The sequence below is a fragment of the Alnus glutinosa genome, chromosome 11 (genome assembly GCF_958979055.1).
Source record: "Alnus glutinosa chromosome 11, dhAlnGlut1.1, whole genome shotgun sequence".
Lineage (NCBI taxonomy): Eukaryota > Viridiplantae > Streptophyta > Magnoliopsida > Fagales > Betulaceae > Alnus > Alnus glutinosa.
Window position 1 is genome coordinate 13,515,563 of NC_084896.1, and position 144,179 is coordinate 13,659,741.

General features: G+C 37.7%; 2 protein-coding genes and 2 long non-coding RNA genes across 5 annotated transcripts; all 4 read right to left on the minus strand.

Annotated features, from left to right (window-relative positions):
- Window positions 1–21,983: 21,983 nt before the first annotated feature.
- LOC133881042 (phosphatidylserine decarboxylase proenzyme 2-like) lies at window positions 21,984–104,076 on the minus strand. 2 transcript variants are annotated; one of them, XM_062320005.1, is made up of 21 exons: window positions 103,846–104,076; window positions 103,691–103,770; window positions 95,697–95,721; window positions 92,256–92,315; window positions 87,457–87,525; window positions 75,292–75,384; window positions 75,159–75,209; window positions 71,980–72,063; window positions 71,694–71,785; window positions 70,461–70,616; window positions 70,175–70,259; window positions 57,306–57,417; window positions 50,653–50,753; window positions 33,475–33,522; window positions 32,285–32,431; window positions 28,482–28,577; window positions 28,307–28,381; window positions 28,124–28,216; window positions 26,243–26,329; window positions 26,094–26,144; window positions 21,984–22,253 (listed from the first exon to the last, which is right to left on the minus strand). In XM_062320005.1, exons 1-21 carry the CDS (start codon window positions 104,032–104,034, stop codon window positions 22,137–22,139), a joined length of 1,911 nt encoding a protein of 636 aa, XP_062175989.1. In that variant the 5' UTR covers window positions 104,035–104,076; the 3' UTR covers window positions 21,984–22,136. The 2 variants fall into 2 exon arrangements, with proteins under 2 accessions (XP_062175989.1, XP_062175988.1); XM_062320004.1 differs by having other exon boundaries at window positions 92,256–92,318.
- Window positions 104,077–111,265: 7,189 nt separating this feature from the next.
- On the minus strand, window positions 111,266–117,056 carry LOC133881453 (uncharacterized). The gene is made up of 3 exons (XR_009902520.1): window positions 116,894–117,056; window positions 116,751–116,816; window positions 111,266–111,437 (listed from the first exon to the last, which is right to left on the minus strand). It is a non-coding gene; the product is annotated as an uncharacterized LOC133881453 (long non-coding RNA).
- Window positions 117,057–120,561: 3,505 nt separating this feature from the next.
- Window positions 120,562–122,097, minus strand: LOC133881122 (uncharacterized). Its single transcript, XM_062320082.1, has 4 exons — window positions 121,867–122,097; window positions 121,572–121,768; window positions 121,096–121,375; window positions 120,562–121,008 (listed from the first exon to the last, which is right to left on the minus strand). Exons 1-4 carry the CDS (start codon window positions 122,095–122,097, stop codon window positions 120,562–120,564), a joined length of 1,155 nt encoding a protein of 384 aa, XP_062176066.1.
- Window positions 122,098–122,469: 372 nt separating this feature from the next.
- On the minus strand, window positions 122,470–124,542 carry LOC133881582 (uncharacterized). The gene is made up of 3 exons (XR_009902556.1): window positions 124,422–124,542; window positions 123,238–123,455; window positions 122,470–122,623 (listed from the first exon to the last, which is right to left on the minus strand). It is a non-coding gene; the product is annotated as an uncharacterized LOC133881582 (long non-coding RNA).
- Window positions 124,543–144,179: the final 19,637 nt, after the last annotated feature.

Here is a 144,179-nt window from a genome sequence, read left to right on the forward strand (position 1 = left end):
AAAAAGAAAGCCAAAGTCTCATTTGAAGAAGACTCTGAGAAAGAAGAAGATGTCGTGGCAATGCTGGCCAAGAAATTTCAAAGATTAATGAGGAATGATCAATTCAAGAAGAAATTCTCCGAAAAACTGAAGAAAGCCCCTAAAAAGTCTAAACCTGAGGAAGCTGAGAAGAAAGACCCAAGATGTAGCGCCCCAGATTTTAACACATAAAATATAATGTCTTAAATTATATTTTAAGACCTAATAATAAGGCAAAATAATATATATGAATATTTATAAAAATAAATATTCATTGATTGCGTTTATAGTTTCAATTTAATAAAAGTTCAAATGGACCTTAAACTTTAGAATGACAGAAATCGAGTCAAATGAACTCTGTTTTGGTCGATTCAAAAGTCAGAATGCTTGTCTCGAAGTCCTCTAGCTACCCTCCGAATTTTGTAATTTTTGGACTTCGTTAAGAGTACAAAAACACCCGCGAAAAATACTACCCCTGATTTGGACAAAAATTAATATATAACATTGTGGGCCCATTTTATTCCCACATGATCAAACCCAGCCCATGTGCAACCCAGCCCATGTGCAGCCCAGCCCATCAACATTTCAAACCCAGTACACGTTGGTGCCCAGCCCCAGCCCACACATACCCTTTAAATCAGTTTAATCACTATGAGAACCAAGTTAAGTTTAGGAATGGTTAGTTAGAAATCTAAGTACCGATTAGAAGGAGATAAGAGATATTAGAGTTTGAAATGATGGTTTTCTATTCTCTTGCTGCCCACCGAACACTTGTGTAATCCCCAACCTTTGATCAATGGTGACTCAAACCGATCTTGGCCTCTCAATAGTGTATAAATATAGGTGCAACCCCTCCCTTCATTCACGCATCACTCTCTTCTTCATTCTCTCATTTTCTCTCTCGGTTACTCTCTGTAATCTCTTCCCTCTCTCTGTTTTGGTGGTGTTGCTTCATCGGGTAAGTTCTCTCATGTCTCTCTACCTCTCGGTTTTCTCCAGGAAAGAAGGACTCTTCTTCCCTCTTCTTTTCATATATATATGCATCTCTCTCAGACTCTCTCACTGTCTCTCTCTCTGTTTGATCGGGTTGTCCAGAGGAAAAGGATCCTCACCGTAAGTCTCTCTTTCTCCTCTTCACCTCTCTGCTTCTCACTCTCTCGGCTCACCTGCAGTGGAGTCAGAGTGAATAAAAAGAAAAATAGTAGAAGAAAGAAACAGGAAAGAAAGAAAAGAGTAGAAGAGGAAAAGATAAGATAAGGAAAGAAAAAGAAATAAAAGACAAAAGAATAAGGACCTCACTCTCTCTGTACGTTGGTCCCAAAAGGAAAAGAATCATGTGTGTTACATATATATTTATATACCAGATTTTATGTAATATATTTGTATATTTAATTAATTGATGAAAGAAAAGAAATAATGGATAAAAGTGAAAAAGGGCAATTTTAATGTAAAAGGATATTTAGTGTCAAATAAAGCTTTGTTTTAAAGCTTGTGATTTTTTGAGTTTTAATATGTGCTAACGTTTTAATGTTGTGTTTTTAAACAGGGCTTTTCATGTGGCGCAAATGATTTATAAAACACGTTGTTGTGATGCCCGAGCAAAAAGTCATTATTTTATAAAAGCGCTGTTGCGCCGCCCAATTGTTTTAAAAGTAATATTAGGCATTATTAATATTAATGTTGTTCTTCTGCTCAATTTTATATTCTTATTTTATAACTATGACAAAATAGCTATATTAACTGTTATATCTATTTTTATAAAAATAGGATATTATACTTATGTGATTTATATATATGGTTGTTATGTAAATAACCGTTTTTAATGAAAAATGATATTTTGGTCATTTAATAAATAAATGTTGTTATAATGCCCACATGAAATATGTGGCATTATAATTAACTAATTTTATATGCCATTATTATGTTTAAATGATATTAGAGATTATGTTAAGGTTTAAAGATTAAAAATGAAAATAGTGTTAAGATGAGTCTATTAGTGATTTGAACTAATTCACTATTATCGGTATTAAATTATATTGCAGCTAATATTTGTGTGAACACTTTTCTGAAGCAAAGAAATAACTGTGAGTATTTCTTACTCACTGGAGATATGTGGTGGTCTTTGATGATGTTTTGATTTCTAGTTTCTTTAATTGTATACAAGTTGTTTGGCATTTTGTTTGGAACCATGTCTATTTTAATGGTGAACATGTTGATAAACTGTCATTGCATATTTACTGTGAGAAGATATAAACTTGTTAATAAAAAGACCAAGGGTTGACATCCTAAGGCACTAATGGATCACAGACTGCGGGCTAAAGTCCCAAGGCATCAATCAATCTCTGAAGATCGAAGGTTAATTTCCCATGACAAAAGACTGATGGTTGGAGTCCCAAGGCAGTGCTGATTCAGACCATAGGTTCAAATAAGACCAAAGGCGGTTAGAGTCCTTAGGCACTGATCAGTAATCACCAATAATGGTAAGACCAAGGTTAGAGTCCTCTGGCACTAATCAGGAGATTAAGACCGATGGCTTAAGTCTTGAGGCAATACGTAAGAATAAGACTGTAGGTTAAAGTCCTAAGGCAAAGACTAAGATTATGCATACATATAACTGTCATCATAATATTGTGTGGTGTACTTTTAAATGATTTAGTATTTCGTTATGTTATTGGAGAAAGTTGACTCACTGTGCTGACAATATGGGATTGTGGTGTTAACCACAACCATATACGAGTTTAAGGCTAAGACTTTTAATATGTAATATTTGATATGTAGGATAAACAATGGTTATTTATTAAGTGTCGCATGTGACACATGTTATGGCTTTGAGTGTATTTATGGTATTAAAACTCATGGTTCATGTTTTAATAATTTAGGATATAATGAGATAATTCATTCAGCTCTGTTGTGTTATGTTTCCTATTTTTAAAAGAAAATATATATTCCGCTGCCAATTATTTAACTCTGATGACGTCGTAATGATACGTGAAAATCGAAATTTTCACTTACGTTTTTTTGTAAAAAGTGGGTCATTACACAAGAGGCCCCAGATGTTTTGAATGCTTAGGTTTTAGGTATATACGGGCTGATTGTGGGAATCTCAAGCAGGGAAAAGGGAAGGCTTATAATGCGACTCTCAGTGATGAGTGCGAAGAAGAAGAATCTCTTAATCAAGACAAGTTTCTAGCCTTTGTGGCTCCATATGAAGAGGAGGATTCTTACTACTCTGAGCACAGTGATGAAGACGGAGCAGAACTCAATGAGGCATACAAAATCCTCTATGTAGAGTTCGAGAAGCTGAGGGAGACTCATAAGCAGCAGATCCATGAACTGAATTGCTTACAGATTGAGAAGAGTTCATTGCTGCTCAAGATACAAGACCTAGAAGAGAAGCTATTGGAGACACCGCTTCAGTTGGAGAGGGTCACCGGTGAGAAGCTCACCCATGTATTGTCAATTCAGAAGAGCCCAATAGACAAGACCAGACTCGGGTATGTAGCTCCTTTTTCTGACATTCCTTTTACTTCTAGGACTGTTTTTGTCAAGCCCACTGTCCCCGAGCCTCCACTCACAATTGTGGACAAAGGAAAGGATGTAATTGGTGGAGATATTCAATTCACTCAGAAGCCTCCCACCATTAGATGACCTCCCATATGCCATCACTGCGGACTAAGCGGGTATGTCCAACCCCGGTGCTCTCTCCTCAAGGCTCTGGCCCAGCATAAGGCTCCACGAAATCACCTCCCCAGTATCGAGCTCCATGGCATCAAGTTCCAAGGCATTTGGCCCCACGGCACTAGACTCCTCAACATGGTATGAGCGTTTGACTACATATCTTTTGGCTAAAGGGTTTACAAGGGGACAAGTTGATCGGACATTGTTCATCAGAAATCAAGGTAAACACAAGCTCATTGCTCAAATTAATGTTGATGAAATCATATTTGGAGCAACTCTAGATTCCTAAGCCCATGAATTTTCTGAGGAGCATGATTGTGAGTTGAACTACTTTCCGGGTCTTCAAGTCAAACAAACTTCTAAAGGAATTTTCCTCTCTCAATCCAAGTATGCTAAGGCTCCAAGGAATCTCCACCCCAGTATCAAGCTCCATGACATCAAGTTCCAAGGCATCAGGCCCCACGGCACCAGGCTCCTAAACATGGTATGAGCGTTTGACTACATATCTTTTGGCTAAAGGGTTTACAAGGGGACAAGCTGATCAGACATTGTTCATCAAAAATCAAGGTAAAGACAAGATCATTGCTCAAATTTATGTTGATGAAATCATATTTGGAGCAACTCAAGATTCCTAAGCCCATTAATTTTCTGAGAAGATGAAGCAGGAATTCGAGATGAGCATGATTGTGAGTTGAACTACTTTCTGGGTCTTCAAGTCAAACAAACTTCTAAAGGAATTTTCCTCTCTCAATCCAAGAATGCTAACGATCTGGTTAAGTGATTCGGTCTAGATAGGAAGAGTCATGCCCGTACTCCCATGAGCATTAGTGTCAAGATAAGCGTATCATCATGTATGTAAATGATACTCTATTTACCCTTGTCCTTCTAAGACTTTGAGGGGGAGTAATTTTATTGTGGTTTTGTGACAAAAAGTGGGAGTATTTTTTGATTTGGACCGGGATTGTATTTTTAACCGGTAAAGTGATTTTTGTCCCAAAATGGCCAAAGGGGGAGTTTGTTAGTTTGTGATTGGCTGCATTCTGTTGGACAAAATCACTTCTATGTAATGTTGCTTTTTAATCAGAGATACAGTTTTATTCAGAGTCTACACTTCAGTTTTGTGCTTCAAGAAGACTCTGTACAGATTTCAAGATAGTTCCCTTGAATCCGTCCGGACGACGTGATATTTTGTATGGATGCTCGACAATCAAGCAATATCCATCTGGACGACGAGAACTTTCCGTCCGGACTCCCTTCTGTGTCTAGAAGCTTCGACCTGTTGCAGGTTGCATCCGTTCGGACGTCTCAGCAACATGTCTGGATGCCTTTCAGTGTTCAACAAGTAAAATGATTTCCTTTCCAAACACAAATATGGGAAGACAGCTGCAACCATCCGGACGACGTGGTTATTCCACCTGGACAGTGTAGATTGACATCCGAATGGTTGAGCATCTTCTGCACGACTTGCCTTATCAAGGATAGCGTCCGGACCATGAAGTTTGACATCTAGACGATTGAACATTGTATGCACGACTTGCTTTAGGGATAGGAAATCTGTGCAGAATCTTTTAGAAACATATCTCTGAAAAAGAAGACTTCTGAAAATGACTGAACCCCTGATAAAAAAAATCATTACATGAAAGTGGTTTTGTCCAACAGAATGCAGCCAATTACAAACCAACATCATCAATAGAGTCTATCTGAGGCCAAAAACCAACAAGACTCCCTATGAGATTTGGCGAGGAAAGAGGCCTACAGTCAAGTACTTTCGGATATTTGGAAGTAATTTGGAAAAATTTGATCCCAAAGTGATGAAGGGATATTCTTGGGGTACTCCACCAACAGTCGTTCTTACAAGGTGTTTAATAAAAGAATAGAAACTATGATGGAGTCAATCAATGTGGTAATTGATGATGAAGAAGTTGGGGCATCTAGCAAGGGGGAGGAAATTCAGCCCATTCCTGAAGAGCTGTCTATTCCTTCAGCTGACATGATCATGCCTTCTTCCTCAACTCAAGAAAACCTTGTCATTCCTTCAGCTGTTGAGTCTCTTCCAGATTCTCCAGTTATTGTGACTTTTGAGAATACAGCTAGTGCATCTGAAGATGAGGATGAACCCACGAATTCTCCTAAACAGTCATTGGTCAAGCTTAATCATCCCTCCCAGCAGCTTATTGGGAATCTTGAAGAAGGACTTCGATTGAGAAATAGAGTGATCCAGCCCTCAAATGAAGTAGCAAATCACTTACAACTGCTATCTCGCATAGACTGAGCCGAAGAAGGTTGATGCTCTACAGGATGATAGCTGGATCGCTGCCATGCATGGAGAATTACATTAGTTTACCAGAAATGATGTATGGACCCTTGTTCCCAGACCTACTGATCACAATGTCATTGGCACCAAGTGGATCTTCAAGAATAAATCAGATGAACATGGCTCGTCTTGTTGGGTACACTCAGATTAAAAGGGGTAGATTTTGTTGAAACTTTTGCTCCTATTGCCCGTTTAGAGTCCATTAGAATTCTACTTTCCATTGCTTGTCATCTTGGATTCAAGTTGTATCAGATGGATGTTAAAAGTGCCTTTCTAAATGGCATACTTCAGGAAGAAGTGTATGTAGAACAGCGAAAAGGATTTCAAGATCCTCATCATTCTCAACATGTCTACAAGCTGAAGAAAGCACTATGTGGCCTCAAGCAAGTTCCCCGGGCATGGTACGAGTGAATGACTACTTACCCTTTGGCTAAAGTGTGATAATCCAATTTTTTTTTTTTTTTTTTGAAAACATACAAATGAGTCATCACAGTGGCATGACTACATGTCACAAGCCAACACATAGTACACTTTTCATAACATGTACTTGATATATCAGAGTTACAAAATCTAACTGCAGAAGTCAACATCATAATCATGAACTGTTCATTATACAAAAGAGCCAATTAATGTCTATCTGTTTAAGACCTAAACATAGGTTATGCATACAAAAGAATGGCTACATCTATGTGTTACAAGTTACACTAGCCATATACAAAATACAGAAAATGGACTATCTGAATCCGACACCCCTACGACTCAAGCGACGTGCTTAGTCTTAGTACTCCACATAGTGTGCAACAGAGTGATCCTTCGCATCATCAGTACCTGCATCCAAAGAAGCTCCATCTATACGGTTGTGGTGATATTCACATCCGTATAGAAAGTGTGAGTTAATCGCTTCAATAAGAAGTGCGAGGTTCAACAGCGTTATTCACAAATCATTAAGTTCACACAACAACACATTATCGAGTACAAGTCACGCTGTTCATCACACTCTTATATATTATCATGGTGTCTACTAAGAATATTCCACGCATACTCACAAGTGCTAGCACTTTAATGCTAGGCTTATCGTCAACACCGCCCGTAAAGCTACGACCCGCAGGGCGCACATCTCAGAAGTGCTAGTGCTTCAACACTAGGCTTACCACACATCTCAGCCAAGAGCTGCTACCCTCTGGCCTACCACTGTGCCAGATACTACAACACTGGACTTACCATCTATCAACTACAAGTTCTCATTATACCAGATTACCTCATCATACTCCTATTATTACACATGTATGTCCAAACAATTTTTCCTTCTACACACACCCACAATTCCACCACATATATCTATGTATATACATATTCAGCATCATGTTATTCCATCCCTAATAATTATCACATATCAATTTCAACCATCTCAACATAATTCTTCATTCATCACTTCACAACTCAATCATCAATGCATATATTCATCAAAATTCCATAACCATATACATCCAAGATTTATCAACATCCATTTATCTATACAATCTACAATCCAATATATCCCAACTCAATCACAAACAATTTTATCAAAAAATTCCATAGCCATAAACAACCAAGTACCGAAAATGTAAATCTAAGTTCCTAGGGTTCCTTAGTGAGTAGAATACTAACCTTAAACCGTTCGCACACCAATTCCAACGACTATAAGTTCAACTCACCAAGCGCCACTAAAACACGATACAATGCACTAATTTAGTAATTACGCTAAGTAGCACTTTGAATCGCTCAAAGGCTATGTCATAAATTACCCATAAAGTTCTACGGTTTCTAACTACAATAATATTAACCCAAAAGGTATTCACTTAGGCTTGATCACATAAAACACAACTTAAATAATTATACTCAAAAGTTAGGGTTAGAGAAATCTTACCCAAAGTTCACCAAACCAAAATCCGAAGTTTGGATAGCCTCAAGCAACCTCCTAGGAGCCAAATACCTAAAGAAAAATAGGATTAAACTCACATTTTATGAGATTTTTCCCAAAAATCCAAAAATATGAATTTAGCGATTTACCTCAAAACAATCAGTCAAAACGTAGATCTACACTAGTAGATCACGTTTCCGAAGTTAGATTTGAGATTAGGGGCTTAGATCTTCGTAGATTTGGAAAAAAAAAACTCACATTCTCACCTTTTTTTTTTTTTCCTTTTTTTTTTTTTTCATTGAGAAGGGCGCACGGCCCTTCTTCTTTTCTTTTTAAGTGAGGCGCACGCTGGCACCACACCTTATTTATTTATTTATTTATTTTGAGAAGAGCCGCGTGGCCCTTCTTCTTTTCTCTTGATGTGCCCCAAAACGGGGTGCACTGCATGTGAGGCACAGGTGTGCGCCCCACCTGCTTCAAATGAAGGGCCGTATGGCCCTTAATTCTTCTTTTTTTATTTTTTATTTTTTTTTCTTTTTCTTTTTATATATTTTCTTTGCATTTTTAATAACATTAAATTAAATTCTATCAATTATTTACCCAAATTTTGTATTTTAATTGCTACAAAATATCTCGGACGTTACATAAAGGGTTTACAAGGGGACAGGCTGATTGGACTCTCTTAATCCGAAATCAAGGTAATCAAAAACTTATTGCTCAAATTTATGTCGATGATATCATATTTGGAGCAACTCTAGATTCCTAAGCCTATGATTTTTCTGATGAGATGAAGCAAGAGTTTGAGATGAGCATGATTAGTGAGTTGAACTACTTTCTGGGGCTTCAAGTCAAGTAAACATCTGAAGGAATATTCATCTCTCAATCTAAGTATGTTAAAGATCTGTTCAAGCGGTTCGGTCTAAATGGGAAGAGTGATGCTTGTACTCCCATGAGCACTAGTGTCAAGGTAAGTGCTGATTTGGAGCCTGAGCTTTGATACCAAATTATGTGAACTCCCTTTTGAACCAACAATCAAATTGAAGCCTACCCAAGAAAGCCAAAAATCAAGTCAAGAGAATCTAGACCCGTTGAAATACCGTTCCAAGAACCTAGAATCAAATCAAGAAGATTGATCTAGACCCGTTGAAATCTAGTTCAAGAACCTAGATTTGGTGCGAACCCCACAAAGGGTTTGCCTTTGATAAGTTCATAGTTCAATCAAGAACTACTAGAGAAAACTGAAAAGTTTTCTCTGAAGAAAAACTTCATTCAAATTCAACTTTTTTCAAAGTGTGGCCACAAGTATTTTTAAACACTTCCAAGAAACCCTAGGGCCTACTAAGGCCTTCATAAATTAAAATACATGGGCTGAACATCTTCAGGGCCAACCAAAACCTAAACTAAAAGCCTATAGCTAATAAAAGAAGTCCACTTAATGAATTAAAAAGGCCCAAATGCCTACAACCATAGAAACATAAAAATAGGCCCACAAGCCTATACTTAACGAAATAAAGAGTCCACGAAACCACATGGATTAAAAGTTGGTTCTTCTTCTTTCAAGCCCAACTTGAATGTTGGGGTCCTGCTTGATAAATTTGCAAACTCGGCCTAAGTGGATTGCACCAATCCTTGCATTGCTTCCTTGATCTTCTTAGGTCTTGACCTTGTGATTGGCCCATGTAAAACTTGCAAGGGATCTTTAAGATTCGGCCCACCATTCCCATCACTTTGTGGCTCCACATGTAGAAGAGGATGATTCTTACTAAGAGCACAGTGATGAAGACGGGGAAGAACTCAAGAAGGCATTAGAGTTCAAGAAGCTAAGGGAGACTCTCAAGCAGCATATCTATGAGCTGAATAGTTTATAGACTGTGAAGAGTTCACTACTACTCAAAATACAAGACCTAGAGGAGAAGCAACTGGAGACACAGCTTCAGTTAGAGAGGGTCACCGATGAAAAGCTAACCCATATGCTGTCAATCCAGAAGAGCCCAACAGACAAGACTGGACTCGGGTATGTAGAGTCATCTAGGACTATCTTTGTCGAGCCCACAGTCCCTGAGCCTCCACTCATTGTTGTGAACAAAGGGAAGGACATAATTAGTGGAGATATTCTGGTCACTCAGAAGCTCCCCACCATTAGACAACCTCCCATATGCCATCACTACGGCCTAAGCGGGCATGTCCAACCCTAGGAAAAGCATGGTGAATCAAATATATTTTCGTACTCAAAGTTTTTGCACTAAAACAGCGAAGAAAAACAGTATGTTTACATGAGAGAGAGTTTTACTGAAATTTTTGGCTCTTCTTTATGAAAATCGATTGCTCATGCATCCTTATATAACAATCTTGAAGGGTTGGGATCAAACCAGTACAATCTCTTTCAATGGTCGGATTTTTGACAGCAAGAAAGAGAAAAATCTAAGCAAGATTACACAATATCTAATATTAGATTATTTATCATATTTAACGTCATAATTAGATAGTACCACCGTATCTAGTTCATTTTCAACCAAACTAGGCTAACTTAGACTAACTATATGGGTTTTAATCGTCTAAAATCGTTTACACGCATTGGGTTTAAGAATTAAAGGAGAAAATCCATATTTGAGTTTTTACGTAATTTGCAACACACTGTAATATGGGGTCGCTCGATCGATTCCATTTATTTTGCTCGATTGATTTTATATTCGATCGATCAACTTCACTTCCAAATCGCTCGATCGACTTTGGTTAATAATATCTTTACTTATCTGATTTCTATACATGTATATATACATATACACAATTCTATTTAATCTATAACTAACATTAATTAAGTCTTATATCTATGTACACATATGCAAATATCTATGCATTACTATCCTAAGCATGATATTTTCCAGGTATTCCATCCCACCCCTCTAATAAAAATTTTGTCCTCTAATCAAGATGCTAACTAATAACAATCAAGAAATAATAATGATTTCTTTCTTGTTACCTAATCATCTTCGTCATCATTGAAGATGTCCATGGGTGGCACCGCAAGGATCTCTTCTGCTTGGTCGATAGGAGCTTCTGCCTCTAGTTGGTCTACATCTTCGTGAGCAGGAGCAAAATTCTCCATTGGGATATTCCTAATGTATCTGAACCATCCTATTAAGTATTACATCGTTAAGGGCCTGGTTATTAATAAAAGTCTAACGCAGTAACATAAACTCTCCTACTGGGCCAAATATGCCCAAAGGAATGGGTCCTAACATAAACAGGTTTGGGGCAACAGGCGGCTACAAAGGAATATTAGCGGGCGCCGAAGGATCTTTAGGAATATCTACCGGTGCAAGAGGTACTAGTGGAAAACCAGGTGGTATAGGAAGTATTTCAATCAAATACTGCAAAGAGTTTTCAAACCTCAAAACAAACGTGGGTATTTGTTCCTTTGTTGTTCTTTGCGATCAAGAATTTGAACAGGCAATTCTTCGTATCTGAGATCGTCTTGTACTTGAAGTGGTTCAAAATCCACGATATGACGTGGGCCATGAACATGCTTTCTCAAAGTTGAAACATGGAAGACGTTATGAATTCCGGATAAAACTGGCAATAGGTCAACTTTATATGCCAGGGGACCAACAACTTCTTTAACTTTGAAAGGACCTACAAATCTTGGGCTCAACTTCCCTATCTTGCCAAACCACACTACTCCTTTCATTGACGATATTTTTAAATACACAAGGTCACCCACATTAAATTCTAGTTGGCGGCAATGTTTGTCTGCGTAACTCTTTTGCTGGCTTTGTGATGTTAACATTCTTCTTCGGATAATAGAAATTTTGTCCTTCATGTCTTGTATCGTCTCTGGCCCAATGAGGTATTTTTCTCCCACTTCATCCTAATATAATGGAGATTGACATTTCCGTCCATGCAACGCTTCATATGGTGCCATCCCAATAGTTGCCTGAAAACTATTGTTGTAAGTAAATTCAACTAAAGGTTTAATTTAATCCACTTACCCTTAAAGTCGAGTATGCATAACCTCAACATATCCTCCAAAATCTAGATGGTCCTCTCTTATTGTCCGTCGATTTGAGGATGATAGGCAGTGTTGGTATTCAGTTTCATTCCTAGCGCATCTTGTAAGCATTTCCAGAATCTGGAAGTAAAACGAGAATCCCTATCAGATACAATAGAGGCAGGCACTCCATATTATCTGACGATGTCTCTAATGAACATTTCAGCTAGCTTGGGCATAGAGTCAGTAATGTGGAATGGAATGAAATGAGCACTTCTGGTAAGCCTGTCAATCTCTGATGGAGATTAAGGCACCGCTTCAAAGGATCTCGTTCAAGTACCAATTGGGCTGGTTACGAGAGCATAAGCAAAGAAGTTCAAGGATGTACTCAACGGACTCATCCAAGAGTTATGGGCTCAAGCAAATTCGTGGAGATCCATTGAGCATGATCCACGTGGGCAACAAAGAATCGTCACCTTGATTCAAGTTCTAGAAGGATCCGATCAAGGCTAAGAATTGGCAAGAAATACTTTGGGTCTATTCTAAAAGGATCAGATTGCGTGGCTATTCTAGGCGCCACTTTCTTTCCTTTTATGTTGTCTTTTGTTTCCTTCTATATGACTCTATGATGTGAACCCCGTCAAGAATAACGAGACCCAACAACGAAAGGGAACCCAAGATCGTTCTATGAACAAATTTGAATGGAAGACCTCGACCCGTTGTTTATGACAAACAAGAACCTCGGTATAAGGAAGACGCCACAAACGGTGGTGGAAACTCCGTTTGATAAGTCAAGATGAACACCACGGGAAATCCCGATAAGTTCGAGTAGTTCTTCAAAGAACCAAAGAGAATAAACCTCACAAGTTTTATGAATAATCAATGTCTATTTTTTTCTTTACAATCACATGCTTAAATAGGCTTTACAAAAGACTAGCAAACTCTTTATCCCTACGCAATCTCTTGTGGTCCAAGCAATTATTTGGGCAACAAACCCATTATGGAAAACTTAGAAATATCAAATCAAAATATACTTAAATATCTAACTTAAATAGGGCATGAAATCGTTCTAAATATGGTACTCTTCATATTTCCATGTCAGTCCACCATCAATTTATTCCGCATCAATTTGGTTTAGATTTCCTGCGATTGTTTTCTTGCCAATTCTTAGCCTTGACCGGATCCTTCTAGAACTTGAATCAAGGTGACGATTCTTTGTTGCCCACGTGGATCATGCTCAATGGGCCTCCACGAATTTGCTTGAGCCCATAACTCTTGGATGAGTCCGTCGAGCACATCCTTGAACTTCTTTGCTCGTGCTCTCGTAACCGGCCCAATTGGTACTTGAACGAGATCCTTCGAAGCGGTGCCTTGATCTCCATCACTCTAGGCGTCCAGCTCTTCTTTCCTATTCCAGCTCCTTTTTTTTTAGGCAAGTAGGGTTTATTTTAGCTTTGACTAGGAGGGTGGGTGTCCAACGCTTCAACGGCAGGTAAGTGAATTGTTGGAGAAAGGGCACGTGAGGGAGAGCATGAGCCCATGTGCGGTTCCGGTCTTACTTGTACCTAAGAAGGATGGGACGTGGAGAATGTGCGTTGATTGCCGAGCCATCAACAACATAACGGTAAAGTATCGTCATCCTATCCCACGCTTAGATGATATGTAAGATGAGCTGCATGGTTCTAGCATATTTTCTAAGATTGATTTAAAAAGTGGTTATCATCAAATTAGGATAAAAGAAGGAGATGAATGGAAAGCTAAATCCAAAGTGCAGCCCAACAGTTTGTATACTCCTTTACCAATTCCTAGTGAGCCTTGGATTGATATTTCAATGGATTTTGTGTTAGGATTGCCTAGGATTAAACGTCGAAGAGATTCAATTTTTGTGATCGTGGATAGATTTTCTAAAATGGCACATTTTATTCCATGTCACAAAACGGATGACGCTTCGCATGTTGCTAATTTGTTCTTTAGAGAGATTGTGAGATTACATGGCATGCCTAGGACAATTGTTTCGGATAAAGATGCTAAGTTCTTGAGCTATTTTTGGAAGACTTTGTGGTGTAAGCTAGGTACTAAGCTATTGTTTTCCACTACTTGTCATCCACAAACTGATGGTCAAACTAAAGTAGTAAATAGGACTTTGTCTACTCTGTTGAGGGCAATCATTAGAAAGAACATCAAAACATGGGAATAATGTTTACCACATGTTGAGTTTGCATATAATAGAGCTGTTCATTCTGCTACCAAATTTTTTCCATTTGAAATTGTGTATGGGTTTAATCCTTTAATTCCATTGGATTTATCTCCTTTACCTTTGACAGAGCACGTTAATTTAGATGGCAAAAAGAAAGCTGACTTTGTGAAGCAGATTCATGAGAAAGCAAGACTCAATATTGAGCGAAGAACGGAGCAATATGCCACACAAGCCAACAAGGGACGTCGCAAGCTGGTTTTTGAACTCGGAGATTGGGTTTGGCTGCATATGAGAAAAGAAAGATTCCGGTGAAAAGACGTTCCAAATTGCTCCCAAGAGGAGATGGTCATTTCCAAGTCCTCGAGCGTATCAATGACAACACTTACAAGCTAGATTTACCTGGTGAGTACAATGTAAGTGCCACTTTTAATGTTACTGATTTGAGTCCTTTTGATGTAGGTGATGATTTGAGGGCAAATCCTTTTCAAGAGGAGGGGAATGATGGAGATCAAGGCACCGCTTCGAAGGATCTCGTTCAAGTACCAATTGGGCTGGTTACAAGAGCACGAGCAAAGAAGTTCAAGGATGTACTCAACAGACTCATTCAAGAGTTATGGGCTCAAGCAAATTTGTGGAGGCCCAATGAGCATGATCCACGTGGGCAACAAAGAATCGTCACCTTGATTCAAGTTCTAGAAGGATCCGGTCAAGGCTAAGAATTGGCAAGAAATATTTTGGGTCTATTCTAGAAGGATCGGATTGCATGACTATTCTAGGCGCCACTTTCTTTCCTTTTATGTTGTCTTTTGTTTCCTTCTATATGACTCTAGGCGTCCAGCTCTTCTTTCCTATTTTAGCGTCTTTTTGTTTTAGGCAAGTAGGGATTTATTTTAGCTTTGATTAGGAGGGTTGGCGTCCAGCCTTTATTGCCTTATATGTCTTGTGTGTTTTAGGAAGGTAAGGATTTCTTCCCTTACCCATTTTCGGCTTTAATTAGGTTTTCTATGTTAGGTTTTTTTCCTTGTAATGTCCCGCCCTTTAAATAGGTGCATAAGCAATGGAAAAGGAGACATTGATTATTCATAAAACTTGTGAGGTTTATTCTCTTTGGTTCTTTGAAGAACTACGCGAACTTATCGGGATTTCCCGTGGCATTCATCTCAACTTATCAAACAGAGTTTCCACCACCGTTTGTGGTGTCTTCCTTATACCGAGGTTCTTGTTTGTCATAAACAACGGGTCGAGGTCTTCCATTCGAATCTGTCCATAGAACGATCTTGGGTTCCCTTTTGTTGTTGGGTCTCGTTATTCTTGACGGGGTTCACATCAGCAGGATTCTTGGTGTACCTGTGCTTCACATATCAACAAATCCCTTCAATGAGGTTTTGGAGCCTCCTACTTTGAATCAGCTTAAGGATTTCTTTCATGTTCATCCACAGGGCGAGGAACGAGCACATGCTAACATTGGAATTGGTGCCTTTTCTCCCCTGCACTGCCTGCTCACAAAGATTGTTCAGCACAATCTCTAGCCCAGTGTTCACAGAAGTGAGCTTATCTTGAAGAGGGCTCATTTTTTATATGCTATAGTAATGATGATGCCTTTTTGCTTATGTAAGCACATCCTCAACCGTATGCTGGAGATGAGAAATGATCACTCTATAGGGCTCCCCTTTGCGTGCTTGGTCATGAAGATCATTCTTCAGTCTGAGCTAGATGTCTTTGCAGAGCCCAAGTTGAGAATACAGGACCCACTCGGCAATCAGACTCTCATGAAGTCAAATGCCCAGCTGAGGCATGAAGGTTAAGATGAAGCTCCTCAGCCTCCTTCTGTTCAGTTTAAGATACTTACTAGAGCTTCCTCTTCTCAGATTGCTCCTCCGCCTCCACAGTATGATGCAGGATTTGCTCAGATTCTGGCTGCCTTAGAGTCTATTCATGGCGGGTATGAGTTCTATGCAGCAGGAGGTTCGCTCTGTCAACCTCCGAGTGGAACAGTGCCAGCTTGACATCCAGGGGTGTCTCAAGCATCATCATCCACCCCTTGATGACGATGACTGATTTTTATTTGTTTTGTTGATTTATTTTGAGACATTTTTACTATTTTCCTGTTTTGGATATTTGCAAACTTTTATAACTCTGGGTTTTATTTACTCTATTTACCCTTGTCCTGCTGAGAGACATTAAGGGGCAGTAATTTTAACTGGTTTTTCTATACTTTTTTTTGGAAAATGTTAGATTTACAACACCAATACAACAACTGTACAACAATCCCTCACATGAGGGTGGGTCCCACATACTGGGGCCCACCCTCATGTGAGTGATTGTTGTACAGTTATTGTATTGGTGTTGTACAAGAATCAAATCCCCTTTTTTTTACCCTTTGTCCTTTTGAGACAAAAATGGAGAGTATTTTTTTGTTTTGGACCGGGAATGTATTTTTAAAATTGGTCAAGTGATTTTTGTCCCAGAATGGCCAAAGGAGGAGTTTGTTAGTTTGTGTTAGCTGCATTTTGTTTGACAAAATCACTATTATGTAATGTTGCTACAAAATTAGGGATGTCGTTTATTTCAGAAAAGTGGTTTAAGATGCTCAAAAGAAGATTCTATACAGATTCCAAGTCAAAGAAGTCCGATCCCAAGTGTTAGTATTTTATGTTGGCTTCATTCTGGATGACAAAAACACTTTATGTAATGGTTGCAAATTAACAGGATGATCGGTTCTTATTCAGAGTTTTCATGTATTCGGATAGTATTCATTTCAAAGCATGTGACTTATCACAAGCTTCTAGAAGATCCATGAAAATTCCTTACAAATTCCAAGCCAAATCAACCGGTTCCTGTGCAACTGTCCGGACGAGCCTTTGTAGGCGTCCAGACGCTCTGTAGTGTCTTGCAGATTACGTTGAAGTCGTCCGGACAACAGAGTAACACCGTTCGGACGCTAGGTCAATCATTATTCTACACTGAGTGGGATTTCAGAAGTTGACACTGTTAGGGAAGTCTCTGCAAGTCGTCCGGACAACATGGCAACACGTCCGGACCAGTGTTCCGTTCAAACGTAGAAAGGAGTTATAGGGAAGACCGTCCGGACGCTTGGCGAAGCCGTCCGGACGTGGACCTGATAAGGAAACAATTGCGCTGTTTTTGAAAGGTGGTCGTAGAAGACTGTCCGGAAGTGACTATCTTCCGTCCGGACGCTCGACAACTAGAGTCTGAATTTGTCTAGATTTAGGATTTCTGTAAGCCTATAAATAGTGGGCTCTAGGCTTGTAAATTGTATGAATTCTGTATCGAATTCCATAATGCTTAGAGAGGGTGTTTAGGAAGAATCAAAGATCCGCTAGCTCTCAAGCCGTTGTCGGTGTGTGCTCAACAGTTCGTATGAAGTCTATCTTAGGGATTAGCCCTAAGGTAAAGAAATTCATTGAAGACCCCTTCAAGTAGGAGACTTGGTTGGGAAGCGTTCATGATGGTCTTCGTGTCAGAGTTAAAGGTATGACTACTGCATAAGGATATGTGAGTAAGAGTGTCTTGTAACTAGCTTTGTTTTTGGGTATGTGGATATCCTGGGTTTGGCTGCCCTAGAGTGGTTTTTTTCTTCACAGAGTTTCCACTTCGTTAACATTTATCTTGTCTTCTTTATATTCCGCATTTAAGATATTTTGTCTCACACAAATACACACACTTGGTTGTTAGAAGTCATTATTTAATTTTCAATTGGTATCAGTGCTTGGTACACTCTGTTTTAGATTTATTTCTTAAGTATCTCTTGACTTCTATTGTTTTTTTTTTTTTTTTTTTCATAATGTCTCAAAATCTTAATTCAATTCTGCCCTTTGATGGGACGAACTATGACTATTGAAAAGCCTGCATGCGCTTCTTTTTAAAATCAATTGACATCTGGAAAATTGTTGAAACTGGTTGGATTAAACTAGAAGAAACAGACGAAATTACTATTACTCAAACAAGCGCACGACTCTCCAATGATAAAGCCCTCCATGCATTATGTCAAGCACTTTCACCATCTGAATTCGCAAGAATTTCAAATTCTAGAAACATATGAAGGCACAAAACTGGTAAAATCTGCCAAGCTTCAAATGTTGATTTCTAAATTTGAAGAAATTAAGATGCTAGAAGAAGAGACATTCGGAGAGTTTTACACCAAGATTAGCGATTTAAAAAACTTGATGGTGAGTCTTGGGAAGCAAATCTCGAATGTAAAACTCATCCGAAAAATACTAAGATCTTTGCCTGAGCGTTTCAGGATTAAGGTGACAACTATAGAAGAAAGCAAAGATCTGGAGGAGATGAAGATTGAAGAGTTGGTAGGATCTCTTCAGACATATGAATACTCCTTACCTCCAGTCAGAAAGGCAAAGACAATTGCCCTCAAGGCATCCAAGAAGAAATCCAGAGTCTTTTCTAACGAAGACTCCGACATTGATGAAGATGCAATGGCAATGTTAGCTAAGAACTTTGAGCGATTCATGAAGAATAATAAATTCAATAAGAAGTTCTCTGACAGACTAAGAAATGCTCCCACACAGCTGAGTCAGAAGAAGCAGAGAAGATAGATCCGAGGGGTCCCCAATGCTTCGAATGTTTAGGCTTCAGGCACATCAGGACCGAATGTGCAAATCTGAAGAAACTAAAAGGGAAAGCCTTTAATACAACTCTCAACGATGAGTCTGAGAAGGAAGAAGAAACTCCTGAGGAAGAAAAATTATCGGCCTTCATAGCCCCACGTGAAGAAAAGGAGGATTCTCAGTCCTACTACTCTGAGAATAGTGAAGAAGAAGATATGCAGTCAGCCTATCAACTTCAATATGTAGAGTTCTTAAAGCTGATGGAGAAATACAAGCAGCAGATACTAGAGCTAAACAGCCGCAGGACTGAGAAGACTGCTATGCTAATAAAAATCAATGATTTAGAAGAGAGGCTTCTGGAGACACAGTTGCAACTTGAGAGAGTCTCAGACGAGAAGCTTATTCACATGCTCTCCATTCAGAAGTGCCCAACTGACGAGACTGGACTCGGGTATGTTCCTCCTTCTACTTATGATATTCCTTCTACCTCCCAGACTATTTTTGTGAAGCCGGTTATTCTCGAGTCTCCACCCTCAAGCGTGGATAAGGGAAAAACTGTTATGGATGGGGAAGTACCAGTCATCCCTCAGCCAAATATTCAGAGTATGATCATTAGAAAAAAGACAAACATTCAAAAATATAAATGTTATTAGAGAAAGAATAAGGAAATCTTAAAAAAAAAAAAATATTTAAATGGAATAGTAAAAGTAAATAGCTAAAATTGTGAGGCTGCTAGGGGTGCTTTTAAAAAATTGGATAGCTAAAATAGAGAAAAGTAATTTTTAGCTCTTTGGATTAGTAAAATGTGGCAAGTCTACAAAGAATGCTCTTGGAAGATAAAAATTCGAATATCCGGACATTCCTTTACTATGGTGTTTGGATGAGGATAATCTTTTAGGATTCCTAGAAATCCTAAAAGATTACCTTAATTGGTTGCATTTACTAAAGAGAATCCGGATACTCGTTGGAATCTAGTTTTCCCCCTAACTGTCTTTTGCTGGAAATGTAGATACATTTTTAAAGAGGTGAAAAGTCAAATTCACTTGGCAAGAACCACCAATTAGTAAAAAAACCCAATTTGCAAGAACCCCCAATTCCCATAAACTCCCAATTCCCAAAAACCTAAACAATTTGCAAAAACCTCATTTCACAAAAAAATCAATTTTGCAAAAAAAATATTCCAACAAAACTCTAATTCGTAAAAACGCCAAGTCGCAAATGCCATATCCCAACATACTTTAACAAAATCCAAAATTTGAGATAGGATTAATCTGTAGGTACCCTGTAATTAGCACATCCAAGAAATCTTCTACTAAAATTTCCTTTTGTAAATGAAGTCTTCATTGCTGCTTCTATAGCGCACATACATTTTTTACGGTAAAGTCTGGCTATGCTTGATGGAGAAGACGTAGAGTCTGCATTTCCACTGGCCATGTGTCCTTTAGCTTCGTCGACCATACCACTTGTGAACTTCGACATCGCTGCAGCTCCAACAATGAAGAAAAGACTTTGAAGATGGAAGGAAGACCTCATTTGTTTTGTGGGTATGTGAGTGTTTTTTAATGGCTATGTTTTGTTTTGTTTTGTATTTCACTCGATGGGGACGAGGGCAAAATGAGGAGAATATGGCCTTAGTGGTCCACGTGACCAAACTTTCATCGAAGTAGACGATAGCCTCTAACAAAGTATTTTAATTGCAACAAATTGGTAGATCAATGGATTAAGTGACACTTGCCAGTTCATGGGGCTTTATAAAAAGTGGTTATTAGTTGAGGGGGCCAAAGTGTATTTAACCTAAAAAAAAATTAATTTCATTAGAGCATTCCTACTAGAGGTGTACAACCGGTTGTAATTACGGTTATTTCCTCATAACCGCAACCTTAACTGGGGTACTTAGTTATTCGCTTTTAAATAACCGCAACCACTAGTTGCGATTATTTTTTCATAACCGCAACCTTAACTGGGGTATTTGTTTATTCGCCTTTAAATAACCGCAACCACTAGTTGCGATTATTAGGTTATTAGAAACCGGTTATTAACCGGGTAACCAATTTTTATACATCTTTAAAAAAAAAAAAAAATCAATAGAATAGTCAAAGTGAATAGCTAAAATGGTAAGGCTGTTGAGGGTGATTTAAAAAATTCGATAGCTAAAATAGAGAAAAATGATTATTAGCTATTTTGACTAGTAAATTTGATGAGTCTACTAAGTATGTTCTTAAAAGATAAAATTCGAATAGTAGGACATACCTTTACTATTGCATTTGGATGAGGATAATATTTTATGATTCTTACAGTATTTGGTTGCATTTACTAAAGAGAATCCAGATACTCCTGAGAATCTAAATTCTCTCTTAATTGTCTTTTGCTGGAAATGTAAATTCATTTTTAAAGAGGTGAACAGTCACATTTACTTGGCCTTGGGAAAGATTTTTTTTTTTTTTTAAGAGGACAATAGCCCATAATTATTATTAAAAAGGTTTAGTAAACACCTTGTCCGCGCTAAACATTCTTGCTTTGTGAAACCTTAACCATAAAAGCTTTCTAACATTTTGATGCTACTACTATTTAGTTTTTTTTTTTCTATTGGATATTGTTAAGAAAATACAAGGAAAGTTATTGTCATGGTTATCTTTTCAACGCTACTTTTTTCGGATTTGATTGTGATCATTTTGTAAACTCTATATATAAAAGTTATGAACTATTTTATTCTAAAAAAAAATACAGAAATGAAGTTATAGATGAAAAATAAAGATAATAAATTAATATCTGCATATAAAAGTTACAAACGAACAAGTTTTATTAAAACAAGTACATAAAAGTGAAAAGATCTATTTTATTCCAAACAAAACGGAAATGAACCAATTTTATGACCATAGATGAAAAATAAAGAAAACAAATCAAACAGTATAAATAGTAAATATTAGGACATAAAAGAAAAACCACAGTTTTTCCTCGTCATTTTTTGTTTAATTTTTGGAGGCTAGGAAGCGGTAATTCTAAGGATTCCACTCCATTACAAGACATCCCATCGGTTGAGAGTAGACCTAAAGCAAAGGAGTTAGCATCGACGGGATTAGATAGGAGGCTTCTGAAGAGTGGGATAAGAGTGCGTCCACCCCTATTCAGCAGAATAATGTTTTCCCTAGTCAACCAAGTTTGTTAAGTGGTTGGTTAGGTAAACTTTTTCCATGAGACTCGCAGTTTCCGTCGCCAATACTATCCATATTCAGGTGCTTCTTACCAAACTTTCAGTAAATATTCATCCCCTTTGATGTCCAAAAAAAAAAAAAAAGAAGTCCTTAGAAAAAAGCATGTCATTAATTAATGATAAGATTCTGGCTTGATGTAAGTCGAAATTATAATATAAATAAAACACCTCTCTGGTATCACAAAGAAGAGTGAACTATCTCATATTCTCAATCACCTAAGATACAAGTTTCCATGTTCGGCAACTAATTAATTTCTGATAGTTTTCTTGTGGAGACTCCCAACTTCATTCCAACTTGAACCAATGTCTCGAGTGATCTGGTGCTATTTGATAGGAGGTCCTCATCTATCTCAATTGCATCCTGCATGCAGAAAGCCACACAGATTAAGCTTGATGGTTATAAAGATTGCTGATATACACATAGCACCACTGAATTTAACCATGATAGAAACACAGCTTTCATACTTGCAAAACTTCAGCATATACAGCTCATATGCATTGAATTGAGTTTGCTAGAAAAGGTATTATTGTAATAAAGATTAAGACGGGCGTGTTGAAGATTTGCTGATTATTTGATCTACCGTATTATTGCTTAATTATGTTTATTTGATTACAGTGTAATACTTTCCATATTAGGTTCTAGGTTTTTTCTATTTAACACATGTAGCCGATTGGAACATTAAAAGCAATAAGAATTTCTCTTTTTCGATCTCCATTTTCTACTTCGTAGCAGAGCCAAATTAGGGTTCCTATGTTTTGGGTTTTTTTTTTTTTTCCGCTTGTGGTCGTGCGACTACGTCTTTGTGATTGTGCAACTGTATATTGCTCACCATCATCTATGTCGCACAATCCATAGAATGTACCACCGGTATTCTTAGGGCCGTTCCTTTGACAAACTGTTGCAATTTGGTGAGCACTTGATCCATTACGAACACAAATCACTGTTTTTGATGGATCGAGTATGAACAAGGTGGTATTCCTTGGCTTGTTCGGCAGTTTCTGGTTTGATTTGGAGTTTTAGAGGCCTATAGGAGTACGTGAGCGGCGGTGCGTGAACCTCCGCCAACGAAAAGACAGTTTCATTCTGCACGACTAAACGACATGTCGTTTCGTGATTGGTTGAGAATGACATTTCGTTCAGAAAGGAGTTACTGCTTTGTTGTTCAGCCCTAATGAAAACGACTTCCAGTTCAAACCTAGAGAATGATTTATAGTTTGAAACTTTTTTGATGAATGATTTACAAGCAAGTTAAAGCGATTAAGGAATTGGTGGTTGTTTGACCTATTTAATCTTTCTCTTTTGTGAAAAGTGTCTTTGGTTTGAGGTCACAAATTAGAAGATTTCCTCCTTTGCTTCACATAAATTAATTCTATGTTTGGGGCAGACATGTAAACTTAATCCAAGTTGATCCAAAATAAAACAGGTGGGTTTAGAAAGGTCTCCCACAATGTTGCAAACCCAACCCATTGCTGTTCCAATATATACCCCTCAAGACTAGCCATCATTTAATGTGTGCTCATGGTGATCCAACAAATTGCTTCTTGTAAACCAATAATGACCATGCTGCATTTACTTTATTGATACAACACCCATGCAGCATTATCCTCACTACTTAGTTTTATCATGGCATCAATTATGTTAGGTTTTAGAAATTGGCCTTACTTGGTGTGTAAAAACTTATCTAGTAGGTCTTTTCATATCACAAGGGTTTGGTGTGAAAAAGGCTTGGATTTAGGGTTGTGTTTTCGTCATGACAACATAGCTCTGGAAGTGAGTTTAGCTCTGGAAGGAGATACAAGTTGTGATGTGCTTGCGTTAAATATTGCTTATCCTTATGCTTATTTATTGTGATTTTCTTGTATCGGGGATTTGAACTTGACCCTATGTTCTAACAAATTAGTTATTTCTCTCATTGGGGGTTTAGTTTGGAGTAAGACATTAATATTGGTGTAACACTTCGGTCCCATATCGGAAAGATTAGTAGCCTACATAGAGAGTGGGTGGTTCATAAGAGATGCTTATGGGTTACTTGCTGGGTAAAACTGGGCTTTATAAATGATTCTATGGAAGCTCTAAATTGACTAGTCCTTTTGGGGTGATAGCGCAGATGTGGTAACGTTTTTCCCTAAGTCATTAAAAATGGTATCAAAGCCACCTAGTAATGCGGCATGTGATACTGTTAGCACTGCAAAACGTGGCCGTCATGAGGACGTCAGGGGTTTAAGGAGGAGAGAAAAGTTTGTAACATGCCGGTCCCATATTAGGAAGATGTGTAACCCACATAAAGAGTGAGTGATTTATAAAAGATGCTCATGTGTGCTAAGTCTTACATTGTTTACTTACCAGATGAGCATTATAAAGTTATTATAGAGAAACTCCAAATTGACTAGTCCCTGTGGAGTGATAGCGCAAATGTGGTTAGCGTTTTTCCTTGAGTTATTACAATTGGTGTCTTTCAGACAAAACTTGGTGTTGGGGTAACACACTGGAGAAGAATTTAATATTGGAATAAAATGTGTTTGACATTTATGCTATTAGAGATTAATGATATTAGTAGTCTCTTATCCTCATGTATGTTTATATAGCTCTAGTTGACATTTTTATTGGGACTAATCCCACTCTCACCGGCCCATCTGAAAATGATCGGGCCTCAAGGCCAGCACCGACCCATCCGAAGAGTTCGGGACCTCAAGAACAGAACTGGTATATGTAGAAGTATAAGCCCCAAGTCAAGACAGCAAGACCACTAGGTGGGCCTACCCAAGGGATGTGATTCCTGGCCCAAGTTGGATTCTTCGCATCCCAGTCTTAGGTCAAGATGGAGTAGAATACTTAATTCATGTCTGACTCCACTTGGTAACCTATAAATATGCCTTATACCAAATATGAACCTTAGACTGAATTATTGTGCTTTGCTACTTTTCTCTTAGAGGCTTAATTAGGCATCGGAGTGAGACCCCCACCGACACCTCGGCGAGTTCTCTCCGATTTTAGTTGTTTTGTAGTGATCGTGGGAACGAGAACATCGAAGAACGTGCTGTTCACACCATACCGAAAACTATTCTAACAATTTTAATTTTTTTTGGAAGAATGAATAGTTTATTGCTTTGGTGGAAAAGGTTTGTGTTGAGAAATATTGTACAGGTTTCTTATGGTGGTGAATATTTTAAGCATGCACCACTCGTTTAGGGTTTGTGGCATGATGACATAAACAGCTTTGACTTTATGTTGATTAGCCTCCACAAATACAAAGTGTTAATAAATATCCTTCTTCTTGTCCTTTCATAGCGTAATGACATCTCTCTGTAGAGAGATAGAGCGACTACCAAATACCCTAATCACAAAAGTACTCCTTAATATACATAAGAAATAGTATTCCAGTGGACACCAAATTAAAATACGAAAAAGTTATGAAAATGAAAATAGCATTCTTTTCGGAAGCCTTTCCTAATATTCAGCTGTCCTAGAATTAACTTTCTTCTATGGGTTGACGAGTAAAGGATTCTACTTCTCAGTTTAAATTTATACTCCAATTTCTATGACTTTTTATGACTTCTCCAATTGAATCCATTGAACAAATACGAAAAAAAATGGAAAGGAAAAGAAAAAAAATATCATAACAGGATGTTCTAGCTTTGGGAAAGTGACATGCAAATACCATACCTATAGAAAAAGTTACATACTAGTGACCTTGTAGACCTAAATACTAATAATGCGGGGAATACAATACTGATATATGCACCACAGCAAGAATATACCAAGATGACTATACAAAATTGTACAACTATATTCCAGAGGCATACCAAAATGAAGCCAATAATATTATTCCCATGAGCTAAGCTATGTATCTGACCTATGTAATAAATAATTTAATATGGAAGAAAAGATTCATCCTATGAGCAAATAAAATAAAAAAACTAACTTCATTTCTGTAAGCTAGTATCTATACTCCATACATGCAAGAACTCTTAACTTTTATATATGTGAACAAGTAATACTTCAGCACACATTTTTCTTGCCCCATTTGCGTACTCATGATAGACAACAATTATGGCTCTAGCAATGAAAAACTGAGTTCCATAACTAATATGCCAAATGTCTCCGAAAACAGAGTGTTGATTCTTTTCAAGAATAACAAGAGGAAATAGAAGAACATATACTGATAATAAACTGTAAATTTAAAAGCCATACATATTTTACCTTCTCAAAAACACAAATAACTGTGCTTCCACCAAACGAGAAATATCCAAACTGTACAATAAAATGAAATGCCAATTAGAAGCCAAGATAACATTTTTTTTAATGCGACAATAACTAGGAAAACAATACCAATAAATAAAAGGCATCACCTCATCTCCCTTCTTGACATAGTCGCCCTCTTTCTTTGAAAAGGTGATGCTGCCAACCATAGTTGCCCCAATTGCAATAAGTGCCACCTGTAACGAAAGTTTCATTAAAAATTTCTCATGTAAAATCCGGTTGAAGTATTGATTACATGATTAAATTTATCCCTTCCCATTAGCTTAAGCGTTTGGGACAAGTGGTGATTTAACGTGTTATCAGATCAGATGTCCTGAATTCGAATCCGGTCTCCGTCATTTACTTCCAATTTTAATTAAATATTTCATATATTGAGTCCACATGTGAGAGGGAGTATTGAAGAATTGATTAAATAATTCAATTTACCCATTCCCATAAGCTTAAGCTTTTGGGACAAGTAATGATTTAACATGGTATCAGAGTAGAGGTCTTAAGTTCAAATCTTGTCTCTGTCATTCACCTCTCATTTAAATTAAATATTCTATGTGTTGGGCCTCACCCATTAAAGGGGACTTTGAGCCTACACGTGAGGAAAAGTGTTCAAGTATTGATTAAATGATTAAGTGTATACATTCTCATCAGTTGAAGCTTTTGAGACAAATGATGATTTAACAAATCCATATAAGACAGTTCTTTCCACGTCATACCATTCCTATGCCTTTTTAATCTCCCATTCCAGAAAGGCAATAAATCAACAATGGTATTAGGCATAACCAACTTGATACCAATGAGAGAAAAGACAAGCATTATGATTCTTTATCACTGCATAATGAAGGAGAAGCTGACTAATGATTTACAATTTCTCCATTGCTCTTACACATACAATACCAATCCACAATCACTTCATGTACTTTATAAGACTGTCCATAGTTATTATTTTGCCGAGAGCTGAGTAAACCATAAGAGAAGACTGGGTCTGCCAAATACTCCTCCAGGGAAAAGAAGAATCCACTCCCCTCCTTAACACCTTGGCGTGCTCTATGTATTTTGGGGATAAGGGGGATAGAACTATGGCTTTCCTCTCTGCCCTTGATGAGGACCATAGGAGGTGGGATATGATTGAAGATTGTGAGCTTTAGGGGCTTAGGGTTGGGTTGTTTTGTGGGCTGTTCCTTGTCGGGTCGGTGGTGAGGCTGTTGCTTCTTGTATACTCCGTGTGTACTAGGGGCGCCTTACGCTGTTTTTTATAAAATTACAATTACTTATCAAAAAAAAAAAATGTACTCCTACCCCAAAAATCATGATTTTTAGATGGTGCCCATAATAGCCTTTCCCCACCAATCGTCTTAAAATTGGAATTTCAGGATATCCCATAAAGAAACTAATGAAATCCCAAAAATCCAGGAAATCGAGCAAAGATAGAAATTTGAAGGATAGCTGAATTGTGATTAGAAATAAATACCGAAGTTAAATACAAGGGACCCAAATAAGAAAAAAGAAGAAAGAAAATAAAAACCTATTTTTTGGTTCTGCATGCATAGGATCAATATAATTATGGAAGTAGAAGTGACAACTTATCTCTATAAGGAGACATGATAAAAACAAAAGACAAAAAGAATAAAAATAAATTCAGCGAAGATGAAAGGTGGGGAAGGCACATGAACTAATTGATTAAAGAATGTGACCAGAGAAGGATTCCATTCAAAATTCACAACTTCATAATTACAAGTTCAGAGGAAAAATGCAAATAACATTACAAGGGTACTTAAATCTTCAAATGACCAGCTTGAGCAGAAAAAAGGCCACAGGCACCGTTCCTAAGAATGTGATGCAAAAAGTAACAGTACAGTTGTGAAAATAACTTGAATTGCACAGAACATGAACAAGAAATGATGTCTGAAGATTCAGTTTCTGCATATAGTGAGAGAATATTTGAGGATTTGAAAAGACAGATGAATGCACTGACAAACCTTTCCAAAATCTGCAGTTGAAATAGTTGATACCACTCGCTTATTCTCAGTGAAGACATTACAATACTTGCTATTTACAGCAATGGGGTTGACCTGGGAAAAAAAAAATAAAAGTCAGAAAACCAGAAGAAAAAAGAAGAAAACAAATAGAAATTCAAAGATGGATTCCATTTGTCCACGTACTGTATATAAGCTTCCAGGTATGTTTACAAATTTCTCAATGGTTCCAGAAACTGGAATATGGAACCGATGATAATCCTGAAACAATTGATAGTTGGTGAAGTTTGAAACTTGAAAATAGACCGAGTTTAAGACACATTCATGATACAATGTAACAAGGCAAGATTTCAACAAATACCTGCGGTGCCAAACGAAATATCACCAATGCTCCATCACTAAAAGCATTGGAATATACATCTTGTCCCAACAAGCCGTGAATTGAAAACTTTTGACCCTAAAAGTAATCAACAATGATCTCAATACAAGAAAATTATCCAACACATGAACATAAAATTAAAATGTATCAAGAATAAAGATGGAGAATATTGCAATTTCAAAGAATATAACACCCCAGCTTCTTGGTGATTCATGTCAAATAGGGTTTGCTTATTATTAAGGTTGTCGTGCTTGTCTACAATCTTCATCTCTTTTTCCTTCGAAATCTAGGTAGTATGGTCACAGACTAGCTAACCAGTCACAATTGTTTTTCTTTTTTTGTTTGAAGTATTACGAACTTACTCAGATATGGATCGATCCCATTGAAAGAAATAGGTGCTTACATTTAAAGTTTGAAACCCTTAAGGATGCTAAAGACTAATTGGTGTTAGCGTACTATCACTGTAAATATTATTTAACCAATTAAGATGTGCGTCACTCCCTTAATGAGGTTTTGAAAGACTTGTGCACTTTTCGAATATAGCAGATTCCAAAACATGGATATGCAAGGTGCCATTCTTTATTTCTCCAAAATATGAAATTCGATTTCAACATGTTGAATTTGAATATTTAGAAACTTCTTTTATTTGTAAAAAATTAACATTTTAAACTTTAATTGCTAAGAAAAGATTACTTTATTTATTTATAGGCTATAATACTATTGTCATTGTGGCCCCTCTGTGGTCCTCGATTGGGTTGACGGTTTGAATGGATGTAATTTTTATGTGTTGTATTGTCTGTTGAAGATTGAAACTACTGACATACTATGATTTTATTTTTCTCAAGTTATTCTGATTGTAATTTTGTTTGTATTTCTTTCCATATTATAGGTTTCTTCTATTTAAACCTATGTAATCGTATGAAACAAATACAAACAAAAATAAGAATTTCTTCTTCCCTCTCTCGGTCTTTCTTTTCTACTTGTTATCAGAGCAGAATTAGGGCTCCTTTATTTTTGGGTTTCTTCATTTTTTCTGCCCGTGGTCGTGTGAATGGTGTACCCACGTCTTTGTGATTGTGCAACTAGATCATCTAGGTTGCACGACCCAAAGAAGGTACCACCGATGTTCTCTGGGCAATTCCTTGGATCAACAGTGGCGATTAAGTGAGCACTCGATCCATCATGAACACTAATTAGTCTGTTTGATGCATCAATTGTGAACAAGGTGGTCTTCCCTGGTTTGTTCGGCGATTTTTGGTCTGATTTGGAGGTTTTGAGGCCTATCGGAGTACGTGGGCAACGACGCCTGAACCTCTGGCAACGGCAAAGGCTGTTTTGTTCTACACGACTAAATAACATGTCGTTCCGTGACTAGTTGGAAAACGACATGTGATTTAGAAGGGTGTCATTGCTCCGTCGTTCAGCCATAAAGAAATCGACCAGTAGTTCAAACCTAGAGAAAACGACCTTGCCGTTCAGCTGTGTGCCAAACAATAGGTAAGCCCTAAACGACCTATAGTTTAGCCCAAAAAAAAAAGAAAGGCAGATTCTGGTTGTAGAATAATCAGTTTTTTTTATTTGTAATTTTCCATGGGCCCATGTGGTGTGTCATGAAGCAATTTACTAGATTGGATGTATGATTTGAAATTGTCGGAGACAGATCAGAAGAAAGGGGTAGAGAGTTAGGTGACCTCCCATGGTGAAAATCCAACCCTCCAAATCACCACGGTCAAATTGGATGGGCTCAACTTTCTTTCTTGGTCACAATCCGCTCTTTTGTATATTAAGAGCAAAGGAAAAATGGGATACTCAAATGACAAAATTCAAGAACTAAAGCCAGATGACTTGACATATGACAAATGGGAAACATAAAATTCTACCATTATGTCATGGTTGTTGCATTCAATGCAACTGGAGATCGGTCAAGGATACTTGATTCTTCATATATCAAAAGAGGTTTGGGATGCAGTTGCACTAAAATATGACTTGAAGCACCAGATACATGGACTAACCCAAGGTGATTGGTTAGTAGCCACTTACTTCCATAAACTCTGTATTTTGTGGGAGGAGTTGACCATTATTAGAACTTGCAAATTGAGTGTGCAACCAATGCTCTTAAAATTAAGAAGGTGATTGAAGAGGAACGCATTTATGAGTGCTTGGGTGGATTGGATTCCAAGTATAATCCTGTGTGGGTTCAAATTTTTGGGAATGAACCTCTTCCATCACTACAAGAGGTTTTTTCTTATGTCCAGAATGAGGAGAGTCGTCACAACACCATGCTTCTTCCCAGTTCACAAACTCAATCTGCCCTAGTAAGTGCCACTCCACACACTCTGAAAGGTGATTTATGAGGTCGAGATGGTGGCAAAGCAGTCGATGCGACCTCTGATGACAGAGACAAACTATTTTACGACCACTATAATCGATCATGAAATACTTGAAAGACTTGCTAGAGACTTCATGGCCGGCCTCCCCTAGGCTGTGGGGGTCGCACAGGTGGAGGAACCAGGCCTTAACCCAATCATACTTCCATTGTAAAGATGGAAATTCCCACACCAGATACTCATCCCCCTTCTACTGATACAAGGGGCCTAAGCAAGGACGAGGTAGAAACACTCCGTCGACTTATGTCTTGATTAGACGCACCTGGTATTGCATCATCCTCCTCCGCTCATATAGGTAATTTAGCTACTGTTCTAAATGTATCTCTAGCTCACTCTGATGATCCTTGGGTCATTGACTACGGTGCCTCTGATCACATGACTAGTATGTCTCTTTTATTTTCATCATATAACCCTTGTTCAAGCAAAGAAAAAGTTTGAATAGCTGATGGCTCTCTGTTGCTAGTGTCAGGTAAATGGTCTATTTTTGTCATGCCCTCTATTGTCCATTGCTCGTATCACCCTCGAGTTGAATGGTCAAGTCATTTTTTACTCACATTATTGCTTATTTAAGGACCTAGTCACGGGGCGGATGATTGGCAGTGGTAGCTTGAGGGATGGCTTGTACTACCTAGACTCTTAAGCCCAGCACGCAAGGCTCACACAAGCTTATCATAGAGTTCAGGCGAATGACTCTGTAGCTAAAATCTGGCTCTGGCATCAGTAACTAGGGCATCCTTATTCTTTAATTTTGCAACACATGTTTCCTTCTTTATTTATGCAAAATAATATTTCTAAGTTTCAGTGTGAAACTTGTGAACTTTCTAAACACCATCATGTCTTTTTCTCCTAATATCAATAAAAGTGATGAGCCTTTTGTTCTTGTTCATACTGATGTGTGGGACCCTTCACGAGTGGTTTCATTATTTGGTTATCGGTGGTTTCTCTTTTATTGATGATTTTTCTCGAATTTCGTGGGTTTACTTGTTAAACGAAAAAAAAGTGATGTGTCCTCTGTGTTTAAGATGTTTCACAAGATGGTGCATACCCAATTTAATACCAATATCAAAATTGTCCGTTTTGACAATGAAGTTGAGTATATGTCCAATGATCTCGGAGTGCATTTTCTTAAGCAACGCATTGTCCAACAAACCACTTGTGACGATACTCCGCAGCAGAATGGTGTTGCTGAACGGAAAAATCGCCATTGAAAAAATTAAAAAATGTATGTGCCCAACATTTATTGTTGGCACCTTTTATCACAAGAGTATCATATACCAATGAACATATAAATATAAACATGAACTGCAATATCTTCCAAATATGAGAGCCAAGAAGCACTAAATAATCCTTAGAAATTTTCTAAATGCAAAACATTCAGTAGCAAGTGGAAGTAAGTACCTTAATCCAAAATCTTAGACTATCATCCGCAGATTTAAACGCCATCAAACGGCTATCAGCGGAACATATCGCAACATCATCACGTTCCATACAGGCAATTGGTCTTGCACCAGGCTTTAACTCTCTTATGAAAAATTCATTAAAAGTCTACATGCAATGTTGGAAAGTTTGTTACAAAACATACAGAAGTTCCAGAGCTGCTAAAAAAATTAATTATGACATTACCAATCAATTGTTAAATAAAGAAGACACTTGCTGATTCTCTTTCAATGGCAGCTGAAGCTACCTCAAGAAAAAAAGATTTTTCTACGTTCCCATTTCAAAAAATGATTTACATAATTAATAGGGGATGATGCTGAACAAATCAGGGATTGAGCAGCAGAGCAACTCGCAAGCATTAGTAATACAAATCCAATTGAATTTAATTGCAGACAAAGAGGACTACGTTCCGAAATGATTGATGCAGATATCACCTATGAAGAGGAGGTCTGTTTTTTAATTTACAGATGGGGGCATAAACAATAGGAGCCTGTTAGTATTCTTCTTAGGATGACAAAAAAAAAAATAGTTAGGCCGACTTGCTTCGTCCTCTATGGTTGTCACTTGGCAATAAGGTGAAAATAAAACAAGCTTCATGTACCAAAACAATGAAAGCAATGTTCAAAAGTTACAAAATGCATTGCGTAGAACATGATCAACGAAATATCAATGAACTAAACACATCATACAAACAGTTAAAATAGGCCCCAGGATGGATTATGCACTATGTTCACCAACTTTACAATATCCAAAATAAAAAAAGGTTTAAGCCTTTTACAGAAATTTAACATGCAGAGTTAGAACAGGCACTGCAAAGTGATTTGGTAAAAAATTCAATCTACCAGCTTTATTTGCTGTCGAAAATTTAGAGCATATATGCAACGGTTATTTTGTATTCTTTCAATTAGGTAAGTAACAGTTATTTTGCTTACAACCCAGATATATTAATGTGCATCTGCAGAAAAGTTGGAAGACAAAAGTTACAACATATACGTAAGCATCACAAATTAACACGTTTGGTCAAAGAAATCAGCAAAGAATCCAAGTCTCAAAATAAGGTCAAAAGAAATCTTAATGATGAAGAGGAAAGCAGCAGACTTATTTGTATGACAATAAAATGAATTTCAATTCATTTGGAAGTCCGAACCTACCTTAAAGTGCTCCACAGGGTACTTGACTTCAGCCAAATTGATTTGATCCTACAACACAACAGTTAAATCATATCATTTATAAGAAGGGTTTAGCTCAATGCATGTGATCTCAGCATATGAAAAGTTTAAAGTGATGCATCAACAATTCATACATTACAATATCAAAGGAGTCGAGAACTGTGCATAATATTGTGATAAGGATCTATCCCCGAGAATGTTTTAGGGTATACATCCTAACACAAATTAAATCAAAGCCTTCAGTCCACAACCAGACATTTCCTTTTTCATGCAAAGTTAACCATCAACAGAAGAATAAAACTTCCCATCAAATCTAACACATCTAACATATATATAAAAGTGGAATCAATAATAGGAGAGTCTAACATTGCGACAAGTAGCGTTTTAATTCTGCTGACAAGTGTCTCTTTTCAGTATAAAATGTGATTTAAGTTAACCGCTGAAACGTTGCATACATCAAATAACCGTTCCAGTTTTCTTCCCGTTGATAGTTAACCGAATGTTCAGTTGCATACATCAAATAATTGTTCCATTTTTCTTCCCACATACTTCAAACACTGCAAACAGCAAATAAAGACCCCCACGGTCTCTTTTTTCCTCTGTTCTTCCTCACCACCCCCTGAAACTCCCCACCCCCTACGCCAAGCAAGTCTTTGGTGTTTAAGATTTCATTTTTAAATTCGTTTTTTGCTGAGTTTATTATGTTTCTAGATAGTGTATTTTGTTCCGATTGTATCTTTAAAACTATGTGATTTACAGTGTTTCTATGAGAGCTTTTGCTCCGCTTCGTTGTTAGAATACTCGTATTGTTCAAACACTCATAAAACATAGATTGCAAATTATTTTGTAAGTCAAGGTTTTTTTAAATGTACCAAAACACAAACCCATAATAAAATGTTGAAAATAATGGACCTTTCTATATTGGGTCCTCCTTGATTGCGTTTTATTCTCTGATTTTATTCTGATTGTATTGTCTACTTTCTTTCCATATTAGTTTGTAGGGTTTCTCTATTTAAACGATGTAATCGCATGAGGTTATTAAGCAATAAGAATTATTCTTCTTCCTCAACATTTCAACATTGTATCAGAGCTAACATAGGGTTTCGTTTGTTTTTGGGTGCTTGTGTTCTCCATTCGTTTCCTGTTCTTCTCTAACGGACCATTGTTTTGCCGCGCCTACCCTTTGGGTTTGTGCAACTAGATGTGGCTCACCACAATCTAGGTCGCACAACCCACATAAGGTATTAACGGCGTTCTCTGGGCCGTCCCTCTGACGAACGGCGGCATTTTTTGGTAAACACTGATCCATCCCAAACACTACTCTGTGTTTGATGGATCGATTGTAAACAAGGTGGCCTTCCTTGTTCTGTTCAGCGAGTTCTGATTCACCCTGGAGTTTTTTAGGCCTACCAGAGGATGTGGGCAGTGGCGCGTGGAGCTCCGACAATGGCGAGATGGTTCTGCCTCAGCTTGACTAAACAACATGTCGTTTATAACAAAACGACATGTCGTTCAGAAGGGGTTCCAAGTTTGTCGTTCACTCTACTAAAAACGACCTGTAGTTTAGGTTAAAAAAAAAAACTGATTGCATAATGAATAATCTATTTTTATGGTTCAATTTCTAATTCTCTTTTTTCCTTGTAATTTTTTGAGTCCACCGATTGTATTGGAGCACTAAAGTTGGTAGGATGTTTGATTCAAAAATGTCGGAGACAAATCAGACGAAAGGGGTAGAGCGTCAGGTGGTGACCTCCATTGGTGAAAATCCAACTCTTCAAACCACAACTGTCAAATTGGATGGGCTCAATTATCCTGCTTGGTCACATTCAGCTCTTTTATCTATTAAGAGCAGAGGGAAGATGGGATACTTGAATGGCAAAATTCAAGAACCATAGCCCAATGATCCTGCTTATAATAAGTGGGAAGCAGAAAATTCCACAATTATGTCATGGTTACTGCATTCAATGCAACCAGAAATCAGTCAGGGGTACTTATTCCTCCATACGGCCAAAGAAGTTTGGGATGCTACTGCTCAGACATATTCCAAAGTGGGGAATGCTGCACTGAAGTATGACTTGAAGCACCAGATCCATGGCCTCACGCAAGGTGATTCTCTAGTAGCCATTTATTTTCATAAACTCCGTAATTTGTGGCAGGAGTTAGATCATTATCAGAATTTGTAACCTATGTGCGTTGTTGATGCTGCTCAAATTAAGAAGATGATTGAAGAAGAACGCATCTATGAGTTCTTGGGTGGATTGAATTCAGAGTATGATCCTGTGCGGGTTCAAATTTTGGGGAAGGAGCCTCTTCCATCACGACAAGAGGTGTTTTCTTACATTCAAAATGAGGAGAGTCGTCGTAGCATTATGCTTCATTCCAGTTCACAGTCCCAATCCGCACTTGTGGGTGCATCTCAACACACTTCGACCAATAGTTCCAGATTTCGAGATAGGGACAAAATAGCGGATGCGACTTCGGATGACAAAGATAAATTATTCTGTGACCACTGTAATAGGTCACAACATATTTAGGAGACTTGTTGGCAGCTTTAGGGCCGTCCTACCCGAGGTCATGGGGGTCGCACAGGTGGAGGATTCAGACCTCGAGCCCATCATACTTCCACAGTTGAGATGGCCATTCCCACACTTGATACTTCTTCCTCTACTACAGATATAGTGAGATTGAGTAAAGACGAGGTAGAAGCACTCCGTCGACTTATGTCTCGATTGGACACACCTACTACTTCAGCATCATCCTCCGCTCTTACAGGTAATTTGGCCACTGCTCTGAATGCATTTGCTACTCCACCTGATGATCCGTGGGTCATTGACTCCGGTGCCTCTGATCATATCACTGGTATGTCTCCTATATTTTCATCATATAATCCTTGTTCAGGCAGAGACAAAGCTAGAATAGCTGACGGTTCTCTGTCGCCAGTACTAAGTAAAGGATCTATTTCTGTGACCCCTTCTATGACCTTGGCCTCTATTCTTCAAGTCCCTAACCTTGCCACTAATCTTTTATCCATTGCACGTATTGCCATTGAGCTGAATTGTCGTGTAATCTTTTACTCTTACTATTGCTTCTTTCAGGACCTAGCCACAGGGAAAATGATTGGGAGTGGTAGCTTGAAGGATGGCCTGTACTATCTAGACTCTGAGCCCAACACACATGGTCGGCTCATACAGGCTTATCATACAGTTTGGGTGGATGGCTTGGCAGCTAGAATTCGGCTCTGACATCAACGTTTAGGGCATCCTTCGTTTTTAATTTTGCAACGCATGTTTCCTGCGTTATTTTTGCATAATAATGTTTCTAAGTTTCAATGTGAAACTTGTGAACTTTCAAAACACCATAGTGTCTTTTTCTCCTAGTATCAATAAAAGTGATGCACCTTTTGTTCTTGTTCATACTGATGTGTGGGCTCCTTCACGAGTGGTTTCTTTATCTGGTTATCAGTGGTTTGTCTTTTATTGATGATTTTTCTCGGACCACATGAGTCTACTTGTGAAAGGATAAAAGTGATGCGTTCTCTGTGTTTCAGATGTTTTATAAAATGGTTCAGACTCAGTTCAATGCCACGATTAAAAATTGTTCGCTCTGACAATGGGGGCGAATATATGTCTGGCAATCTCGAGGCCTATTTTTGCGAACAAAGCATTATCTACCAAACCACGTGTTGATACTCTACAACAAAATGGTGTGGCTGAACAGAAAAATGGGCACTTGTTAGAGGTAACTCATTCCCTTATGTTTGACACGCATGTTCCCATATCTTATTGGGGGACGCCTTGTTCACTGCTACATATCTCATCAATAGGATGTCTTCTCAGGTACAAGATTTCAAAACACCCCTCAAGGTGTTGTCCCCACCTCTCTCTACTGCAAAAGGTGTTTCTCCAAAAGTTTTTTGTTGTGTTTGCTTTGTCCATATTCATGGTCCTACTAGAAGTAAGTTATGATGCGGGCCAGCTGACATGAATATACCCAACAAGGATGATTTAACGCCTCAGCCCAATTAAGTCTACAGGCTCAACAGAATTTAAAGGCCCAAATTGAAGAAATCCTAATGCAGTCTAAAAAGCCTTGTGTCCGTCCAATTATCCATCATTTCCAAGACATGCATAGGTCTAATTTTAAGTTCAGAATCTTATCTTTCCAACAAAAAAGGTTTTATTCCAATTGGAGTTGCGTGCCAATAGTTATGACCGTTTGAAGTTGAGTGGTCAGGGCTTCTAGGGAATATGCATTAAGGTGGTTGTTTGTCCCCTTGTCTTCTGCCCCTAATTGATGATTGTTTTCTGTCATTATTACTTGTTTAACTTCATTAGATGCTTATCCTATGCTTAGAGGGTTATTCTAAGCTTATATAATACTTGTGTGTGCAAGTGTAAGGTAGATAGAGTTTTGTTTTAAACATCAGCCTTCGGCTTGTGAGAGGAGTGTTCTCCTTGTATCTCTGTATCTCTTTGGTGTGATCCGTAGAGTGGTGAGTGTCTAAAGTTCTGTATCCCTTGTTGTAATCATTTGGGTAGTGATATTTTGTATCCCTTTGGTGTTATCTCTTGGGTGGTGAACGTTTATTTTACATATTGAGTGTGATTTTGTGTAGTTGTTTCCATCTCCATTTTTGTCCGATATCAAATTGGTATCAGAGCTAAGGTTGCTAAAAGTCTTGGTTTCTATGGCGGTTCGTAGACGTCATGCTTATGCTAACCAACCCCCAGCAACTCAAGAAAGAGACCTGCAAGATATCGAAATAGACAACTTGAGGAGACAAATACAGCAGCTCCAAGAACATTTAGAACGTTATGAAACCTTTGAACATGGAGATGTTCATGATGATGTTGAACATGAAGATGTGGAAGATCCTTCACAAGGATTCGTCGATTGGGATTCCCTACCAACATATGATATCGATATCAATGATGAAGATCTTGTGGGAGGTTCTTTGTCATTTGATCAAGAGAAAGAATCTAAAGTAGAATGGGTCTCTCCAATAATATACGATATTTATCCTGAGAAAGAGGAACTATTGGAAAAGGTAAATCTCTCAGATAATATTGAAAATTTTGTTGATAAGAGTTCTACACATCATGTGCATGATGAAATCTCTAAAAGTGAAATCTTTGATTTAGATGTTGAGGAAGTTGATTTCATTGGGGTAGAAAATATTTTATCAAATTCTCTTGATGTTAATGTTTTTGATGATTTTTATGCGGAGAAAAATTTTACGTTTAAAAGTGAAGAGGTCGTTGATCCTTTTTAGAAGATATTAAAGGCTCATAAACGGGAGAAGATGTGTGACAATTGTGTGAAGCTAGAGTTCTTTGAATCTAGAATGAAAAGTTTTCAAATTGATCATCGCAGTCTTGTGGTGATTAGTGAAGAATTATTTCTTGTGGGATGTTACATTGTTTTGTTTTTGAAGAAAAATTGATGGAATGGATTGATTGGGCATCCGAAGGATCGGAGCAAGAATCATCTGAATTCGAGGACGAATTCTCTCCAACTTGATGAGAATGATGCGAGCTAGCTGACATAGGTATACCCAACAAGGATGATTTAACAAAGGCCCATGCTTCAGCCCAATTAAGTCTACAGGCTCAATAGAATGTAAATGCCCAAATTGAAAAAATCCTGATGCAGTCTAGAGAGTTCTAAAAAGCCTTGTGTCCGTCCAATTATCCATCATTTCCAAGACATGCCTAGGTCTAATTTTAAGTTCAGAATCTTATCTTTCCAACAAAAAAGGTTTTATTCCAATTGGAGTTGTGTGCCAAAAGTTATGACCGTTTGAAGTTGAGTGGTCAGGGCTTCTAGGGAATATGCATTAAGGTGGTTGTTTGTCCCCTTGTCTTCTGCCCCTAATTGATGATTGTTTTCTGTCATTATTACTTGTTTAACTTCATTAGATGCTTATCCTATGCTTAGAGGGTTATTCTAAGCTTATATAATACTTGTGTGTGCAAGTGTAAGGTAGATAGAGTTTTATTTTAAATATTAGCCTTTGGCTTGTGAGAGGAGTGTTTTCCCTGTATCTCTGTATCTCTTTGGTGTGATCCTTAGAATGGTGAGTGTCTAAAGTTCTGTATCCCTTGTTGTAATCCTTTGGATGGTTATATTATGTATCCCTTTGGTGTTATCTCTTGGGTGGTGAACGTTTATCTTACATTTTGAGCATGATTTTGTGTAGTTGTTTCCATCTCCATTTCTGTCCGGTATCAAGTTAGACCCCCGATTACTCAAATGTGTCTTTGTTGGCTACTCTCCGACTCAAAAGGGGTACAAATGTTATCATCCTCCATCCAGAAAATACTGTCTCTATGGATGTCACTTTCTTTGAGCAACAATCCTACTTCTCGTCCGCCCTACTCCTCTTCAGGGGGAGAGACAAATTGAAGATGATTTTTTGACACCAGTACCTATCCCTACTCCTATGCCAGAGCCGGAGCAAGAGCAACCACAGGTTACTAATGAGTCTCCAATTCTTCCACTTGCACCACCTGTGGAAGAGTTGAGAGTTTACTCCAAACGCCAGAAAGCTAAGACCATTCCTGATGCTACATGCCAAACATCTGATTCGGGCTCAGGTACTACTCCATCTACTTTTGATATAAATTTTGTAATACCTATTGTCAATGATACAAGTCTGCCCATTGCACAAACGCAAAGGAGTTGGGTCATGTACACACCATTCAGTTTTTGATTTTGTTTCTTATCAACATCACTCTTCACCATATCGCTCCTTTGTATCCAAATTGTCTTCTGTGTCTGTTCCTAGCAATCTACAGGAGGCACTTAGTGATCCAAAATGGAGGATAGCGATGCATGAAAAGATGGAAACTCTTCACAAGAACAAGACTTGGGATTTGGTCAAATTACCTAATGGAAAGAAGGTTGTTAGCTGCAAGTGGGTGTTCACTATCAAGCATAAGGCCGATGGTTCTGTGGAACGATACAATGCCAGACTTGTTGCAAAAGGCTTTATACCCAGACCTATGGGATTGATTATGAGGAAACATTTGCACCTGTAGCAAAGATGAACACAATTAGGGTTCTATTATCTATAGCTGCAAACTTGGATTGGCCTCTACATCAATGTAATGTGAAAAATGCATTTCTGCATGGAGACCTAGAAGAAGAAGTTTACATGGAAATTCCCCTGGATTGGAAGATTCGTCCTCAGCAGGAAAAGTGTGCAAACTAAAGAGGCTTTATATGGTCTGAAACAATCTCCAAGAGCATGGTTTGAGCGGTTTTCCCCGAATATGCTGAGATTTGGTTACAAGCATAGTCAGGCTGATCATACACTTTTCATCAAGCATTCCTCTCAAGGAAAGGTAACAGCTTTAATTGTGTATGTTGATGATATTGTCTTGACAGACAATGATGATGGGGAGATGCAAAACTTAAAACATCGCCTTGCAAATGAGTTTGAAATAAAAGACTTGGAGACTTTGAAGTACATTTTAGTCATTGAGGTAGCAAGGTCAAAGCATGGTATATTTATCTCCCAACGAAAATACATACTCGATCTTCTTAAGGAAACAAGAATGCTCGGGTGTAAAGCTACTGACAATCTAGTAGAGGTAAATGTCAAACTGGGAGAATGTAGCGAAAGCCCCTTGGTGGATAAGGGCAGATATCAACGATTCGTTGGGCGATTGATTTATCTATCCCATACCTGTCCAGACATTGCATATGTTATTAGTGTTGTGAGTCAATTCATGCATTCTCCAAGAGAGCCTCATATGGAAGCTGTTTATCGCATTCTTCGCTACTTAAAATCCTCACCGAGTAAGGGACCGTTGTTTTCTCCACATGATCATTTGAAAATAGAAGCCTATACAGATGCAGATTAGGCTGGCTCGATTACAGATCGAAGGTCTACATCAGGTTATTGCACATTTATGGGAGGCAATTTGGTTACATGACGGAGCAAGAAACAGTCTGTGGTTGCCAGATCCAGTGCAGAAGTGGAATTTAGAGCTATGGCTCAAGGAGTGTGTGAAACATTATGGTTGAAAATACTCTTGACAGAGCTTGGGTTTGACTCCAAGGACTCAATGCGACTGTATTGTGACAACAAGGCAACCATCAGTATTACTCATAATCCAGTCCAACATGACCGAACCAAACATGTTGAGATTGATCGACACTTCATTAAAGAAAAACTCGGAGAAGGTATCATCTACACACCATATGTGAAGACTGGACAACAATTAGCAGATATGTTGACAAAGGGTGTTTCTAGTGGTACTCTTCATCCAACCTTATCCAAGATGGGCATACAAGACATCTATGCCTCAGCTTGAGAGGGTGTGTTGAAAATAACGAACCTTTCCATATTGGGTCCTCCTTGGTTGCGTTCTATTCTCTGATTTTATTCTGATTATATTGTCTATTTTCTTTTCATATTAGTTCGTAGAGTTTCTCTATTTAAACGATGTAATCGCATGAGGTTATTAAGCAATAAGAATTCTTCTTCTTCCTCTACGTTTCAACATAAAACACAACAAATCATCTCCCCTTCCAAACCTTCTCTCAGCACCTAAACACAAAATAAAAAAATATCCTAAAAAACACACCTTGATCACCTTCTCAAACTCCAGCGTCCCAGTGATCCTTAAAGTGAAATTAATACATCGCAATCCACAAAACCTTTACTCTCAGATCTCCAACCTTTCTAGTAAGCCACTCTTAACGCCTTTGCTTCTCAGTCCCTTTCTTTTCTAGCGTGGGTATATCAGCAACGTCGCCATAAGGTAGAAAAGTAGAGAAAGAGAAAAATTCTTGTACATTAATGTCCTTTCATACGGTTACATAGGTTAAATAGGAGAGACCTACGAACTAATATGGAAAGAAATAATGACATATTACAATAAGATCAATTCAGAATAATAATAGGCATAAATCAAGGAGAACCAAATCGTATTGATTGTTTCCATCTCCAACACTCCCCCTCAAGCTGAGTCACATATGTCTTCTTAGCTTGCATAAGGCTGAATGAAAAACATTGTTAGATACTCCCTTTGTCAAAGATATTTGTAAGTTGTTCTCTATCCGCAAGTTATTCTCTTGTCTTCACATATGGTGTCTAGATGATATGTTCTGAATGACTTCTTAGACTTCTTGTAGGAAGGCCACGAAATCTCCAACAAGTCTCCCAACACCTTGAGTCTTCGTGCATGGAGAGTTGGATTCTCACTATGGGAGGTCACCTGACTCTTTATCCCAATTTTCAGACATCCAACTAAATAACTCATTTTTATGTGAAGGGTTGAATTCCCACTATGGGAGGTCACCAGACTCACTATCCCCATTTTGTGAGTTTCAAAATCCAACTAAATAGCTTCAACACAAAATCACTTGGGCTCAAGCTCAAGGGAGATTAAAAAGAAACTCTTTATCATCAATAACACCAACAACGTTTGAAGAAACCAACAACTGCAACTTGTAACAAACTTTACGACTTCCCTTGACCAACAAACCTAATGGTTACTCCAATGAATTGACTGAAATATGTCCTGAACCGGCAAGAGAAGCTCTAATCAGGTCAGGAAAAGCTCTAAACCAGCAGGAAAAGCTCTAAACTGGCAGGAAACAGACTGAACCGGTCTCGGAACACTCTAAACCGAATAAAACACAACTGAACTGGGCTCAAACTTCACTGAACCAGGTCAAACAACACTGAACCTTGATTGAAACGCATTGAACCGGTCAAGAAAAGCATTGAACTGGACAAAAAACACTTGAACCGGCTCTAAAAGGTATCGAACCAGTTTTACAAGAGGCTGAACTGGCCTTAAAACCCAGCAGAAATTGGACTGAACCGGAAAATATTCAATGAAAACTATTGAACTGGTTATAAAACATAATGAACTGGACAAAACCTAATTGAACACGTTCTAAAAAAGGCTGAACCAGTCTTGAAAACACTTAAACAGGTCTGAAAAACACTGACCCGAACCTAAAAGGCATTGAACCGGTTTGATAACCAAAAAAATTACCTGAACCGGATACAAAATACCAAGAACTGGTCTCTGTTGGGATGAACCTAGAATGGCTTGAACCATGGCTAATCTTATCCCAGATAAGAACTGTAGAGTACCTGCAACCAAATGGAGACCTTCATCTCCAACAGCTCGCCTGGATCTTGCCGGCGACGACCAGATCTCGCCGGGAAACGACCACTACATGCCTGAGACATCAGCTACGACCTCCAGACGCATTAGAACACCTCATATGTCGCTAGAGATCCCAAAAAAAGGCCGTTAAATGCCACGAAGCGACCGGGAACTTGTCGGAGACGTTCAATCAGCGCCGTAAAACACCACAACAGGCTCACGGGAACTCAGAGCTAGTTGGCGACACCAACTACTTCCGCCAAAGAGCCATCCGACAATCACAAATCAACTTGTCAATGACAACCCAATCTGCCACCATTGACATAGCCACGGTAATAGAACTTTAGAATTATTGGGTTTTCAACCATACTCGTTAACATGAGCGTTCATTAATATATATAGACTGATTACAAAAGACTTTGAATCAAACACTAACACTGATTACAAGGACTATCTTTACATTAGGACTCTCACTGTGAACATAGAAGTAGAACACTAGAAGGACTCTTATCTTATCATAGAACTCTATCTTATCATATCAGCACTAGAACTTCGGATAGGAGATGTAGTCCTATCACATGTCTTCCGAATAGAATGCAACGCACAAGACTCATATTTGGACTGTGAGCCTTGTGCGTGAGTTGTGTTAATACCCTCCCGCAGTATCAACAGGGGAGAGGACAAGTTGAGCTTGGAACATAGAAGTTGAAACCGTTTGGAGACAAGTGGTTTAGTAAGCACATCAGCTAGTTGATCCGAACTAGGAATGAATCGAATATTTAGAGACTTATCAGCAACACGATCTCGAACAAAGTGGAAGTCAATTTCCACATGCTTGGTACGTGCATGGAAAACTGGGTTGACCGACATGTATGTAGCTCCAATGTTATCACACCACAATGTTGGTGTAGAAGAGAGACCTATTCCAAGGTCTAGAAGGAGAGCACAAATCCAAAGGAGCTCGGCAGTAGTGTTAGCAACAGCCTTGTATTTAGCTTCCGTGGATGATCGAGAGACAGTTGGCTGCTTGCGGGAGCTCCAGGAGATCAGACTGGAGCCAAGAAAAACACAGTATGCACCCGTGGAGCGACGATCATCTGAGCAACCAGCCCAGTCAGCGTCCGAGTAAGCTGCCAAAGTTGTATTCGAGGTGCGATGAAGAAGAAGACCATGTGAAGGAGTATGCTTCAAATACCAAAGAATCCGTTTACCCACCTGCCAATGAGGTTTGAGTGGTCTATGCATGAACTGACACACTCAATTGACAGCAAAGCTCAAATCAGGACGAGTGAGCGAAAGGTATTGTAAGGAGCCAACTGTGCTTCGATAAAGGGAAGGGTCTTCCATAGGGTCACCAGTGAAGGCTGAAAGAGTGGAGAAGGAAGCCATGGGAGATGTAACTGGTTTGGCCTCAATCATATTGGTTTTCTTCAAAAGATCCAAGATGTACCAGCGTTGAGAGAGTAGAAGGCCAGATTTAACCTTAAGGACTTCAACTCCAAGAAAATAATGAAGATCACTCAGCTCTTTCACTGCAAAGTCGGTACTTAGAATCCGAAGTAACTCGGTAATGGCAGCAGGAATGGAAGCTGTAATGATGATGTCGTCCACGTAAATAAGAAGATACATAGTAACATTCTTCTTCTGATAAATGAAGAGAGAGGAATCGGCCTTAGAACCCACAAAGCCGAGCTGCAATAGTTTGGTGCTCAGTCGAGAAAACCAGGCTCGGGGAACCTGTTTTAAACCATAAAGTACTTTCTGCAGTTTAGAAACATGCTGAGGACAGTTGGGGTTGATGAATCCGGGAGGTTGCACCATATAAACATCTTCAGACAGAAAACCGTGAAGAAATGCATTCTGGATGTCAATCTGTTTGAGAGACCAACCTGCTGAATGAGCTATAGAAAGAACAGTCCGGATTGTTGTAGGCTTAACAACCGGACTATATGTCTCGCCATAATCAAGGCCAGCTTGTTGATGAAAACCTTTGGCAACAAATCTGGCTTTGTGGCGCTCAACTGAACCATCTGCTCTCCGTTTGAGTTTAAACACCCACTTACAGCCGACAACATTATGAGAAGACTGCAGAGGAACTAAAACCCAAGTCTTGTTTTGAAGCAAAGCGTTAAATTCCACTTGCATAGCATTCCTCCATTCAGGAACAGTAACAGCTTTGGAGTAGCAGGTCGGCTCTACACCTGCAAATTGAGTTTCTGCTAATAATACCCGAGGAATAGGATACCTGATGGTGCCGTCTGTAAGCTGCCTTTGCTGAATAATATTATTCATGGATCTTGTACACATTGGATGAGTCCGGACAGGAAGGTCATCCGGGCCAGAGAGGGAACTAGGCATGCGTTGGTCTGCAGAAGAAGGGGAAGATTGACTAGAAGATGACATGGAAGGAGAAACTGTTATAGGATGTGAAGGCCAAGTTGAGACAGATGATGGAAAAATTATAGGAGGAAGAACTGAAGTTGGGGTTGGTGACAGAGACTCGGGGGATGAAGTAACAGCAGCAAATGGGAATCTATTCTCATGAAATACTGCATCTCGTGAGATATACATTCTTCCAGATTCAATGTGAAGGCATTTATAGCCTTTGTGATGGGAACTATAGCCTAGAAAAACACATTCTTTCGAACGAGGAGAGAATTTGTGGGAATTATATGGACGTAGGTTAGGAAAACATGCACAACCAAAAACTTTAAGAAACTTATAATAAGGAGAACGATAAAAAAGTTTCTCAAAAGGAGATTTGTTTTGCAATAAGGGGGTGGGGAGCCGATTGATTAGATAGCATGAAGTTAAACATGCTTCATCCCAATACTTTTGAGGGAGATGACTGTCGGCCAAGAGAGCCAAAGTGGTGTCAATTAAGTGACGATGCTTCCTCTCAACACATCCTTGTTGTTGATGTGTATGAGGACACGAGATGCGATGAGAAATACCTATAGATTGAAAATAGGTATGTAGATTTCGATATTTGCCACCCCAATCAGATTGAACACTTCTAATTTTGGAGTTTAGTAAGCGTTCAATCATGACTTGGAATTGAAGAAAAGTTGGCATAACATCGGATTTTGACTGAATAGCAAACACCCAAGTATAACGACTAAAGGCATCAATAAAAGACACATAATAACGATTGCCATTAAACGAAAGAGTTGGGGAAGGTCCCCATACATCTGAGTAAATTAAATCTAAAGGTTTACAAATGCGGGAATTGGAAACAGCAAACGCCAGTTGATGACCCTTGGCTTGGGGACAAGCAGTACAAGGGGAGGCTGCCTTATTGGGAAGAACTGAAAGCTGAAATTGAGATAGGACACGATGGACAGTGCGAAAGGCAGGATGTCCTAGACACTTGTGCTAGTGAGCAGTGGAAGTGCGTTCACGTAAGAGGGCTTGTTTGATTGGTGGAGAACTGGATGAAGGAGTGAGTTGATACAACCCATCCTTAATGAGGCTTTGATGGAGGATGGTCCCTGTTTGAGAGTCCTTGATCACAAAATGAAACGAGTGAAATTCAAAAAAGGCGGAATTATCAGCAGCAAATTGTCTAACCGAGAGAAGGTTTTTGCAGATTAGAGGGACACAAAGAAGCTGTTTAAGAATAAAAGACCGACAAGATAATGATAAAGATGCAAAGCCAGTATGAGAAATTGGCAAACTTGTTCCATCTCCTACACGGATTTGATCCTGTCCAGTGTATTCCTCATGTGATAGATTGAGGTTCTGGAGCTTGTTAGTAATATGATGAATGGCCCCTGTATCAGGGTACCATGTATCCTCAGCAGGCAGCACCGAGGAAGAGTAATAAGTCTGAGGTGAAGGCTGTGGAGAATCAGAGAAGGAAGAAGACTCCTGCTCTGATAACAACGAAGAGCTGTGTGTCCAAGCTTGCCACAAATCTGGCATGTTGGGCGGGAAGAGGATGCAGTGTCCTGAGAACAATAAGAGCCTCGTCCACGATTGTTGTTGAATGAACCACGGCCACCACGGTTATATGGTCGGCTACCACGACCACGAGATCCTCTGCCCGTAGCCATGGGAGCCCGAGAGGATAAATTTGCCACTGGTTGTTGAATGTCAAGAGTTGGAATTTGCTGCTCCAGGCACATCTCATGAGCAAGGAGATGGCCGTATAACTAATCAATGGAGAGGGGATCAACCCGAGCAATAACCGAGGTAACAAAAGGGCCATATTCGGATCCAAGGCCCTTGAGAAGAAACGAGACACTCTCAAAGTCGTTGAGAGGCTAGCAGCAGCCAGGGTATCACTGAGGGTCGCGATAGTCTGGAAATACTTTGTAATTGAGTTATTTCCCTTCTTGACGGTGGCAAGTTGGAAATAAACCTGCATGACTCGGGCTCTAACCTGAGAAGCAAACATAGTGAGCAGAGTTTTCCAGAAGGCCAAGGATGTAGCACAACCGACGGCATGCACTACATACGGTTCAGTAAGAGTGGAGATAAGGATGGTGAGAATCAGTTGGTCCCTTTAACACCACACGAGATAGTCTGGGTTGACAATAGCTGCAGCAGCTCCAGCGTCGGTACTAGGATTCGGTATTCTCTGAGCCAGGGTTGGATTGGAGCCATCAAGGAATCCTTAAGAATCTTGTCCCTTGATATAAGTGAGAACTTGTGTCTTCCACGCCATGAAGTTTCCTTTAGAAAGCTTGATATGGAGATTGGGGTTCATGTTTGGGACGGTAAAGACAACTTGCTGGGAGGTTTGTGTTTGGGGTTGAGTGGTTGTAGAAGCCACAGAGGTGACGGAAGAAGGAGAATCAGAATCAGAATCAGCCATGAATCAAGACGTTTGTCTATAAAAAGGCTCTAATACCATAATAGAACTTTAGAATTATTGGGTTTTCAACCATACTCATTAACATGAGCGTTCATTAATATATATAGACTGATTACAAAAGACTTTGAATCAAACACTAACACTGATTACAAGGACTCTCTTTACCTTGGGACTCTCACTGTGAACATAGAAGTAGAACACTAGAAGGACTCTATCTTATCACAGAACTCTATCTTATCATATCAGCACTAGAACTTCGGATAGTAGATGTAGTCCTACCACTTGTCTTCCTAATAGAATGCAACGCACAAGACTCACATTTGGACTGTGAGTCTTGTGCGTGAGTTGTGTTAATACACGGAAACGCTCTCTGGCCACCGTCGACGTCACCAACCACCACAGAAACCTCCGGAAGGACCGCCGTTTACCTAACAACGCAAGAGACGTTGCCGAAGAACTCAAAAAACTGCCGGATGAATCGATGAGTAAAGATTCGATTTTTTTTTTCTTCACACTGGAGATCACGATGAATTGCTCTTGTAGAGCTTTATCAAGGCACTGCCTATGTGGGATCCTTTTGGAAGCCCACACGGGCGGTGCTGCCACCGAAAAAAGAAGAAGAGAAAAACCAAATTAGGGTTTTGCAAAGGATCTAAACCATCTCTGATAACATGTAGAAAAGTAGAGAAAGAGAAAAATTCTTATTCCTTCATGTCCTTTCATACGGTTACATAGGTTAAATAGAAGAGACCTACGATCTAATATGGAAAGAAATAATGACATATTACAATAAGATCAATTCAGAATAAAATCAGAATAATAATAGGCATAAATCAAGGAGGACCAAATCGTATAGATTGTTTCCATCTCCAACAAAATTTACTTGATTTTTGGTCTTCTTTCATTGGTTAATAAAAAGAATGATGGCGCACTAAGAGTTAGTGAGATCTGAGAACATTTATTACAGGAAACTCCAATTATCAGATAATGATGACAGCCCACTGAAATTGCTTTACAAACAACAGCAAGCTACTAACACAAGACATTGTTCAAAGTTTCGGAAACAAATTTACATATTGATATGGTTCAAGGATGTTTTAAAATGCACTCCTATTATTCTTTTTTGCTTAAATTGGAATTCAGACAGATGTCAGTTTTCTATTTTTAGGTACAAAAACACCATGCTTATAAACTTGATAAATTATAGGTAGCATTTTGATCAAATAACTCAATTTTTTCTTATCTAATTTGTAAATTATCTCTTATTATTTACATATATGTGCTTTTGTGTGGATACATAATTTGTAAACACCAACGCATGTCACAGGTTATAGGCTAGTTAATATAAACTTGGTATCAAATGAAAACAAGTACCAATACTATAGTCTCTAGAAGTCAAACATTAGTGACAACAGGGTCTTAGGGTCTACTGACTTAATTACATGTAATCTGATATCAACGAAGATAATATTTAAAAAGGGTGGACCAAAAGTGAAAGGTCAATACCTAAGCACACACAAATATACAAGGATATGTTTCGATAATTTATACAGAGACAATTACACAAGACACGAAGAATAAGTGCCAGCAATACTTCAACAAAGGAGATGTATTGAGTTGGACAAGAATACCTCTCAAATACCACCATACATAGAGATATGTACATATTTAACAAGTCTTAAACAATAAATGAAATTTTTAAATCTGGAGATCCATAATTGCATAAGACTCATCCTGGACATGTAGCGAACACATCTCGAATGCCAGAATACAATCTCTTTTAAAGGAGATCAGGGATATATTGTGTAAGAGAACAGTAAAAGGGTTTAAGACATACATTCTGACCCAGGCTAAAAACAGACTTTTTCTTTCTTTATTTTGGGCCAATTTAGGAACACCAGAGCTTTTCAAAAGCTGCAGCACTTTTGAGAACCTCCACCTGTTTCAAAAAGCCGCCTAAAAAGCCCAAGCCATTTCATTAAAACCAAAAAAATCAGAAGCAGCCCTAGGTTACGAAACAGTCTCAAGGTAACTTCTGCTTTTTAGAAGCTTAAGCACCGATAGAGAAGCCCTACCCTTTACTAAAGACGTTTTATGAATTAAGTGTAGCTTAATCATTTTTTAACTTCATCTTAGTCAAAACCAAATAACCATAATATTTCAAACAAAGAATCATATAATTTCACTGAGTAATATATGTTATCATGCCTTAAAAAATTCAACAAACTTCAGTATGTCTTGAGCAGACTCAGCTGAATTCATTCGCCTCCCGTGCTTTTCGGAGATGTTCTGTAAGAGTTCCTTTGCCCCTGCAACCAAATGGCACATCGAAGAAATATAAAAACTGCAAAATCTTACACAAGACCAAAGTATTTAAAAAAAAGTTGACAACCCAGCAAAAAAATGCTGACCCAGTTCTTAGTTTTTATTGAGGCTAATTCCAATCCAAGCATAAGGATGGTTTGGTAGCCGTTATTATATGGCAGAACTTATATAATACAATGACTAGATGCTAATTTGTACAAATTATCAACATTTAATGATGTAAACATTCATTTGCTCTAATGTGCTCTACTTCACCATTGTCTGTAACATGTGTGGTTATAGCACTAGTAAAGTTCTATAAATTCTGTGATCATGAACTTCATAATGCTGGGTGGGTCAATGAATTGGGTGTAGAAGATTGGGTTTGGGATTTGAGCCCTCCGATGTTGAACTCTTTCTTAATATTCTTGAGTAAGAACAGCATAGATATGAGTTTTTAGTATTTGTAGCATTTATGGAGTGCTGGTTGTACATTCAGTATCCAGTTTTGCCAAAATCATTTGATCTCTACTGCCACCACAAAGCTTCTGTCACCATCATAATCGCCAGCTGCGGGAACTTATCTGCATTATTTGAATGCCATGCTTTCATGTCATCCTACTCTTCGCACAGTCCACAGAGTCCTATCTCAGTTTAATCTTCCAGTCACCCCTAACAAGACATCCACTCCTTGCACTACCTGCCCTCAGGCCAAAGGACATCATTTGTCATTTTCAACTTCTAATTCCAGCATATGTCACCCTTTAGATTTAATTTATTCATATGTATGGGTCTGTCTCCAACTCTTTCTATCAATAGAAATCGTTATTATGTGTCATTCGTAGACGCTTTCAGTCGTTTTACATGAGTTCTTCCCATCCAATCTAAATCTAATGTTATGCCCATATTTCTCAAATTTCAAGGTATGGTAGAACACTTACTAAACTCAAAGATTAAAAGTGTTCAAACAAATTGGGGTGCCGAATATCGCAACCACCATACCTATTTTCAATCTATTGGCATCATCCTTCGCATTTCATGTCCTCACACGCATCAACAAGGATGCGCTAAAAGAAAACACCGTCACCTTATTGACACCACTTTGACTCTTCTAGCTAAAAGTCATCTTCCCAAAACCTTTTGGGATGGGGCGTGCCTCACTTCTTGCTACCTAATCAAAAGGTTGCCCACTCCATTGCTGAAAAACCGATCTCCATTTCAAACACTCTTTAAACGCACTCTTGACTACACTTTCCTCAAGATCTTTGGGTGTGCATGCTTCCCTAACCTTCGCCCATATAACTCTCATAAATTCTCTCTCCGTTCCAAAGAATGTGTCTTCCTCGGCTACAGTCCAAACCACAAAGGTTATAAATACTATCACACCGAATCTGGCCGCATGTATATCTCAAGGGATGTGGTGTTCCATGAAACTACATTTCCCTTCGCTGCTTCATCATCACACATTGAGTCCTATGCTGCTCAACCTGCTCCCTTTATTCCACCTCTCCATATTCCACCACATTCTCCTACTAGTCCTACACCCCCTCCTGCAACATCTAATATCATTCTATCATCTACTTCGTCACATTAATCTTCTGCAGAACCAAGTGTGACTCATTCTTATTCCAGTATTGACGTAACACCTTCTTCTCGCATTCATCCTATGAGCACAAGGGCCGAGAATAATATTGTACAACAAAGGAAACTTACAGATGGCACAATAAGATATCATGTGCCTCGCGCACTCCAGTCCGAATCTACATCAGCTCTTGTGGAGCCTACATGCTTCTCGAATGCAATCACCATCACTGAGTGGCATAATGCAATGCAAGTGGATTTCAACGCCTTGCTTCAAAACCATACTTGGTCGCTTGTTCCTCCAATGACAGTCAAGAATGTAGTGAGCTGCAAATGGGTTTTCAAACTCAAAAGAAATGCCGACAGATCTGTTGAACGCCACAAGGCACGGCTAGTCGCTAAGGGCTTTCACCAAGAAGCTGGACTTGACTATGGTGATTCCGGTTGTTAAACCTACAACCGTAAGAACTGTATTATCTAATGTTTACTCTACAAGTTGGTCCCTTAAACAAATAGATATTCAGAATGCATTCCTTCATGGCTTCTTCTCTGAAGATGTATACATAGTCCAACCACCCGGATTCATCCGCCCAAGCTATCCACATCATGACTGCAAGCTCCACAAAGCTCTTCATGGTTTAAAACAGGCCCCCGGCACCTGGTTTTCTAGACTTATAGAAAAACTACTTCAACTTGGCTTCACGGGCTCCAAGGCAGATTCATCACTGTTTCTTTACAACAAGAAATCTGTCACCATGTATCTCTTCATCTATGTCGATGACATAATTATCACAGCCTCTGTCCCTACTACAATTACTGAACTACTTCAACTCCTCAGTGTTGACTTTGCTATTAAAGATTTGGGTGACTTTCACTATTTTCATGGGGTTGAAGTTCTCTCAGTCAAGTCGGGTCTTCTCTCCCAACGCAGGTATATTTTGGACTTATTGAAGAAAATCAACATGCTAGAGGCCAAACCTATCACATCCCCCATGGCAGCCTCCTCTGTTCTGTCAGCCTTAACTAGTGATCCAATGAAAGATACTTTATATCACAGCACTGTTGGCTCCCTACAATACCTATAACTAACACGTCCAAATTTGGGTTTTGCTTTTAACCGTGTGCCAGCTCATGCATAGACCAACTAAACTACACTGGCAAGTTGTAAAAATGATTCTCCGATACCTAAAACACACAGTATCTCACGGACTTCTTCATCATCAAACACAATCTAACAGCATACAAGCCTACTCGGATGCAGATTGGGCAGGCTGCCCAGATGATAGACGCTCCAGAGGAGCCTATTGTGTCTTCCTTGGCTCGAACTTGATCTCATGGAGCTCTAGAAAGCAACCCACTGTCTCACGCTCCTCTACGGAAGCAGAATATAAATCAGTTGCCAACACCACTGCTGAACTCCTTTGGATTCAAGCCCCTCTTCATGAACTCAGTATCTTTCTCTCTTCTCCACCTAAACTATGGTGTGACAACATTGGGACTACGTACATGTTAGTAAATCTAGTATTTCATACATGCACAATACATGTGGAAATCGGCTTCCACTTCGTAAGAGATAGTGTTGCTGATTAATCATTGGAAATTCTCTTCATTCCAAGCTCGGACCAATTAGCGGATGTTCTATCTAAATTGTCTCCACTCGGTTTCAAAGGTTATGTTTCAAGCTCAACATTCATTCTCCCCCGTTGACCTTGAGGGAGGGTATTAACGCACGTGACTTATCACTTATAGACTCACACCCTATACGCAAGTCTACGGACACTCATCCTATACAGACTCTAGTGATAAAGAGATAAGAGATAAACAGCATGAAGAGATGGAGAAGGAAACTTTTATACTTGAACTCTTCCGCTACGAGCATAGAGAAAAGCAGTAGCGCTACGTGTAATATGAGTTATTCCACTATATGACTTATATAAAAGTAGGGGCATTACATTTTTGAACTCGTTGCCAAGGTTTGAGCTAATAGGTTGAAAATGATTGTGGAGATGACTATCTCCAAGCCCCAAAATGCATTCATCAGGGATAAGCAAATCCTAGATTCAGTTCTTATAGCTAATGAATGCCTATATAGTGGGATCAGATTTGGGGAGCCAAGTTGCTTTCCAAATTAGATATTGAGAAAGCTTATGATCATGTCAGTTGGCACTTCCTGTTATATTTGATGAGGAGGACCATTTTTGGGGAGATGTAAATTTCTAGCGCATTGTATTTCTTCAATGTGCTTTTATGTTTTGGTGAATGGCTCCTCGACAGGATTTTTTAGTAGCTCTCATGGTCTCTAAGACAAGGAGATCCTTTGTCCCCTTTGTTGTTTGTCGTCGTCATAAAGGCTTTAAGTAAAATGATCTCGACTACAGTGAATGGGGGCTTACTATTTGGTTTTTCTGTGGAGTCTAGGAATCTTGGTGCGCTCAACATCTCCTACATTTTGTTTGCAAACAACAATTTGATTTTCTACAAGGCAAATTCAGATCATCTTTGCTACTTAGGTGGCTTGTTTTTATGCTTTGAAGCTGTATCTAATTTGAGAATTAACATGGCTACATCTAAATTGGTCCTGGTTAGTAATGCCAATAATGTTGATGGTCTAGCTACTATCATGGGTTGCAGGGTTTCTTCTTTGACTTTGAAGTATCTTGGACTTCCAGTAGGAGATTCTTTTAAGGCCATATCTTTCTGGGATGGCATTATTGAGAAGATTGAGCGTTGTTTAGCAGATGAAAAAGGATGTACTTGTCTAAGGGTGGGAGGATACCTTTCATCAAGAGCACATTATCCAATTTGCCTACTTATTTCATGTCTCTTTTCCCCCCTCCTGCTGGTGTTTCCACACGCATAGAAAATTTACAACGAGATTTCTTATGAGAAGGATTCGTTAAAGAGTTCAAATTATACTTAGTTAGCTGGTCTAACGTTTGTTCTTTGATCTTTGAAGGAGGGTTGGAGGTCCAAAATTTACTTCTATCAATTGAGTTGTATTGGGGAAGTGGCTTTGGCACTATGTTCTTGAGAGAGTTGCCCTGTGGGAAGTGGTAGTGGATTTTAAATATGGCAACTCGTCGAGTGGGTGATGTTCAAATGATGTTCATAGACTTGAGAGACTTCAACGGGACTTCTTATGGGGTGGCATTGGGGATGAGGTAAAATTTCATCTAGTAAATTGGCACAAGATTTGTACTCCCATAAAGTCAAGTGGGTAGGGTGTTCGAAATATGATTCAGTTTAATCGAGCTCTGTTGGAAAAATGGTTGTGGAGGTATGCTTTAGAGCAGGAGGCCTTATGAGGATCGGTGATTGAAGTTAATTATATGAGTATGAGGTGTGGATATTCAACAGAGGTAGTGAGGACTTATGGTGTGAGTGTAACGAAATATATTAGAAGGGGGTGGGATAATTTTTCCAAATTGTGCGCTTTCAGGTGGGGGTTAGGTCTAGCGTACGGTTTTGGCATGACGTATGGTGCGGGGATAGTCCGTTGAAGCTATGTTATCTAATTTTGTTCAGTATTGCTCGTTATAAATAAGCATGGGGGTTGTAGATAACTTTTCTATTCAAGATGGAGTTGCACAGATTAGGAAGTGGTGGTACTTTCTTTGTATGAGCGGCTATATTCTCTTCCGATTCGACATGGAGCGGAGGACGGGTTAGTTTGGAGCCCTTTCAAGAGGGGGCAATTTGAAGTGCAGTCATTCTATAAGGTGTTAACCACGAAAGAGGATTCTTCATTTCCTTGGAAGTGTATCTGGCGTGTAAAGGCTTCAACGAGGGTGTCGTGTTTTGTATAGATAGCAGCCTTTGGAAAATTTTTGACACATGACAATTTGTGTAGGCGAAATGTTTTGATGGTTGAGTGGTGTTGTATGTGCAAGAAGAGTGGAAAATTTGTTGAACACCTACTACTACATTGCGATATTGCAAGAGATTTATGGAGCTACTTTCTTACTTTCTTTTGGGTGGAGAGGGTTACGCCGAGATGGATGCTGGATTTGTCGAATAGCTGAGGCGATTCGCTGGGTTGTGGTCAAGCTAAGACGATCTAGAGGGAGGTTCCTTTGTGCTTAATGTGGGGTCTTTGGCATGAGAGGAATGCTTGGCATTTTGAAGATGTAAAAACATCGGTGTTCGAGTTGTGAAGAAATGTGGTTAACACGTTATATTTATAGATATCGGCTCATCATAGCCCGAGTTGCATTACTTTTGCAAAGTTTTTAATTTTATGCACTTCTATTTCCTCAATTTAAGGGATCTCTTATATACTTCTTATGTACTAGGGTTGCACCATTCTGCGCTTTTTTAATGATATGTCATTATTTATTAAAAATAAAAATGTAGCTTTTCTAGACTTCTTTCAGTATTGCACTCATTTCCCTTAGAGGAGTATTTAGCGGAATAAGGTTCCCTACGAGAGTGACATTCTATGGTTAGGGAAGATCCTCACCATGAATAATCTAAGGAAGCGGCATGTCATAGTGGTTGATTGATGTTGCATGTGCAAGAGTGAAGAGACAGTGGTTCAACTTTTACTCCATTGTGAGATTGCCAGTGCTCTATGGAATACAATTCTCAGTTGTGTAGGGTTAGTTTGGGTTATGCCCAAAAGAGTGGTTGACCTTTTCGCTTGCTAGAAAGGCATTTGGATAGTATTCAAAATTCTACCTTGTGGAGGATAGTCCTATCCTGCCTAATTTGGTGTCTTTGAATGGAAAGAAATGACAAGAGTTTTGAAGACAATGAGAGAATGGTGCTAGAATTAAAGGTTTTTTTCTTCAAGACACTTTACCACCGAACATCTGCCTTTGACTTTAATATTTCTAGTTTTCATTTTTTCTTAAGCTTTTTTCTTTTTCTATCTCTTGTATACTTTATGCGTACTTGGGTTGCGCCTTTGTACTTTTTAATGAATTTGCTTTTACTTATCAAGAACAGATACGATATGTTAAGATTTCACACAATACCTTTGTCCATTAGGCCAAGCCCAATTTTTGACTGGTAAATAGCTCTCATTGACAAAACTATCTTTCCATCAATTAATTCTTCCACAAGCCTCTTTGTCTGCCGATCAAATACCTAAAGTATAATGAAGTATGAAGTGACAGGTAAAATAAATAACAATAATGATAAGTTCAATAATTAGAGAGATGTGATGAACTGATATCAACAGGATATATAAACTTACCAACTATCTTGGTTGTGCATGTTTATACAGATAAACTTCCAGTATCTTGCAATGAGCTATATAATGACATATCATAAAATACTATATGATTGCTGAATCTAGTTGACTCAGTTTATTTGGAGATGACGTGAGAGCCTTGAGATGCATCTTTCTTTACCTTTCAAGATAATTTGAGATGCATCTTTCTTTACCTTTCAAGATAAAGAAACATATCGAAAGGGGTTAAAAAAAAATTGGAGGGAAACCTACTTTTCGAATGGTTCCCTCAATCCCTTCAAGGCTAAAGTTTTTTTGTAAGTACTATAACTTACAATTGCCAAAATGAAACTATCAAGCACATGGCAAGTTTACAAGAAAATCCCACCATGAGTTACAATCTGAAAGTTCCCTAAAGAATATATTACAGCTTTTGAATGCATTTTCCTTTAATAATTAATGAGGAGAAGATATGTATAAATATTCTATAGTGTTTTCATAGTGCAAGTGATATATCTTGTTAAAATTGTATTGATGAAATAATTCAGTACAAGGACTGTTCATTGTCAAAACATAGACGTGTTACATGTCTGTTGGCCACTCTTCCTTTGTTTTAAAACACACACACACACACACAGCCATCCACCCACCCACACACAACACATGTCCATATATAATGATATATCTCATAAAATGAGAATCTTATGATACAAAAAAATAAATAAATAAAATAGGAAACTGATTCACCATTTGGCACACTAGGTGACAACTATGACGAAAAAACACTATGAAAAAAGGAACTGTTGATAATTCCCATGACTACTAGGAGAAAAAGCTACAAAAAGGTGATTAACTATAAAGCTACAACAATCGCCTTCTTTCTATCTGTATAGCCCAAGTTTACTGCTTCCAATTAATCTCTTCCGCATGCACAATCCTTCCTATACTTGCTATGTAGTACTGTCACGTGCAATTTTACACATCAAGCCCACTGATAAGCTTCCATGTATCCTCTCGGATCGAATACATCTGAAATATATATTATAACCTAAGAGAAAGACTACTAAAAAAGAAAAAGACTGAGGGCAGCACCTCCACCACTTTGCCCTTTTTTTTTGTAATTTTCTCTTTGCTTTTTTTTTTTTAAGGTACAATAGAAAGTTCAAATGAACTATATTCGAAAGGACACATAGAAGCCTGTTAGTGAGTCATACATATAAAATTGTACACGAGGCAGAACTCCTATTAAAAAAAGATGGAAACTTAAAGAAAACACTTGATTGTCAAATGGGCAAAATTCAATAGAGTAAATTAAAAAAAAAATGATAACTAAATTAATAAAGAGCAGAGGAGCGCAACCCTAATACAGAGGAAGTATACAAAAGAACCCCTAAGAGAAAAAAAGAGAACATAATTTCAAAAAATCTGCAAAAGTAGAAGCAATCAAGCTATGATGTGCCGCTATCCAAAGATGTAACGTGTTAAACAGAAGCTTCCTCAATTCTAACACCAATGTCTCTACGCCTTCAAAGTGCTGAGCATTCCTCTCACGTCAAAACAGCACATTAAATACAATAGAGCCAACCTCTAGACTTCCATAACGATACCACACCCAACTAAACCGCCCCAGCTGTACAACAAATCAATGACTCATCTCGGCATAGCCCACTCTACTCCAAACAAAGAATATAGCTCCATAGTTCTCTGGCGACGTCACAGTGAAGCAATAGGTGATCAATGGACTCCCCGCTCTTCTTACACATACAACACCACTCAACCACCATAACATTCCTCTTTCGCAAATTATCATGTGTCAAAATTTTTTCTAAAGCTGTTGTCTACACAAAAATCCACCCTCAACGGAGCCTTTACTCGCCAGATACTCTTCCATAAAAATGAAGGACCATCCTGGATAGTTAACACTTTATAGAACGACTTCACTTCAAACTTATCCCTCTTAGAAGGGCTCCAGCCTAATCTATACTCATGTCCATGTCGCAAATGGAAAGAATACAGTCACTCCAAGAAAGAGAGTACCAGCTCCATCTCCCAATCCTGGACATGCTGTGTAAAAATTACATTACCCTGGATGATTCCTTCTTGAAAGAACATATTATCCGCCACCCATGTGTCTTTGCACCGAGCAATATTAAACAAAGCTAGATAAAAGAGCTTCAATGGTCTATCCCTACACCAATGATCATGCTAGAAGCTTACTTTTGACCCAACCCCCACTTCAAAACAGACAAAATTGAAAAACTTATGTCAACCCCTTCTAGTATGTTTCAAAATTTATCCCACCCCCCATACTCTCATATTTAGCTTCGATCACCAATCTCCATAAGGCCTCTTTCTCTATAGCATACCACCCCAACTACTTGCCCAATAAGGCTCGATTAAACTGAATCAAATTTCGAACTCCTAATCCACCTAATTTTATCGGAGTGCAAATCCTCCTCCAATTCACTAAATGGAATTTAACCTCATCCCAAATGTCACCCCATAAAAAAAATCCCATGAAGTCTCTCGAGTCTATTAGCCATGCCCACTAGACTAGGGAACAATGACAAGTTAATACGTGATAAGTGCTGAATGTTACACATTCAAGCCCCTTAATTTACATATGTTAAGCTCTTAATTTTGTTATAGTTTGAAATTTTGAATTGGAATTTCAGAAAAGGAAAAGACTTGTACTTATTTTATTTGGACTAGGAGACCTATTTACAATTTTTCTAGGATTCCTAGGCCTCTAACCTTTGAAGAGAAGACACACAAGCTTGGGAAGAAGAATTGGAGGCTACTTCAAGAAGAATTTTGGTTTTTCTTTCTTTCTTTATTTATTTTCTGTATGTATATAATTTTATTCGATATTAGTTGCAACTAATACTTTAGTTAGGGCTCGATTGAAGCCCTAATCATGTCTCTTTAAGTTTTTCAATTTGCTTTGCTACAATCTATAAATTGATGCTTAACTTGATTAGTTCTAGTTTCTTGAATTCCTCACATGTTTATGTTTAGCCATCATATGCATATGGTATGGATTTGCTATTTATGTCAATTTGGATGATCGAGTCCTGGGTATAATAGAGTAACGAAAGAACCCCGACACAGGTTCTTGGATTAATCAACATAAAGACAACTTGAATAGATACCATATTCCAATCTAAGTGTGTTTACCGATTTCCACAGATTTACACTTCCTTGAAGAACAACTTAGTAGATACCATGCTAAATCCTTCAAGAAAGTAAAGAGTTAGAGTAGATACCATGCCTAACTCGTTGCTTAGGAAAATCAATAACTTTAGGAGAAGATACAATTCCCTTGTAGCTGGTAAACATTAAGCATGAGGGAGCTCCTGAAGAAGATTTTCTGCGAGACAAGATAATAGCGCGCCAGAAGTCCAAAGGCAGGAGGGAACTCCTGAATTTGCAAAGCTCCATCAATTATGGCGATGTTGAAGCTTCTTCTAGGCATAGGAAAGGCAAGGCTCACATGATGTAGGGTTCTGAGCTTTGGTGGGTTTTGTGGGTTGTATTGCGGGCCCTTGGTTTTTTTTCCTTGCGTTTTTGTTTGGGTTCCATTGCGGGTTGTTTTTGGGTGTATCTTTCAGGTGCTAGGGTGTAGGTTTTATGGGTTTTGTTCGGTTGTGGCCCTTGTGGGTTAACTGTGATTGCTCCTGTGTATACTTTTTGTGTCCTTAGGGGTGCCTTACGCTTTTTTCTTTAATAAAATTTTGCTTACTTATCCAAAAAAAAAATTAAGCATCATGTTATGATTGTAGTATTATGCACAGTGCGAATCTTATTTGAGTATGACTAGCGGTGGATATCGAAGCCCTACCTTTTCTTCTTATTTTTAATTTAATATTTTATCCCGTCTTATTCAACATATCTCTTTTAGGAATTTCTCTTTAAATACAATTTATACCAATCCTCGTGAGAATGATCTCGTATTTGCCTACTATACAATTGTTTTGATCTTGTGCACTTGCGAATAAAACGTACAAGTATTTGCCTATTTATTTAGGTAGATATTTGCACAACAATACGTAGGTAGGTTGGAAATAGTACTTTTAAGCAGAGTCAACCGGCCACCCTTCGATAAATAAAGTTTCTTCCAAGCAGGCAACCGACATTCCATTTTCTCAATAACTCTATTCCAAATAGCAGTGGCCTTATATGAAGCACCCAACGACAAACCCAAATATTTCATTGGCAATGAAGCAACTGACATCTTCCACTTCTCTGATAGGAACAATTTCAAATTTGCCTAAATTGACTAGCAAACCCGAAACTGCTTCCATCCAGCATACCTTCGTTCCATTTTCTCAATGACACCATTCCAAATAGACACAGCTTTATAAGAAACACCCAATGGCAAACCCAAGTACTTCATAGGCAAAGATGCGGCCCAACATCCAAGGAGTGAGCTAACCCTTCGACATCCTCTACCTCTTCACTAGATACACCGCAACATAAGAAGATAATCCTCAATATCTAATTTTCCTAAATTAATCCTCAATCCTGAAGCTGCCTCAAAACATAAGAAGATACACCACAGATGCCGAATTTGTTCTTCTTGCGCACCACAAAAAATCAACGTGTCATCGACAAACAGTAAATGATTCACAACTAAAGTTTCAGAATCCCTATGTCCCACTAAAAACTCTGTCAAATGACCCTAATCCATTACAGCAATCAGCATCCGGCTCAAAGCCTCCATAACCACCACAAACAATAAAGGTGAAAGGGGATCCCCTAGTCGCAACCCACAAGTGCTATTAAAAAAACCTAACGGGATTCCATTCACAAGAGTAGAAAATCTCACCACAGAAATACAAAATCGTATCCAAGCCCTCCATTGCTCCCCAAAACCACACCGATGCAGCAAATAGAGCAAGAAGTCCCAATTTACATGATCATATGCCTTTTTCCAAATCCAGCTTACACAATAGCCCAGATTCCCCCGATCGAATTTGACTATCCAAGCATTCATTGCAATAAGCGCTGAATCCAAAATTTGTTGACCGCCAATAAATGCATTCTGTGTGTTTGAGATAATCTTTCCCATTACTGACTTAAACCTGTTCGCTAGAACTTTGGAAATAATCTTATACATCCCCCCCCCCCCACCAAACTAATAGGGCGAAAATCTTTCACATCCATAGCACAATCCATAGCACAAGTCTTCTTTGGAATTAGAGAAACAAAACTAGCATCTAGACTCTTTTCAAACTGATCTCGATTATGAAATTCTGCAAAAATAGCCATAAGATCATTTTTTACAATTTCCCAACACTTCTGAAAGAAAGCCATTGTGAAGCCACTAGTCTCGGAGCCTTATCTCCATTCAAATCCCTAACCACATCCCACACCTCCTTCTCCTCAAACTGTCTTTCTAACCAAATACTTTCATCCGCATCAATGGATAGGAAAAATAGACCATCCACCCTTGGCCTCCAAGAACATTGCTCAAAATACAGTTTGTTGTAATACTAGAATATATGCTCCTGGATCTCCACAGGATTCTTGGACGTTGCACCATTTATATTCAAAGAGTCAACATGATTGAATTTGCAATGTGAGTTGGCCACCCTGTGAAAAAATTGTGTCCCTAATGATATTGATATGTGTATCACATGAAGCAAGCTAACAAGTCAAGTGATGACAGCAATGATATTGATGTGTATTACATGAAGCAGTAATGACATTGATGATGAGCCCATTGTAGTTCAATGGGTTTGTAAACTTCTAGCATATGCAATAATAACATTGATAAGTGATAAGATAGCAAAGCCAATTCGTAGACAAAGATTTTCTTTATTCTCATTTTTCTTGGTGGAGATCGGTGTTTACAAAGAAAGGGGAAAAATAAAGACAATTTTGCCACATAGAATTTCATCTCTCAACACTTCTATGAATAACTAATTTAACTCTCTTAAATAAGCGACCATAATAATGTCAGAATATTCATTAAATAATTAAATTCGCTATTTTCTATCAACTTAATCTCTTGGGATACTTAAATTTTAGCATGGTATCAGAACCGTTGTAATTTGCATGAACAGTTTAGGCAAAAATGGTGGAGGCACGTTACTGCCTTGATCTTGTTCTTGCCTACCACACACATCTTATTATATTTTTTTTTTTTTTATAAGTAAGAAGACTTTATTAATGAAAGCGTAAGGCGCCCCTAAGTACACAGGAAGTATACACAAGAACAACCAAAGTTAACCCGCAAAAAGCCAATAGGACCAATAAAACCCGAACCCCCAAAATCGAAGAAAATCCCCAAAAGAAACTACAAAAGCACCCAACTAAGAACAAAACAACCCACCACCCACCCACCATAGCACACAAACCTACATCATATGTGCCTTGCCTTTCCTACTCCTAGAGAGCACTTCAGCATCACCATAATTGATGGAGCTATGCATATTTAGTAGCTCCCTTTTTCCTTTAGACTTTTGGAGCGCAATCATCTTCTCCTGCTGAAAATCTTCTTCCATGGCATCCCTAATTGCCAAGGCCTCCTCCCCAAAAGCCCCTTCCAATGCCCAATCCAAGGGCAATCCATCCCAATAATCATCTTCCTCCTCCCAAACTACAATCTCTCTGTTGTGATCAAAACCGACAGGCCAATTTCGAGATTGGGAGAATCAATTTCCCTCAACGGAACAAGAAGAGATGCAGCCACAAGGAGGAGAGGAAGGTTGAACCACCTCGACGTCCTTAACCACTCGCGGCAAAACGGGGGGGACAGAAACAATCGGGGGAAGATTAAGAAAACCCTTCCTAAAAAGACCCTTTTTCGCTGGAGTTTCTGTCTTCTCTTTCGCATGAAACTCTCCACCCGTATCCTTAAATAGAACAGGTTCTGCGGACAGTTTCGAGGCTTCCAAAGAGTCAAAAAGAAACCCATCATTCCATAACACAGAATGACCTGCCCTGAGCTCCCTAGCCCTCCTAAAATATTGCTGAAACGGGCGACTTTGCAGCAAGGGGAAGGGGGAAGAACTGTAATACCCGGGAAAGACAACCTACTTAAGTTATCAATATGTGCATAAATATAAGACTTAAGAATTGCTCTTAGTTTAATTAAGCTACATAGTTATGCATGTAGAGAATTGCATCACTGAGGTTAGTCGATCGAGCGACTTTCTGGTCGATCGAGCGACTATAGGTCGAAGTCAATCGAGCGACTTTATTTTCGATCGAGCGACTTCGCCCAGTGCAGTGCAGTTTCCGCCAGCTGCGAAAATTGATCTTTCCACCTAATAACTTGGGACCCACACGTGGTACTTGATGCCAAACGATCATGTCCACATTTAGTTAGCCTAGTTAGTCCATTTTGGTTGAAGCCCAACTAGATTTCCTTAGATATCATGCAATCATGGGCCAAGATATGGAATAGTAACGGAGATTTGAGCTAAGAATTTGAGGTGTTGGTTGGCTCAAATCTGGCCATTGGGATGATGATTTGATGGTTAAATCTCAGCCCTTCAAGAGTACTATATATAGGTTGCATGGGAAGTTGATTTTCATGAAGGAGAAACAAAACTATAGCCAAAACTCTCCCTCACTCTAGTGCTGAAAGAGTAGCACGAAAATCCCCCATTTTCACCCCACTTTCCAGCACCTAGCAAGCCCAATTAAGCTCCAAAAACCACCCTCATTCTCCCACAAATCAGTAGTAGAGTGTGAGTGGAAACCTCCTTTGTTTTGAGACCAAGAAGCCAAGCTTTGCAAGTGGAACTTTCTTGGACAGCAACTCTCCTTCACTCTCTAGGCCATTGAGGAACTTTGGGTGAGTATTTTCTCCCTTAAACTTCTCATAAGATCAAGTAGTTCTATTGCTATTTGAAATCATGACTTGTTCTTGTTTTTAATTATGCATGTTATATGGAAAGTTGGCTAGCTTACATGTGAGTATATGTGTAAACATATGGATGAGTATTTACTACATGAGATTAGTAATTTAGAATGGATAAATTGTGTTTTAAAAATGGATCAAGAAATGTAAGTGTGAGAGTAAATATGTTGAGGTTTTGATATATATATATATATTAAGAGAAAAGAGGTGAGCAATATTTAGGTGTGTTATAAGGATGTGAATTAAAGAAGAGTAAAATCATATGTGTGCTTGATTGTATGACAATGTATTCTTATTTTTAAAGTATATTATGTGATGGATAATTCTAGTAGTACAAGAGTTGGTGTGTAAGCACTAAAATAGATAAATAAGAAATCATGTTTAATTCGGTAGCCGTTGCGATTTATAGGAAGAAATATGGTAGTAATAATAATTTCATAAAAATACTTTATTAATTCGCTATCATCATATAATGATTGTTATGCAGTTGTAAAGGAAAATATTTGGAGCAGAAACTAGTAAGTATCTCTATACTTACTGAGGACGAAACTGGTTGATTTTCCTATAATATTATGTTTACTGTTTTATTTACTTGTTTGCGCATGTGATTTTGCATATTTTATTATTTCTAATAACCTGTCTAATAACAAGCTGTTGGATCAAGATCCACGATGGGTATGCGAGGCTTCACATGAGTTCCAAGGTTCTCAGTGAATGAGGAGATACCTGAAAAGATTAATAAATACAAAAACTGGTGTACCAAGGTCATCAGGGAAACCAAAGTTTCCAGGAGCCAAGGCTCCCAAAGATTATAATTAAAAGTTAAGTGAGGAAACCAAGGTTTCAAATAACACGCTAAACGTGCCAAGGCCAACAGAGTAGTGGAAAAAGGGAAATACCTAAAACTATACCCTTAAAACTATCATTGCTTTATGATTACATTTATGTTCATTTTATGTCTATGACTCGCGATCATGGATTATATTCTGTATATACATGTGATTATATGGCCATTACATTATGTTGCATTAACTAAATAAATCAGCACTCGTATTATTATTGGAAACAATGGACTTACTTTAGTGTTTATGTTGTTTTCTTTTCTTTGTATGGTACTTGTAATGGTTCAGGCTATGAGGAAGAAGAGGATTATCAAGACTATCCCGACACATAGATGGTTCCTGGTTCAGTTTTGTAAGGCTGGATAGCCTATATTTTGGGACTACCCTGTTATAGTCCATTAGCCTAACTTAAAACAATATTTATAATTCTCCGGTTATATATAGATTTTGGCTTGTATAATTATTTAGCCCTGTGTGGCATGACTGGTATTACTGTCTGTATAATTATGCTGACTGGCTCATTATATATATATTTTGAGGTATTTCAGTAGTAGCTCTGAGGTGTCAACCTATTCCCAATTCATATTACATTTATTCCGTTGCCAATAATTACCTATGATAAGTTAGTAATGTCTTGTGGAAATTCAAAAATTTTCACCTACGCTTTTTGCAAAAGCGGGGCGTTACAAGAACGAATCTTCTTCCCCAACTCAAAGGCCCCTGAGAGAGAAGGAACAGAAGAGACGGAGAGTTCTGCACCCCACAGAAGCCCAGTCAACGCCGGAGGAGCAGCCAAAGTCGCCGGTGATGGCAACTCCGCATTCGGCAGTGGTGGGAAGACGAACGGAGGAACCGACTTAACCAGAGACGACCCAGCCCCAGATTGGTCTTCGCACAAAGGATCCCCAATGGGAAACTCCAACAGATTGAGATCGCACGGCCCAAAAGAAGCCACCGGCGTCGTCTCCGTCTAGAAACTCGACGACCGGAAGGAATTAGGTTTTCGCAAGAAGCGACCCAAACACAATCCCTTTCATCTTAGTCCATTCCTTGCAAGCCGGCCCAGAAGCTTCTTAGCAGCCCAGCCCAAAGCCAAGTTGAAACCTATGACCCACTTACTCCATGTACGCAACATTGAAATTTCAAATTTCAAACTCGCATGTGGAAGAAAAGTCTTACCCATCAGACAATGAGGATGGTCCTTACCCAACGAAGAAGACTCCAAGGTAGAACAGTCCAACGCCAACCTCAGATCTGCATCTATCACCCTCACCGCCGGAAGAAGGTCAAGCTCACACTGATCCACAGGCGTAACCATTCTCCCGGACAAACGACCCCCCACCATAGGCGCCTTCTTCACGACAGCGGCCGAGCCTGCCTTCAACACCTCCACAAAGGAGGGCCCCTTCAGGAAAGAAACCAAACCCGGCCAAGCCTCTACTTTCTTCCCCTTATTCTCCACCAACTCATGCAAGAACCCAGACCCCCAGCCCACTGAAGTAGAGATGGAACAGTGGCCTTTCTCAGCTCGTCGGAGAATTTGATCCAACCCCACCCTCCACGTCCCTCAGGGATCACAATAAACCCTTTCCAGCCACCCATCCTGAATGAAGCTGCCTCTAAGAAACGGCCAGCTTGGTTACACCCTCTTCGAGCAATCAATACTCTCGATCCTTCCCTGAAAGATTTGATGAAATCTTGATCTTCCGGAAAATCCACAAGAAACTCCAACGTCGAAGCCAACCACTCAGATGACGAAGAACTAATGAAAATTTCCCCAGAGAAGCTTTTTCTCTTCTCCCCCACCCTCAGCGTCGACGCCCCATCTAGAACCGAGAAGACAAAAAGTCTTCGACTCCACAATAAAACTTAACTCCATCTCAACAAACACCCAGAACCCAAGCGGCCGACCTAGAGAATGATCACATTTTCGATAGAAAGGAGCCACACAGTCACGAGACCCACCGGCTAACGCCCCTACGCGAGCTACTAGCACGACCCACAAACACCTAGATGCTCAACACACTATCCCGGTACAGCAACCGGGCATCTGGTAGGCGAATCAAGGCAAACTCCTACGAAATGCGCTCTCACGCGCCGCCACTAGGGCAGAGAGAGAGTTGCTCTCTTTTATAACAATGACCAAAAAACGCACAAACCCTAATGACTTTAAACCAAATAACTCTTCTAACACTCCCCTCAAGCTGGAGAATATATATATATATATAAGCCTAGCTTGGAAGAAACAAGCAAACGAAAAACACCGAGAAAAAAATACTCTAACCCTCTCCCTCAAGCTAAAATAGCTGGGAGCACGCAATACAAAGACTTCTAAAAACAAAAATAGCGTGAAACCAATCGAAAGTTCACCGGAAAACTACAATGGGCAGTCAGATCTCACTGCAAAACACCAAGGTCAGTAGGATCTCTCCAGAAAACACCAAGGAACAGTTGAAACCCGCTGCAAAACACTAAGGTCGGTTAGATCTCACCACAAACTGGTTGGAAACTACCGCAAAACACCAAGCCATCAAATCTCACTGCAAAACACTAAGGCCTGTCGGATCTTACCGCAAAACACCATTAACCGGTTGAAAACCACTGCAAAAAACCAAGGCCAGTTGGATCTCGACGACCACGTTTCCAATGACCAACCAACAACAACTACTTAAATGAGAACTACTCCCCTTGAGCAACAAACCCAATGGTGGCGCCATGTAGCCCAAACCAACACAAACCGAGCTAAAACACCACTGAATTGGCAAGAAAATGCACATAACTGGACAACACACCACTGAACGGGTCAGAAAACACACTGAACTGGTACAAAAAAATCACTGAACAGTTCAGAAAACATACCGAACCGACCTGAAATGCACTAAACCGGATAAGAAACTACTGAACCGGTCAGATTATACTATGAACCGGACCTGAAATGCGCTGAACTGGCTAAATAATGTACTGAACCGGACGAAAACCATCTAAACGAGCCAAGAACCAGCAAACCTGCCAAACACTACTTCAGCTATCCTTATCCAGAGTAGGGAACAGCAAAGCAACCAGAACCAAATAGGGGTCGTCTTCTTCATCAACGCGCCGGAAACTTGCCGGCAACAACCAGACTTTGTCGGAAATGCCCACAACTCAGGAGAGTCACCTCAGAAGTTGCCGGTGAAAAAAAAAAGAATCCACAAATCCACCAGAAACTTGTCAGAAAACACCACAACAGCCACCGGAAACAACGAAAACCATTGTTAAAGGCTAGATGTTGCCGGTAAACACAACAGAGAATGTCAAAGACCAAAAAAGCTACTAAGAAACACCACAAAAACCACCGAACTTCACAGAAGACTTCACCACCAAAAGAACAGCAAATCGATTTGTTTTTATTTCTTTTTCACACCGGAGGGGTGCTGCCAACAAAGAAGACTCACCAAGACATTAAGGGATTAGATAGAAAACAAAAAATAGAGAGGAAAACTAATATACAAACAAAGGGACCAATGATCTAAACCCTAAGGGTCTGATACCATGTTGTAGTTTGCATGAAAGGTTTAGACAGAAAAGGTGTTGGCACGTTACTGTGTTGTTCTTGTTGTTACTTAGCATACCACACACATCTTATTAGATAGGTTTAGATAAATATAAGAATGACAAAAATACATACAAACCCTATTGACTCTAGATCTTAATAACTCTTCTACCAAAAACAAAGATCTTGAGTTCATACTCTATCTTCATAATTCATTTCCCATTTCAATAAATATTTCATGTGTTAAGGTCTCACTTATTGAGAAGGAGTTTCAACCTACACGTGAGTAAGAGTGCAACAATATTAATTAAATGATTAAATTCAACATTTCCTATTATTAAGCTTTTGAGGCAAACGGTGGTTTAACAAATAAATCTTAATAGACTATGTATGAAGAAAAAGCAAAACTAGAAAAGAAAGCATACCAGAATATGTGAAGCACTTGATCCGGAATTTATACCAATGTCATAGGATGAAAAATGAGCCCATTCACTTAGTTTAAACATCCATCTGCAAAAATATAATTTGAAATTTCAATTTCAAACTTGCCACAGAAGTACAAACACAAACATCATACTTAAATAGGGCATGGATAGACAGAGTAGAACAAAGGGACATTCAAAGAGCCTGTCTCCCTCCAAAACCAAAAAAAAAAAATCACAATATTGACACAGCCGTGCTATACAAAGAAGTATATAACAAGGGTCTCACCCATATGAGGCCTGTTTATCAGTCAAAAAACCACCAGTCATGACCTGCTTCCCAGTTCCCTCATCAAAACAGAGAGTCAAATGAACCATAGTGTTCAGCTTATCAGAAACCTCCAAAATCTCACCACAAACAGGACAGCAATTAATTAGTGGTTCCCTGCATTGCATGAATACGAAGTTCAAAATTTAGAATCTATGATTACTAGGTGGGTAGTAAATAACCTACTAATTGAGAGTTAAGAGTTAAAGCAGGCTGTGTGCTTCATACATATGCAAAGTAAGGGTAAAAACTGTGCCTCTGGCAGGTGTATCAAAACTTTATAAGATCTATAAGAGGAAATTAGGCTTGAGGAAGATTTACACATATCAATCGTACAGTGAGTGATACTTTGATAGCACATACAAAATTATTAGTTGTAAAGGAATCAAATTCTTTCTCTTAAATTAAATGTTTTCTGCAGAAGAGACATTGATTATGAGGACAAAGGAGCAATAGTTAAACCATGGAATGACAACCAAAGAGAGACAGAAATGCTAACCTGAGCAAATAGGATCCTGGTCCGTTTGAAGAAAGAGAGATGGAGATAAAAGATAGTGATGTGCTACCATATTTCTAAGAAATGATAATTTTTCAATAAAGAAAGTCATGACCAATGACCAGATTACATTATCAAAAATTAGATATTTACCTCGCTTATCCCACAAAAGATGTAAGAGTAATGCTAGTCTTCACACTCAATTATCACACCCATTTTACACCAGCTAATGTGTTCTGTTTTAAGTGGCTAACATTTTTGTTTATTAAGTAGCTGACATGGAAAATTACTTAAAACACACAACATTAGCCGGTGTGAAATGGGTGTGATAATTTGATGCGAAGGGTAATATTACTCAAGATGTAAATGAAACATAAAGTAGACACAGAGATGAGTTGTTTCAAAAGAAAAGAAAAGTAAAGCAAAAATGCCACTGAACTTAAGATTTGAGTTGAGAAAGAGGGCTAGGCCCAAGAAGGGAGGGCTTTCAGGGACTAGGGAAGGCGGGTGGATTATAGAGCTAAGGGTGGATCGAAAGTTGGTTTGTCCATTGAGATTGGGCATGGACAAGCGTCGACTGGCCAGGATTGATGAAAAAATGACAAAATCAAAACTTCTCCCATCACATCATTAACCGGTGTAGGATTAAATTATTAACGTCCATATTTCAAACTCATTGCCTCTAAACAATTCATTACTTTTCTTGTTGAATAGCAAGAAGGGCAGCCAACTCATCCACGCAAACAATACCGTCCCCATTCTTGTCAGCCACTTTAAAGAGCTCCTCTTTCTAGTAAGCAAGAAAATATATTAGTAAGACAAAACAGATTTTGAGAACCAAATATTATAGGTAGCAATTCGAGTTCGAGGATTTGGGAGGTCACCAACGAACTCTTCAGATTCGTAAGCCTGCTTCATAACAACACAAATAAGGAAAACAAACGCAATGAATTAAAATCCAAAAATAAATAATTATGTCCAAACCTTGTCGGCTGCTAGTTGATTGCCAAAAGCATTAATTAAGTCAGAAAATTCAGAAAATGAAAGCTCCCCATCTTCATTGTAGTCCTGCAGTGAGTACAAAGTATCAGAATTTGCAATGTTAACTAATACAGTGATGCAGCGTGCTGCTTCTATAGTTCTAGCCCAGATTAAAATATCCATATGGACTAGGAAGAAAGTTGGATTATTATGTCAAAGTTTGGTACCTAGTCTAAAATTTATGTTAATCAACCTGTCTACCAGAGAGGAGATAGTGTTGACTAAAGTAATTTCAAAAGAGAAGTAGGGGCTACGTCTAGATCATACAACCCACCAGATTCATGCCCCATACAAATCATCCTCCTCATCTTGAGATCTTAATATATACATAGAGAAGGGTAAAAATTAACAGAACATTGAAGAGGTTTGGTTATTTTGCTACTAGATAACAAATTAAAAGGAAACTGGAACATGTAAAACGCACAGAAGTCAATATTCGGAGTAATATTATTGTGATGGGGGTTAAAACAGACATACTCTTCTCTTGGTATAAAGATTAAGTCATAATCCATAGGTTGGCTAGATGGTTCAAACGTTAAGGTAGAATCCTCCTAAGAAGTAACTTGACTGGATGATCTGGACGGTTTGCCATGCATAATCACAACAGTGTGATCGTTTTTGCTGCAGTGTGTACACTGCCATGCTTTGGGATTACCAATACGACCTCCTTGAGAATCGCGACCACCGCAACCTCCTCGGGAATTTTGGCCACCTTTGCCTCCTCGTCCTCTAAGAGAATTATTTAAACCACTACGAGAGGTAGTAGGACAAGATCCTCACATTTCATTACAATGCAAGGCAATTGTTTCCTCCACCATAGCACCCTCATGAGATAAGGAATCCTTAAGACAAGTAGAAATAGGAGTAGAAGATACACTTGTAGTAGAACACACACACACACACACAAAAAAAAAAAAAAAAAAAGGATTAGAAAGTGCATTATTACACGAACATGCACCTTATATACAAAGTGATGGTTAACTAATCAAAAGAGGTAGGAGTAGAAGATACATTAACTGTTAAGATTTTTGTATTTCACTAGAACATTCACAAACATTTATTCAAACACTAGTATTTATATCAGTAAATACAATGTTCTAGATTTAGGAAACCTCACACTAGGACACCTCACTACCTTATAGAATAGGGACATGTTTCCCTTTCTCTCTAACACTCCCCCTCAAACTGTAGCTTATATGTCATATAAGCTCAAGTGGTAACAAATGAACTCTTATCAACACAAAGGATTTTTGTAAACACTCATGTGCAGGCTGAAACACCCAAAAAACTCATGTGCAGGCTGAAACACCATTAAATCAGTTGAAACATGAACAATCAGTCTAAAACACCACGAAACCAGCCGTAAAACCACCATATTGGTCAAAAATGAACTGAACTGGCCAAAAAACAATCAGAACTGACCGCAGTAATGAATAGGTCGGTTTGTTGGTTTCGGGCTACGCCAAAATCTCAAAGGTTTTTGACTGGGCTGGTTCATGACTAAGCCCAAATCCAAGGTGACGGACGAGGGCTCTGGGGTTACGGTTCCTGTTCCGAACCCGATAACGGGTTTTGAGTTTGCGAAGGGTCTTCATCGGCTGGAAACGTTTTCGGCGGTCTGTCAGGGTGATCTTCATCGGCCGGAGACGATGTCGACGACTCTGCCCTGTTCAGAGAAGGCTGAAGAGGACAAAGTTCTTCCGATGAGTTTGCTATGTCTTCGTCTACTTTCGGGGGCCTTGCAGGTCCGATGATCGACTCCGGGCTGGGTTCAACAGGGTCTGGATAGATCAGCAAAGCGGGGGCTGCTCCTTTGTCATTGATTTTTTCAGGTTCTGAGTTTGCGAAGGGTTTCCATCAGCCGAAAACGTTGTCAACGGTCACCTAGGGTAGTCTTCATTGGCCGAAGACGATGTCGACGACTCTGCCCTGTTCAGGGAAGGCTGAAGACGACGAAGTTTTTTCAATGAGTTTGCTATGTCCTCGTCTACTTCCAGCGGTCTTGCAAGTCCGCGGTCAACTCTGGGCAGGTGTCGACAGAGTCCAGACAGATCAGCACAATGGGCTGCTCCTTCGTCTTGGATTTTTGGTGCAGACCGAGAGGTTGTCTGCGAATGGTTTACGAAGGGTCCTTCACCCGTGCCAGAGATGGTCATGGGTCAGGCAGAATCCCAGGCTTGGCTAGCAGGCAGCGGGTCAACTGTTTCTGAGGCGGCAGCATTGAGTGAAAGACTTCGCCTCCAGCTTCCAGTGATGTCGAAGGCTAGGGCACCTCTATATCCATCGGAATCCACACTGGTGTTGAGGTATTCTCGAAAGCCAAAGGATGCAAAGTTGATCAAATTGATTGCTGAGACAGGGGTGGCCGCCACCTCCACTCTAGTTTTTCGTTTCTTTACGATTTTATTTTTTATTTTTTTCTTTATTGTCTTATTTGTTTGTTGGTAATTTTATTTTTTAAAAATATAATTGAAATATCACACAAGTGTTGGGTATGACAAGTCAATCTGCATGCAGTCATCTTTGATTTGGCAAAGATGCATACATGGGGAGTATTCCCTTAGCAATCTGGACAGAAATATGACAAAGGAAGTGATTCATAAAGTTTTGAAATCCAAGGCAACAATTCGTTGTTTCTAGAAACCAAGGTAGCGATTTCAATTTGCGTTAAAAACTGGGGAGTAATTTTAATTTTTCCTTTATTTTATACTATAGAGATACAATGCTTAAATTACAAAAACAATATTCACCAGATAAACCTATTTACCAACAAGATAAAGAGTGTTTTTTTTTTAATTAACAAGATAAAGATAACCCTAATAACAAGACAATATAATATACTCTAACATATCTAAAACCTGTATATTCTAAATTATTTTCCAACATACCAAGACTAATCATTGCTGTAAAATCTTAGCTAGAGAATTTCCAAGCTCCTGTATAGCCTTGAAACCACACAATTTTACCATGTAATTCACCTTAATTTTGCTCTTTCAATGGCCTTCTAAATTTTGCATTAATAATAAAAACAAATGAATAAGTTTGTTTATAGGTAATTATAATGGTCTAGAAAATCAAAAAAGTTGATATAAATAGACAACGGAAAATCATATAGAGCATACCACTATAGATAAGATGCGTCTTGCAAATCTTTTTTCTGTTTCAATTGGATCCTGTCAATTTATTCAACAAAATGTCACAAATATTAATTGCACAATCAACAAACCACTAAAATTATTGTTACAAACTGCACACCTCAACTGAACATGAAAGACAAATGCGGCCGACTACTGTGTCCAATGATGATGGATCTAACAGGTCAAAGACATCAAAGTCTGAATCCCCATCCTGCAACCCCGATATTTTAAAATTTAATGTCAAAGAAAAAGAGAAAACAAAAGCATATAAATAAAAAATAAATATAAAACAAATAATATTCTGCTACAGCTACGACACCTATCGCGTAAATGTGAAACAAAAGCATCAAGCAGTTAGCTTACTCAAACCATATTTGAACGAACAGCTCAATACTTAACCATGTCCAGTAAATCAAGCATATTGGAAAATGCAATTGAAAAAAATGACATAATTTTAAATTTATGAGGTTCACTTTTTACATAGATATTGAAGTATAACCTTCTCTTATGATCATGCAATAACAGTATTGATAGCTATCATAATATAATCTGAAACTCATGACCATTGTAGGCCATCTAAGGCCTCTTTTAGAAATATTAAAGCGTTAGGAATAATCAATCATTCACTAGATAAACAAAAGAAAGGAAAGTGCCTTATTTCTCAATCTTCTGACAGCCACGAAGCATTTGCGCTTCACTGCAAGACTTTTATTCTTACTAGTAATTTTACCTAGGGGAAAAAACACTTACTACCCCAGAACTTATAACCCATTTGCATTTAAGCTGCCAAACTTTAAAAAGAGACACTGGAACCGTTCCAACTACCACTTCGTTGCAAGATATACCTCTGTTAGCATCTGGTGTTGAAATAGACGAAAAATACCACACGTAACACACACAAGACTTTGTTTTTACTTAAACTGCCCAAATTCCCCCAAAAACTCTTCTAAAAGAACTAAAGAGATGGTTGAACCATCCCCACAGCCTTGCGGAGTGGTTCTACAACCTTGACACTGGTCAGGGGGTGGCTAAGGCACCCTCAAAACTGGTGAGGGGGTGGCTGGTAGAGGTGGTTCAGCCACCCCTCGGCCTTTATTTTTTTCTACTATTCTTTTTTCAGCTTTTTTTTATTTATTTTTTAGGGATAATTGAAGTATTTCAAGTCAAAAATTAACACGTGCGCACCACGTGTGGCATTTTCCGTTAATTTTAATGCAGATGCTGACCCAGAGTGTAAGTTACAACGGAGGGATAAATTGAAGGGGTCAAGAGTCACTTTTTAAAATTGGCAGTCTAAGTGCAATTGTGGTGTAAGTTTGGGAGGCCAAGTGTATTTTTCTCTTTTACCCAAATCCGCATTCCTAACCATTAAAATGCAGCAACACATTGTAATAACACGTCATTGTGGCAAGTTATATTTCTTTTCCTTTTTGAATTTTTAACCAAAAGGAGCTAACCAATCTGTTTCTTGCAATGTTTTGGCCACGACTATCAGCGCGCAACAACAAGTGACGGTGCGTGAGATTGGTATTAGAGGTGTATCCTTACATGGGATTTATCTACAAAAGCTAAATAATTTGTGATTCATACAGAGATTGGTGTTGGTAGCGTACAATTAGCAGAGAGAAGTAGAGGAAATTTCATAGCGCTGGTCTTGAGAAGGCTGAGCCGATGGCTAAGGAATTTGATGGAGGCGTTGCATAAAGGAGGGGATTTGAAGGAGTTTTGTAGGACCTACAGAGTGGGCAATACGGTGTACATCTTGTAGCGTTGAGGCAATAATCATGGAAGATTTTTGGAGTTATCAGAATATGGGGGTGGAAGGCAGCATAGTTTCGTGATTGTACTAGAGGGGAGGGAAGCAGGTGGGCTAGTTGCCTAATTTTTTTTTTTTATAAGTAATTTCAAATTCATCAATAAAGCGCAAAGGGGCGCAACCCTAATATACGGGAAGTATACAAGAACGCCCCTAAAAGGGAGGAACAAGTAATAAATTTAGAAAGTCTACAAAAGTAAAAACACCTAGGTGGCAAAGATGGGACGCTAACCAAAGAAATAACGTGTTAAGCACACGCTTCCTTAACACTACCATTACAGTCTCTACATCTACAAAAAGCCTCGCATTCCGCTCCCGCCAAATGCTCCACAAAACACAGTGAGGAACTAACCGCCAAGCTTTTTTAGCTAGGCCATGCCCAAAAGACGCACCCCAAGTAGTCAACAAATCCAGCACCGTTTGTGGCATGACCCACTCAACTCCAAATAAAGAAAACATAAAGCTCCAAAGCTCACGGACGGTGTTGCAATGAAGTAACAGATGATCAATAGCCTCCCCCTTCCTTTTACACATACAACACCACTCAATAACCACAATATTCCTCTTTTGCAGATTGTCATGGATCAGTATTTTTCCTAAAGCTGCAGACCATACAAAGAACGCCACCCTTGTCGGAGCCTTAGCACACCATATATTCTTCCACGGAAATGAAGGGCCTTCTTTCCTACTAAGCACTTCATAATAGGACCTTACTTCAAATAAGCCCCTTGTAGAGGGATTCCAAACTAACCTATCACCCTCTCCTTGTCGAATCGAAGTGGAGTACAACTGCTCGAAGAAGGAAAGCACCATCTCCATCTCCCAGTCCTGGAGTTGCCGCGTAAAGAGAACATTTAGTTGAGGTGGCTAGAGGAATTTTTCTTTTCTTTTTTAAGCAATTTCATTATCATTAATTAAGTGCAAATGGAAGCAACCCTACTACACAGGGAGTATACAAGCACCCCTAATTTAAAGAAAAAGAAGAATAAAATTCAAAAAATCTGCAAAACTAGAAACAAGCAAATTATGATGTGCAGATATCCACGTATATAGTGTTGAACACAATCTTCCGCATCTCTGTCACTGAATTCTCTAGATCTTCAAAAGCTCTGAGCATTCCTCTCTCACCAAAGACACCACATTAAAGACAATAGAGCCAACCTCCATATTTTCATCATTGTACCACGCCTAACCTGACCTCACCAACTGACCAACAAATCAATCTCCCGTCTAAGCATAACCCACTCTACACCAATTAGATCAAGCATGGAACTCCATAATTCTCTTTTTATGTCACAATGAGCAGTAAGTGATCAATGGAGTCCCCACTCTTCTTACACATGCAACACCATTGAACTCGGAGTTCCAGAACCCACGCTCAAACCCGAATTGGGTGCAGGCTTAACCAAAGAACCCAAGCCCGGAGTGGGTTTGGGTTTAAATGTTTTTAAATGAAACTTAGGGCTAAGCTTACACTTAGGGGCCCAAGATCTCCTTCCGATCTGCCGCCTAACAAAGGCGGGCTTATGATTCAGCCCAACATCAATGCTACCCAAAACCTTCAACCTTTCCAAAAGCATCAGCATAGCCCTATCCATCTCAACTTTTTTGATAGGTAATCAGAGAAATTTTATGAAACGCGTAAGCGCCCCTAAGCATACAAGAAGTATATAAAATGACAAAAAAAAAGAAAAGGCAAAAAACAGAGAAACAAGTAAAAAACCCACAAAGACCCAACCCAGCAAAATAGAATAGAAACTTCTCTATCATTATGATCACGTCCAAGATGAAGAACCACACAATTTTAGGCCTTTCAACAATTCAAAATATAAATCCCAAGGATCCCTTTCAAGTAGCTAGCAATCCTCTACATGGGCCCAAATTCACCTACTCTAGGTGGGGAGACAGACTATTAAATTTTTTTTTTTTAATTTTTTTTTTTTATTATTTCTGCTAGGAAAAGCATAGAAACCTCACATGAAGGTGCTAAACAGAAAGCTAAAAGGCCTGAAGACCCAGGTTAATTGCAAGCTGAAATGCCTACACAAGAAGCTGAATTGCTAAAAGACCAAGCCGAGAAGACAGGTCTAAAAGGACAATACACAGGTAAGTCAAGACAGCAAGCTGAAAACTCAACCAGAAACGGTAGATGAGAGATTTTTTTGTATGAATAATAATAATAATAATATTATTGAAAGAATATAGCAAAGCTCTCGTACACGAAAAATATACAAGAGAGCTGAATACCCTAAAGACTTCTACAATCTAAAAAACAAATCAAATCTACCAAACTCATTGAGTCAAAATTAGGAATATGTACTATTACCCATTCCAAAAGAGATCTCAGATGAGGATTTTTGAGAAAGTACATTAGACTCGCTTTCCTCAAAGAGGTGCCGATTCCTCTTGTAGATAGAGAATTGTCAACGATTACTTGAAAAGGAAAAGTTTGAACAGAGAGCAAGGAAGCAATAAGGCTATTTTACAAATCATTTGGTATTTAAGGGAGTAATTTTTTTCCTTTCGGACAAGGACGAGAACCCTAAACACACGACCAACCAATTAAATGTTGTATCGTGCTAGCGCATAGGTAAATTCCAAGTGTTTGAATTGTCCCTCTAGCAAACACCAGGTAAGCCTAGGGATTCAAACCTCAACCAACAATTTGGGGAGTACACCAACTCACCAATCAAGGCAGCCCCATCAGAAAGTTAGTAGTTGTTTGTTTATTACTTAATTCATTTTTTTTATGAATACATAGGAAGTATGCAAGAAAAAAAGAGAGCACAAAAATCTACAGAGTTAGAGATATCGAGAAGGACATTATCAGAGATCCATTCGAAGAGGGATTTAAGAAAACAAAGTTGTAGATCTGAGCTCGTCTTCTCACAATCATCGAAACTTCAAACATTCATTTCTCTCCAAATGCACCATATTAAACATAAAGAGATTACATTCCAAACAATATTAATATCATTCTAGCTAAACCTTCTTTTCCAACATGCTAGGAGCTCCACCACCCATCTAGGCATAACTCACTCAACTCCAAGCATCCGAAAAACCAATTTCCACAAGTCTCTCCCAAAATCACATTGAAGAATGCGGTGATCAAGAATTCCTCAACCCTTTTTGCATATACAATACCAATCCATTACTGTAATGTGATGCTTGCAAAGATTATCCATAGTGAGAATTTTTCCTAAAGATGTTGACCACTTGAAGAAAGCCACCCCCAAAGGAGCCTTACTCCTACAGCTGCTCTTCCAAGGGAAAGAGTAGTCAACATTGGGAAGGAGAACTTTGTAAAAAGTTAAACTCAAAAGATTGTATTTTTGAATGAACCCAACAAACACTTATCTTCATCTCCCCAACTCATTCTAACAGAATATAGAGCATTGAAAAAATAATAAACTGAATCCACCTCCCAATCATGCACCAATCTAATAAAATTCATTTCCCAATGCACCTTGTCATTGTGAGCAAACATATGGTCAGCCAATAGAGCATCCCTTTCCCATGGAATACAAAATAATTCCATAAAGGATTCCTTCAAAGGACGATCCCTAGAGCAAACACCGAGTCAAAACTTGGTCCAAGAGCCATCACCCACCTCGATAGTTACAAAACTAGAGAAGTCATCATAGCTCCTCCTAATATGTTTCCATAAACTCACCCCATAAGACCCGGTGGCAACATTAGAGCAGCAACTACCCACCACTGATACGTTCAGAATCTTAGGGCTTACGTGGCAGCACACGTGGCAGTACCGAATCCCCAAGACAACAATGAATACGGAGTAGAATCTCCATATATTATTTCCCTATATATTTTAGCTAATAAGGAATGTATTTCCACTAGTTTATTTCCTTCTAAGTTAATTTTTCCTGCATGATGTAATGACGACTAAACCTAATGGTTATGTCTTATGACCTAGCCATCTTCTATATAAGTTTAACCCTAATGAATAAAATTTCAGGCTGAATATTATGAAAACCTATAACTTTTGTTGGTATCTTAGAGGTCACGGCTCCCTCAAAGTAGCCATTGGAGATCACGGTTCTCTCGAAGTAGCCCATATCCTTTTTCTTTGTTCTTTTTATTATTTGATTACATCAAGTGGTATCAGAACCAGGTTGATTGTTTTCTACAACAATCTCTGACCCACACCATCACCATGTCTTTCTGGAATGAAGAGGAACGAACAAGGCTAGATAAGATGCAGTCAGAATTCCTCGCGTGGAAAGAGGAATCTAGCAAACAAATGGAGGAGATGAGGAAAAAAATTGGAAGTTTTTTTTCCACCACGCACCTCTCCGGTGAGCCAAGCCCCACCTTTACAACCTACCCCGCCAGCTAAGTTCACAATCAAATTTGTTGTAGTAGGCGATCTTGGACAGACTGGGTGGACCAACTCAACCCTCCAACACATAGCAAAGTCGAACTACGACATGTTGCTCCTGCAAGGAGACTTATCATATAATTCTAATACTACTCATCAGATGGGAGAAAGAGTCGGTTGAGATGAAGGCAGCCATGGAAGGGTTGCTCTACCAAGCTCGCGTGGATGTTGTTTTTGTTGGACTTCTTGTAGCGGCTAGTCCAATGCAGGTTGTCGTCGACAGTTTTCTACCTAGCAACCAGCTTGAGCCAAAACCAAAGAAGCTGAAGGATGGGTCTGCCAGGCCAAGAGAGTTCATGTCTCTCTATCCAGAAGGGGCTGAAAACATCAAGGGTGTGCTAAAACAAAATGTGAAGGAGAAGGAAGAATGGATGGAGCAAAGGTTGGAAGAGTAGGATGTGATTTTTGCTTGGTTCAGGAAGAGAAAAAAAGAAAACACGGATCCTTGTGTTCGGGATTTTATCGCTGGATTGGAATTCATAACTGTGCTTTTATGGCCCCTCATTGCCGCATGTATCAAGACCGGACGGCCCCAGATTGCAAGACATGCCATTGAACTTGCTAAAACCAGGTTGCTAAAAGACAACTGGCCTGAATATTATGACAGAAAGCTTGGTCGATACATTGGGAAGCAGACTCGTAAATTCCAAACCTGGTTGATAGCTCGATACTTGGTTGCAAAGATGATGCTTGGAAATCCATCTCATCTGGGCTTGATATCACTCGAGGAAGACATGATCAAGGCTCAATTTCCATAATTCTTCCTTGGGGACAAGGAAGAGGTTAGAGGAGAAGGATGATACGTTCAGAATTTTAGGGCTTACGTGGCAGCACACGTAGTAGTACCGAATCCCCAAGACAGCAGTGAATAAGGAGTAGAATCTACATATATTATTCCCCTATATGTTTTAGCTAATAAGGAATGTATTTCCACTAGTTTGTTTCCTTCCTAGTTAATTTTCCTGCATGATGTAATGACGGCTAGACCAAATGTTTATGTCTTATGACCTAGCTATCTTCTATATAAGTGTAACCCTAATAAATAAAATGTCAGGCTGAATATTATGAAAACCTAGAACCTTTGTTAGTATCTCGGAGGTCACGGCTCTCTTGATGTAGCCCATATCCTTTTTCTTTGTTCTTTTTATTATTTGATTGTATCAATCACACTACCATATGTTTTATCCATGACTTGTCGCCAAAAAGCATCTCTCTCCATAGCATGCCTCTATTACCACTACCCAAAATGCCTGAAAGTGAGCAAACTCCTAATCCCCAAATCTTCAAGATTAAGGGGAGTACAAACCTTCTTCCAATTAACAGGATGGAACTTAGACTTGTATCCAAGTCCAATTAGCAACACCAATTGCGATAGGGAAGAAAGAAAGGAAATATGTAGGCAAGTTGGAAAGTGTACTCTTAATCAACGTTAACCGACCACCCTTGGATAAATAGAGTATTTTCCACCACGCTAATCTTCTCTCCATTTCATCAATAGTTGTATCTCAAATAAATTTAGCCTTGAAAGGAGCACCTACAGGGAGAGGGAGGCCCAATTACTTCACATAATTACTTAGGTTTAGTTTAAGTTTTGGTTGGTTATTAAAGTTTTTTTCCTTTTTCTAGTATGAGGTTTAATGTTTTCCGTTCATATTACGATTTTACTTTGATGTAAGTCTTGCAGCCTTGTAAACATTTAGAGAGACAATTGGATTAATAATAGTACACAATATTTTGCTCTCTTTTAATGGTGAGACCGCATTAAAATTCTTCTATAAGCCCTTCATGAGACTCCAAGTTTTCTTAATTCTTTCTTCTACTTTCGATTGAATTTTTGAGCCACATCCAAATCTCAATTTTCTTGTGTTATCTCCACCACAAATCATGCCTAATTTCTGAAGTATTCTTCTTAAACACATCGCCCTAATATCTTAAGTCTTTTGGTCCACGTAAATAGTGTAGGGAACCCTAATCTTCGAATTAAAGGGCCTTCCTCTTATGTAACCTTCTTATTTGGACTAAAAAATAATATTTTCAAGCGCATCAACTTAATATTGCAACTGAACCAATTGACAACTCACTTCAGCAAGTGGGAATTTAGGGTTGCTGACTTGCATCAACATTCACGTATGATCTTTTATTTCTCTAGGGTCAACGCATTCCACCTCAAAGAAATCTTAACTTTCCAAAACTAGAAAGAGAAAATGCTAGACTTCTCTTTGTAAAAGAATATACTTAAATGCTATTTTTCCTTTGCTTTGTTTGGGCAAGGCTCTTCTTTTTGTCTTAATCATCCTTGTCCACTGTAACTATTAGGGTTCCTGAATGCCTCAACAACAATCTCATCTCTTCACTATGTTATTGTCATAAAATATTAAAATTACAGGTTACAAACTGAAAATAGCGGTTTTGTACTTCTAAATGAATAATATATGGAAGCTTTGAGGCGTAGGAAAGGCAAGGCACACATGGTGTAAGGTTGGGGTCTTCCGATGATTTTGGTTAGAGGGTTTGGGTTTTTGAGAGTTGTTGGGTTTTCTTTCTTGTTGTAGGTTGCTTTGATAGTTCATGTGTACTTAGGGGGCGCCTTACACTTTTTTTATTTGATAAGTAGAGAATTTTATAAAAAGCGTAAAAGGCGCCCCTAAGCATACAGGAAGTATACAAAGAGGAAACCAAAATAGGAGAGAGAGAGAGAGAGAGAGAGGGGAGGGAGGAAAAACACCCGAAAAACCCAAATACAGGAGAAAACCCAAAAACCCCTACAAAACCAGCCCACAAAACCCAGAGACTAAAACATCACATTAGAAGCCTTTTTGCCTTGCCCCGGCTAGAACCAAAATCCCTAGCATCGTAATTAATTGTGCACTCTAGGTTCTTCACTTCACGACACCCTTTAAATTTAGGAGGGGAGACTGGAGCCTCTAGACGATGCTCCGCATCAAATAGAGCCATGAAGTCTAGAAGCCCTTCTCACTCCCCTCGTGTGAGACCCCCAAAGTTTGAAAATAGAGGCTAAGATCAATTGCTGCCCTAAGAGGACCACCAAGCTCTTTAAGACCACCTCCCCCCGAAGAAACATCAACAAAGGCTACCCCGGGAGACACATCCACTTCTGAAGGAGAAGGGACCGTGCCCCTTGGGAGAAGAAAGCCACGCCAAAGAAAAGGCTGAAAACCCTCGTCTTGAGCAGGTGTAGACACTATCCCGTCCTTTAATGGTTCTAACAAGGGCTTGGTAGCAACCCCAAATGACAGCAAGGAAAAAGCTTTGGGAACACCGAAAGTCTCAAGAGCCTCCTCAAGCATATGCTTATCCAATTTGCTAACCTTATTCTTCCGAGAGTATTTAATCACGGCCTTGGATTCCTACGGGTAAATAGGCGCTCCAGACTCCGACATCACAGGGAGAGAAAAACGCAGCCTTTCACCAACTGCTGTCGCTTCTGATAAGCAAACACCGAAGGCAGGACCAAACCCATCTAGAGTCGGAGAAGGAGCCAGCAAATCGCAGTAAGTCTCAGATGAAGACGGCAACAAAGGACCCTCACCCAAAGCAGATCTCACCAAGGATGCCGAAGACAGCTCAACTGCAGAAAGCGTCGGGATGCAACCCACGGCTGATTGCTCTGGAGCAGCGGTAAACACCTCCACAAAAGCCGTCGGAGATGAGACCTTCAAAGAAGAAGGAGAGTGCACAGCAGACATCGAGCACTCACCTGATGAACAGCCTGAAGCAACGGCGCCCGCTGAAGCCACTGGGCCCAAGGTCGAACCTGGACTCGCTCTCAAACCTACAGAAGAAGCGTTGGAGCCCCGTACCTGATCAAAACCCGACAAGGAAGACTTCTTAGACCTACAGCCCACTCTACTAGACCTATCCCTAAAACGCCTCCAGCCCAACCCATAACCACTCTTAAGCAACCGACCCAACCCAAATCTACCCATTCTCCACTTCAGCCCAACAGAGGAGTGCAAGCCCAAAAAAAGCCTATGCTTACAAGCCCAACCAAGCCAGGCTTCAAAAAGACCAACAAGCTTCCTGAGAACCCCAAACTCCTCTGAGGCGTCACCATCACATTTCTTCGAGCATGCCAAACTGCCTCTTCTGAACACGAAACCCTCTGAAGAATCACCTTCACCCACTGCAGCCCGTTGCATGGAACACGCCAGACTGCACCCATAGGAACCTCGAATCTTGGAGCCACCAACAAGAGGGTCTTTACCCAGAGGATTAGAAGAAAAACACTCCATTGCGTAGCAGTCCACCGCCTGCCGAATCATCTCCTGCTCCTGACCCATCGGAATAAGCTTCTCCATCTCCCACTAGACCACAAGCACCAACTGAACCTGAGTCCCGTCAACTACGACAAGAGCCGGCGAGCGTACCACCTCAGCGAACGACAAAACGCCCGCTGCCTTTCCCAATATCTTCTCGGCCGGAGCGCCACTCGAAGATGACGACACCATCGTGGAACCAAAAAAAACCAACACTTTGCTCAACTCCCCAGAAACACGACCCCACCCTCGCCTGTCACAGCCTTCAGGGAACATTACCATTCCTCTCTGGCCACCCACATCGTAAACCGCCACCTCCAAGAACCAGCCGGAGCTACTACCACCTAACCAAACGATGGTCACCTTCGAACCCTCCCTGAAAGATTTCACGAGCAACTAGGAACCACAATCTCGCAGCACCTCTTCCACTATCAACAACAACCAAGCTACGCAACGCTCGCCCAACAGAACCCACCCCGAGAACCCATTCCTCTTTTCCACCACCCTCAACTCAACAAACCCTTTCACCACAGAGAAGGTAAAAGCTTTCGCTTGCACAAAGAATCCGTTCTCCATACCCAACCGCACAGGACAACCCCCGAGGGGGTTCGCAGCAGCCACTCGGCGTTCACATGACTGGAAACCAAGAGACGCAAGCTGATTAGATCGAACAAACTTTAAGGAGTGCAGAACCACTCTTTACTTGGTACTCCTAGACAAGTCAGGGAGAAAGAAAGGAGGAAGGGAGATATCTGAGGCTGAAGACTAATGGGACGCGCCTACACGCGCCACCACTGGGGAGAGGAGAGAGAAGAGAGCGTTTGTGGAAGAGTTGTTTTAATAAAACCTTTATTAATTATAAAAGAAAAAAATGAAAAATATATGGTAGCCAAAAAAGCTTACGCTTTTTATATCGAGCAACCTATTGTAAATGTGCTCTTTTTTACAATATCATAAATCTTTGATTGTGTATCAGTCTCTCTTGATAATTGCTAATCTCAAACAAAAGAAAAGGAAAACATGTCATACTTTATTAACTTCTAGAGCATGAACTACTTTTCAAAAAGTGACGACAGTTTTTGCATTGATATATCTGCGTATCAAAACCTCAATAAATCTGTTTGACAACAAACAACTAAAACCTTAATTCCCACAAATAGCTTCTCTAGCCGCCCAAAAACTCTGGACATTCTGATTTCATAAATTATATAGCTGTTAAATAACACCTAGCAATAGAGGTCTACAAATGTTTGAGCACATGATTTTGCCATCTGCTTTAACATTTGATTTAAATTATCCCTCTAACACTTGATTGTGAATCAACAACTTTTCCAAACATTTCAAACTACCTGTTAGGAGAATCAAAGTTGGCATATGCACTCCATATAACATTTCCAAGATACTTAGATGCAAATCTACATGTTTCCCCCCACTTAAACATGAAACATGAAATTTCCTATAGGTTTTCTACATAAATTCTCCTTCATATTCTGTCATTTCATTAATCTTTGCAGAACTCAGTCACATGCACATGATATATAAGGGGAACGAATGGGTATTTCATCAAAAAAAATTTATATATAAATAAGCCAATCTCATAAAGAAGCGCAGAGGAGCACAAGCCAAGTACACAAGAAGTATACACGATAAACACCCAATTAAGAAAAAGTACACATATCAAGAAATTATAAGAAATTGGTAAAAAAAAAAAAAATTGATTCAAAGTTTTTTGAAATAAATTATTGTAAACTAATCAATATGAAAATTAATATAATGATGAAGGTTACTTACCCCTATAATAAATTCAAGGAGATCAATCTCACAATATCCAATGAGATTGTTGCGGGACAATCTATTGGTCTGCATAAAATTGGAAAAGAAAATTAATAAGATAAATCAAACTATACAAACATAATACCAAAACTTCTGCAAAATTCAAAAAAAAAAAAAAAAAAACTATATCACCGGAAACACTGAAGCATCAACACCACGCAGCATACAATTATACTCATAAACTATAGGAACATCTACATCTCATGTACCCAATGTGAGCAAGAGAAGTGATCAACACATGTCCAGTACAAAAAAAAAATCTTTTGCAAAATGTCCATGCTGCTTAGACAGAAAACTAAGTGTTTAAATAGCTAACCCTGCCTCAGACAAAGGAAATGAAGAATTTTTAAAAAGTTATAATAACAAAATAAAATTCAGATCAAAGACGAAACAGGCTAACCCTATAAAATATGAATTAAAAAGGTCAAACCACAAATGTGAGCACTGTGTTGCTATATTGTGCAACTGTACTTAGCATAACTGCAGCAATCTATGTAACAACAAAGCTACTTGGGTTTTTGCCTTTTCTAAGATGGCACATGGTAATACCCATTTTTTGTACAAGGGTTCGACTGTGTTCGAGGCTATCATCGTCAGTGATGATAAGAAGGCAGCGGGTCCTAGCTCAAGCTTGAGCATCAAAGGTACGAGGGAATTAAACAGATTAGCTTGTTCTGTTAATTATGACGTACATAGTGGCAGCACCTCACGTGGTAGGTGCAAAGGCAGGGCTTATGGTGGTTTTTATGAAGCCTAAAATCCTCTCTTAGAATGTTAGAGGGTTAAATGAGGGTGACAAGCGGTTGAAAGTCAGAAATTTATTAAGGCAATGGAAGGCTGACATTATTTGCTTGCAAGAAACTAAACTGGATTTTGTGTCTAATAGTTTAGTGAGAAGTCTGTGGGGTTCTCACTTTGTTGATTGGTGCTATTTAGCTTCTCGCGGGGCCTCTGGTGGTATTTTGATTATGTGGGATAGAAGGATTGTAGAGAAGATTGAAGTGTATGTGGGTGAGTTTGTTGTTGCATGCTCTTTCAGAAGCGTTGCTGATAATTTCTCTTGGGCTTTTGCTGGAGTCTACGGTCCTAACTTTGACTCTCTTAGAAGTTCTCTCTGGAATGAGTTGGCTGGCCTTTCTTCTTGGTGGGAGCTACCTTGGTGCATCGGGGGTGATTTAAATGTCATCGCTTTCCTGCTGAAAGATCTAGAGACGTTCGTCTTAATACGGCTATGATGGAGTTTTCGGACTTTATCTTTGAGCAGGATCTTATGGACCTTCCTCTTGTAGGAGGGCATTTTACGTGGTCTAATAATCAGGAGATTCCCTCTTGGTCTCGCCTTGATAGATTTCTTGTTTCTCCAGATTGGGAAGTCAAGTTTCCAGGTTCTCTTCAGAAAAGGCTTCCAAGACTGTGTTCTGATCATTTTCCTATTCTTCTTGATTGTGGTGGTGTTCATTGGGGTCCCAGACCGTTCAAGTTCGAGAATATGTGGCTAAAGGCTGAAGGGTTTGTGGATAGGGTGCGTTTGTGGTGGGAGTTCTATCGCTTTCAAGGCTCGCCCAGCTTCATCTTTTCTCAAAAGCTTAAGGCCTTGAAGATTGATCTCAAAAGATGGAACGATCAGGAGTTGGGTAATGTGGAATTCCGTAAGAAAATGCATATGGAAGAATTGTGTGCTCTTGATAGTTTGGAGGAACAACGGGGTTTAACTCCTGAAGAAAAGGCGAGGAAAAGTGGGGTCATCAGAGATTTGGAGAATTCTATTTACAGAAGGAGATTAGCTGGAGACATAAGTCTAGGGCTCTTTGGCTTAAAGAGGGTGATAAATGCACCAAATTCTTTCATCGAGTAGCCAATTCAAATAGGAGATCCAATTCCATTGAGTTACTCCCTATCAATGGTTCTATCTCTTCTGATCAGCAGGTTATTAGGGATCATGTTGCTCTATTTTAAAAATCTCTTTTTGCAGAACCTTTCAGTTGGAGGCCTAGATTGGATAACCTTGTTTTTGACAATTTGGATGCGGGTGAAGCCTCTTCCTTAGAACTTCATTTTGAGGAGAGGGAGGTCTTAGAGGTGGTTAAAGGTTTGAATCGTGATAAGGCTCCAGGTCCTGATGGGTTCACTCTTGCGTTCTTCCAAGATTGTTGGGAGGTGATCAAGACTGATCTCATGGGGGTATTCCAGGACTTCCACACTCATAGCAAGTTTGTCAAAAGCATTAATGCCACTTTTTTAGCCTTAATTCCGAAGAAGTTTGGGGCTATGGATCTTAAAGATTTTCGGCCTATTAGTCTTGTAAGTGGTGTCTACAAGATCATTGCGAAAGTTCTTGCTAATAGACTCAAAAGGGTGGTGGCGAAGATTATTTCGAATCCCCAAAATGCTTTTGTGAAAGGAAGGCAAATTCTTGATTCTCTTCTTATAGCGAATGAGTGTTTGGATAGCCGCATCAAATCAGGTGAGCCTGGGTTACTCTGTAAACTGGATATTGAGAAGGCTTATGATCATGTTAACTGGGATTTCTTATTGTATATGTTGAGAAGATGTGGCTTCGGGGAGAGATGGTGTTCTTGGATAGCGCATTGTATTTCATCGGTGCGTTTCTCGGTTTTGGTGAACGGCAACCCTTCTGGTTTTTTTAGCAGCTCTCGTGGTATCAGACAAGGTGATCCTCTGTCGCCTCTTTTGTTCGTCATTGTGATGGAGGCTTTCAGTAAGCTGTTCTCTATTTCTGTTCAAAGGGGCTTTCTCTCTGGCTTCTCTGTGGGCTCTAGAAGCAATGGAGTGATTAATGTTTCTCACCTTTTATTCGCAAACGATACATTAGTTTTCTGCGGGGCTAGTCCTGATCATCTTCTCTATCTTCGTATGTTATTACTGTCCTTTGAAGCTGTTTCAGGTTTGAAAATTAATTTGGATAAGTCAGTTTTGGTTCCTATGGGTATTGTGGATAATATGGATGATCTTGCTGGCATTTTGGGCTGTGGAGTCTCTTCTCTTCCTTTAAAGTATCTTGGTCTTCCATTGGGGGCTCCTTTTAAGGCTAAGACTTGCTGGGATGAGGTAGTTGGGAAGATCGAGAGACGACTGGCTAGCTAGAAGCGGTTGTATTTGTCGAAGGGTGGCAGAGTAACCCTGATAAAAAGCACTCTCTCTAATCTTCCTACGTACTTTCTATCTCTACTCCCTATTCCTTCCAGTGTTGCTAGTCGTATAGAGAAGTTGTATCAAGATTTCTTGTGGGGTGGCATAGGTGAAGAATTTAAATTTCATCTGGTTAATTGGTCCAAGGTTTGTTCCCCTATTTCAAGTGGTGGTTTGGGCATCAGGAATTTGAGGCTTTCCAATAAGGCTCTTTTAGGGAAGTGGCTGTGGCGCTATGTCCATGAAAGAGAGGCTTGGTGGAAATCTGTTGTGGATGCAAAGTATGGATCTACTCGGGATGGTTGGTGTTCTTTAGATCCCCCTGGGTCTCACGGAGTGGGGCTTTGGAAGAATATTAGGAAGGGATGGAGTTCGTTTTGCAACCATACCAGACTCATGTTGGGAAATGGATCTAGGATCCGTTTTTGGGATGATGTGTGATGTGGTGAGGTGCCTCTTAAGGAAGCTTTCCCAGTTTTGTATGACATTGCACGTGACAAGGATGCTCTTGTAGCAGACCATTTGGTTGTGGTGAGTGGGTCTTATCAGTGGGATGTTAGCTTTTTCCGAGCGGCCCACACCTAGGAGGTGGATGTTTTGGCCTCATTTTTCTCTTTGTTGTACTCATCCAGAGTGAATTATGATGGGGAGGATAAGCTATGGTGGTCTCCTTCTCACAAAGGGAAATTTGATCTTAGATCTTTTTATAAGGCTCTTGCTTGCAAAAAGGCTATTCATTTTCCTTGGAAAAGTATCTGGCGGACCAAGGTTCCTTTGAAAGTGGCTTTCTTTGCTTGGACGGCAGCGCATGGGAAGATCCTTACTTTGGACAATCTCAGGAAGAAGCGGGTCATAGTGATTGATAGATGCTGCATGTGAAAAATGAATGGGGAGTCAGTGGATCACCTTCTTCTCCATTGTGAGGTAGCACGCGCTCTATGGATCGCCATCTTTAGTCGCTTCAGTCTGTCTTGGGTTATGCCTCTTCGGGTGGTAGATTTATTCGCTTGCTGGTGGACGGGTGGTCGCTCCCGGAGTGCTGTCGTGTGGAAGATGGTCCCTTGTTGCCTTATGTGGTGCTTATGGAGGGAACGCAATGATAGGCAGTTTGAGGACAAAGAAAAAACCATTGAGGATCTCATCTCCTTTTTTCTTTCATTCTTTGTACTCTTGGTCGGCTGCGTTCCTCGCACCTTTAACATTTAATTTTAATGATTTCCTTGTATTGTTTTCTACTTTCTCTTAGATGCCTTTCTTGTGTACTTGATTGCGCTTTGCGCTTTGCGCTTTTTAATGATATTTCTCTTACTTATCAAAAAAAAAAAATAATGCATCCAAATTTTACAAATACTTTCAAACACCATTCATCCTTGTCCAGATAAAGACACCTATCTCTCCCAACCTCGTTTCATAAGGCACCAAACTTCTTCCATTATTGTAATTAGTACACATAACTGCATCAATAATTTTTTCTTCTTTTGTTGTTTACAGGCTTGAGTTTATAAATCAGAACTCTTCATCAACAAAAGCTCTCGCTTACCTCAAGGTAATGCATAACACTGCAATAACAAGGCATATCTCAAGATTAAAGAAAACTTATCGCATACCTCAAACACAGAAATCCTTGCAACATGAGGCCCATTTTTTTCCAAAAGAAGTTTCTTTTCCTGCTGAAGAAAGATAAAGTTATGCAGGAAGGTTAACTTACAACATGCAGTTTGATCATAGTAAGAACAATTTACAAATAAAGAAAAAAGAGCATCAACAGTGTGACGATGTGCCTGCACATGCGTGTATGTATGTATGCATGACAAAGAGATAAAGAGAGAGTGATGTAGGAAAAAGGCCGTGATACCAACTTTGATGTTAGAATTTCTGGACAGCAACTTGTTTTGGGATTTAGAATTGATTAGGGCTAGGATATTTGGTAGGAAATACTGAAATTTTTTGGACAATATGGATTTCTAATTGTGTAAGGAGAAAATAAAAATAAATAAAATTAAAAAACAAACAAACAAACAAAAAACTAACAAACCGTGGGATTTGAATGGCTATTTTTATGATGGAAACATTATCTCCAAAACAGTATTTTTGTATTTTGGGTTTGTTTTGGGAGTTAAAACGAATGGATAGTTTAGGGTTCTTGAGGATTGGATTTTAGGGAAATAACAGGTGTAAAATCATATCTAATCTTGGTTGGAATTTGATACAAATTGCTGGAAAATTGAAAGGAAAATAGGAAGAAGGAGGAGACAAGCCAAGGCCACACCTATTTTCCTAAGTATCACACTTGGGGTTTTCTTGGCATCAAACCTGAAAGAAGGATTGCATTACAAAAATCTCAAAGAAAGCTTCACAGCTATGAATTTTTGGCAAAACAAATTCCTCTCCTTTGAATTGAAAGCTTTACACCAATATTTATAGAAAAGTAAGCATAACTCTAATGAGAATTTCACTTAACCCAATAGAACCAGTAAACAAAATCCCAAAAACAATAATAAAATAAAAAATAGGGAAAATATCACTTAACCCCCCTAAATTGCCGCCACTTTTGCAATCACCCCCTTAAACTTCAAAAACTCTCAATTTAGTGTATCCCTTTTTTAATTTTTTTCAATATCACCCCTCCATTAGGATTTTCTATTATATCCTGTCAAAATTCCAAAAATATGCCCTTTTTTTTTTTATAAGCAAGCAAAATTTTATTAAAAAAAGTGTAATGCTCCCCTAAGTACACATGTAGTATTTAAAATATATATATATATATATATTAATGCAACTACAACGCAAGACTCTAATTCCAAGTATAAGTCTTGTGTGGCACAACTCTATCCGAAGTTTGTAGATAAGAAGTCTATCTCATCCGGTCTTATCCAGACTCCTAGTTCTAAGCTAGAGTCCTAAGTCTAATTGTATGCTAAATAGATGAGAGTTAAAGAGTCCTAGTTTCAGTATGTATAGGAGTCATAGTCTATTCTGAACTCTTGTAATTCTCCTATAAATATTCAATGAATGCTCAGCTATAGAGCACGGTTTTACAGCGTAATATACCTGTTCTATCACAAAGTATACCAAAAAAATAATTTACTCCCTATAGTCAAATTTCGTCCACTAACTTAACAGATTCCGTAAGTGTGACACTGACTTAAATCAGACACTTGCAAAATTTTATTTGCTCTGACATGTCACACTATCGGAATATATTAATCCAGGGGACAAAATATGGCTGTAGGGAGTAAATTATTTTTTTGGCATATCTTAGAGACATCTGAATTCATTTTGATACCATAGGGAACTAATTGTAAATCAGGTAAACCACAGGGCCTGATTTTGCATTTTTCCCTTTAATTTCAGAAATAGATTCCATTGTATAGAGGAGATTGGTAGCATCACAGGCTTCCCTATAAAAATTTGTAGGTGGTGAGGAAAAGCTAGTTGCGGTGTTCAAGCCTCTAATTTGATGTGTTACAGATAGAGACCTCTCTTCGGACTTCTTTAGCTAGTCTTAGTTGAACCACATCTTTCTTTCTTTTTTCCTTTAATCTTGGTTAAGTTGCTGCTGGTTCAGTTTTTTAAATTAGTCTTCATAAAGTAGAACAATTTGATAATTGGGGAATGGGCAGTAAAAGATGTCCACGGATTTTATTTTTACATTTTGGAGCCCCATTAGTTTTATTTTATATTTTGGAGTCCTTTTCTATTTTATTTTAGTCATTCTCTATTTGATTTAGTAGTTTTTTTCAATTTCTATTTTGTACGACCTTTTCTTTTAGTAAATTGTTATTCATTAAAAAAGAAATGGAAGTATATGGCTAACGAGTGGAAGGGATCCTTTGATGAAGTTGAAGAGGACAACACTTCAATGGTGAAGAAGGTCACATGGATAGCATGTTCGGCAAAGGAAGCCAAAGATTCGCACTTAGGAATTGAGGAAGGCTACATTAAGAAGCAATTTCTTCCAACTAATTGCATAATAGAATTGTATGAACAATTTTAAGGATTGTGGGAATGATATTTAAGTACAAAGTATACGAGCAAGTTTTATAACTCTAAGGGTGGTACTTAATGAAACTCATAAGCAACTTACTACCAGATATTTATCGGGTTTGAGACTTGCTAGACTAAGATGGTTGATGGATCGCTTTTTCAACCTCAAGGATGCATACAAACATGCTCTTCGAGTAGAATAAGATTTGACTCATTATAGGTGGCCTTTTATATCCCATTTGTATCCTATGCAACTACTTCAGCAAGCACAAGGAGTTCTGGCACTGTTTTGAGGAGGAAAACATGTCCAAGCAGCCCCAAAGACAAGCCCACAAGCTATCAGTACAAGCAAGACAACTTCAGAAGCCATTAGTGGGATTAGTAGGGCTGAAAAAGGGGAGTAACCAGCACGATTTGGCAGTCCTGGCTGTGCTGGAATTGCTCAACCATAATATCTCCCACAGCTGGGAAAATAAACTAGAAGACTAATATATATAGCTTATTAGACATTGTAAATACAAATAATAAATAAAAAATAAATAAATAAAAAATCCTCTGCATTGCTGGAATTATTGTTCTAAAAGCAATATCATCATAAACCCTATGCCCACGTTCCATTACATACTCCAAAGTTGGCATACATCTACTAAACTTCAACATCAAAGACTATTTTAAAACAAATAAAGTAAACACGAAAACTTTTTGAGAGAAAGAGAAGGAGAATTGTGCAATGGATGCATTCAACTACGTTTTAAAAAGGTATTTGTTAACATGGTAATCGAATTACCTATATAGTCAAAACTTAATACTGGCATTCCCAGAAACAGAGGAAGAGAAAAATAGCGATAAGAATATAGAGCCGTCAAGTTACAGATATGAAAATTACTACAAGAAAATGTGCTCAGTTTGTTGCTTTAGAAAAAAATATAGAAGCAACATGGTGACATACTGAGTAAATTTCCACTTAAATGTGCTAGTTAATAGCATAATTATGTAAAGAACAATAAGTGAAAATCTTTGGCAATTGTTGTATAAAGATATTGTTTAGGACATAAACTCACAGATTTCCAAACGGGGCTGTCTGTGCTGCACCACCAATGAAACAAAATCAGCACGTGTAAAAGTCAAAAACAAAGTAAATGGTTTCTCAAACTGAAAAAAGATAATATTAGCTTATGTCAAATGATTATTTGACAAATTCACCAAGATGGTAAATACCAGATACTTTTTTATTGATATGTAATGTATAATGTGTGGAGACCATTTTCTCTAATATACTGCCTTCTAAAGAGGACTACTAAGTTAAGAAGAATATTTCATATATGAAAAAAAATAATCTAACTGATAGGGAAAAAAAATAGAAGAAAAAAATTTGCAAGAAAAACTTCCTTGTTTGACTCACTCCCCCTTTAGTTTACTCTCCAGTGAACAACTCCACTATATTCTCTCCTTTCTGAGCTTTATTTAGTTTTCTGGATTGAATCTACACCCTTTAGTATAAGTCCAAATAATTACAGTAAAATTGAGACTTCTGTAGCTTTGGGCTCACTATTTTCTCTTGGAGACCAAGATTATAGAAGTTTATAATCTGCAATCAAAAGTTTGGTAACAGAGCACCTTGATCCAAGCTTATGTACATGATTAAATCATTAAAATATGTAACAAATATTTCTTCAAAAATATCACAGACACCAAACTTAACAAGAAGTTTGAAGATTATCCAAGGGAAAAAAATGAAAGCATGTAATGAGCTATTAAGAATCTGCAAGAAGGCCAAAAACACAGTTCTAGCCGCTTTCTTATAAAAATAATTCCATGATTATTACAACATTGTTCATTATGTCGATCAAGTAAGACATGTCGAGGAAAAAATACTATTGATAAAGCACCAGCTTACTTAATATCAAGCCCAACAAGCCAATACACAGAAAGTACACAAGAGAAACCACTTAGCTAGTTGTAGTCCAACAGAGATGGTTAAATCAGGTCCTCTCCAAGTTCAACTCAACACTATAGGAGCCCAAGTTCAAAACCAAGAATTTTTATGCACCTTCACTTCAAAACTCAAAATCAAGTTTTTCCCCAATGTGGAATGTGGGGGGAACATATGCAGTTAAGGTTGAAGAGCAATTTCTTCATGCAGGAAACCAATGGTTCAAGAAAGAAGACTTTGGGCTGATTTTGTTAATTTTTGGTCTTTCATGAAGGCATATTGCTCAAGTCTAGTATTTGGTTTGGTTCAGGGGTTTACTAAGAGCATTCCTAGTAGCCTCACCAAAATAGTTTTTTAGCTATTTTGATGAGCTAATTTGATAAAAATCCTAAAAAACCATTCCCAGCAGCCTCACCATTTTAACCAAAAAAATTTGATTACTGAAATTACTAACCAAATTAGATGAGGCATTTTCACTCAACAATCCACTCACCAAATTTTGTTTCACCTTTCTCTCTCACATGATTAGCACACTTTTTTCCTTTTTTCTCTCATTTTCTTCTCCCATCTCCCATCTCTCACACGATAATGTCTTTATTTCATGGATATAAATGATTTTTTGTAAAAATATTATATAGAGAAAAAAATAAATAAATATGAAAAAATTATTATTTAAATGGAATAGTGAATATTGACTAGTTAAAATAGTGAGGCTGCTGGGGAAATTTTAATAAAGTGGCTCACCAGAATAGAAAAAAGTGATTTTTAGTTAATTTGGTGAGTAAAATTTGGTGAGGCTACTAAGAATGCTCTAAGAAAGGCTTTGTTTTATGTTGTGGTTTGGGAATTGCTTCCTTGTAAACCCAGATCATTAGGATCATTTCAGGAACTTAGAAGTTCCCTCCCTTTTTTTTTTTGATAAGTAAGAAGAACTTTATTAAAGAAAGCGTAAGGCGCCCCTAAGTACACAGGAAGTATACACAGGAACAACCAAAGCTAACCCAAAAAAAAACCCGCAACACCAAGACCCTAGAACACAAAAGAACCAAAACAAGCTACAAAAGAACCCAACTAAGAACAGAAATACCCACTACCCTTCAAGGCACAACAAACCGACAACATGTGTGCCTTGCCTTTCCTACGCCTAGAGGGATAGTTCGCATCACCATAGTTAATGGAACTATGCAAATTTAGAAGCTCCATTTTCCCTTTAGACTTCTGACGCGCAAAAAATTGGAACTCCTCTTCCATGGCATCCCGAATAGCCAATGCCTCCTCCCCAAAATCTCCATCCATCTCCCAATCTAATGGCAAACCATCCCAATAATCATCTTCATCCTCCCCCCACACCACAATCTCCCCGTTATGATCAAAACCAACTGGCCAATTCCGAGATTGAGAGAAACCATTAAAGCAACCACTCGAAGGGGAAGAGGGGCCTACCACCACTCCATTGTTGACCTCCTGAAGCGCCACGAGAAGGACTGATATTGGGGGAAGGTTGAGAAACCCCTTCCTAAAAAGGCCCTGATTCACTGACGTCACTGACTTCTTCATTGCAGGAGGCTTTGCCACCTTCTCAGCTGACGGCTCTGCACGTGAAACCCTCTTAACAACGTCGCCAATTGACATCTTCACGGCTTCCAGTGAGTCAGAAAATAGCCCATCATTCCACTTCACAGAATGCCCTTCCCTCAGATTTTTCGGCCTCCTGTAGTAACACTGAAAAGGATTAGAAACCACCATAGGGAGGGGAGAACGCAGCTTCTCTCCTAAAATAGCTGCTCCAGCGAGAGACAGAGCGGCAGAAAGGGGTTTAGGAGTCTGAAGCTTCCCCAATAGAGTGAACTTAAAAGAAAAAGGAGCAGGATCCGCCGGAAAAGTCAAATCCGGTGCCGAAGGAGGGGGGAAACCGAACAGATTAGAGGCTGGAGTCCGACTAGAAACCACCGGAAACACCTGGGAACTGCTCGACTCACCCCCGGAAGAAGACTCCATCCCTGTAATTGTCCTTGTATCTGCCGCCGACGAGTGAGGGATAGTAGTTTTCCTCCCTTTTTTAATTATGCTTGGGGCCCAAGTTCAGTAGAAGTATCCACTCACAGAGTGGTTAGAAAGCACCTTGATCCAAATATCTAAGGATCTTCCACTGTATTGTAATCATTATAACTCTAGGCTAGTTAAATCAACATATGAGCAGAAGCTTTTGCTTAACACGTTATATATATGGATAGCGGCACATCATAGCTTGAGTGTTTTTACGAATGAAGATTTTTTGAATTTATTTTATGTTCCTCCCTATTAGGGGTTCGCTTGTATATTCTCTTTGCAACCCTCTGCGCTTTATTAATGAAATGACATACTTATAAATAAAAAATAAAAAATCAACGTCTGAGAAGAATCTAAACTGCAATATCATACACACCAACAATAATGAGCAAAAAGACACATTGAAAGAAGACATTGAAACATAAAATAGGTGCCATAGTAGAAAGTATGCCGATTAATTTCATTAAATTAAGATGAACTTCGTCAACTAAAATTCTAAAAAAGAGAGCCGAAATCAAACCAAGTATAGAAACAAGGGGCCCTAAATTTGATGATTGGCAAGTATAGAAAGTTTGCAGGAAAATTATACTTACAGGCATTTAAACCTTAATAATGTATTTGCTTGTACATTATAACCCTACGAAAAAGGTTTTCATGGTAAAAATTGCAACTCTTCAAGCTTTAATCCTTTCTTTGTTTTTCTCAGCTTCCGTGTGTGTGTGTGTGTGCGTGTGTGTGTGTGTGAGAGAGAGAGAGAGAGAGCATTTCAATTGTGTGGTAATCATAATATGAGGTAGTTGTCCAAGAAAGACGAAAGTCAAAGCCTATTTCATTAACGATATGGCCAAGAGCCATATACTGTTATGAGCCTGGATATTTGATGGTGGGATTTGTAATGACATAATGATAAAAGACAATAAAAGATAATAATTTGGCAATTCGAGGAGCCAATTCCTCCTTTTCACTCAAACACACAGTAAGAGATGAACCTTCGGATAATTTTCTTGTTACCTTTATTAATCATCAAAGCTGAATTTAAATACAAAGACAAGCTAAAATAAACAACTACCCACTAAACCCATACTACAAGATAACTACCCACTAATTAAGCTATTAACCCACTAATGAAATGCGTACAATTAACTAACCCACTACTAACATAACTGACCCACTTACTAACATAGAAACATGGACCCACTAACTATTCTAGAGTTGCAGCACACTTAAACCACTAAGTACACTACTGTCTTGCACTCCTAGCTAGCTTCAGCCACGTTCCTTCAAGAATTCCACTTCCACGCATGTCTTCCACACAAAGCCACCCCACACGTCTTCTACCACGCCCCTAATAATAAGGCTCATAGCAAACTCCCATTCTTCAGAAGACCTTGCCCACAAGGTCAGAAAATTAAAATTTGCAATTAAATCCCTTAGCAGTCGCAATTTGCCACATATCTCCAACATTGCATATAGGATCTTTTCTGCGTACTGTAATTCTCGTAATAAAACTAGCACAAGATCCTTTAATTTCTTAAAGATGAGAGGAAACCCAGCAGATTTTGTAGACATATCAGGCCCAAAGACATGGAATGTCCCTTGTTCAGCATCATTATTTTTCACAGGAGACAACTTTTTTTCTGAAAGCATTCATTTCCCCACGATTTCTTCTTGCCCATAATAAAGGATGCTATTATACTTTTTAGGTAGCCTCCAAAATCACCCGTAATAAAGGACAAATAAGCTTTTGACATATTCAAGGTGATAAGGATACACATGTGACCCAAATCAGACCAAGAGGACACGTGACCCACTGCAGTAAACATGAAATAAGCAACCTTACTTCTTCTTCTCAACACGTGTTCAGTCTATACAGCTTCCCAGACCTTTGTTCCAGTGCTGTTCTCACTCACCTGCCCAAGCTGCTCCGTTGTAACTTGATGTGGTTCTCGCATGATTCTTCTTGTATTTTTAAGAATATGGTTGAACATACACAGCTCCATTCAAAGGTATCCCGCAAGAACGGAAACTCTTCCAAACTTCTTCCCAAATTGACCATCTTTTCCACCCATCTCCTTTGTCTGTACAGTTGCATCAACCTTATACTCTCTCCTAATCCACTCAACATATATGTCCAAATGCAGCTCTCCTAACCCAGAATTTATCATTTGGTCACTCTCAGCATCCAACCCAATTCGGATAGTAGGACCTTCTCTCTGGAAACAAGTCAAAGCCTTCGAAAATTGTCCTCCTGAATCTTTGGAAACTGGTTGAAGAGCTAAAGACATCACAGGCTGCTCCACTTGGGTGTGTGGTCTGCAACATGATAACAAGGCTATCCAGCAAGGTTGCTGGCCCTCCATTCCACCAATGCAAAACAGAACTACCCAAAGCTTAATAAACCATGTCGACAGAAGTTTGTAAAGCATAGCCTGGGAACATAAAGCAATCACAATGAAGAAAACTGTTGTTGTTATATTGACATGGACAAAACCACTGGAACCAATACCTTCCAAACTTAGGATTTCATCTGAACCTCCCTTTAATAGCTTGTCCTGCTCAATAGCCACTTTCCTAGCCCAAAGTGGTGGTCGCATAGTACAACACATATAACACTCCAAAAATCCATTCTCGGTTTTCTCTTTCACAGTCTTAAAGAAGAAAGTTGGGGTTTCAAGAAAAAGATAGAGAGAGATCGAGAAGATGAGGAAGAAGAGGAAATGTGAAGGATGAGAAATATCACCCAGAGTGAAAGCTTCCTTCATTGGTCCCTTCAAACACCCTTCTGTAATCTCTTCCTTCTCCTGATCGAGCACTGCAAGAATACCTTCTACCTTCAGAATGCTCTCAAGCCCTTCTAGGCACACTGCCACGATCCTTGGATCTGAACAAATAAGAAGGTCACATAGCAGCTTAGTTGAACCTTGCTTCACCAGGAATTGTATCTGCCCATGAGATCCCCCAAAAGTGGCATTTGATATAGCCCATGCGGCTCCCTTCTTGATATCAAACTCAGCAAGTTGGAGAAGATGTACAAGAGGGAGAATGATATTGGTCACAACAACAGCACGTCTTTGACCTCTATTCCCAACTGTGATATTTGAGGTTGTCCAACAAGCTTCTGTCTTGATACCTTTTTTGTGATTTTGTCTAAGATGTTGATAGAGACAAGGAAGCATTTTGTCCTCAAACTGAGTCTGAGCACCATCATTCGTAACAATATTTCCCACCACCCGAAGTGCAGGTATAAGAATTGTGGGCAAAGGATGAAGCAGAAGCTCCACTAGTCGTGGGTAGACACCCTTCACCTTTAGCTCCAGCCCATTGTCCAGGAGCGCCAGACACGCCTCTTTGGAAAATTCTTGTTAAATGAGAGCATCCAGAACATCCCTCCTTGAAGAGACCTCCTTTGGCAATGTACTCAATAAAGATATTAGTTCTGCTGGATGATCTTCTCCATTTCCACCAGATCGAACCTCTAACTGGTTGTGCAAGAGGTTTTGCAGCTTGTTTAACCATGCTTAATACAACTTTCCCTCCAAAACTGTGGCCAACTAGAACTCGAGGTGTTATTTTTGGTTGTCCAACTAGCTTTAAGACATCAAAAGCAGTGGAGGTAACACTATGGGAACCCCTCCTTGATGCCGAATCCTTGTGACACCGCAGGTCTACTAGGAGAAATTGCCATGTGGGAAATTCTTGGACCAATCTTCGTGCAATGGTACCATTCAACCTTCCTCCAGGATCGAATTCTTCTTTTCCTGGCATGCGACTTATCTTTCTTTCCCCAGTCTCATGCTGCTTAAACCTTGGCTGCACCTTCCTCTCTCCCTTCTTTGCAACTTCATCCTCTTTTTCCCATATGCGAGCCTCTTCTTCCATTGCCATAAATAGCTCGTTTTCTCCGATATGCGGGATATTTTCGCTGGACTCTACAACAAGTCCTTCACTTCAGACTGCTAAATGCTCATTGGTTGCAAAAACTGGCTCCAACTCGAGTTGTTCCCTTTTGTATTTCTATTTGTTCTTCAAGCACTTCTACAATTTCTTGATGGCTATCAGCATCCTTTTGATATTGATTTCTTCTCAGTATCTCCTCTTCATGCAATAGAGTAAAACCAAATGCGGCTTGCAGTGAGATTGGCTTTAATATCGTGAGGATTTTTCTGATCTCCTCATTGAGTCTACTAATGAACTTATTAACCCAAAATTCACTAGTAGAATGTTTTAGGATTCCAATTGATATTACCTCGAATAGTACCTCAAACTGTGATCGATACTTCTTGACTATTGATGTTTGTCTAAGATTCATGAGAGCTCCAAGAGGGTCATCAAAGGCATTGTCTTCCCTGAGAGTCACCATTGCATCTACTAACTCAGAAAGTCGTGTACCTTCCGCCATGGTCGCAGGAACGCGGTTTGTTGCAGGAATTTGGTTTAGGGTCGCAGGAATGCGGTTTATGGTCGCAGGGATCGCAGGAACACGATTTACAATCGCAGGAACGCGGCTCTGATACCACTTGTTATGAGCCTAGATATTTGATGGTGGGATTTGTAATGACATAATGATAAAAGATAATAATTTGGCAATTCGAGAAGCCAATTCCTCATTTTCACTCAAACACACGGTAAGAGATGAACCTTTTGATAATTTTCTGGTTACCTTCATTAATCATCAAAGCTGAATTTAAATACAAAGACAAGCTAAAATAAACAACTACCCACTAAACCCATACTACAAGATAACTACCCACTAATTAAGCTATTAACCCACTAATGAAATGCGTACAATTAACTAACCCACTACTAACATAACTGACCCACTTACTAACATAGAAACATGAACCCACTAACTATTCTAGAGTTGCAGCACACTTAAACCACTAAGTACACTACTGTCTTGCACTCCTAGCTAGCTTCAGCCACGTTCCTTCAAGAATTCCACTTCCACGCATGTCTTCCACACAAAGCCACCCCACACGTCTTCTACCACGCCCCTAATAATAAGGCTCATAGCATATACCAATAAATAGAATTCGCGAAAGAAACAGAAAGAGAAGTTTCACGGCGCTTAACTGGTCGGAGATCTCAGTACGGAAGGTCTGCTCTCCAAGAGAAACACAGGCGAGCCACTTGTCCTTGAACTTCATCTCCGCCTGCAACCCCCAAGAGATTAAAATAAGGAAAACAAAAATCTATACGAAAAATAAAATAAAAATAGAGAAACATACGCGAATGAGAGTAAGGAGAGCAATTCCAGCGAAACCATCAGCAGCAAGAAGTTTTTGATAAGAGGAGGAGCCGCTCGGTCCATGATGATGACGATGAAGGTGAAGCCTCTGTTTCAGCCGAGAGATACGGGATGATCCTTCTTCTTTGGCACCATCAGGTGAATCTTCTTTCGAGCTTCCAAGCCCCATTCTCCGTCTCTCTCTCTCTCTGTGGGTACGACTAATTCCAGAATGGGATGATCCAGATTCCTCATTTTATCCCCCCTCAATGTTGTTGACTTGGCATAACTTAATGGCATTTTCGTAAATAACGGTCATATTTCTAGTACAATCGATTGCCCGTTATTAGCTCATAACCGCAACTGCAACTAAAAGTCCCTGATTATTCTTATTTTAATAAAGGATTTGATTCTTGCACTACACCATCATAACAACTGCACAATAACATCTCACATGAGAATGCGTCCCTGTGTGTAGGACCCACCCTCATGTGAGGAGTTGTTGTGCAATTGTTGTATTGGTGTTGTAAATCTAACATTTTCCTTTTAATAACGGCAACCGCAACCGATTGCGGTTTTTACCAACCGTCGGTTATCTAGTTATTTTAACCTGATTATTAACCGGATATCTAATTTTCATATATAGTGAATTTTTAAATTTTTTTTTAATCAATATTTAAAAATCGACCACACCAAGAAAAATCTACCTCTTTTTTTTTTCTTTTTTCTAGGCAATCAGACCTTACAGACTTATATATATTCTTTTTGAATATATATATTCTTTTAAAAAAAAAAAAAAAGTTTCTCTGTATTCTTTTTTGAAGGTTCTTTTCTGCTTGAATCCTAATCCTTGAGAATTTTATGTCCTAGCTGCCATAGCACAAAAAACTCAGCAACTGTAGTGGCAAAACTCGGCACCAGATGTCATTTGAGTAAACATGCAAGCAGGGATGGAGGGAGGGGGCTGGCAGAGGCCATGGCCCCCCAAATTTCCTAAAAAAAAAAAATTTAAGGTGGGAAAAAAAATTAATCTAAAAAATTAAAAAATATAAGATAAAAATAAAAATTTAGCTTACTTGGTCCCTACCAAAAAAAAAATTTGACCATTGACCACTACCCATAAAAACTTCTGACTCCATCCTGCATGCAAGTGAATACCCATGCCAAGAGAATCTTTTACAAGCTTAATGCTCCCGAAGGCAAGCTCTTATTATGCAAATTGTAGATTCGGAAGCATTAAGAAAAAACCAAAAACATGAAAATAGGTTGACGGACAGCGAACGTATTTTGAAAGAGAAGAAAGTTTTACACGAACAAACTTCACTTAATGTTTCGACACCGAGCCAGACAAAGAAACAAGCAAATACATATACACACACACGTGTGTGTATATATATATATATATATATATATATATTTCATAATAATAATAATAACCAATAATAATAACCGGTTGCGATTATTTGGTTATTAACCAATTTTTTAGAATGAAATAATCGGTAACCACAACGGGTACTGGTTATCCGGTTGCTATTATTTTCAGTTTTTCAATTTTTCAATTTTTCTGGTAAACGATTATTAGCAGTTACCAGTTAATAGCCGCCTCGCTTGTACATTCCTAGTTCCGACCTTCTTCCACAGCTTCAACAAAAGCAGGTCAGATTTCGGAAATCTTTTGACTTTTGACTAAAATTGGGTCAGTGGAATCGAAGTGGTTTTCAATCATCTACCTGACCTAACTAGTTTTATATTTAAATTAAAAAATCAAAATCTATTTACAAACTGTTGGCCTTACGGGTTGGCAAGCCCATGTAATCGACATACTAACTTAGTCATATCCAAGCTCACCAAACTATTGGCGCATGGAATTCTCTCTTACACCCACCACTTTCACGCCACTTGGCCACCTGAGCAACTTTCATAACCACCTCGTGAGGTTCAAATTTCAAGTGTAGGACACGATAAAAAAAAAAAAAAAAAAAAAAAAAAAAAAAAAAAAAAAAAAAAAAGAAGAAGAAGAAGAAGAAGGGATAAACCACTTCAAAGACCATCATTGTGGAGGAATCGGCCGTAACCAGTTGAAGGCAAGCTGTTATAAAATGCATCCCAAAACTTGGTAAAATGGACTTTTGTCTCCAACCAAAACTCTGCCCTATTTCTTTATTTCAAGCCGTTTTTTTAGAGATATATATACGAACTTAAGCATAAAAGTCATCATTCGTCAACCCATACCGGTAAGCTTATTTGCTTACTTCTCTCCTCTTTTGCAGGGACTTTTCTATTGATATTCTGGCACAAGGAAAACTGTGTTTTAATAGTTTGACGCGGTCTATGAAAACAAATTATTTTTCTTTTACAAAATATCTAAATGTCAAATACTTGATAGAGGAGAGCCCAAAACAATGGTGGTGAAACCACCAATCTTGGCATCGAGACATCAAAGCCACCTGGGGCTTGAGCCGCCAATACACAAAACCCTCAAGATTAACCTATCACTACACTCGAGGCTTGCCTTTTGCAAATGTCCCAGAACATGGAAGCTTTACTATAACAAAACCATGAGATCATGTAGCATATCTAGCACGAGTCGAGGGGCTGTGAATCTTTACAGCACAGAGGGAACACCACTCCGAGTAATGAAGAAGAGCGTATCGGGGAGAATTGTGATGTTGGGATCATGTGCAAAAAGTTATTGCACAATGGAATAAGTCCCAAGAAGATCAAACTTTATGAAGACATGAAAAGAACATGCCATTTTAGAAATTAAAACAAGTAAGAACATCTATTTGACTTAGGGGCAAAATCTTTTTCTTGCTTCCCCAATGAAGAAGACGGCTGCTGCTTGAAATTTGTTGAGGCCTTCAGGTCTTCTCCACAATGACTAAATATAACCAAGATAATAGGCTTTCTAAGTGATCTCACAATTCTATTCATGATAGTGTTCAAGAATAATAACAACAGAGTTTTGTCTAATGTTTTCAGTGCCTTGTGAAGGTTGCAAGAACCTCTATTTATAGGCTTAGAAAACTTAGTGAAGTGAGAATTTAATTCCCATTAGGAGACATGGGTGGACGGCTAGGGTTATGAAAAAACCCTAGGCTCTATGCTACTACAAATGATGCATGGGGCTAGGGTTAAACCCTAACCCATGCGCCTATCCAAGTCCCTGCGTTTTGGTTTTATCCTTAAACCCAGTCTCTTATACGCGTCTCTATTCACTCTCTTTCTAGCCCATGTTTTAACAGCATAAAACAAGCAGCCCAATAAATAAAAACTTGTCAATAGTTAATTTACATCAGCCCAAAAATGGACCCAAAGGAAAAAATAAAAACTAGGTTCAAATAGGCTTGTGACATTTGTTATCTCATGACTTGTCACAAGTTACTATTTAATTACAATTGATTCAATTATACAATTGTAATTGTACTCTAACTTATATTTTTTATTAAATCAATTAATCACATAAACAATTCTTAATGTTGATATTCAGTAATCGAATTAAAATCAATTAGACTGCCACTTTAATACACTACCTCTTTATCCTTGAGTAACTAATTTAATTACATAATTATTCTCATATTTAGGAAAACTCATTTAACTATCTACATAAGTAGTTTAGTAACTCTTACCAAAATGCTTGACCAGGGCCTTAGAATAATTATTCTATTAAATATATCTGAGGGAAAAATTTATTATCCTTAAAACAAAGGACTTAAATTCTTTCTTGAGAAATGTGTTCCCACAATGTAATACCCCAAAATCCAACCACAAATTTTATAATAAGTTTAAATTCGCAATAATGGAAGCTAACACAAAATCAGTAATTAAAATCTTTCTAATATACTTGCCCTATTAAATTAAATTACCCTAAAAATATTAATTATATAAAATAAATTCTACTTGAACATTTGACCCTTCCTTGGAACGTTCGACATTGTAACACCCTAGTGAAACTAACTAACTGGTAATTAACTTCATTGTTTATCTCCCAGTCTTATTCTAAGAAAAACAAGACCACATGGATTTCATGCCCTCCGAAGAGAGTTTACAGCGAAAGACTTTCACTTAAAGGAGTAAAGATAATTCTAAAATCCACAATCACATCAAGACTAGCCAAGGTAAACTAAAACATCATCATACATAAATCAACCGAAGCTCTCAAGAATACAGTCAAAAGACCAGTGATCAAAATAGTACAGATCCAAAACCAAAAGTCTAAGAGTCACCAACAACAAGAGTCAAAACCTACGCTTAAGAAGATACAACATAAAGATGATATCTATCATATCATGACGAGATTCACTAGGTCGTCTCACATTCGTGCTTGCCAAATGGGATCTAACTCTTCAAATATGATCCTAAGCACTCCCTCCAACAAGACAAAATGCTGATCCAAATCCGCCATCACAAAAACTATCTATAAAACAAAACATATTTCATAGGTAGAAAGATACAAGTGTAGGTCCACGACTTAGTAACTAATAATACAAATGATACACATGTTATCATTTGGTGAGCTCAATTTAAGTTGAAATCACATGCAAAATAGTATTATTTCATTGTACAAGATGATGATGTATGCAATATAGATATAATATATGCTTATAACAATAGTCATGTTGTAATGTCCAAGACATTAATTGAGTGTTTAAAATATAAATTAGGTTAATTAAATGCTTGAATAGATAAAATGGAAAGAAAACACCTTGAAAACACTTAGAAAATGTCCAAAAATCGAGCTTCTGGGTCTCGGGTCTAGACGGGCCAAGTTGGTGTCAGGACGGGTGAAGCAGGAAGTGAAAAATTCACTTCCTATGGGTTGTGTCAAGACAAGGCACTCCCTGTGTCCGGACACAAAATCCAGGGAGCTCCAGATGCAACTTCCTGCCTGCGTGTCCGAACAACTTCTTTATGTGTCCGGTTAGCACGCGATTTAAACCGAAAATAAGCTTCTTTTCAGCTCATTTTCACACACCTCTCGCCCCTCCTCACCATTTTCTTTTAGGTTTTCATCTAAAACCCATATTACTTGAAGATTTAAGTCTCTAAACTCAAATCCAACTCTGGAAACGCGATCTATCCGAAGAGATCTACGTTTTCACTAATTGATTTGAGGTAAAATTCGAAATCTCTAATCTTTCTAGTTTTGGGTATATTCTTGAGAGATTGAGCTTAATCTTCTATTTTTCTTTAGGTTTTGCACACTTTGGAGCATTTTTAACGATCTCCAAGCTCTGGGTTGCATTTTGGTGAATTTTTTGTAAAGTTTCCAAAACCCAAACTTTTGGGTTATTGTTCAAATTGTAGTTTTAAGTGCCTAACCTTATGATTATCTTATGAGCTAGTGTTATTTGTGGTTGGGTTGTTGAATGGAACCCTAGAAATTCTATGGATATTCCATGGGTATAGTCATTGAGTGATTCAAGAGCTATTTGAGTATGTAGAGTTAGAAATACTAATATGTGGTGCAATGTGTTGATATAGACATTGCAAATTGTTGGCTAGGAATTCATAGTTGAGGCCAATATCCGAGCAGCTAAAGTGAGTATTCTACTCACTAAGAAAAGCTATTAAGTTTTAGGGTTAAATACCTTACACACCCTTGTGGTTTAAAACTTTATTTTTTGCCCCCTAAGTTTTCATTTTTTTCATAAGAGGTACCTGTGCTATGGAAAAAAACAGAAATAGTACCTCCGTCCATTTTTTCATTCAAAACTAACGTCCGGCCATGTCATTCTACATGTGTCAGCGTACCTGTGCAACACCTGTCCCCCCATGGCACACCTCAGACATCCTACGTGTTTATGTAATGCCACCTATTATTAATGAAAATCCACATAATCACATAATATTATTTCAAAAAAGGGGAAATTTAAAAACTAAAAAAAAATGTCTTCCTCCCCCATTTCCCCAAATTTCTGAAAACCGTAGAACTGTAACCCTAACTGATAGCTCCGGTTCGACGAATCTCCCCAAACCAAGCTTAGGAACTGAAGCAGATAAGGCCGACGCATATTTTTGTGGCGTCCCATAGCTCCGGCACGATCGTTTCTCCCAGAATCTAGTTCACAATCGGACAAATGGCATCATCAAGTCGTCTACGAGATTCGGGAGGGAAAGAAGTTTCCTGTTCTTTAGACATGGTGTGTTTTTAACCCATTGGTTTGTTTTTGAGTTACAAGTGAATTTTTTTTTATTTTTTTTTATCAGCGTTTTTAAAAAAAATTATCTTTTATTTTGTTGTTTTGACATTTGAATCAAACGAAGTTATCAACTGGATCTTCCTCGGTAGGGCATGCTGAGATGTCGTACATATGTTATTGCGATTTACCAGCATCATTAAAGACCTCCTTGACTGAGGAAAACCCTAGAAGAATATTTTGGGGTTGCGCCACCTACAACTCAAGAGTAAGCAGGTCATCTGATTTTTAGCTTTTGAAAATTCTGATGAGAGAGATTTTTTTTGCTAAGATGGTCAAATTGACCAATTCGCTAGTTGAACCTAGAACCTATAAATTCTGGCATTCTTTCTAGGTTGCAGTACCAAGTGATAAAAAGCAATTAAATTTCAGTAAATATGGATTAATAAAAAGATCCACTACTTATTGTGCTGTAAATCTATTCTTAAACTTGTCCCTATAGAAACAGTCAGCGATCAAATCATTGCAGAAATAGATGGCCACTAAAGGACTAAGTAAAAGAAAAGTGATGCCCTTTGGGGGAGTGTATCAAATGAAAGTGGCTAGACCCTAGTAAAATAAGGTTTGACTTTTGACTGAACTAACATTGAATTTTTCTCTCTTGTTTAGAAAATTCAATTGTTCTAAATCATATCAGCAAATATCATACCTTATTGAGAAAACTTTCGCACACACACACACACACATAGCATGAGTTAACTCATCTATTTAAAATTTCTATCTGCAAGAAAATTTGTGCTTATTAAATACTTAACTCTCAATTATATCTTTGCATATTTTTGAATTGCTATTTGACTGTCTTATCAGTTATTTATACATACATGTTTTGAAGCTAACTTTAGAAAAAATTATTTTCTGCAAAATTTTCCTTTGTTTTTCAGCTTCCAGTGTGAAAAGTTCGTACAGACTTGTTCTTGAGTCTAGACGCTTGTGGCTCTGTCGATCTATGATTTGACAGTATGCTGTTCGAACGGGTGTGTACCATGTCCGGACGCGAGCCCTTTGCTTTCTTTGTGTAACGCCCCGCCTTTTACAAAAATGCGTAAGTAAAAATTTTGATTTTCACATGACATTACGACATCATCAAAGTTATAAGTTGGCAGCGGAATATATTTTTTAATGATAATACATCAGAGCTTCTAACAAAAATACTTCAAATATATATATATAGAAAGAGTGTAATTGAGTAATATGGCACAAATAATTTATAACCAAAGCACTCATAATAATCTTATTACATACTAACAGAAATATAAATATTGTTTTCCGAATATAATGATAATAATGGACTAGACATAGTAGTCCACAAAAATAGGAGGCATCCTAGCCTCAGTTACTGCCATCAAGATCACCTAAGGGTCTGGACAATCCTGGTACTTCTCCTCCTCATAACCTGTATTAATATATAATACAGGGAGAAACAATAATACAAAAATACCTAGTGAGTCCATTGTTTTCAACAATGATATGATTATTGATTTATTAGAAATAAAGAACACAATGCAATGAAATAATAAAATGACAGTTTTATATACACAGTCTTATTTATTTAAATAACCATTTTCTTCTTGCATTCATCAAATGGAGAAGTAACTCTAGCATATAAAATCTAGGAGACGTTACTCATGTCTAACGTGTTATAGGAGACGTAACTCCCGTTTAGCGAATGATAGGAGACGTAACTCCCGTTTAGTGAGTTTTAAGGAGACGTCACTCCTCTAACAATTTATTATCTTTTTGGCACAGGCAGACGTCACTCCATGTTCCGTAGGCAGACGTAACTCCTTACTCTTTTATTTATTAATATCTTTGGCTCAAGTAGACCTAACTCCCTAATCCGTTGGCAGACGTCATTCCCAACTTTGTTATAATTAAATTCATTAATTAAATAATAAAATATGCAAAATCTACATGCGCAAACAATTAAATAAAACAGAAATCATAACATTATAGAAATTCAGCATCACCCTCAGTGAGTAAGAAATACTCACAGTTCTTTCTCTTGCTTTAGAAAAGTGTTCACATAAATATTAGTTGCGGTATAATTTAATACCAATAATAGTGAATTAGTACAATTCACTAATAAACTCATATTAACACTATTTTTATTTTTCACCTTTTAAACCTTAACATAATTGCTAATATCATTTAAACATAATAACGGCATATAAATGGTTTAATTATAATACCACATATTCCATATGTGCATCATAACAACATTTATAAATAATGACCAAAATACCCTTTTGCATTTTAAAATACTTATTTACATAAGGATCATTTTCCCAACACTTTTAAACATAAAAGCTATATATTTATGTAACATAACAAATTCCAATTGAGCTGAGTAATAGCATTAGTATTAGTAATGCCTAAAAATACTTATAGAATGTTGGGCGGCATAACGGCATAATTATGGATAATTCCTATTATACCCATTATAAAATTTGGCAGAATAACGACACTTTTATAACTAATGTTTAAAAAAATCTTTTAAAACTTTTGACAGCGTAACGGCACATTTATGGAATACCCAATTGAATTTGAACATTATAATGACGTATTTGGTAAATAAGTGATCAACTTTTGAACATAAACACATAATGGACATAATCAAGCTTAAACTAATGAAATCAAAACCTAAATCATAAAATCAATGAAACTAATGATTGGAAGCTTACCAAAATACTTCCTAGCACACACTCCAAGCCTTGGACCACACAAAAGCACACTTTTCTCTCTCTTGGCTGTGGGTGTGTGTGTGAAACTTGATGGATTTTTCCATCCTTCCCCTTTAGTTCTATTTATAGGAGAATGAATGGCTAGGATCAAGTAGACACATTTGATCTAATGGATGGGAGTTAGCCTTATCCTCCAAGTAGACACATAAAATAAGGACTTTTATTGGGACGTAATGTAGGGTTAAGAGAAGGGAAATAACTAACAAAAAGGTAATGGTAAAAGTGATAAATGTTTTGGCATAGGCAGACATAGCTCCTTGATCCATTGGCAGACGCCACTCACAACTTTGCTATAATTAAATTCATTAATTAAATAACAAAATATGCAAAATCCACATGCGTAAATAATTAAATAAAACAGAAATCATAACATTATAAAAATTCAGTATCACCCTCAGTGAGTAAGAAATAATCACAGTTCTTTCTCTTGCTTCAGAAAAGTGTTCACATAAATATTAGCTGCAGTATAATTTAATACCAATAATAGTGAATTAGTACAATTCACTAATAAACTCATATTAACACTATTTTTATTTTAACCTTTTAAATCTTAACATAATTGCTAATATCATTTAAACATAATAACGGCATATAAATGGTTTAATTATAATACCACATATTCCATATGTGCATTATAACAACATTTATAAATAATTACCAAAATACCCTTTTGCATTTTAAAATACTTATTTACATAAGGATCATTTTGCCAACACTTCTAAACATAAAAGCTAAATATTTATGTAACATAACAAATTCCAATTGAGCTGAGTAATAGCATTAGTATTAGTAATGTCTAAAAATACTTTTAGAATGTTGGGCGGCATAACGGCATAATTATGGATAATTCCTATAATACCCTTTATAAAATTTGGCAGAATAACGACACTTTTATAACTAATGCTTAAAAAAATCTTTTAAAACTTTTGACAGCGTAACTGCACATTTATGGAATACCCAAATGAATTTGGGCATCATAATGGCGTATTTGGTAAATAAGTGATCAACTTTTGAACATAAATACATAATGGACATAATCAAGCTTAAACTAATGAAATCAAAACCTAAATCATAAAATCAATGAAACTAATGATTGGAAGCTTACCAAAATACTTCCTAGCACACACTCCAAGCCTTGGACCACACAAAAACACACAAAACCACACTTTTCTCTCTCTTGGCCGTGGGTGTGTGTGTGAAGCTTGATGGATTTTTGCATCCTTCCTCTTTAGTTCTATTTATAGGAGAATGAATGGTTAGGATCAAGTAGACACATTTTGATCTAATGGATGGGAGTTAGCCTTATCCTCCAAGTAGACACATAAAATAAGGACTTTTATTGGGACTTAATGTAGGGTTAAGAGAAGGGAAATAACTAACAAAAAGGTAATGGTAAAAGTGATAAATGTTTTCAAGAATAATTGAAACTTTATCATCTTTTGACATTTCAATCAATTTCTTTTTCCACTATTCCTCCAATAAGCACTATTTCTTTTCTAAAATATACCTTCTACCCTTGAACATCAACCCCAATCTTTTTTTTGTAGACACCTTTTCTACTTTTTCTTTTTCTTTTTCTTTTTTGAATCACACTCCACCTCATTGGAATAAGTTAATTGACCTCATTCTTGAAACACTTTGGAAAATTGTGACGACCCATCCTTTTTTTTTTTTTTTTTTTTTGAAAACATACAAACGGATCTTCACAGTGGCATGACTACTTGTCACTCAGCCAACATAACGTACACGTTCCATAACATGTACCTGATATTCAGAGTTACCTCTAATACAACAGAGTATAAATATCAATGTGCAGCGGAACACATATCAAAAGTAAAAATACATATAATACATAACTGTTATCAACAACAAGAGCCATTTACATGTCTAACTGATTAAAGCTTATAAAACATATTACACTAACTACATACTAAAATACAGGCTTAACAAATAAATATGTCACGTAGGACACGAGCCATAAATAAAATACCCAAAATGCGGACTACCCATGAGTCTGTGACTTATGACTGTCGCGATGTGCTCCAATTATAGCATCTCATACGCTAGGTGGACAAGTCAATATCTATATCCGCAAAACCTGCAACCAAAGCATCAATGTCTGTACGGTTGTGGGGGTTGTCGCATCCTTACAGGCGGAATTATGAGCCCATGTCTTAGCATAAATAAATACACTAAGACTTTAGAGGTATACTATTCACTGAGTTTTTGCAAAGAACCAATTTTTCCTTTTTAGTCATGCATACACTATAACAGCTATCAATTTTATAAATTTTTGTTTGAAAAACCCCCATAGCTGGTACAACAAACACCGACTAATAGAAAACATTTTAAGCATACCATGCAGCTGAGACTTATACATAGAAGTTCCATTGTTTGAAACAACTAAATACATCCTCACCTACTATAATACTTTTGATTCAGTAAGACTTAGAAAACAATAGCATTTAAATCATGTAACCATCCGATAGAAATATACATAAGCTCTTTTCCATTGAGACTCTTATGCATACTGATACGTCTAGCAAAACTACTCATAATATACAACCATCACACTCATAAAAACAATGCTATACATGCTCATTCAAGTTTCCTCATGGAAATTAATCCATGCCTCATGGGAATTAACCCAAGTACCTCATGGAAATTAATCCAAGCCTCATGTGGAAATTAATCCAAGAACTCATGGGACTAACCCCAAGTATAGTTTCCTGTGGGGTATAAACCTCACTTCGATGCACATTTAGCGTTCATATGCTTATGCCTCATGTCTTAAAACAATACATTTCCTTTCTTGAATTATGCCTTTAACACATACTTTCAATATAAATCCATAAACAATTTAACACATCAATTCTTCAATCAATATTTTCGTAATTTAAATCCCAACAATAGCTCACAATCAAATCCTTCAAATCAGTTCAAATCACACTTTTCAGTCACACATCATTTCTCATAATCATCATTGATACTTCAACATAATTGAAACTACTTAAAACATCCAAAACATATTGTCAACATACAGTCGGTTTGGATTTATAAAAATTCATATATATTTTGCAATTCTATAATATATGAAAATAGTAGTTTCTCAATGAGTAGAATACTCACCTTGGCTGTGCGGATTTAAGCACTAGGTCTCCTAGACACCACCATGCAATGTATCATTGTGATATAACACATTGCACTATGTATCACTTTAAATAATTAACACCCTAATTAGCACTTGAATCGCTCAAGGCTAAACCGTTGGAAAACTCATAATATTTTTAAGGGTTCCAAACGTCTACCCATAAGTCATAGACACTAACTAAAACTCAAACAATACTAACCCAAAGTATTTACTAAGGGTTAGATATTAAAATCACTATTTAACTATTTACTCATAATATTAATTACTATCTTGCAATTAATTTCACTAACTCATAAATTATTTTCATTAACACTTATAATAATATTAGCCCTCAAATTATATTCACTAATTTCTAAATTATTTCTCACTAACATTTTCTCAATAATATTAACCCTCAAATTATATTCATTAAACTTTTACATAAAACATTACCGTATTTAAAATAACATTAACTCATAAGAAAATCTTAGGGTTAACCTTACAAATATTATTTAAACTAAATACCCATAATTATTTATTTTTATTAACATTAGAACCTAACCCATAAATACTTATTTTTACAAAACCCATAACTAATTTGGGATTAATCATCACTATAATCATAATTAATCCACAAATTTACATCTAGGTTTTAAAACACTTAAAACCCCAAATTAATTTAACCCATCAAATTATGGTTTCCAAACTTAACCCATAGTTTATAAATCACTACCCCAAATATAATATTATTAACCAATAGCACTTACTAAGGGTTAATCGCATAAAAACTCAATTAAAATTAAATACCCAAAAGTTAGGGTTTGAGGAAACTCACCAAAAATTCACCAAACCAAAACCCATGGTTTGGGTAGCCTTAAACAAGTTCCAAGTAACCCATTATCTAAAGAAAACACTAGATTAAATTCACATTTCAAGATTTTAAACCAAAATCTTAAGAACACGAGTTTAGTGTTTTACCTCAAAACGATCGGTGAAAATGTAGATCTGAGTGCAAGGATCATGTTTCCGAAGATGGATCAAAGATTGGACCGTTGGATCTTCATGGATCACAATTTTTTTATAAAAAAGCTTTAAGATAAAAATGAGGAAAAACTCTCCCTTCTTGCTTCTTTTCTCTCGGGTCAGATGACTCCTTTTCCTCATACTTTATTATTATTATTTTTTATATTTTTTTCTTTTCATTGAAGGGCCATCTGGCACTTCATTTATCATGCGCCCCCATTCCCCACCCCTTTTTTTTTGGGTGGTGTGGGGTGCAAGTCGCCCCACATCACATTATTATTATTATTTTTCTTTTCTTTCATTTTATTTTCTATTCTATTTTCTTCTTCTTCTTCTTCTTCTTCTTTTATATATATATATATATATATATATATATATATATATATATATATATATATCTTATTTTATTTTCTTTGGACGAAAAATATCATTTATATTTTCTTTTCATGGCTACCATTTACAAGTCCATAGGATAAAAATAAAACACTTTGTTTTATTTTACCACACTAAATAGACTTTTTTTTATTTAATATTAATAAACTCATTAAATATTTTCTTGGACATTACATCCCTCCCGCCTTATAAAAATTTTGTCCTCGAAATTTGATTATTAATCATTTTACGCACATATGAGCATGCATTCTATATTAGAAACACTCATGCAATTATGCGTTTTACATGGGGTACTTATGCAAAAATTGTATGACATAACAATCATACCCGCATTTATTCGGTGAAATGAGGGGTCACTCCCACATTTTACGGTCAAGCACTCATGTGACTTCCTTAACATCGTGATTTCACCACAGAGTTCTTACTAATGGAATGATTTTTAGTGTTTTCTTACAAACCATCACTCGCTTTGCACCCCTTCATAAGTCAATTTCCATTGAATATGAAGAAGTTCATCACAAGTGGAGGGTCGTAAACACACTCGCAACCGAGAAACACGGGAAAATGTCATGAATGTTTGCCAAACTAGGAGACATCACGACCGTGCAAGCTGTAGGTTCGCTTGTTTAGCAATAGGGACAACTCAATATATCTAGAATTGAGCACATCCATATTGCCCAAAGCATTACATGTTTCGCATTGGCAATACCTTGCATCTCACAAGATCACCAATTTGAAACACAAATTTGCGGCGATGTTTATCCACATAGCTTACCATCACTATGTAGTGAGTATCCACTTTGAACGAGTGCAATATTCCCTAGAATCATGCACCACTTCAAAGCTCGCTGATCGTTTCACACCAACTTCATACCAATTGAAGTGGCATTCCTCGCTCTCGTTTATACGATGTTACGTGCAATACAACATAAACTAACATAACTAGTAGTCACAACCAATGGTAGGTATCATAACCAACTCCATGGATTCCCACAGGCATAGCTTAGGCGTATCCTCAAGTGTCTAAATAGATCTCTCGGATCGACCGTTCGCATGCGGAGGGTACGTTGAGTTAACATTCCAAATACACTTAGAGTCAATCTCGCCATCACGAGATTTCCACTTAGTGCTTTAGCCGTGACAGTGGCTTAAGTTGCACGTCAAGACATCTTGCCATCAAGATCTCCAAGCACAAGAAGCCATCATTGTTGTCTTACGTTTCCGTCTCTCAACACAAAAGTGCATCAAGACTTGGGTGTTTAGTGTGAATTCCACACACTTCACCATAGAGGCATTGCCCACAAAATGGTAGAGCATAGATAATAGCTACCATCTGCAAACCATGAGGAGAATGGCACTACTCCTGATCCATAGTTGATAAGTAGCATAGGCTATATCCTTGTTAGTACACAAGGGTGCATCCCGGCCCTATCGCGATGTATCAGTGCAAGCCACATACCCAACAATCTCAATGGGTAGTTTTAGCATACTGCAACTGTATGTTCACTTTCTAACGTGTTGACTATGAGTTCATTCTTGCTCAGTCCATGAACCAAGGACACTTACTGCAAACCAAAACTCACATCTCATGAACTTAGCGACCAACTTCCTTTCTCAAGCACTTCTAACAATGTCTTCAAGTGTCTAACATGCTCGACACGGTTAGTCGAATAAACTAACATGTCATCGGTACACTCTACTACACGGAAGTCTAAGTACTTATGGAATATTTGATTCAACAAGTCCATAAATACCAATGGAGTATTTGTTAATCCGAAGGGTATCGCCAAAACTCGTAATAGCCATACCATGTTCGAATTGCTAACTTTAACACATTTTCTTTCGCACCAAAAGTCAATGGCATCTCTGAAGAAAGTCAATTCCCAAGAATATCGAGGCTCCTTAGAATTGACTGAACAAGTTGTCAGTTCTCAATAAGGAATACTCCCAATTGATTGTCACTCGGTTTAGTACACGATAATCTATGCACAACTACATAAACTCGTGACCATAGTGAAATCATTTGCACTATCCGGATGTTCCCAACTAGCGACAATAAATCATGAAAAGAAATTTCAGGCTCAAAGTAAAGAAAAATGGCCTAATTTCATCTCTCAAGGATTTGCATAATTCTTCAATATTCATGACTTTTCAAATTCAAGTGTGGCATAAAAACATCAATTTTTAGCATTCAGCCAAGAGAAAGAACAATGTGACTAACTACGAAATAATGTCTGCACTTCCAAAAGAAATATGATACCATGAAAATTTACCCTCTCCACAGAATGATTGGCTCAAAACTCACAAGGGTTAAAAATCTTCACATTTTTATCCTCAAGAATTTCTAAGTCACTTCTATCATTAACAAAGAGACATGTTTATGTGGCTGAGTGCATGTGCAATGAATTGAGCATGAAAGCAATGAAATTCTTTAGGAGGAGTAGCATAATGAAACTTGAACAAAAATTCATGTTAAGGAAACAAGATTTTTTTTTTTTTTTTTAAAAAAAAAAAAAAGACAAAATTGAGACTAAAAAGGAAACACACAAGACACCAAAAAGAAAAACACAAAACTTTTTTTTTTTTTTTTTGGAAAATATAATTTTTTTTTGAAATATAAAATAAACAAAACAACATAAAAACAATGACAGGCATCAAGCATCAAGCTCCTCCCCCCAATCTAAAACTTACATTGTCTCTAATGTAACAAAATAAAGTAAATAAGTAGGGATTAGGAAGAGTATATTGAAGTGATGAAAACAAACTAAACTTATTGCCTGTAAAAATTAGAAAACCAAAACAACACAAAAAAAGAAGAAGCAAAAACAACCTAAACTGCGACACAAGCACTACAATTATAACGACAAACCGAGTTCATGTGTTTGACAGATCTTGGTAAACAAGATCCTCCAAATCACTAGACTCATCTATAGGCTCAAAATCTTCATAAAATGGTTTCAAATATTTTTCTTTAAAAACATTACCAGTTTTGAAGTTTTCAATTTTTGGTGCTTTGACACTAGATGGATTTGTTTTAATGGGCGTATACAAGTCCTCAAAACATGGGTTCCATCCACTAGTGTCCATCATCGAATCAGCATCCAGAACAGCATGAGCTCTTTCCAATTCTATATCATCACTCTTGGGATTTAGTAAACATACGCCTCTATAGGATCAGAAAACATAGGTTGAGAAAACTTATCTTCCACCAAGGTTTGGATCATGTCTACCTAAAAAATTCCTTCATCATCATCAATGACTGGTTGCTTACAATTGTTGAAGATGTTCAACTCAACGGTCATATTTCCAAATGTAAGCTTCATGATTCCATTCCTGCAATTGATCAAAACATTAGAAGTAGCCAAAAATGGTCGTCCCAAAATGACAGGAACATCAGTGCTAGAAGGTGAAACATGCTTTGTATCTAAAACAATGAAATCCACAGGAAAGTAAAATTTATCCACTTGCACCAAAACATCCTCTACTACCCCTCTCGGTATAACAACAGATCGGTCGGCAAGTTGAAGAACAACTTTGGTGGGTTTTAACTCCCTGAGACCCAACTGCTCATAAACTGTGTAGGGTAGTAGATTTACACCTGCTTCTAAATCCATTAATGTTTTATCAATCTTAGAATTGCCAATGATGCATGAGATAGTTGGTGATCCAGGATCTTTCTGCTTCAAAGGAATTCTCTATTGAATTATAACACTTACCTGCTATGTTAAAAATGCCTCCTTGTGAATAAAAAGCTTTCGCTTTACCGTGCAAAAATCTTTCAAAAATTTTGCATATGAAGGAATTTGTTTGATGGCATCTAACAAAGGAATGTTTATTTTCACTTGCTTGAACACTTCCAAAATATCTTGATTTTCTGTTCCCTTTTTAGGTGCAAGCAACTTTTGGGGAAATGGGGCAACAGGCTTATACACTTTTTTCACAACATCTTCAACCTCATTAGGCTTGTCATCTTCCTTGGTTTCTAAATCTCCCTTAGATTGTGAAACTTTTGTTGAGATTTCTTTATTAACCACATTTCCACTCCTAAGGATAGTGACAAACTAAGCATGTTCCACTTGAGTATTTGTTGACTTCATTTACCCCAGCTCGAGTCCTTGGGTTAGATTCCGATTAGGCTGGAAACTTTCATTTCTCTCTCACATTCAACTGAGACTCAATTCTGCCAATTGCGTTTTTCAATTCTTGGTTGATCTGAGTTTGGCTTTGCATGAAGGCTTACAATGTCTCCTCTAAGGTCTGCTTATGTGGTGGCACATAAGGAGCATGAGAAGAAGATCCTTGAGGTTCATTTGTAGATTGGCCATTTCTCAAACTAAAATTTGGGTGATTCTGCCAGTTAGGATTATACGTCTCAGAATAGGGTGAACTGAATGGTCTTTGATAAGCATTGGCCGCATTGGCTTGTTCATGCAACACCTATTTGAAAGCAGGGATTGTGGGACAATCCTTGGTTAAATGCACATTAGCCTCACAAATCTCGCAACTAATCTCAATTGGTTTGGGACTCTTAGTACATCCACTTTGCTCAGCTCTATGGCCTCCACCTTCCTAGTCAATGTAGCAATACGAGCACTCATATCCTCATATGCTTTAATGTGATATAAACCTCCCCTAGAATTAGGTTCAGGTTTTGCCTTATCAGTCCTCTCTGTGGTGTCCCAGACTTGGGCATTTTCGGCCAAGAGATCAAAATAATCCCAAGCCTCATCGGGTGCTTTGTTCATAAACTCACTATTATACATCATTTCCACAAATTGTGTCACGTTGGAAGACAAACCATCATAAAAAAAACTTATCACCCACCATGTTTCATACCCATGATGTGGGCATGAGAGTAAAAGTTCTTTAAATCGTTCCTAGTGTAACGCCCCGCCTTTTACAAAAAGACGTAAGTGAAAATTTCGATTTTCACGTGACATTACGACATCATCAGAGTTGTAAATTGGCAGTGGAATATATCTATTTTTTTTTCTTTCTTTATAATGACACATTAGAGCTGACTGAATAACCTCAATAATAATCTTTGTTCTGATACTATAAATACATCTCGAATAATAACATACGTGCCACAAGCGACACTCAATAAAGTATTAGTAATACCAAAATATCATAGCATTGAAGAGGCATATAAAAAGAGTTTGACACTGGTGCATGGGATAATAAACTAAGAAGGGTAGTCTATCACATCCAAGAGACCACAACACAGGAAAAGACTGCTACTCAGATCCATCTAAGCATCTGGATAGTCCTGGTACTCTTCGTTCTCAAATCCTGTGTTAATAAATAATACAGATAGAAATAACAATACAAAAATACTAAAGTGAGTCCTCTGTTTCCAATAATATAATGAATGCTGATTTATTTATGAAATGCAACATAATGCAATAACTTTATAATCACATCTATGCGCAATATATGAACTATGGTAGCTAATCATAGTCATATATTGAATATAAACATAACCATAAAGCAATAATGTGATAGTTTTAAATGTAGAGTTTTAGGTGTTTCCCTTTTTCCACTACTCTGTTGGCCTTGGCACGGTTAGCGTGTTATTTGAAACCTTGGTTTCCTCACTTAACTTTTAATTATAATCTTTGAGAGCCTTGGCTCCTGGAAACCTTGGTTTCCCTGGTGACCTTGGTACACCAGTGTTTGTATTTATTAATCTTTTCAGGTACCTCCTCATTCACTGAGAACCTTGGAACTCACGTGAAGCCTCGCATACCCACCGTGGATCTTGATCCAACAGCTTGTTATTAGACAGGTTATTAGAAATAATAAAATATGCAAAATCACATGCGCAAACAAGTAAATAAAACAGTAAACATAATATTATAGGAAAATCAACCAGCTTCGTCCTCAGTAAGTATAGAGATACTTACCTTCTTTTGCTTCCAAAAGGGTTTCCATACAATTGGTGACAAAGGCTTCTAGAAAAGGGGCTAAAACTGCACCCTTGCTGTAGCACATGAAACAGAGTATTTTTCTCATTTCCTTTTAAAAGAGATGTAACTCGTGAGAGCAACAAGGTGTTCCTTCTTTTGTTTTCTTCATTCTCTTCCCTTTCATTAACATCATAAACCGAACACACAAGGATACACTGCAATACATTTTAATGCACACAATAGTGAATTAATATAATTCATTAATAATACACTCCAACACTATTCCTATTCCTAACCTCCAAACCTTAACTTACTTTTCTATCGTTATTCTGTCAAGGTAACGGCATGTAAAATTAATCCAATTACATTTTATTACTAATCTTTTTATGCGGACTTTATTACGGCATTTATCAAGGCCTTTAAATATTTATTTAAAATAGATCTCGTAATACCAATTTTATAAGAATAGATATAATAGTTAAAACCCATGATTTTTACAATAAATTTGTGCAACCCGAAATAGCTTGAACCTTTAATTAAAATAATATTGATGCATGTACTGTTTCAGCTATTCTAACTGAAACAGTGAGATACCAAAATAGATTTTAGCCAACATATGGCTTATTTTAAATCAAATAAACTTAATAACTTCGTTAATATAATTAACGGATATGATAATTTAGAAATAAGTGAAATAAAATAACTTCGTGCTTATTTCTTATTTTAATCTTATAAAAATTGAGCAGAATAACGGCTTAATATATATATATATATATATATATATATATATATATATATATATATATATATATATATATATATATATATATATATTAAATGCCTTAAATACTTAAAAGTATTTGGGCAGTATAACGGCTCTTTTGTAAAATAATGTATTTTTACTTGGGCATCATAACGACGTATTTTTATATTTAATCACTCCACTTTGAAAATCCTGTTTAAAACACAACTTAAAGCAAATAACTCATAAATTCACAACATTAAAATAAAACTTTAATTAAAAACCAAATATATTTCTTCTTTTTCTTTTCTTTCTTCTTCTTCTTTTTCTCTTCTTCTTCTCTTCCTATTTTCCTTCTTCTTCTTCTCTTCTTTCACAGTAGAGTCGAGAGAGAGACAGAGAGATAGAGAAGGAGAAAGAGCTTGAGAGAAAGACTTACCTACGGGAGAGAGAGAACTTCGGATTTCTTCTTCCTTCACTGCTGGACCCAAAGTAGAGAGAGAGAGAGAGAAACAGAATTTGAGAGAGATTGGGAGAGCGTTTGAGAGAGTTTTGGGAGAGGAATGAGATGTGTGATCAAAGGAAAGGATTGGGCTCCTTTTATAGTGAAATGAACGGCCAAGATTGCTCCAAAACGATCGCATCCAACGGCTGGGGAGAAGATTTGGGGAGATTTGGTATTAAATACCAGATTTTCGGAGATTCGGTGCATGAATCTGTTTTCTGCAGAAAGTCGATCGATCCACTTTTTACACTATAAAATATTTGATCGATCCAATTGAACAGTAGGTCGATCGATCTACTTTTTACACCATAAAATATTTGATCGATCCAATATACTGAGCCAAATTTTCATCCGTTTCAGCACCTATATAACTAAATCGCCCGATTGACTAATTAATCGATCGATCGATTTCGGCTTCTAATAAGGGTTCGATTCTCTAATCGCACGATCGATTTTAAGACATTAAACAATCGCTCGATCGATTCTATAATCGATCGATCGAATTAGACTTAGTTTAATTCTAATCTATTTTAACTCTTATATACTTATACACATATTTCTAATAAATATTTAATCTCTTAAATATTTATACCTATCTTAATGAATTTTTATTCCACAAATATTCATATGTATGTTATTCCTATTATTAGGCCTTAAATCGTATTTTAAGATATTTTACTCAATCTCTTAAAATACAGGGTATTACATCCCTTCCCTCTTAAAGGAATTTCGTCCTCGAAATTCGAAAACCGATAAGTTTTCCTTACAAAGATTTAGATTTCTAAATCACGGGTCAGATTTTAAGACGCAGAATTTAATTGTTGAACACAATTTACTCTAACTATCACCACTTAAAAGAAAATAATGCATATTTTCTATCGTCTTTTCATAGCATGTCCTTAGTCATCTTTAAGGGTCGGAATTTTCATTAGAAAATCCTTGAACATAAATCCGGTCTTATCTCTTTAGACCTCAAAACATATATCATGATAATAAATTACACTAAGCAAGAATTTCAAATCAACGTATCACTTACCTCAATTATCCTCAAATGCGGCTTACAGATTTCCTTGTTATTTGAGCTTGAGTCATGTCTTAATCTTTGTGGTTCTCCAAATGTCAAAATTCAAATTGCTAGTCGCCTCATCAAATCAACTAGGTTGACATCATATATCTCAAAAGTTCACCTCGAATTCATATCTGCATTAGCATAGGTACTTTGGTCTAAACAATCATGATTACTCTTAAGATTCATGATACCATTAATTAGGGTGTCCAGTTTAACATCAAGTTCTACCAAATAATCCTTATTTCACTTATCTTCAAGAAAAGGTGTAAGGCTTCAATATCAAGTTCCACAATAACCCTTATTCAATTAACTCATTTTCCTCTTTATCCTCAAAAAGCTAATGTCTCTTAATTCTATCTTCAAATTAGTTCATAAACCTCAATTAAACACCATCCTTGCATTCCATTGCAAGGTCTAACCTTGACATAGATCTGTTAGTAGCCAAACATTTACTTAATAGTCTATTCAAGAAATCAGTTACTCCAAAATCAACAAGGTATCACTTCTAACTTCAAAATCAATTACCTGGTTTAGAAACAATCTTCCTTTATCTACCACGTAGCATTTCTCACTTTCCTAAGGATCAACTAAGCATCAATGCAAGTGGTATATCATAACCTAGTCTCCACAGTGCCATAATCATTCTATCGTGATTCCAAATATCAGACACTTAAAACTATAAAATCTTAAAAAATAATTTTATCCAAATGAACTCCAACAATATAACACTCGAGTTCTTCTTTTCTACATGATCATCAGAAATCCTTTTAGTAATTCGAATCATAGCTCATAACTCAGAAATTAAAGATTACCTCAAAATATCAACTTATCCTCAAACCTTCAATATTTAACGAATATCATAAAACCAATGCTTAATCTCTGTAAATCCTCAAATTTATCATTACTAAAACTGAGAAATCGAGAATTCCAAAATTATACCAATTTCATAACTCCATTTATACCAGAAAGTCTCGGTGTGTACTGACTCTATATAATTAAGGCTATCATGCAAATAATGTACTTCTTAGGGATATAAATTCTTAATCCAAAAGTCAAGTACTCGCTCTACTCAATTATATCCAAGGGGGTTTACGTACTTACCTTGTACACTTAACCGATAGCAATCTTACCTCGTATCAACTCTTGGTCTTCTTGGTATGAGCACCGGTATGAGCATTAAGGATGCGTGATTCTGATTTTACTATCCATTGCTTCCTTTCGGGGTTTCACTAACCTAGTGGTTTGTGTGTCTGCGAAGGATAAAGTAACATTACCTTTTTCCAAGGCCCAGCCCTTCAAGACGTAAGAATTTCCGCTATCTTTAATGATGTGAAAAATCCTTCTGGGTTCCGAACGTTGCAAGCCTTTGTCGATGTTGTCCTCATCGTTGTTCAATTATAACGAAGATCAATTAATCAATCAATCAAACAAACGCAGTAACAAGGATAATTAATCGACCATTCAAGTGATACAAAAGAATACAATGAATATAATGTCAGTCATAATATATAAGACCTATCATCTTGCGATTCTTATGACTTAGAATTAAAAGCAAATCAATCTATACCTCAAAAGGGAAGGTTTGAATATCAATATCCTTTCAAAAGATTAACTCCAAAATTCCTATCTCCATATTTAAATCAGCAACTCATTGTCTACATAACTTCAAAGTTCACAGATCCAAAAATCTCTTGGGTATCATACCTTATTATTATTATCAAAACTTTAGCAATAAAAATATGAAAATATCTGGATGATCAATAATCCATACCACAAAGTATTGCAATCCTCTTTGTGATTTCATTACATTTCCTCAATCACATTTAATCAGTCTTGTCAAGGGGCTGCAAGAAAATAATGATTTCCTACATATCGTTCTATTTCAATATCCCAGATCTCCTAAGATTGCCATAGTCCTTTGAACCACAATTTCTTCTTGATACTTACAATTCTTATATAGTACCATGATCTTCTTATTATCTCTGTATAAATACAATTATCCTAAAAAATCATTAGATTAGACCCTAAATATCAATTCAATTTAATTGTGTAGCTCATCATGCTTCCATTGCGCCACTCTGATAAATAACATATCTATCCATCAAGCAAGGATTTCAAAGAGAATAAATAAATCACATATTTAATTCTTAACTTAAGCTCTAGAAAACCTCAACGATTCATCAATATATAATCTTTCCAAAATCCATCAAATGCATAGGAAGATTATCTCTCCAAATATCATCAACTTATTTGATCAACTAATTTCCTCAAAAAAAAAAAAAAAAAATATATATATATATATATATATATATATATATATCTACAATTTATACACTTATCTTCAAAAGATATCGGATTTGAATTAATAGATACCCATTAGCCATATCATATCTAGGGTTAATCGGATAAACTTCAAAGTCTTAGAATTTATCTTTGATCCATAGGTTATCCTTATTATGGTCATCAAAATATTATCTCTAAGCATATGAAATATCGGCAAAGTGTTTAATAAATTTACCAACTTAATATCCACAAATTCTGTCAAGGTACTAAACATCTGGATTCTGTAATCTATATCTCCAAAAAGCATTTCATGACTATATCTCAAGATAATAAAACTAAATATCAAATTGTCCTAATCATGAAATTACTTCTATTTACATACCTCAAGCTTCTTATCTGTCTTACACTCAGATCATCATCAGAGTAGGGGATCTCTGCACTAAGATATCTAAATCTGTTAGATCTTGATAACTAATGCTTATCAAATATTAATACAATTAGATAAACTTGCAATACCCATTCAATATGTATAAAAATTATAGATATGAAAACTGATGATATTTATTTAAAAATCAAAAAGCGGTATTATGTATCATACATATTTTAAGATACACATCTTAAAAGCTTTAACCTTTGTTTTTACAAAGACTCCATTGTTTTCCAAAAGCATATTTCAAAATCCTTTTGAAACATATTAGTAATACATGAACGAGTATTCTCATTATTTTTTAAAATCCTTTGAAAATATTTTACTAACGTATGGATAAGTATTAATTCTCTTTCTAGGATAAGAGTTTGATTTCCTCTTATTCAACGAATTTGTTTTCGTTGCTGTTAAATAATAGATATACGAATATAAATACGATATAGTTATCATTTTCCCAAAGTTTCATCCTTAAACTGTTTTATTATATCTAAACTTTATTTTTGCAATCAAGGTAACAAATGTTGAAAGTTTATTCTTAAAACATTTTTCCTCATTTTGAAAATCATTTCATAATAAAAGCATTTTCATTTAGTATGCAAATTAGATCAATATGTTTTCATTTTTTTTTTTTTGCAAAACGTTGAGAGGCATACATTCAAACATCATCAAGGATGGAAGCATACATAACATTCAACAAACAATACCTAACCACAGAAAGCATTTTCAGAGAAAAGTAGTTCATATTTCCTATAGCTCTTTGTGTTATTCCTAGATTTCTAGGATCAAGTCTCAGGGTCCTTAGAGCAAACTGCTCTAGTACTAAACTGTAACTTACCCAAGTTGCAGTTTGACACTAAGCTGTAACTAGTCCTCAGAGCAAACCGCTCTGATACCAAAATGTAACGCCCCGCCTTTTACAAAAAGACGTAAGTGAAAATTTCGATTTTCACGTGACATTACGACATCATTAGAGTTGTAAATTGGCAGTGGAATATATCTATTTTTTTTTCTTTCTTTATAATGACACATTAGAGCTGACTGAATAACCTCAATAATAATCTTTGTTCTGATACTATAAATACATCTCGAATAATAACATACGTGCCACAAGCGACACTCAATAAAGTATTAGTAATACCAAAATATCATAGCATTGAAGAGGCATATAAAAAAAGTTTGACACTGGTGCATGGGATAATAAACTAAGCAGGGTAGTCTATCACATCCAAGAGACCACAACACAGGAAAGACTGCTACTCAGATCCATCTAAGCATCTGGATAGTCCTGGTACTCTTCGTTCTCAAATACTGTGTTAATAAATAATACAGATAGAAATAACAATACAAAAATACTAAAGTGAGTCCACTGTTTCCAATAATATAATGAATGCTGATTTATTTATGAAATGCAACATAATGCAATAACTTTATAATCACATCTATGCGCAATATATGAACCATGGTAGCTAATCATAGTCATATATTGAATATAAACATAACCATAAAGCAATAATGTGATAGTTTTAAATGTAGAGTTTTAGGTGTTTCCCTTTTTCCACTACTCTGTTGGGCTTGGCACGGTTAGCGTGTTATTTGAAATCTTGGTTTCCTCACTTAACTTTTAATTATAATCTTTGAGAGCCTTGGCTCCTGGAAACCTTGGTTTCCCTGGTGACCTTGGTACACCAGTGTTTGTATTTATTAATCTTTTCAGGTACCTCCTCATTCACTGAGAACCTTGGAACTCACGTGAAGCCTCGCATACCCACCGTGGATCTTGATCCAACAGCTTGTTATTAGACAGGTTATTAGAAATAATAAAATATGCAAAATCACATGCGCAAACAAGTAAATAAAACAGTAAACATAATATTATAGGAAAATCAACCAGCTTCGTCCTCAGTAAGTATAGAGATACTTACCTTCTTTTGCTTCCAAAAGGGTTTCCATACAATTGGTGACAAAGGCTTCTAGAAAAGGGGCTAAAACTGCACCCTTGCTGTAGCACATGAAACAGAGTATTTTTCTCATTTCCTTTTAAAAGAGATGTAACTCGTGAGAGCAACAAGGTGTTCCTTCTTTTGTTTTCTTCATTCTCTTCCCTTTCATTAACATCATAAACCGAACACACAAGGATACACTGCAATACATTTTAATGCACACAATAGTGAATTAATATAATTCATTAATAATACACTCCAACACTATTCCTATTCCTAACCTCCAAACCTTAACTTACTTTTCTATCGTTATTCTGTCAAGGTAACGGCATGTAAAATTAATCCAATTACATTTTATTACTAATCTTTTTATGCGGACTTTATTACGGCATTTATCAAGGCCTTTAAATATTTATTTAAAATAGATCTTGTAATACCAATTTTATAAGAATAGATATAATAGTTAAAACCTATGATTTTTACAATAAATTTGTGCAACCCGAAATAGCTTGAACCTTTAATTAAAATAATATTGATGCATGTACTGTTTCAGCTATTCTAACTGAAACAGTGAGATACCAAAATAGATTTTAGCTAACATATGGCTTATTTTAAATCAAATAAACTTAATAACTTCGTTAATATAATTAACGGATATTATAATTTAGAAATAAGTGAAATAAAATAACTTCGTGCTTATTTCTTATTTTAATCTTATAAAAATTGAGCAGAATAACGGCTTATATATATATATATATATCTCAAACTCTCTCCCAATCTCTCTCAAATTCTGTTTCTCTCTCTCTCTCTCTACTTTGGGTCCAGCAGTGAAGGAAGAAGAAATCCGAAGTTCTCTCTCTCCCGTAGGTAAGTCTTTCTCTCAAGCTCTTTCTCCTTCTCTATCTCTCTGTCTCTCTCTCGACTCTACTGTGAAAGAAGAGAAGAAGAAGAAGGAAAATAGGAAGAGAAGAAGAAGAGAAAAAGAAGAAGAAGAAAGAAAAGAAAAAGAAGAAATATATTTGGTTTTTAATTAAAGTTTTATTTTAATGTTGTGAATTTATGAGTTATTTGCTTTAAGTTGTGTCTTAAACAGGATTTTCAAAGTGGAGTGATTAAATATAAAAATACGTCGTTATGATGCCCAAGTAAAAATACATTATTTTACAAAAGAGCCGTTATACTGCCCAAATACTTTTAAGTATTTAAGGCATATTACTTGGGCATCATAACGACGTATTTTTATATTTAATCACTCCACTTTGAAAATCCTGTTTAAGACACAACTTAAAGCAAATAACTCATAAATTCACAACATTAAAATAAAACTTTAATTAAAAACCAAATATATTTCTTCTTTTTCTTTTCTTTCTTCTTCTTCTTTTTCTCTTCTTCTTCTCTTCCTATTTTCCTTCTTCTTCTTCTCTTCTTTCACAGTAGAGTCGAGAGAGAGACAGAGAGATAGAGAAGGAGAAAGAGCTTGAGAGAAAGACTTACCTACGGGAGAGAGAGAACTTCGGATTTCTTCTTCCTTCACTGCTGGACCCAAAGTAGAGAGAGAGAGAGAGAGAAACAGAATTTGAGAGAGATTGGGAGAGAGTTTGAGAGAGTTTTGGGAGAGGAATGAGATGTGTGATCAAAGGAAAGGATTGGGCTCATTTTATAGTGAAATGATCGGCCAAGATTGCTCCAAAACGATCGCATCCAACGGCTGGGGAGAAGATTTGGGGAGATTTGGTATTAAATACCAGATTTTCGGAGATTCGGTGCATGAATCTGTTTTCTGCAGAAAGTCGATCGATCCACTTTTTACACTATAAAATATTCGATCGATCCAATTGAATAGTAGGTCGATCGATCTACTTTTTACACCATAAAATATTTGATCGATCCAATATACTTAGCCAAATTTTCATCCATTTCAGCACCTATATAACTAAATCGCCCGATTGACTAATTAATCGATCGATCGATTTCGGCTTCTAATAAGGGTTCGATTCTCTAATTGCACGATCGATTTTAAGACATTAAACAATCGCTCGATCGATTCTATAATCGATCGATCGAATTAGACTTAGTTTAATTCTAATCTATTTTAACTCTTATATACTTATACACATATTTCTAATAAATATTTAATCTCTTAAATATTTATACCTATCTTGATGAATTTTTATTCCACAAATATTCATATGTATGTTATTCCTATTATTAGGCCTTAAATCGTATTTTAAGATATTTTACTCAATCTCTTAAAATACAGGGTATTACACCTAGCATTGAAAACATGTTTCATTTTCTTTCATGGCAAAATTCATGATGCTCCTTCTCAAGGTATTGGTATTATGAGTTGGGAAAAACTTTTTCAAAAATTCCCTGGTCATCTCTTGCCATGTCCCTATTGTTCTAGGCCTTAGGGTGTGTAGCCAATATTTGGCTTTCTCAGTCAAAGAAAATGGGAACAATGTCAGCTTAACAACATCATCAAGATTATTAAGATGCATAGCACAAACCATATCAAATTCCTTGAGATGCATGTAAGGATTTTCATAATCAATCCCACGAAACTTAGGCAACAATTGGACTACCCCAGGTTTAATGTCGAAATTTCCTGTATTAGTGGGGATTGCCACGCAGGAAGGGGTACTTGACCTAGTGGGTTACAAATAGTCTCTAAGGCTTTTGACAAGTTGGTCAGCTTGGTTTTCAAAGTCATCCTCATGGTTACTCTCTTCATCATCAGCCATATCTATAGAGTCGTTAAAAAACTCTGACACAAAATTATGCAACTCCCTAGGAAAAATATCAGATTCTATCTTACTAAGCCTTTTTCTGTAATTGTGTAGCCAAACGCTCATACACAAAAAATTAACTCAATACGCTACAAAGTAGAACAATATCACTGGGAGAATTTATGATGGTTTTGCACTTTTCCAGAAATAAACCTCCCTTGAATTTCTCAGCTATAATGATTAGAAAGTTGGTACCTATTAAGAAAGAAAGAAAAAAAGAACATAAATATAACAAAATAAAATATAAAATAATAATAATTAAACTCAGTGTCTTAAATGCACTCCCCGGCAACGGCGCCAAAAACTTGTTGGACCAAAAAGGGTGCAAATCCAAGTGTAGGTTTTCGCAAGTAATAATTCTTGATAAGTACGAGGTCGATCCACAAGGAATGATCAGACACAAGAGAATAATTTTTATTATGATGCAGAAAAGAAAAAAATAGAAATTTGATTTTTTGTTTCCACTAGAAAGTGGAGCAAAGTAATAGAATTTAAATTAAAAAGTAAACTATGAAACTAAAATGAATAAATTTGCTTTGGAAGAAAATATTGGAAAATACTAGGGTTTCAAGGATCCACTTAATATTTTATTACGTATTCATGAGACATATAAAATAGATCAAACATGGGTTGATTGGAATTTGATTTCAAAAACATGACACAATAAATTAAGCATTCAATATATTTTCGAATCATATCAAATCAAACAAAGTAAGCATTTGATATAAACAAAAATCATAAGGAATCAAAATAAACTTGTATCATTAAATTATCCTCAAATAAAAATCATCTCCAAAATTTAATCTTTCATCTATGAAAAACAAATAGTCCCAAGAAAACATAATAAAAATACTAGGCTTCACCTCTAGCTAGGGCTAGAGGTTTAGCTATTCATGTTTATGAAAATAAACTTCATAATCAAAGTACTAAACATAAATTGAAAACAAAGAAAATAAAAATTCAAACTCTGCGCCTTTATGCTCTTCTATGCTCCTTGGCTCTTCTCTCTCCTTCTTTACCCCAAGAGAAAAGAAAGCATATATATAGACAATTTGGCTAGGTCTGCAGTGCCGCACTTTCCTTATTAAAGAAAGTTGACTTTTCTATTTGATGCCGCCCATGTATGTGTACAAGAAACGAGCAAACATAACTTTGTATTGCAGCTCTTCATAGAAATAATCACGTCTTATGATCCTCTTCTTGGAAAGAATCTGGGTTCTCTTAATTCTCAAGAAGAGACATGCATGTCCCTCGCTTCTTTTCTCCTCTTTTTATTTCCTCTTTTCTTTTGATCTTCTACAAAATAACAATTCATTGCATTAATATCATTTAAGCCCAACGTTAATAATTAAATAATACTCTACAATTAAATATTAAATGCAAGAACTAGAATAAAACATAACATGATAATGCTTATTTTAATAGAGAAAATATGCACTTTTAAACTATTATCAATTTGCTTATGTAATTTTGGCATCCAATTGACAGCAGTCATAATACCACATTGTCTTTGGAACTAACAAGATCTAATCTTTCTTGGTGGTGGTATTTTTGGAAATATTTCTGTTTAAATCTTTTCAGGAATATGTCAGCCAGCGACTCCCAGCACAACATCCGACAAATGGATCATTTGGAAAACAGACTGTTGTTGAAGTCATATGTTCAATTTCCAAAGGTCTCAGGATTTATATGAGCTTTTTCCCCTGGCTCATGCAGAGCCTTCCGTAGCATCTTTCTTCAGATTTGCATCAGTTAGAGGTTCAAAGGTGAATCTTCTCATTTATCTTGCAGATCAGTTGACTAGAGGATTTCTGTAACACCCCGTATTTTAAGATATTAAATAAAATATCTTAAAATCGGATTTATGGTCTAATAAACTAAACATGAATATTTATTCATAAATATTCATCAAGATATGTTCAAAGAGATTAAAAGCTTATTGAAAAATATGTATAAGTGTATAGGCATGTTAAAACGGACCTTAGACTTTGGAATAACAAAATAGGGTCAAACGAACTCCATTTTGGTCGATTCAAAAGCCGGAACGTTCATCTTGGAGTCCTCTATCTACCTATAAAGTTTCATAAAAATAAAATTTTTGTAGATTTGCCGAAACTGTCTGTGAACCTACTGCCCCTGTACTGGACAGCATGCATGTGTGGCAGCCCACGTCACCGCCACGTCACCCTATTGATTTTCTGATGTTTTCTTGAGTTGACAAGTGTCCATTCTTCTCTTGTATGGTAGTTTAATAGTTACTATAAGGTCAAGTAAATATTTAAGGATAAAATTACCTAACTATAAGATAAGGTTACTAAGATAAGAGATATTTTGATGATGTAATGATTACTTGGGTGTGTCATCAAACTTGCCCTTCAAGATTGGTTTCTAGTCATTGGATTAAATCCAAATGATGCAATCTTGGCCATTCATTCTTTTATAAAAGGATGGCTCCTCTCACAAATCTCATCTTCTTCTTCTCTTGGAGAAACTCTTTCAAATTTCTCTCTCAGCTTCTCTCTTATTTTTGCAACTCTCTCTTCTTCTCTTTTGGTTCGGTTGCATCAAGAGAAAGGAAGAAGCTCTCTAGCTCTTCCTCTAGTCCTCTTTAATTGGAATTGCATCAAAGAAGAAGGATTGCATCTTCTTCTCCCTTGGACGGAAACTTTTGGTAAGTCTCTACCTTCTCTTCTCATGATTTTTCTAGTTCTTTCATGCCTCTTTGCATCACTCCATCCATGAAGAGCTCTTACTCTTTCCCTTTTAGTTTTGGTTCAAAAGAAGAAGAACTCTCTTTTCTTCTTCACGAACATATATAGATATCTCTAACTCTCTCTTTTCCTCTCAGATTGGTATAAGAAAAGGAGAATCAAGGATCCTCTTCATCACACTCTTTGGCCGGATCTCATCTCTCTTGGGTTTGCTCGTGGTAAGTTCCTAAAGCTCTTGAGTTAGTTTTTATGTATTAATGATAAAATGGTAGATAAGAAAATGGAAAAGACGTTTTAAAAGATAAGTGGTAGAACGAGATATATAAAGGAAAGAACGTTTAAAGGATAGTAAAACGGATTAAGAAAGAAAAGGGATATTGTTTTTAGTGTCATGTTACAAAATATCTCAGAAGATATTTTACAAAATATCCCAGAAGATATTTTAGATATTTTGGATAAGATTCTTATCCTTTAATGTTGTAAGCTATATTTTTAAAATAAGGTTTTCAAATTGGAGTTTAGACCCCTATTGTTGGTTGAGCGATTGAAGTCTAATTAACCAAATATTGGGGTGGTGTGAAAAGTTGGGTGATTTGGGTTTTAAATATAAACTCTGTTGTTGTGAATAGTTGGGAATCTTAGAATTGTGGTAGTTGGCCGAATGGACTGTGATGTGGGGATATTGTGGATTTGCTGATCTAGGGCTATGTAGTGTAAACCATGTATTGATTATGTGATGTTAAAATTTGTATTTTTAAAGGGGTATTTTGGTAATTATTATGAAAAATGGTATTTTGGTAATTTAATAATGAATACAGTTGTGATGCCCACATGAAATATGTGGCATTATTATTGAAGAGTTTTATATGCCCTTACTATGTCAAAATAATAATAGGATTAAGAAATCAAAAAAGAGTATAGGGTTAAATATATGTTTAGTGAATTGTACTGATTCACTATTTGTTTGTATAATATATGTTTATTGCAGTGTTATATTTATGGATCAATCTTTGTAGCAGGAAAGAACTGTGAATATTTCTTACTAATTGAGGGTGATACGTATGGTTTAGTCTTTAGCAATGTAGTGATCTCTGTTTTATTATATGCTAATTGATGTCTGGCATTTAATGTGTGTAACATGTTTTGGTTGAGATTATGGATGTGATGCTGTTTGTATGATTATATTGTGGTGTGATATAAGTCTTAATAAAAAGACTAGAGGTTTAAGTACCAAGGCGTCGGTGGATTGAGTAGACCAACGGATGAACTGAGGTTTATGTACCAAGGCGTCAAGAGGTTGAGTAGACCGATGGATAAACCGAAATTTTAGGTACTAAGGCATTGATCCATTAATAAGATCAACGGATGAACCAAAGGTTGAAGGAATAATAGAGAAAAGCAGTGATAGAAGAATGAGGTATGTGGTTGACTAATGGTGTGATTAATTAGAGGAGAAGATAGCACTAATAGTGTGTTAAATTAGTGGAAAAGATAGCGCTAATGGTATGTTAAATTAGTTGAGAAGATAGCGCTAATAATATGTTAAATTAGCGGAGAAAATAACGCTAATGATATGTTAAATTAGCAGAGAAGATAGCGCTAATGATGTGTAAAGAAGAGATATAGTTTTGAGTATGTGAATAATTTAAGTACAGGGATAAGCATGATTGTATGTGGAAATGATTATGTGTATGTGAATATATCTGTCATCATTTGGATGCATTGTATATGGTTATATAAATCAGTGTGTCATTGTGGTTGAGGACCGTTGACTCACTCGACCACAGTATGGGATTATGGTGTGAACCACAATCACATGCGAGTTTTGCAGGAACGAAGGTAGGAGTTGCTGGGTTATGGATGAGACCTTTAGTTTGTTGATGTTATATACAATGGTTATGTAATGTTTGTGCCGCATGTGGTACGTATGTTTTTTATTTGGATGTATTTTATTATATCAGAACAAATGATTATTATTTTATATATTGAGGTTATTCAGTCAGCTCTGATATGTTATTGTAAAAGAAAAATGTATTCCGCTGTCAATTTATACTCTGATGATGTCGTTGTTGACGTCATAACGATACGTTGAAATCAAAATTTTTACTTACGCATTTTCGTAAAAAGCGGGTCGTTACAATTTCACTCTACAATTAATCAATTTTGAAAAATGAAATTTGACTTCTAAAATAAATAGCAAGTGTGTGCACAAAGTGTCAACAAAAATAACTATGCGGAAAATAAATGACACAATAATTTTCGTTAACGAAGTGGAAACTCAATTAAGAGAAAAACTACTCTGGGGCAGCCAAACCCAGGATATCCACTATTAAGAAGATTAAGCTAGATACATGATAGTAATACTCACATATACCCGATGCAGTGGTCGTACTTTGCTCTCTAACGTGTAACCCAACACGAACGCTTCCCAACCAGGTCTCCTACCTGAATGGGTCTTCAATGGAATCCTTTATCTTAGGGCCAACTCCTAAGATAGACTTCAGTTGTAGCACAGCAACAGCACATTTGCAATGGCTTTAGAGGAAACTTAATCAGCTCAACAATCTCTCAAAATAACTTCTCTGAGCACTTGTGGAATTCAATACCGAATTCTTGCAGTTCTCAATGCCAGGGGCCTCTATTTATAGGCTGAGGTACAGAATGGGCGACTGCAGTTATATATGCGGGTGCCGTCCGGACGGTGGACATGGGCCTTCCGGACGGACAATTGTCCGACAGATTTTTTTGAAAATTTCGCTGAGAAATCTTTCCTATTTAAGAGTCGCGTCCAGACGGTGAGACACTGTCACCCGGACGGTCGCACGTCCGCTGCAAATAATTTCCATATAAGGCTTTCGCGCGTCCGGACCATGGGGGATGAGCGTCCGGATGGCTGATCTTCAACGCGCAATTTCCATATCTACTATGCGCGTGTCCGGACCATGATAGGCAGCCGTCCGGACGGTTGAAGTCGAATCAGCAATTTCCTTAACTGATGAACGCGCGTCCAGACCAAGGCTGACTGTCGTCCGGACGGTGATATTTGAATTGCCATTCTTGCCTTATGTATGAGCGCATCCGGACGGGAATCCACGTCGTCCGGACGGTTGAAGCAATCTTCCCTTATTTTGAACTTGGAAAGAATCTGAGACTGATCGATCACAGAGAGGCGTTCGAACGGGCTGCTGAGACGTCCGGACGGGCTGCTGAGACATCCGGGCGGATGCAAGCTGGAACAGTAGCTTCACGAAACAGTGAAGGTCCGGACGGGAATGTACGTCGTCCGGACAGATGATGCTTGGTCTGTCGGCGTCCGGACGGTATGGCACGTCGTCCGGACGGATGGAATAGGGACAGATGGGCGTCCGGACGGGATGACACGTCGTCCGGACGGTTGACAGGGACTCTGGAATCTTCTGTCTTGAAAGCAGTGCAGAAACATCTGAAACACTTCTGAATAGTGGAATCCCTGTTAAAAAGCATCTTTACAAATAAGTGATTTTGTCCAAACACAGAATGAGGCCAATCACAACCTAACAAGTTTCAAGCTTTGCAAACTCAAGCGACTGAAGGTTTTCAGTCTATGGTACCCGGCTTCAAGAGCTAGAAGCCGAAGTAGCACAAATCCAGCTTATTGTATGGATCTCTCTCCGTTGCTTGCTTTCAGTGGATCGACAAGATTTGGAACATGGATGATTTTTGTTCCTTCCTCTATCAGTTGTTTTACAAACTTCTGATTATTTGGGCTACTTGCACACACTTCTCTATTATCCTTATTATTTTTGGATTTTATAACTTTTTGTCTGTGGTTTTTCAATACTCTGTTTACCCTTTGTCCTTTTGAGACAAAAATGGGGAGTATTTTTATTTTTGGACTAGGATTGTATTTTTAAACCGATCAAGTGATTTTTGTCCCAGAATGGCCAAATGGGGAGTTTGTTAGTTTATTGGCTACATTCTGTTGACAAAATTACTATTGTGTAGGATGTTGCTTTAACAGGGTTACCATATTATTTCAGAGTCTTCAAATATTCAGAGATTATTTCTCTAATATGGAAAGGGTCTTATTATGATAAGCTTCAGTATCACAAGCTTCAAGAAGGCAATTTTAGAGTTCCAGGAAGATTCTGCACAGTTTTTAACTCAGCAAAAGTCGAATCCCTTGTTTTCGTTCGGACGGGCCTATGAAGCGTCTGGAAGCCCATCTGTGTTCAAAAAGATTTAGCCAGCTCAGCATGCATCCGTCTGAATGACAGGGCAACACCGTCCGGACACTCTTCAGTGTTCGAGAAGAATCCAGAGTCCTTTGCAGACACGAATTGGGCAACCATCTGGATGCTTGGGCAACATTGTCCGGACGCGGCCTTAATAAGGAAACACGTGAAGCGCGTTATGGAAAGGCGGTTGTAATTTACCATCCGGACGCTCTCAGCCTATGTCTGGACGTGGCCTAGAGAAATCCAAATCAGACTCGATTTAGGTCTTCTAAAGCCTATAAATAGAGGCCTCTAGGCATGTATTATTTACAGAATTCAATATTGAATTCTCTGGAGCTTAAAGAGGGTGTTTAGGTAGAAATTGTGTAAATCTGCTAGCTCTCTAAGAGTTGTCCGATGTGTGACTTGATCGTGTGAAGTCTAGCTTAGGGAGGAGCCCTAAGCTAAAGGAATCCATTGAAGACCCCTTTAGGTAAGAGACCTGGTTGGGAAGCGTTCGTGTATAGGTACACGTCAGAGTGCAACGATCGCTGCATCGGGGTATGTGAGTGTTACTGGTTTGTTACTAACTTTGTCTTTTGAATTGTGAAATTCCTGGGTTTGGCTGCCCCAAAGTGGTTTTTCTCTTAATTAAGTTTCAACTTCGTTAACAAAATATATGTTTTCTTTAAATTCCGCATTTAGATATTTTGTTGCACATTGTTCACATACACACAGTAAATTAGTAATCTTATTATTTTTCACAATGAATTCACCAGGCTGCATTCTTCCTTCAAATTCTGGAATGTCCACCTTGACATCATAATGGCATTGGACACCATAAATTCTTAGGTTTCGAGGATGAGGTGGAGTGCTATCACTCGAGGCGTGAGTACGAGCCTGGTGAAAAGGATTAAGATTCTCTCCATCATCGTCGGAAGCTTAAACATCTGAACCAAAAGAATTAACATTTTCAATATTATTTGAAAAATTTACCTTTTCCAACGATTCCTCTTTCTGAGGATAAATATCGTAGATTAGTGGAGAGACTCAATCTACTATAGATTCTTTCTCTTGATCAAATGACAAAGAACCTCCCACAAGATCGTCATCATTGATATTAATATCATAGATTGGTGGAGAATCCTAATCGACAAATCTTTGTGAAGGATCTTCCACATCTTCATGTTCAACATCATCATGAAGATCTCCATGTTCAAAGGCTTCATAATAGAGTAACGAAAGAACCCCGACACAGGTTCTTGGATTAATCAACATAAAGACAACTGGAATGATACCATATTCTAATCTGAGTGTGTTTACCGATTTCCATAGATTTATGCTTCCTTGAAGAACAACTTAGTAGATACCATGCTAAATCCTTCAAGGAAGAAAAGAGTTAGAGTAGATACCATGCCTAACTCGTTGCTTAGGGAAATCAATAGCTTTAGGAGAAGATACCATTCCCTTGTGACTGGTAAACATTAAGCATCATGTTATGATTATAGTATTGTGCATATTGCGAATCTTATTTGAATATGATTAGCGGTGGATATTGAAGCCCTACCTTTCTTTTTATTATTTTTAATTCAATCTTTTATCCCGTCTTATTAAACATATCTCTTTTAGGAATATCTTTTTAAGCATAATTTACCAATCCTTGTGGGAATAATCTCGTATTTGCCTACTAAGTAATCTTTTTGATCTTATACACTTGCGAGTAAAACGTACAAGTATTTGCCTATTTATTTATGTAGATATTTGCACAACAAAAATGAAGGTGAAAGAGGAGGAAAGAGAGCTTAGAGGGAGAGAGATTCAGGTGCGGGGAATGAGAAAGTAGAGAAGAAAAGACAAAAACAAGAACGAATGAGTTTAAAGTAAGTTGAGAGATAAATAAATGAAAAACAAAGTAATAATAAGTAGGGTTAAAGACATTTTTGGTACTTGTGGTTTGGAAACTTTATTTTTTGATATCTCAATTTCAATTCGCATCGCAGATGGTACTTGGGTTTTGGAAAAAGACGAACTTGGTACCTGTAGCACCCCATATTTTGTGATATTAAATATAATATCTTAAAATATGATTTAAGACCTAATAATAAGGCAGGAAAATAAATATGAATATTTATTGAAATAAATATTCATTAATTAAGTAATGTTTATAGTTTCAATTTGATAAAAGTTCAAACAAACCTTAAACTTTAGAACAACGGAAACAGGGTCAAACGAATTCCATTTTAGTTGATTCAAAAACTAGGAAACTCTATTCGAAGTCCTCTAGCTACCCTCCGAATTTTATAATTTTAGACTTCGTTAAGGGTGCGAAAACACCCGTGAAACATACTACATATAATTAGGACGAAAATTCACATATAACATTATTAATTAATGGGTCTCTGATTTTTATTAAAAATCATCATTACCCATTGATGATTTTTAGTTCGAATGGAAACCCAGTCCGTATCTTAAATAATAAAAGACTAAAACAATTAAACATAATCTAGTTAGTTATTTAATATTTGTATAGTTAGAAATTTATTTAAATTCAATTTCTAGTTACTTGCATATATGAATATTATGTAACTTACCCATGGATGGCTCAGCCTACAACGTTGAAAAGCCCCTGGCACCCTGCTAACCACGTCCCTTAATCACAAAAGAAACTCAGTTAGAAAACCATGTGAAAAGCCAAAGTTTAGTTACAAAGAGATAAGAGATAATGATTACCTTGATGAATCATCACGCCAGATGCAGGCCCCCTTCTACGTTCCTCTTCTCTTTCTCAATCATCACATGGATGAGTCATCAACCACTTGCAAGCATCCCAGTCGTTAAATCACCTAAAAAAGAAACCCATCACCTTTGGATAATCACACCTCTCATTTCTCTCAAAACTCTCTCTGGTGGCTTCCTCTATAAACAACAAGCTCTTCTCTTCTCTTTGCTGCCTTTATTTCTCTCTTTAAGTTCTAGTAGCAGTAGTTCATGCTCTTCACAGAAAACAATAAGTTTCTATTTTTCAATTTCCAGCAAAGAGTTTAACATAGAAAGTTCTTCTCTGTTTCTCTCTTGAAGGATCCTTGTGTTCCTACTGTTTCTCTTTTAATTTCAGTAAGATCAATCTCTCAAAACTCATTGTTTTCTCTCTCAGTTGCAGCTTTGAAGAACTCTCAAAGAAACTCTCACACCTTCTCTGTTTCGGTTTGTAACAGAAAAAGGAAAAAGGAAAGTTCTCTTAAACTTTCTTTTCCAGCCTCTTCTCTTTTTCTATTTGCAGAAAAACCAACTCAAAGAAAACCCACCCCTGCTGTCCCTTTCTCTCAAAGAGCCAGCAGCCCCTTAGTTTCACGCATAAACATCAGTTCTCTCTCTCTGGTTTTCTGTTTATATTTTATGTAGAATCACTCACCCTTTCTCTCTCTGTGTTTCGATTAATGCTCCGTTTGTTTCGACGTAAAATGGTTTCCGTCGTAAAATGGTTTCAGGGAAGTCATTTTTCTGGAAAATATTTTTCGCCGAAAGCATTTTTCGGTGTTTGGCGCGTATAGAAAATTACAAATATTTTTTATATTTTCATTCAAACATATTAACCTATAAAAATCATCAATGACGAGATTCCGTCACTGACCGACAAGATTCTGACCATTTTTACTTGATTTCGGTTAATACAATCAGAATTCAAGATAATGGCCGGAATCCGGACAGTTTCGTCGGAATCTGGGATAGCCGGATTCCGGCGAAGTGGCCGGATTCCGGCCAGATCCAGCCGGCATCTGGCCGGAATCCAGCCTCTCTGGCCAGAGCCGGCTGGGATTCGGCCAGAGCCGGTCGGCTCTCTGGCCAGACCAGCCGGATCCCGGCGATCTGGCCGGATCTGGCCAGACCGACTGGATCCCGGCCAGATCCGACCGGTCTGCCTAGATCCGGCCAGATCGCCGGAATCCGGCCAATCTGGCCGGATTGGTTGCCGGAATTTGGGCTGACCGAATTCCGGCGAAGGTGGCCGGATTCCGTCGCCGGATTCTGACGACATTAACCGGATGTTGTCGGAATCCGATACCGGCAAGATTTCGATGGTGGTCGGTTGCTTAAACGTGAAGGTCGATTGCGTTGTTTAAAATAAATCGACCGCGTCAGACGTCTTCGGAAAATGATTTACGCTTTTAAAAAGCGTAAATCATTTTCCGAAATTTACTAAGCATTTTTGGTCAAACAGAAATCATTTTCCGGTTGACTATTATTTTCGCCCCTACCAAACACCGAAAAATACCGAA

Coding starts and splice junctions, on each gene's coding strand:
- LOC133881042 (XM_062320004.1), bottom strand. CDS start 104,034: ATGGGGCTTGGAAGCTCGAAAGAAGATTCACCTGATGGTGCCAAAGAA. Junction 28,217..28,306: donor TACCTGGAAGCTTATATACA/GTACGTGGACAA, acceptor TTTTTTTCCCAG/GTCAACCCCATTGCTGTAAA. Junction 26,330..28,123: donor CAACTGCAGATTTTGGAAAG/GTTTGTCAGTGC, acceptor CTTTCGTTACAG/GTGGCACTTATTGCAATTGG.
- LOC133881122 (XM_062320082.1), bottom strand. CDS start 122,097: ATGATGTATAATAGTGAGTTTATGAACAAAGCACCCGATGAGGCTTGG. Junction 121,769..121,866: donor TAGAGCTGAGCAAAGTGGAT/GTACTAAGAGTC, acceptor GCTTTCAAATAG/GTGTTGCATGAACAAGCCAA. Junction 121,376..121,571: donor CAGACCTTAGAGGAGACATT/GTAAGCCTTCAT, acceptor CACTATCCTTAG/GAGTGGAAATGTGGTTAATA.